The 144179-nt window shown below is 42.5% G+C and overlaps 3 protein-coding genes across 6 annotated transcripts in view; 2 read left to right on the top strand and 1 right to left on the bottom strand.

The window, feature by feature from the left end:
* Positions 1–14451: 14451 nt before the first annotated feature.
* Positions 14452–34540, bottom strand: fkrp (fukutin related protein). Its single transcript, XM_048522635.2, has 2 exons — positions 34491–34540; positions 14452–20654 (listed from the first exon to the last, which is right to left on the bottom strand). Exon 2 carries the CDS (start codon positions 20490–20492, stop codon positions 18987–18989), a length of 1506 nt encoding a protein of 501 aa, XP_048378592.1. The 5' UTR covers positions 20493–20654; positions 34491–34540; the 3' UTR covers positions 14452–18986.
* Positions 34012–87227, top strand: LOC125447855 (striatin-3-like). 3 transcript variants are annotated; one of them, XM_048522632.2, is made up of 18 exons: positions 34012–34305; positions 42934–43037; positions 51604–51677; positions 56780–56861; positions 59189–59368; positions 61759–61918; positions 62933–63074; positions 63658–63765; positions 67649–67770; positions 72102–72277; positions 73152–73199; positions 73573–73694; positions 74270–74437; positions 75152–75292; positions 76399–76497; positions 77753–77839; positions 78431–78637; positions 80528–87227. In XM_048522632.2, the coding sequence occupies exons 1-17, from the start codon at positions 34093–34095 to the stop codon at positions 78598–78600; spliced, it is 2196 nt and encodes a 731-aa protein (XP_048378589.1). In that variant the 5' UTR covers positions 34012–34092; the 3' UTR covers positions 78601–78637; positions 80528–87227. The 3 variants fall into 3 exon arrangements, with proteins under 3 accessions (XP_048378589.1, XP_048378590.1, XP_048378591.1); XM_048522633.2 differs by having other exon boundaries at positions 63658–63762; XM_048522634.2 differs by lacking the exon at positions 63658–63765.
* Positions 87228–128024: 40797 nt separating this feature from the next.
* The window catches only part of prkd2 (protein kinase D2), a 168851-nt gene continuing 152696 nt past the window's right edge, over positions 128025–144179 (top strand). For both annotated transcript variants that reach the window (XM_048522410.2, XM_048522411.2), the window contains exon 1: positions 128025–128517. In XM_048522410.2, the coding sequence (XP_048378367.1) occupies positions 128314–128517 (204 nt within the window). In that variant the 5' untranslated portion in view covers positions 128025–128313. The remainder of the gene's footprint in view (positions 128518–144179) is intronic.

The raw sequence follows: 144179 nt of genomic DNA on the forward strand, positions 1-144179 counted from the left end.
CCAGTGTGTCTTTTTGGTGTCAGCCTTCTCTGTGTGAATCCAAGATATAATGGGAGCTGGGATTCTTATCACCCCTGAGCTCGAGAACATCGGACCAAATGGACCAAAGGTTTTGGATTGGGCCCAATAATGACATTCGGCACACTTTCGTGTTTTGTGCTTTCTTAAAAATGTAATTGTGTTTCCTTCTCCTTGCACATTTTGTAGATTTTAAACTTCCATTTTGTAGTCGCAATGCTCCCTTGTGTCAGTGCTATCAAATTGGGTGATGTTTTAGGAAAGCACATTGTGTGTCTCTCTGTTTTGTGGATAGTTCAATTCTGTTGTGTTGTGTGTGTGCGCATGTGTGCGCGTGTCTGTGACTTTTCAATGTTACCAAAATTGTACAAAGCCATGTATAATTAGGGAGCTGTTTCTGCCTCCACATCCTGCCTCCCATTGCACAAATACAAGTGTGAACAAGAGGCCAGGGTAGGGTTGAGGACGAGCTTCAAGTTTGTTTGGGCCCTGAGGTCATTTCATCAAAAAAAAACATTGACAATAAAATCATCTCCACGAGTCAAATTAAATGGAAAAGTACTGTTGTGTTTTTTTAAAAGAAAGGATGGAATAACACTGAAAACGGACTAGACTGGAGTTAATCCAATTACGATTCAAAATAGAAGCTGGCTTTTACATATGTGTTCTAAATTACAGCAGCTTGGCGTACAAGTCATCAGTTTTTTTGATGGAGAGTGATGCTAGTGGTTATGTCGCTGGACTAGTACTCCGCAGGCTCAGGCGAACAATCTGTGGCCTGGGTTCAAATCCCACATGTGTCTGAAACTCAGTTGGATAAAGGAGGGGCTGGGGGACAGACCAGTCACAGGGTCATACTGCCAGGTGTGTTCAAGACATCAATACAGATCTTTCATTGGATGCTTGAAATGGAAACTTCTTTGAGATCTTCAGCAGGAACTGCCGGAATAGCTGCCAACAATAAAAGGGACTTCTGGTGCTGGACTTTGAAAGGTGGGTGCTATTTTGTGTTCCTCGCTTGTTGGATTGTAGCTCCATGTTGGGGTGAGGAAGAACATTCGGCCTGTCCTTTCCTATCCCTTTCCCGTCTTGTGTGAAATTGCAGTGGGGACTCGCATTCCCATCTTTCAATTCCCCCCTTTTGAATATTTCTCTCTCGTGTACCAAAGGAATAGGCGTGGGATCCAGGAATTGGTATCTTTGCTGTAGTTATCAGTAACTAGGCCTGCCTGCACTTGTGTAACAGAGGGGTTTACTGACTGCCCCTGCTGCTCTAGTCCTTATCATCATCTTGTTTCATGATGCTTGAACCTTCTGGCTTTTTGTTATGTCCACCTCAATAATGACTATCGATAATAGTCGTTGGCATGTCTGCCATTGTTGCAGCCTCCTGAATGTCTTGAAAGACAAAAGACTTTCTGCCTGAAGACTGAGAGGGCAATACTCCTGGCCTTGGAGAAGGGGGTAGGACATCCCTGCCATTAGACACTTACAGGGGTGGCATTGCCTGGAGGATTGTCTTGTTGAGCATCTCACCCTTTATATCGCCAAGCTGGTCCTTTTCTGCCACCAGCCTCTTCCCCATATCCACCAACCGCGCCAATCCCGCTCAGTCCTGGGACAACCCGCCTTTGTCATGTTTAATCCTGCCAGCACCATGTTTACAATGTCTGGGAAGGAATGTGGCACGGAAGGGATCTGCTAACTACATGTATAGAATGGCGTGTGGAGGGTTGTCTCCAAATTGTCTTATTTCTTAGAACAAGAAGGTGGCCCAGAGTCTAAATAGCTTGTGATTTATTGTAAGCAATCAATACAAAATATTTTTTAATGAGTTGCTTATAGAGTTATATAGTATGGAAACAGACCCTTCGGTCCAACTCTCTGTGCAGACTAGGTATCCTACATAAATCTAGTCCCGTTTGCCAGCATTTGGCCCATATCCCTCTAAACCCTCCCTATCCATGTACCCATCCAGATGCCTTTTAAATGTTGTAACTGTACCAGCCCCCACCACTTCCTCTGGCAGCTCATTCCATACACGCACCACCTCTGCGTGAAAAAGTTGCCCACTGTCAACTTAAACCTATACCATCTACTTTTGGACTCCCCCACCCTGGGGAAAAGACCTTGGCTATCTCTCCTATCCATGCCCCTCATGATTTTATAAACCTCTATAAGGTCACCCCTCAGCCTCCAAGACTCCAGGGAAAATAGCTCCAGCCTATTCAGTTTCTCCGTGCAGCTCAAATCCTCCAACCCTGGCAACATCCCGGTAAATCTTTTCTGCACCCTTTCTAGTTTCACAACATCCTTCCTATAGCAGGGAGACCAGAAGAACGTACAGTATTCCAGCAGTGGCCGAGCCGATGTTCCGTACAGCTGCAACATGACCCTCCCAACTGTTGTTTGTTTTTGAACATCATCTAGAAGGACAAGGGCAGCAGATACATGGGAACAGTACCCCCGAAAGTTCCCTTCCAAGCCCCTCACCGCCCTGACTTCGCCGTTTGTTCATTGTCACTGAGTCAAAATCCTGGAACTCCCGCCCTAACAGCACTATCACTGTCTGCGGACCGCAACAGTTCAAGTAGGCAGCGCAGCAGCACCTTCCCATTGGCCAACTAGAGATGGGCAATAAATGCTGGCCTAGCCAGCAATGCCCACATCCTGTGTGTGAATAAAGATCATTCACAAACCTTGGAGTTTCTCTGGCCCTTTCTGTTCCTTGCTTTGTAAATACAAGTTGTTCTCATGTGAATCCGTTCTGAAAACCCCCTCTGCTGGTTGTCAGCTGCAACTTCATTTTGATAGCCAATTCGAAGCAAAGACTTGCATTTATATATCGCCTTTCACTTAATTGTATTCCAAAGCGTTTCACATCCAACGAGAGGCTTCCAAAGTGTAATCATTGGCTACCATGTTTCTGGCATTATAACAATGTGTCCATTATTACAGTGACCATTTTTATTTTGGTTCATGGGATGTATCATTGGCCAGGCTAGCATTTCTTGCCCTAATGGCCCAGAGGAAAGCTGAGAGTTAATCACATTGCTGTGGGACTGGAATCATGTGTCGGCCGGACCAGGTAAGGATGGCAAGTTTCCCTCCCTAAAGCACGTTAGTGAACCAGATGGGTTTTTAGCGATAATTGACAGTGGTCACCACTATAGCTCAAACCTTTGAGTATAGAAGTTGGGACATCGTGTTGAGGTTTTACAGGACATTGGTGAGGCCTCTTCTGGAGCACTGTGTGCAGTTCTGGTCTCCCTGTTATAGGAAGGATATTATGAAGCTGGAGAAGGTTCAGAAAAGACTTACCAGGACGTTGCTGGGAATGGAGGGTTTGAGTTATAGGAGAGGTTGGATAGGCTGGGACTTTCTTTTTCCCTGGAGCGTAGGAGGTTGAAGTGTGACTTTATAGAGGATTATAAAATCATCAGAGGCATGGATAAGATGAAAGGCAGGTGTCTTTTCGTTAGAGTGTGGGGAGTTCACGACTAGGGGACATATTTTTAAGGTGGGAGGAGGGCAACCTTTTTCATACAGTGTGGTTTTTGTGTGAAATGAACTTCCGGAGGGAGGGATGGATAAGTACATGAATAAGACCTCTGAGTGCTCCAACAGTTTCCTCCAACAGACCAAAGATGAGCAGGTTAGGTGGATTGGCCGTGAGAAATTACCCCATTGTGCTCAGGGATGTGTAGATTAGATGGGTTATGCAGGATGGGTCTGGGTGGGATGCTCTGACAATCAGTATGGACTTATTGGGCCGAAGGGCCTGTTTCCACACTGTAGGGATTCTACGATCTATGAAATACTTGGAGAGATATGAGCCAAGCACAGGCAGGTGGGACTAGTTTGGTCGGGGAATTATAGGCAGCATGGACTGGTTGAACCAAAGGGTCTGTTTCCATTCTATATGACCAGATTCCAACTGAATTCAAATTTTCAACCATCTTCCACAACGGGATTTGATCTCTTGTTCCACAGGTGGTTAGCCTGGGGTTCTGGATTAATAGCCCAGTGACATTACCACTATTCTGCCGACTCAATATTTCTTATGGGATAATATCAGTTAGCAAACTGGCATATGGTCTTTGAAAGCTTGGGACAGGATCAGCTATGTTTACCCGACAAATCATATGGGACCTTGTTCCATGCTTCATCTGAAAAGCAGCACCACTGGCTGTGCAGTACCTCCTCAGTACTGCACTGAGAGTACTAGGCTGTGTTAGATGCTCAAGCATCCTGAGTAGGGTATCTGGTCCACATGGATGGGTTGGACCGAAGATTCTGTTTCTGTCCTATACATTTCTAAGGCTCTAACTTGAACCTCCCAACCTTCTCACTCAGTTGACTGACACAAAGATAGAGTTGCATTTTTATAGCACTTTTCAGAACCTTACGAACCTCACTTCACAAGCAATGATGTGCTTTTCAAACTGTTATCATATAGGAATATATGAAGAAAAATATGGTTTCACTCTATCCCCTCCATTGAATTTTTCCCCTGAAGAAGGCAAGAGCCAAGATGCCAGAGCAGCTAATTCAACTTGTGCCCTCCTCCAGAGGGGAAATCATAGGATTTCTACAGTATAGGATCAGGCCATTTGGCCCATCAAGCCCATACTGACCCTCTGAACAGCATCCCACCCAGACCCACCTCCATACCCTATCCCTGTAATGCTGCATTTACCGATGGCTAATCCACCTTAACCTGCACATCTTTGGAATGTGAGAGGGAACTAGAGCACCCGGAGGAAACCCACGCAGACACGGAAGAATGTGCAAACTCCACATTCAGTCATCCAAGGCTGGAAACAAAGCTGGGTCCCTGGCGCTGTGAGGCACCGGTCCTCACCACTAATTCACCATGCTGCCCTTAGAAATGGCTTTTCTAAGCAAGGAGATGTGAAGCCGCATTTGCTCCCAAACTTTGCAATTTTGAAAACTTGGGGATTTTGAGACAAAATGTATTAGCAGGTGGGAATTTGGCTAACGATGGGTATGAAATCTACTTTAAAAATACTTGCATTTGTGGGCTGCACAGATCAATGATACATCTCATACAAAGTATACAATGATTGGAACTGACTGTATAGTTCTTTAACAGAGTTAGCACAGGGAAAGAGGGGCTGAATGGCTCTTTGATGTAACCTCTGTGTTTCTCTCAATTCACTCCTGACAGCCACAGCTGACCCTGAAATAGGCCAAGTATTAAACTCCCTAATGAAATGTATTCATAATTTTAATGCTTATATGAGTTCAGTTTGTTAGTCTTCCAATCATTCCTGTTTGTTGAACAGCAGCCAACTGTTAAGAGGGTGGATTGGATCAAAACAAAACAGGTCCCTGCATGAACCGCAACAGCAAATGTTTTCATCCAAAGGCCCACTTCTGGCCAGTCCATGATGAGTTTTTCAGAACACATTTCGCAATGTGTTTCTCTCGGTCTCTCAAGCGTTGTAAAACCTTCCCTCCATACCAGGCAACATCCTTGTAAATCTCCTCTGCACCCTTTCCAAAGCTTTCACAGCCTTCTTATAATGTGGTGACCAAAACTGTACGCAATACTCCAAGTGTGGCCGCACCAGAGTTTTGTACAGCTTCACCATAACCTCTTGGTTCCGGAACTCAATCCCTCTATTAATAAAAGCTAAAACACTGTATGCCTTCTAAACAGCCCTGTCAACCTGGGTGGCAACTTTCAAGGATCTGTGTACATGGACACCGAGCTCTCTCTGCTCATCTACACTACCAAGAATCTTACCATTAGCCCTGTACTTTGCCTTCCGGTTACTCCTACCAAAGTGCATCACCTCACACTTGTCTGCATTAAACTCCATTTGCCACCTCTCAGCCCAGCTCTGCAGCTTATCTATGTCTCTCTGCAACCTGCAGCATCCTTCGTCACTATCCACAACTCCACCGAACTTAGTGTCGTCTGCAAATTTACTAACCCATCCTTCTACGCCCTCATCCAGGTCATTTATAAAAATGACAAACAGCAGTGGACCCAACACCGACCCTTGCGGTACACCACTAGTAACTGGTCTCCCGGATGAACATTTCCCATCAACTACCACCCTCTGTCTTCTTTCAGCAAGCCAATTTCCCATCCAAACTGCTTTATCTCCCACAATTCCATTCCTCCACATTTTGTACAATAGCCTATTGTGGGGAAACTTATCGAACGCTTTGCTGAAATCCATATACACCACATCAACCGGTTTACTCTCATCTACCTGTTTGGTCACCTTCTCAAAGAACTCAATAAGGTTTGTGAGGCACGACCTTCCCTTCACAAAACCGTGCTGACTATCCCTAATCAATTTATTCTTTTTTAGATGATTATAAATCCTATCCCTTATAACCTTTTCCAACACTTTTACCAACAACTGAGGTAAGGCTCACTGGTCTATAATTACCAGGGTTGTCTCTACTCCCCTTCTTGAACAGGGGAACCACATTTGTTATCCTCCAGTCATCTGGCACTATTCCTGTAGACAATGACGAGTTAAAGATCAATGTCAAAGGCTCGGCAATCTCCTCCCTGGCTTCCCAGAGGATCCGAGGATAAATCCCATCCGGCCCAGGGGACTTATCTACCTTCACCCTCTGAAGGATTTCTAATACCTCTTCCTTGTGAACCTCAATCCCACCTAGTCTAGTAGACTGTATCTCAGTATTCTCAACAACATTGTCATTTTCTGGAGTGAATACTGTTGAAAAATATTCATTTAGCACTTCCCCTATCTCCTCTGACTCCACACACAACTTACCACTACTATTCTTGATTGGGCCTAATCTTACTTTCGTCATTCTTTTATTCCTTAAATACCTATAGAAAGCCTTAGGGTTTACCCTGATCCTATCTGCCAACAACTTCTCATGTCTCCTCCTGGCTCTTCTGAGCTCTCTCTTTAGGTCTTTCCTGGCTACCTCGTAGCCCTCAAGTGCCCTAACTGAGCCTTCACATCTCATCCTAACATAAGCCTTCTTTTTCCTCTTGAACAGAAATTTCACCTCCTTCGTAAACCACAGCTCCCGCACGCTACAGCTTCCTCCCTGCCTGACAGGTACATAATTATCTAGGACACACAGGAGCTTTTCCTTGAATAAGCTCCACATTTCTAATGTGCCCATCCCCTGCAGATTCCTTCCCCATCCTATGCTCCCTAAATCTTGCCTAATCTCATCGTAATTGTCTTTCCCCCAGCTATAACTCTTGCCCAGTGGTATACACCTATCCCTTTCCATCACTAAAGTAAACATAACAGAATTGTGATCGCTATCACCAAAGTACTCACCTATTTCCAAATCTAACACCTGGCCAGGCTCATTACCCAGTACCAAATCTAATGTGGCTTCGCCCCTTGTTGGCCTATCTACAGACTGTGTCAGGAAGCCCTCCTGCACACACTGGACAAAAACTGACCCATCTGTAATACTCGAACTATAGTGTTCCCAGTCAATATTTGGAAAGTTGGAGTCCCCCATGACAACCCCTGTCTCTCTCACTCCTATCGAGAATCATCTTTGCTATCCTTTCCTCTACATCTCTGGAACTATTCGGAGGCCTATAGAAAACTCCCAACAGGGTGACCTCTCCTTTCCTGTTTCTAACCTCAGCCCATACTACCTCAGTTGATGAGTCCCCAAACATCCTTTCTGCAACTGTAATACTGTCCTTGACCAACAATGCCACACCTCCCCCACCTTTTACCATCTTCTCTGTTCTTACTGAAACATCTAAATCCCGGAACCTGCAACAACCATTCCTGTCCCTGCTCTATCCATGTCTCCGAAATGGCCACAACTTCGAAGTCCCAGGTACCAACCCATGCTGCAAGTTCACCCACCTTATTCCGGATGCTCCTGGCATTGAAGTAGACACACTTCAATCCAACTTCTTGCTTGCCGGTGCCATCTTGCTTCCCTGAAACTTTATTTCGGACATGTGTAAGATGACCTTATACTTAAGTGGCCTTTCTTCAGATGATGAGCTGTCTGTGCTAGGGGAAGGGGCTTCACGGCCGTGCCCAATTTCGATCCCTCCAAGTGCCTGACTATCACATGCTTTCAGGTTTTAGGTACCCTAACTCCTCTCCATAATTACCAGCCCATTCAAAATGCTGCACTGGCTTGGAATAGTTAACTCAGAAAAGTTAAAGAGATTGAACCATGGACTGAGTTACTTTGATACAACTCAGCTCTGTTCCAGTGTAATTACTAACTGACCCATAAGAGACACTTGGCCACTTTTAAATTAATAACTCCCACCAATGATTTCTAATTTGTCTCCAGGTTCACGCCCCCATCCTCCTTCAGATTTTAAAGGCATGAAAGGGTATAGGGAGAAATTGGGAATCTGATGTAAGGATCCGATTGAATGGCAGAACAGGGTTGAAAGGCCAAATCAAGTGGGGAAACAGGCCATTTGGTCCACTGTGCCCTCAACGATCCTTCAAAGGGCATCTGACCCAGACCCACACCTCTAACCTATCCCTGAAATCCTGCATTTCCCATAGCTAATCCACCTAACCTGCACATCCCTGGGAACAATGGGCAATTCAGCATGGCTAATCCACCCTAACCTGCACATTTTTGGACTACAGAAGGAAACTGCAGCAACCAGAGGAAACCCACGCAGAAACAGGGAAAATGCACAAAATCCAGACAGACAGTCACCTGAGGATGTGATCAGTCCTGGGTCCCTGGTGCTGTGAGGCAGCAGTGCTAACTAATGAGTCACTAGGCAATTGGTCTCCTCCTTCTACTCGTTTCTATATCTCCTCTTGCGTTTGCTGTTTGCAAGTTTGTCAGGACAGCTTGTTTCATTTGGTTTTCAAACACATAAAGTAATTGCCAAGACTAGTGTGGTGTCTCAGGGTTCTGTGACCTCAGCTATTTATTTTATTGATGTTAATGGAGAATCAGAAAGCAACATATGATGGCACAAAGCTAGGTGGGACGGTAAACTGGGGAAGGAGACAAAGAGGCTGCCAATTGATTTAGTGAGTGAAGAATATGATGGCTGAGGGTTGTGTAAAGTGGGGAAGTGTGACACTTTCATTAGAACATAAGAAATAAGAGCAGGAATAGGTTATTCGGCCCTTCGAGCCCATTCAATAAGATCATGGCTGATCTTTTCGTGGACTCAGATCCACTTACCCGTGTTCTCAGGGTATCCCTTAATTCCTTTATTGTTCAAAAATATATATACCTTAGCTTTAAGAACGTTTACTGAACCAGTGTCAATTCCATCACTGGACAAGGAATTCCATAGATTAACATACCTCTGGGTGAAGAAGTTTCTTCTCTATTCAGTCCTAAATCTGCTCCCTCTAATCTTGAGGCTATGCCCTCTTGTCCTAGCTTCACCTGCCAGTAGGAGCATCCTCTCTACTTCAATCTTATTTATTCCCTTCATAATTTTATATGTTTCTATAAAATCCCCCCTCAATCTTCTGAATTCCAACGTATATAATCCCAATCTGTTCAGTCTCTCCTCATAAGCCAACCCCCTCAACTCCGGAATCAACCTAGTGAACCTGCTCTGCACCCCGTCCAGTGCCAGTACATCCTGCCTCAAGTAAGGAGGTCAAAACTGCACACAATACTCCAGGTGTGGCCTCACCAGCACCTTGTACAGCTGTAACATAACCTCTCTGCTTTTAAACTCAATCCCTTTAGCAATCCTTTTCATTGTAAGAGTGGGAAAGCAGATCATTTCTGAAAGACGTCAAATTTCTAAAGGTTGATCTTCAGAGAGATTTGAGTGAGCATGTCAAGAAATGCAAGAAGTCAGCAGGCAATTAGGAAGATAATTGGCATGTTGACCTTTATTGCTGGGGGAATGAAGTGCAGGATCAAAGAAATCTTGCTACAGTTGTACAGAGCTTTGGTGAGACTACACAGGACAGCATGTGCAGCTGCAGTCTACATATTTTAAAGAACAATGTACTTGGATTGGAGAAAATACAGCAAAGGTTGGCTGGATCATTCCTTGGAATGGGAGAAGGGGGGCAATCGCGTTGCTCAACGATGAGGGGCAGAGCAGATTGAGCCACTTTCCACTGGGATTTAGAAGAACAAGATCAATCTATTTGAAGCATACACGATTCTGAAGGGGCTCAGTAGGACTGGAGCTGAGAGACTGTGCCTGCTGGTCAAGGCAGCTAGAATACAGGGACAGAATCTCAGGATAAGAAGCCTGTTATCTAGTACAAAGATGAGACTTTACTTCACCCAAAGCATTGTAAACCTTTAGAATTCTTCACTGCAGACAATTGGTGGATATTGCATCTTTGAATACATTTAAGGCTGGGATGGATAGACTTCAATCTTTTGGAGAAAATTGAACGATATGGAGTGCAGGCAGGTAGTGGAATTGAAGCTTGAGATTAACCACAATCGGATTGAATGGTAGAGCAGATTGGAGAAGCCATTTTGTCTACTCCTGTTTCTATTTCTTGTAAATTTAGTAAACTGTATCCTTGGCAAACGTGGTTGGCAGAGAAATCCACAGGCGTTTGTAGATGAAGGAAGGTACATGGTGAAACTGAAATGTTGCAACTTGTAAAACTAATGACAGTTTATGACTGACTCCCAGGAGACCCCTCACTCACCAAGAAATGTTTCACTGTCTGAAAATGTGTGGTGGAACAGAATGTGTGCCAACACTGGAATGGATGGGGAAAGGAAGAGTGCCTAGAAGCCTCAATTGTAAGTACATATACAGAATGCAGAATCCCTACAGATTGGAAAAGAGGCCATTCAGCCCAAGTCTGCACCAATCCTCTGAAGAGCAGCCTGCCCACCCAATGCCTGTAACTCTGCATTTACCTATGGACAACCCACCTAGCCTGCTTATCCCTGGGCATGATGAGCAATTTATTATGGCCAATGCACCTAACCTGTACCTTGAAACGAAACCGGAACACCCAGCGAAAACCCACATAGGCTCAGGGAGAATGTGGAAACTCCACACAGATGGTCACCCAAGGCTGGAATCAAACCTGGGTCTCTGGCACTGCGAGGCAACAGTATTAACCACTGTGCTGCCATTAGCAACTGTAGGTAAGTTTATACAAAAAAAAATCAGATTTACAGAAGAACTATCTTGTGAGCATTGCACATGGAGAAAAACAAGACCAAATGCAGATTTAAGGTGAGCTCCTTGGGGGAATGGTGTTGATGGTGCAGTGAGAGTTAGAGTTGGTCAAGGATGCTCAGAAGTAAATTCAGAGCTCATTTTAAAGTCATATCTTCTATCCTTATCCATAAAATCCTACTCTAAGTTCCAATATCTACTCTTGGAATCCAAACTACTTGTGGAACTTTTGTTTGATTGTAACTTCAGCTTCCCTTCAGGCATGGCACCTCTGTTGGCAGGAGAATGTAATTACAGACAAACACAAGATCAGAATAAAACATTTCCTCAATGCACATTTATGTGGAAGGGGGAACATAATTGACACAGCAAATTCAAGCAAATATATTTTAGTATAGCATAGAGTTTACTTAAAGCTTCAGAATATGTAGTGCTTTCACAACTACTGAATTTCTGGATTTTGAATTGCAATGTGAATGTGAAATATCTTTCTGTTTTGAATATGTTCATTGTGAGCTGAGTAGACTGAATGCTGGCCTGTTTGTCCTTTTGCTTTGTTGAATTTCTGCCATGAGACAATGTAATGTTAAACAAATTTTAACTCTGTGAAGCTAAATGCTCATGCACCATTTGTAAAAAATTAATAAAAACTGGAGTTCATAGAGCATAGTTTGTCAAGTATGTGTGAGTATTATTTGTCAAGAACATTCCTTTGTTGTAGTTCACTGGCTAGCACTCTTGCCACTGAATCAGGAGATTTGGGTTCAAGGACCAGTCCAGACCTTCGAGCACATGATCCAGGCTGGTATGGGGGGACTGCTGCACTGCCAGAAGTGCTGCCTCATAAAGGACACAATGAACGTACGTCCCAGAAGGTGGCAGAAGATTCCATGGCACCATTTTCTTTTTTTCATTAATTCAGTAGGGTGCGTGTGTGTTACTGACTGGGCCAACGTTTATTACTCATTCCTGGTTGCCTTTGGAAAGGTGGTGGTGAGCTCTCTTCTTGTCTCAGTTCTGTCCAGTTAGTGTAAGTACACCCACAGTGCTGTTCGAGAGGGGTTTCCAGAATTTTGACCAAGCAACACTAAAGTAACTGCAATATAGCTACAAGTCAGGAAGGCGAGTGTCTTAAAGGAGAACTTGCAAGTGCTGGTATTCCCATGCGTGCTCTTGTTCCTCTAGGTGATAGTCAGGAGGTTGGAAGGCCTATCAATGGAGCTAGGTGAGTTTTCAGAGTGCATTGTGCACACGGTGCTGGCACTGTGTTTGGTGGAGTGTGCGAATGTCAAGAAAGAATTTTGAACAGGACCAGGATATCGACCTGGTCAATATTATCCCAAAGCCAACAACTTTAAAGGTGAGCTGTTTGATTTATCTTGCACACTTACTTTGAACAAAATGACTGCTGTGATTTCTGGGACCAGTTGCTATATTTCAAAAAGCTTCATTGGCTGAAAAACACTTTGGGACATCCCAGAAGCCATAAAAAGCTCTATGTAAAAACGTTCTTTCAATGTCATTTGTATCTCAATGATTTTTCTCACCCATCAATTTTATTGCATTCCCCACAAAAAACAATTGCCCTTCTTCATTTGATGGCAATTACTAGGGTCTGCTCTTGTAGGTACTTTGATCAAGAGGGGTCAGTTTATATATATCACCACGATGTTTCACTAAACCCCATCCTGTTTGTTGTTTATTTCATTCTTTCATATCACCCAGTTGACCATCCTGGAGAAGGTGTGGTCTTCTCGAACTACTCTGATGCATCTGGTGTGGGTCCTGCCACAATACCATTAGCAGGGATCTCCAGGCTATTGCAGCAGCAAAAGATTAGTGATATAATTTCAAAAGGATGGTATTTTACTTCTAAGGAAATCTGGAGATGACAATAGATAAAACATAAAACAGTACAGTACAGCACAGGCCCTTCAGCCCAGGATATTGTGGCAACCTATTACCCTACTAAGATCAAACTACCCTGCAGAGCCTACATTTTACTATTCTCCATGTACCTATCCAAGGGTCGCATAAAATTTTCTCAAGTATCTGACTCCACTACCACTGCCGGCAGCGCATTCCATATGCTCACCACTGTCTGACATCTCCCCATACCTTCCTCCAATCACCTTAAAATTATGCCCCCTTGTAATAGTCATTTCCGCCCTGGGAAAAAGTCTCTGACTATCCATTCTATCTATGCCTCTCATCATCTTGTACACCTCTATCAAGTCACCTCTCATCCTTCTTTGTTCCAATGTAAAAAGTCCTAGCTCCCTCAACGTTTTGTCATAAGAGACTGCCCTCCAGTCCACGCAGCATCTGGTAAACCTCCCTTGCACCCTCATAAAGCTTCCACATCTTCCTATAACGAGATAACTAGAGCCGAACACAATGCTCCCATTCAGAGATAGTAAACTATTTGATCCATGATTAAAATGTAATGTGTTATCTAATCCTTATCATTCACAAGGTCAAACATGACAATGGTTTACTGGCATTAACCATGGTTAAATTATAGCTTGCCATTCATAACTTTTTTATGTAGTGCATAATTAAATCAACTTCACCTTAATTCCAATTATATTATAGTTCTTGGTGATAACATAGGTGGAAGCTGCTCTATTCAATTTATAGATTAACTATGATGCTGCAATAGCTATTACCTTCTGTCCGTGTGGAATCTCCCTGTCAACCTTTGTATAGGCTCCACAATGCTTGTCTGTCAAATACTTCCATGATCTCATTGTGGCCTGACCATGAGATCTTTTCTGCTTGGGTGTCCCTTGACTCCTTTGAGCTTTTGTTGTTCACCTTGCTATCACAATATCATCTTTCATCACCATTCCTTCCCCATCACATTAAACTCCTCCCTGACTCCCCTGCCAAAACTAATGCACCTTGAAAAAAACTTTTCCCCTTGGCAAGGTGGCTCTGTGGTCAGCCCTGCTGCCTCACAGCACCAGGGATCTGGGTTCAATTCCACCCTTGTGTGGAGTTTGCACCTTCTCACTGTGTCAGTGTGCATTTCCTCTGCGTGTTCTGGTTTCCTCTCATAGTCCAAAGATGTGCAGGTTAGGGTGGATTGGTCATGCTAAGTTACCCATAGTGTCCAGGGATGCATGGCTAGGTTGATTAGCCATGCAAAATACTGGGGTGGGAGTTTGATCTTGATGGGATGCTCTTCAGACGGTTGGTGTGCACTTGATGGGTTGAGTGGCCTGCTTCTACACTGTAGGGATTCTATGAGAAAACCAATTCATCTGTAGAGATACCAACCCCATTCAATATAATTAGCAACAAGATTGGGCTCGTTTCACCACTTGCCGTGAGGCCTATTTAATATCAAAAACCATAAACCCCATCATTCTCCTACTCCTGTTTGTAGATGTACCAAAACACACACCACTCAAAATCACTGACAACATTAATGTCTAGAAATGTGGCCTTTTCCCCAGTAACGCAAACACTCCTTTTGCAAATTTTACACAGAACTGTCAAATTTGCATCAGAATACAGGTCATTCCTGTGTACTCTATTAACGGTACACACTCTCAGTCCCGTGCTGGCAGCCTCAGCTTGGATTACATGTTCAGGCCTCTGGAGATTAATTGGAGCTGATTACAATTTGCCTTGTTACAGAGAAATAAGCTTGCAGGTTGGTGAGTCTCCAGTAAATAGTTAAGATTTTTTGTTCTTAATATTATAAAATTGGTGGTAAGATTTTATGAATATAAAACTCAACATAAACAAGTGAATAGTATGATTACAACGATTAAAATTCATTCATGATTACTGCATTGATGATATTTTGAGACTCTGAGTCCAATCTTTGATCAGCTGATGCGATCATTAGTTAGCTTCAAATCCTCTGTATTTGACAGGCAAAAGTCAATAGGATTTCCACGTCTCCCGAGCATGCTCCTTGTTGGAAAAACTGTGCGTGTTAGTGAGTAAAGACACAATTGGACTATCAATGCCCTGCACAAACAAAAAGCTTTCTGATGCTGTGTGACCTGCTGAGTTTTTCCAGCAATTTCCGATGCTCACCAACTACAACAATAACTGTACTTTAAGAGTACTTTATTAGTTGTAAAGCACCTTGACATCATGAAAGGCATTATATAAATACAAAGCCTGGATTAGGTGGTGATAGGGCCCATGGCTAAAGACTGGAATGAATGAAGGGGGAAGGTTGTGGTGTGTGAGAGAGAGAGACACACACACAGAGAAGCCAATTATGTGGTTGTAATAATGTAATGTTGTTTTTCTCCTGGCAAGAGCAGAGTGTTAACATTTACTACTGGAACATTGAGGGGAAATGGTTGAGATTGTCTTAATTCTTGGACTGTGAGTATGGGCCAGTTACAGTAAGAGACCACAGCTGTGGGCAATGGGAGACAGCTGATAAACAAGAAGGAGTTTGCCAAGAAACTTTGCAGCCTGGATCAGAACAAAAGGGGCAAAATTACTGCGAGCCATTTAGTTGTTTGTAATTTGTCTCGGTTAGAACAGTTCACAGTTATACCCATGCCATTAGACGTCTAGTATGTGCTGCTGTCTCGGCAAGAATTTGACTGTAGCTCATGGTTTGCCAGAGAAAGCAACTCAATTGCATGGTGCTGGGTGGAAGGCCTGAGTTCTGGTTCCAGTTAATAGATCACAGCCAGGGTTCATTAGGATGGGGTGCTTGAATTCAGTATTTTGGTAAAGGGAATTTTGAAAATAAAAACTCACCTATGATTCCTATTTCTGAACTTTGATGTCGAGCTCCAACAAAGAAAAACTTGAACTTGCATAACGCCTTTCACAAATTCAAGACACTCCAAAGTACTTCACAGCAATTGAAGTATTTGGAAGTATTGTCACAGTTGTTTTTTTTTAATTCATCCACAGGGTGAGGGCATTGCTGGCTAGGTCAGCATTTATTGCCCATCTCTCATGGCCCAGCGAGCAGTTATGAATCCAACACACTGCTGTGGATCTGGAGTCACATGTAGACCAAACCAGGTAAGGATGGCTGTTTCCTTCCCTAAAGGATATTAATGTACCAGATGGCTTTTTCCAGCAATTGACAATGGATTCATAGTCATCATTAGACTCTTAATTCCAGATGTTTATTGAATTCAAAATTCCACCATCTGCTGTGGCAGGATTTGAATGCAGCTCACCAGGACACTACATGGGTCTCTGGATTAACAGTCCAGTGATAATGCCATTAGGCCATCACCTCCCCTGAATTGTAATTTAGAAAACACTGCAGCCCATTTGAGCACAGTAAGCTTCCACAAATATCAATGAGATAATAACCAGATCATCTGCCAGACATAAGCCAGAATTCTTCAAGAAATTTCCTTCATAGAAATTCAGAGCAAGAGTAGGCCATTGGCTCTTCGAGCTGGCTCTGACAGTCAACAGAATCATGGTTGATCTTCCAATTTCAACACCATTTCCTGCTTTCTCCCCATACCCTTGATGCCTTTTGATATCTAAAAATGTGCCAATCTCTTTCTTGAATATAGTCAGTGACCCAGCCACCACAGCCTTCTGTGGTAATGAATTCTACTGGTTGACCATCCTCTGAAGAGATATTTCCTCATCTCAGTCCTGAATGTCCAACCCTAAATCCTCAGACTGTGACACCTGGTTCGAGACTCTCCAACCAGGGGAAGCATCCTCCCTCTATTTAGGCTGTCTATCCCTGTAAGAATTTTATATATTTCAATAAGATCCTCTCTCATCCATCTCCATGTTCCATCCGACTATCAGCCGAGTGAACCTTCGCTACACTCCCTCTATTGGCAAATATATCCTCTGTCAGGTAGGGTGCCCAGATGTAATCTCACCAAGACCCTGGTTAACTGTGATAAGACAGTCCCTGCTTCTGAACTCAAATCCTCTTGTGGTGAAGGCCAATATACCATTTGCCATCCTACTTGCTTGCTGCAACTGCCTGTGTATTTTCACCAGTGATCAAGGATGCCCAGATCCCTTTGTGCATCAACATCCCAATACATCACAATTTGGGTAACCTTTAAGTTTTTCACACTAAGTGTATCACTTCACATTTATCTACATTATGCTGCATCTGCTATGTATTTGCCCAACTTTGTTGAGATCATCCTGAAGCTCTTTGCATTCTCCTCACAATCTTGTCTAGTTTTCAGTTATCAGCAAATTTGCAACAATTGCATCCACTTCATTTACATATATCTTGAAGAGCTGGGGTCCAAGTACAGACACCTGCGCTACATCACCAGACACTGCATGACATTCAGAAAAATACCCATTTGTTCCCAATCTCTGTCTCCAGTCTGTCATTCAGTTCTCAGTCCACGCTACCATATAACCCCAATGCCGTGCTGCTTTACATTTGCTCACTACTCTCTTAAGTGGGACCTTATCAAAAGCATTCTTAAAATCCAAACACACCACATCCACCTGTTCTCCCTCATCTCTTCTACTAGTTGCATCCTCAAAAAGAACTCCAGCAGATTAGTTAGGCATGATTTCCCTTTCATAAACCCATGCTGATTTTGTCTAATCCCATTAATGCTTTCCAAGTGTTCTGTTATCATGTCTTTTATACCAAACTCTAGCATTTACCCAGAACTGATGTTAGGCTAATTGGTCTATAATTGCTTTTCTTCCCTCTTCCTCCTTGCTTTAAGAATAGCAGGGTTACATTTGCAACACCTCAATCCGTATGAACTGTTCCAGACTCTATAAAAATTTAGAAAATGATGATCAATCCATCCAATATTTCCAGGGTCACTTTCTTTATTCTATGGGATGCAGGTTATCAGGTTCTGGGAATTTTATTCTAAACTATGTTTAGGGGATGTGGACTTAGCTGGTTAGTCCAGCATTTATTGTCCATTATAATCATCCTGAAGACAGTTACAAGTCAACCACATTGCTGTGGGTCTGGAATCACATGTAGGCCAGACCAGGTAAGGAGGCAGATTTCCATCCTTGAACGACAAGTGAAGCAGATGAATTCTTACAATAGTACATAGAACATTACAGCACAGTACAGGCCCTTCGGCGCTCGATGTTGTGCCGACCTGTCATACTGATCTGAAGCCCATCTAACCTACACTATTCCATGTACGTCCAAATGCTTGTCCGATGATGACTTAAATGTACCTAAAGTTGGTGAATCTACTAACATAGATGTCAACTTAGTTATATTTTTTAACTCCAGGTTGGTATTGAATTCAAATTTTTACACAGTGGGTGGTTCGCATGTGGAATGAACTTCCAGCGCAAGTGGTGGATGTGGGTTCAACATTTAAAAGACATTTGGATGAATACATGAATAGGAAAGATTTGGAGAGATGTGGGGCAGGAACAGGCAGTTGGGACTAGTTTAGTTTGGGATTATGTCTGGCATGGACTGGTTGGGCCGAAGAGTCGGTTTCCATGCTGTATGCCTCTAAGATTCTTTGGTGTAACTCTGGGGCTAGGAGGCCTCATGTTTAATCTGTCTGTGCTCAGCTGGGCTTGGATTTGGGATAAGATTATCCAGGTTTTCAGCTGCTGCAGCGATTCAGCACCATCTGTTAGAAAGGACATGAGTGTGAATATCACAGAAAAAAAGCCTCCCACCTTCCACGGCTTTACTCACAATCACTGTCTGAGTCCCCAGATTGAACAGGGCCAGATAATGCTACCATAATTCATGGAACTATCTCCAGGAAGATGCAGTGCCTTCAGAACAGAAAATGTGGAGGAAGAAACAAATGTTGAACAATAAATATCTGGGAAATCATATCTCAAAAGATTCTAAAATCAGAAGATGCTCAAGTAACTGTCCTGGTTGTTAAATTATTATCCTCTGTATTTAGTCCCTCTTCTCCAACATTTTCTTGGCAGGGTTTGGATACTCAGGATTTTCAATGACCCCCTCTCCAAACTTCAATTCCAGGAAGCGCCTGTGATTGTTGGGTACAAGAGCAGTTATTCCAGCAAACTGCATGGGGACCAGTGGTTTCAGGAAGTGCTCAGGGAACTCCACATCCTGTTTGTGGTCCATCCACGTGTTTTTGGTCATGATTCCTTCTCTGGCATAGAAAGGCCACAAGTCAACATGCAAGTGGTTGCTTTCGCTGTACTGCACACGGTAGAAGTCACCTTCCACTGCCTTTTCCCACACGTAGCCGTTCTCATCAACCACTGAGCCAGAGTCCAGGCTCCTTAGAAATTCGCAATTTTCAACATCATCCAGGTAAATCCCAAGGTCCACGTCATAATCCCATGGAATGATATCCTGGTGACGGACTGCTCCCAGAAGAGTTCCGCCCTCCAGCCAGTAGCGGACACCTGAGGACTCCAAGATGTTTATGACATACTTGGTGGTCTCGCGCAAGGCTTTGAGGCAGCAAGGTGGAGTCCACCTGTTCTCATACAGGTACTCAGGCGTGTCATCATGCACTGTCCTGAAACAGCGAGGGGTGTCTTTGTTGCAGCCGTACCACTGCTCCTTTCCATTGGGCTGCACCACATGCTTCACGCCAAAGTCTTTGAAGAGTTGGGACAGCCTTGCCTTTGTATTGATGTCTGCTTTCCAACGGTTATGGGCAGACATGAACAAAGAGCGGTGGTATGATGAGAACAACACATTCTCTGTCATCTTCACCTTCCAGCCACGCAATGAAGATTGAACAAAGAGAGATGTCATGAGCGGTCTTACCATGGGCTGAGAGAAGTTGAACAAGTCCTCAGTTCGAAGAAGAACCACAGCATCTCCGTCAATGGCATCGCAAACCTGAGCAGGAGAAAGCTGATAGACGGCGGTCCATTCTTTAAGACTAACACGCAAGTTTAGACAGTGGAATGTTTCCCCATTCTGAACTGGAGCTGCCACCATCTGAACCTTTCCTTTGTTGGCCTCGAACTCCTGAAGAAGATGGTCAAGCTGTTGGGTTGAGTCTAACTGCACCCCATCAGGCACCAGAAGGGTGTATTCAGTGTTGATGTAGAACTCGGGCCTAGTGACATAGAACGGCTGATCTGGAGATGCCTTCAATACCACTACCTGTATGTTCTGCTTATCGGGCAGGTCTAGAGGTGGGTACGGTAGTTTGTCAGCAACCACTACAATGGGCTGGTCTGGCTTTTGCTTCAGGAAAGACTGTACTACACCTACCACCCAATTCTCAAAGTCTTCAAACTCTCGTATAAGTACAGTGATCCCAGTGACTCTTGAAACTGCTAGTTTACTGGAGGCAGCCTTCCCTGGGGCTTTGTGTTTCAGCATTTGCTGCTGAGTTCTGGAGACATAGTAAAGAATGACTAGATTAATCATTATTGCCCCAGTCAGCAGCATCTGGCAAAAACTAACCCGCATTGTGCTTTAAATAATTCAGTAGTGTTGATAATTAATTTGTTCACATTGCAGCTTTTCTTGAATGATCTCTCACTGCCTTAAAACAGCAAAAATGAACAATCACATAAGATCCTGATTCTTAGGCAACTAAGATTTGAAATTAAATCACAGTCTTCTTTGGATCTAAAAACAAAAGAAAGAAATATTATTGAAGGCAGAGAGAAAAGTACTCATTAATTGATGATCACCCACAGAATGGAATCTCCCCAGTCTGGTATTGCTGATGGTATAGGTCAGTGAATACTTTAGATGTGTTGAATATTAACAAAAATTAAGAAGTAAGAACTGGGGTAAATCTTCTCGAATCTTCCATCATTCAACAGGATCATGACTGAATAAGACAGTATGCATTCAATTAAAATATCCCAAGCATTTGACATGAGGCTCATAAACAAAGTCTGATATGGAGATACATTAGGAAATATTAAAGCAAATGACCACAAGTTTAGTCAAAAGCTAGTGGATGGAGGATCCTACAGGACGAAGGGAAGTAGACAGGCAGATAAGTTTCTGAGCTTATGGCCCAGCCAGCTGAATGCATCATCACCAAATGCTGGTTCTTAAGTCCAGGGATCCTCAAGGGTCCAATATAAGAGAAGCCCAGATATCTCGTAGGGTTGCAGATTTGAGGAGATTCCAGAAGGGCAAAACCACAGAGGAGCTTGAAAACAAAAATGATCATTTTAAAATGAAGCTTTTCTTAACCAGAAGGTGAGTAAATGATGAGTGAATGTGACTTGCTTTGATTAGGACATTTCAAAGGAAATGAAGAAGTAGGGAGGATTCACTAAAACAACACAAGGTACTAGCCAGACCACACTGGAATACTGAACAGTTCTGAACCCCTTATCTAAGGAAAGATATACTGGCATTGGAGATAGTCCAGGGAAGGTTCACGAGTCTGATACCAGGTATGGAGGGATAGGTTGATTAGGGGAGGGACAGGTTGATTAGGTTGGGGCTGTACTCACTGGAAAATGAGAGGCCACATGATTGCAACTTAGGAGATTTTTGGAGTTTAGATGGGATTAATCGATAACAGTCAGTGTGGTTTTGTTAAGGGGAGGTCATGTCTGGTCAGCTTGTAAAGTCATAGAGCCATACAGCATGGAAACAGACCCTCTGGTCCAACTCCTCCATGCCAACCAGGTAATCTAAACTGAACTGGATCCATTTGCCAGCATTTGGCCCATTTCTGCCTAAACCTTTTCCATTCATGTACCTGTCCAAATGTTGTAACTGTACCAGCCTCCACCACTTCCTCTGGCAGCTCATTCCATACATACACCATCCTCTGTGTGAAAAAAGTTGCCCCTCAGATCTCTTTTAAATCTTTCTCCTCTCACGCTAAACCTATGGCCTCTAAAGTCAGTCACAGAGTCATAAAACATGGAAACAGTCCGTGCCGAACAAACATCCCAATCTGAACAAGTCCCATTTGCCAGCATTTGGCCCATTTCCGTCTAAACCCTTCCTATTCACATACCCATCCAAATACCTTTTAAATGTTGTTATTGTATCATCCTCCACCATTTCCGCTGGTGGATCATTCCATACACCCACCATCCTCTGTGTGTAAAAGTCATCCATCAGTCCTTTTTAAATCTTGCCCCTCTCAACTTAGAACTTATGTCTTCTAGATTTGGAATCCCCCATCCTAGGAAAAAGACCTTGGCTATTCACCCTACCCTCATACATATTTTATATTATATATTTTAATAAATCTCTACAGCCTCTGATGCTCCAGGGGTAAAATGCACAAGCGTCTTTAGCCTCTCCCTGTTACTCAAACCCTCCACTCCCAGCAAATCCTTGTAAATCTTTTTTGCACCCTCTCAAGTTTAAAAACTTGCTTCTTAGAGAATTGTACACAGTATTCTTCTTGCAAATATTCCATGTTTTGGCCTCAGCTGCTTTTTGTGGCAGAAAATTCCACAGGCTCGCCACTCTCCAGGTGAAAAAATATCTCAGTCCTAACTGATTCAATTCCATATCTTTAGGCTGTGACCCCAGTACTGGACTCGCCAATCATCAGTAACATCATTGCTGTATTTAGTCAGTCTAATCCTAATAGAATTTTATACATTTCTATAAGATTCAACCTCCCTCCCAATCTTCTAAACTTCAATGGAATATAGCTGTAACTGATCCATTCTCTCTTCATACATCGGTTCTACTATCCAAAGAATCAGTCTGATAAAACTTTGTTGCACTCCCTCTATAGTCAGATCATCCTTCCTTCAATAAGGATGCAAATACTCCAGGTGAGGTCTCACCAAGGCCCTGCACAATTGCAGCCTTGCTCCTGTAGTCAAATCCTCTCACTATGAAGAAGACCATCCTACCATTTGCTTTCCGCACCACATGCTACACCTGCATGCATACTTACTTTCAGCAAGCGCTGTTCAAGGATAGCCAGGTCTCACTGCACCTCCCACTTCCCAATCCGTTGGGAATTAAGATAATAATCTGCCTTCCTGTTTCTGCTACCAAAGTAGATTACCTCACAACATGTTAAAAGACATGGTACAATAAATGTTTAGTTTTCCCTACTTGGAGTATGCAAACAATCCTGATTAATCATCCTATTGGTCCTGAAAACAGGAACTCTTAAACTACTCACGAGTCACTTCTTGAGAACTAGTTCTTAAAGTGTTACATTGCATCTTACATCAACTTAGACTCGGAATCCTAATGATCAATGTTTTGCTTTTATCATTGAACATCTGAAATCTCAGGCAAATTGACTGGACAGCCTATGGTCTCTGTGTCTATAGTTTAGATCCCCTTATCTGAGATATACTGGCATTGCAGACAGCCTGGAGAAGTTTCACTAGATTGATTCCAAATTTAGAAGGAATTTCTTACAAGATGAGGTACAGTAGGTCGGGCTTGTACTCATTGAAATTTAGAAGGTGGACAGAAGACCTCATACAATATTCACAGGGGGCTTGACAGGAAGCTGTGGCTCTAGTCTTGGACTCGCCTACCCTTAGAAAAAGATCTTGGCTATTCATGATTTTACGAACTTCTAAAAAAGTCAGCCTCCAACGCTCCAGGGAAGAGGTCCCAGCCTAAGAGACAGAAAGGACTTGCAGATGCTGGAAGCTACAGTCAAGGCTTTTCCAGCTCCATATTTTTTGACTCGAGATCCCAGCCTATCCAGCCTCTCCTCAACTCAAATCCTCCAGTCCCAGCAATGTCCTTGTAATTTTTTCTGTATCCTTTCCAGTTTAACAACACCTTTCCCACAGTAGGGGAAGCAGAACTGTTAGCAATATTCCAAATGTGGCGTCACCAATGTCTTGTACAGCTACAATATGATGCCCCAACTCCAAGACTCAATGCTCTGGCCAATGAAGACAAAGGTGCCAAATTCCTTCTTCACCACCCTGTCTACCTACATTGCAACTTTCAAAAAACAATGAACCTGCACCCCACAGTCCATTCATTCAACAACATTCCCTAGGGCTCTCCCATTAACTATGTAAGTCCTGCCCTGGTTTGCCTTACTAAAGTGCAACACCTCATATTTATGTAAATAAAACTCCACCTGCCATTTCTTGGCCCATTGGCCTATCTTATCAAGATATCTTTGAATTGTTAGACAACCTGCTTCACAGTCTACAATGTCACCAATTTTGGTGTCACCTGCAAACTTACTAACCATACGTCCTACATTCTCAACTAAATTGTTGATATAAATGACAAACAATAGACTCAGAATCGATCCTTCGGGCAACACTGCTGGTCACAGACCTCCAGTCCAAATAACAACCTTCCATCACCACCTTCTACCATCAAGCCAATTTTGTATCCAATTGGCTACCTGCTCCTGGATCCCATGTGATCTTACATTGCAAGCCAGTCTACCAAGTGGGGCCTTGTCCAAGGCTTTGCTAAAGTCCTTGCAAATGCTCTGTCTTCATATATCTTCTCAGTAACCTCTTCAAAATATTGAATCAAATTTGTGAGGAACGGTTGCTATTTTTCCTAATCAATCCTTGTTTTTCCAAATGCATGTAAATGCTATTTCTCAAAGACCCTCCAACAACTTAACCACCACTGACATCAGGCTCACCACGCCACAGTTCCCCAGCTTTTCCTTGCAGCCTTCCTTAAACAATGGCAGAACATTAGCCACCTTCTAGTCTTTCGGCACCTCAACCATGGCTGTCAATGATACAAATATCTTTGCAAGGGGACACAATCTCTTCTCCAGCTTCCCATAATATTTTAGGATACACCTGATCAGGTCACAGGGATTTATCTACCTTTATACGTTTTAAGACCTCAAGTAATTCCTTTTCTGTAATGTGGGCCCTTTTCAAGGCATTACTATTCGTTTCTCCAATTTCTCTTGCTTCCATGTCATTCTCAACAGTAAATACTGAGGCAAAATATTCATTTAGTATCCTACTCATTTCCTATGGTTCCACATACAGACAGCCTCACTGATCCATAAGGGGCCCTATTTTCTCCCCAGTTATTATTTTGCGCTTAGTGTACTTAAAGAATCTCTCAGGAATTTCCTTAATCTTATTTGCCAAAGCCACCTCATGTTCCCTTTTGCCCTCCTGATTTCACTTTTCAGTGTTTTCCTACTCCCCATATACTTTTCCAAGGTTTCACTTGATCCTAACTGTCTATCCCTGTCATATGCCTCCTTTTTCTTCACCAAAGCATCAGTATCTCTAGTCATCTGGTGACCCCTCCACCTACCAGCCCTGCCCTTTAAACTAACAGGAACATACTGTTGTTGTACTCTCATCTCATTTTTGAAAGCCTCCCACTTGCCAGACATGCCTTTATCTGCAAACAGCTCCCCAAATCAACTTTTGAAAGTTTCTATTACCATCAGAATTGGCCTTAGTCCAATTTAGAACTTTAACTTTCAGATTAGACCTATCCTTTTCCATAACTTTTCTAAAATTAATACAGTCATGATCGCTGGTCCCAAAGTGCTCCCCCACTAACACCTCAGTAAATTGCCCTGCTTTGTTTCGCAAGAGAAGGTTGAGTTTTGCTTCTTCTCTGGTAGGTACATCCACCGACTAAATAAGAAAATTTTCTTGAACACACTTAACAAATCCCTCCAATCCAAGCCCTTTACGCTATGGTAGTCCCAGTCTATGTTTGGAAAGTTAAAAATCTCCAACCATTACAATCCTATTATTCCTACAGATATCTGAGATCTCCCTTGATATTTGCTCCTCAATTTCCTGCTGAGTATTGGGGTGGGGGTGGGGGGGGCAGGGGACTATAGAATAAGCCATCAAGGTGATCATCCCCTTCCTATTTCTCAGTTCCACCAATATAACTTCATAGATTAATCCCTCCAGGTTATTCTCTCTCGTCCACCCATAATGTTATTCCTAATTAATAGGTGATCAAGTGTGTGGATGATGGCAATGATTTGATCTTGTCCACTTGGACTTCAGCAAGGATTTTGATCAGGTCTCACATGGAAGACTGATAGTGAAGGTAAGACCCATGAGATTTAAGGAACTTTGGCTAATTGGATCCAGAATTGGCTGAGTGACAGGAAACAGGAAGTGACATCGAGGGGTGATTTTGTAACTCTGTCCAGTGGGTTCCACATGGATCAGTGTTGATATCCTTGCTGTTCTGGTATATGTAAACTATTTAGACCTGAATGTTGGAGGGTTGATCAGTAAGTTCACAGATGATACGAAAATTGGCAGGGTGATAAGTAATGAGAAAGAGATCATGGAAGGATAGAGATTATCTCTATTGGGCTGATCAATGGCAAATGGAATTAAATCCAAAAATGTGTGAGGTGATGCATTTGGGCAGGACAAACAAGGCGAGGGGATACATGATAAACAGTAGGTCACTGTAAAGCACCGAGGATAGGAGAGACGTGGGCATGCATGTCTACCAGTCCCTTAAAGTAGCAGGACAGGTGGATAAATTGGATAAGCAGGCATGTGGCATACTTGGTATTTTTTCATTAGCTCAGACATAGCTTTTAAGAGCAGTGAGAATACACTGGAACAGTATAAGATGTTGAAGCTGCAGCTACAGTATTATGGGCAGTTCTGGAATCCAAGTTATAAGAGAGATGTGATTGCACTGGAAAGGATGCAGAGGAATTTTATCAGGTGGTTGCCTGGGCTAGAGAGTTTTTGTTATGAGGACAGGTTGGATAGATTGGAATTGTTTTCCTTGTAATGGGAAAGATTGAAGGGATCATGATTGCAATGTATAAAATAGAATGGCATAGAAAGGTAGACAGGAAGGAACTTCTTCCCTTGAAACACAGATCAATGACCTGCAGACAGATTTAGAGGGGATGCAAGGAAAATATTTTTCACCCAGAGAGAGATAGAGATCTGGAACTCACTGCCTGTACAGGTGGCAGAGGCAGAAACCCTCATAAAACCACAGAAAGCTGCAACAGAAAGGGATTTGGGGGTACTTGTGCATGAAATACAAAAAGCTAACATACAGCAACAGCAGATAATGAGGAAGACTAATGGAATGTTGGCCACTATTTCAAGGGAGTTGGAGTATTACAAGGTGCAGGTGATGCCACATCTGTAGTACTGTGAGCAGTTTTAGTCCCATTACTTAAGGAAAGATATAATTTCACTGGAGGCAGTTTCGAGAGGGTTCACGAGGATGATCCCCAGTATGGAGGGATTGTCTCATGTAGGTTGAACAAGTTGGGACTCCACTCACTGCAATTCATTAGAATTAGTGGTGATCCCATTGAAACATATAGGATTCTTAAGGCGCTTAACAGGGTAAATGATGAGAGATGTTACCCCCTATGGGGGAGTTAAAGGGTTACAGAGCATAGTCTCGGAAAAAGGCAAATAAAATAAGACCGAGATGAGGAGAAATTTCTTCTCTCAGACGGCTGATAGTCTTTGCCACATAGAACTACTGGGACAGAGTCCTTGTGCATATTTAGCTGTTGAGGTAGATGTTTTCATCAGTAGGGGAATCAAGGATTACAGGGAAAGGGCAGGTAATTGGATGTGAGGAATGTTAAAATGCAAGAGCAGGCTCTATGACACTTCTCTCACATTACAACATGTCTGTAACAGCAGCAAATTTTCAAACTTCTGCTTATTTTCAAAAATGAGGAACACACACAAATGCTTATTTATATTTCAGCAACTGATCAATTGAGTTGTGCTTGGAAATAGTGAGTGAGAAAACAGGTTGGCAGAACCCACAATGTGGGAGAACATGAGTTCACCTCAGCACATATGGGGAATGGTCAAGCCCCCGACACTTCCTAGCTCCATGTGGAACAGCAATACTTGCCCTGAAGGTCTCATTGCAGAAGTAAAAGATATCCATTCAACTGTAACCCAGCTTTCAGCATCTTCACAGCTGAAACCAAAAACAGTGAATTTCATACCGTCAGCTGAGCCTGGGTAGTCAGCCTTCTTCTCATGACTATGGGCTCCACAAGATGTGAAGGTGCAATACATCTACTGACCCCTCCCTTTGTTCCTGGCATTTTGACAAGCTTGAATGGGGCAGCTGCAGGATCCTGCCTCAATCAACCAGGGAGAGACCTCAACCCAGATTTTTAATCACAGAGGGAATCAAGGGTTGTAGGGATAAGGTAGGAAAGTGGAGTTGAGGATTATCAGATCAGCCATGATCTTGTTGAATGGTGGAGTAGATTTGCAGGGCCAAATGGCAAGCTTAGGTTCTTGAATCTTATGATCTTACTACTAAGCAACAAAACACTTCAACGTCAGCCAAAGCACCCTCTCCCCAAAAAAAGTGAGAATTGATACACTTAGGGCAACTTATAGTCCCTGGAAATTGTACTAAATATTACTCCAAAATGTTACTATTGTCTGGTCTTGCTCCACTGTGACAGGGTTAACACTATTGCATCTAAGTCAAGGAATTTGGAGTCATCTACGAAGAAAGTACTAAATTTACAATTCCAATTTAACTTGTACTTTACCTTAATTTGCACTTCTACTTAAATTTGTGGTCAAAGGGGTCAGTACTAAAGATAACACATTTCTAATTTAAATAATACATTGTTTTCAATTGTAAGCTGCTAAAGAATAGATAGAGTTCACGCCAGCATATTCTCTTGTACACTTGCTCCTCATTGGCAGGAGCTGTGTCTGCAGGTGCAAGTTGAAGTGTTCCATGCAGGAGCAAAGTTGCCCACTTTTCAGTGATGATCCTGTGCCTCCATGAATTGCAGATTTATCCTCCAGACACTGTTGCAAACACAGACTGGAGAGAAAACATTACAGTATTTTAAATTTTTCTTTGAACACCCCTGTTCATTAGTTATAGAGTATCAGAAATGGAAGAAAACTATCTGACTCTCAAGGATGGTACCATAGATTAGTGGAGCAGATCAAAGCCTGAGTATTGATGGAAAAATCCAAGACCAGGGGTCATTAATACAATATAGTTTCTAATAAATAAGGAGAAATTTCTTCACGCAAAGGAAGGGTTGTGGCAAATAACTTAGATGCTTTCAATATGTAATTAGATGAGCACATTTGAACTCTTTGGCCAATTGAAAAGCCAAAAGACTCTGCTTATTTAATTGGATGATTTCTGACTACAGAGAATATACAATACAGAAACAGGCCATTTGGCCCAACTGGATGTTTATATTCCAAGTAAATGCCTTCCATTTCATCAACCCCATCTCAGCCCTTCAACGTATCTATCAGCTTCTTTTCTCTCACGTGCACATTTAATTACGTTGTGAAAGCATCTAAGTCATTTGTCACAACCATTCCATGATATTGGGTTCCATTAAAACCTTCCTTTTGCCTGAAGAAATTTTTCCTTTTACTTACCCATTAGATGCTTTCACTATGTAGTTAGACGTGTACATGAGAGAAGGGAAAGCTAAAAGATATGTTGAAAGGCTGGGATGAGGTAGACGGAATGGAGGACACTTGCTTGGAATCTAAACGCCCAGTTGGGCCAAATGGCCTGTTTGTGTTCTATATACTCTGTAGTCAGGAATCATCCAATTAAGTAATGCAGTCTTTTGGCTTCCCAACTGGCCATGGGTGGACAGGGTGCCACAAGGATGAATACCCTTTTGTGTCAAATCTTTCTATCACTGTCAGATACCCAATGGCAGGAACACATGGTTGTATTCATGGACACTCGCTCCTTTGAGATCTCCAGAAATACATTCAACTAGAGCTGACGTATGTATTCAAGGTCATTTCATAATCTTAGATGTACCTTTATTGATCTACATAATTGGTTTTTCTTCACAGTGATTTCCTCATCTTGGCTGTGCTTTTATGATGGGCAGGCGCTCCACAAAAAGAAACAGTTGGACTTAACCTGCTGATGGCCATATTCATTCTCAATCTAACATGTTACACAATATAAGAATGAGCTTTTCACATGCCCACATTTCAATGGCTTGTGGATTGGGACTTTTATTTTGCATCAACCAGTTACAAAATTGTTCACTTTTACTACTAATTAAAATTCTGGTTCAGTGGGGAGCACTCTTGCTTCTAAGTCAAAACGTTTTGAGTTCAAGTCCCACACCAGATGCCTGATGTAGTCTAGACCGATACTCCCAATGTACTCTTGAGAGAGGGCTGCAAAGTTGGAGCTTTTGTATGATTTTAATGCAAGAGCTTGGCACTGGTTGACAAAGAGTAAGGGAGTACTCTGCTGTCTCAAGCAATATTCACAAGGGAATGGTAGCATAGTAGTTATGTTACTTACTGGATTATTAACTATGGGGCCAGGACTAATTACTACAGTGATGGACTAAGATGGTGACCTTCTTGAAATATGTAACTTGATAGGTTGAATGCTGGGAGGATGTTCCCAGTTTGGGAGAAATCAGAACCAGGGAATGTAGTTTGACAGAAAGAGAACTTCCTTTTAAGACAAAGGCTGAGGTGAAATATTTTTCGCTCAGACTGTTATTAGTTTGCAGAATTCTCTGCCCCAGAAAGCAAGGGAGGCTATGTCTTTGAATTCATTCAAGGCAGAGTTAGATAGATGTTTGATAGACAAGGCGTCACACAAATGTAAGTCAGCTGCCTTCTGATTTCACAAGCACACTACTAAATTGTATTCAAAAAGGAAGTTCATGACCTTTTCAAGGGCAATGAGGGACAGGCAACAAATGCTGGCATTGGTAACAATGCCATCACATAACTGATTAAAAAATGGTTGGGATAATCCAAGATTCATGATATTGTAAACATCAATGAAATCAACATCTTCTGTTTTCTTACATTTTTACTGAATAATGAGTTGGAGAAAAGCATTATTGCTATCTTGATTGATTTTTCTGATCGGTTTAAGCTGAAATATTAAATATGTATGGTGATGATACACTGGTAAAGCAGTTTTGTTAACACCAAAGCAGGGCGGGCTTGCATTATTAAGGTAATCTTCAGTAAACTGCCATCAATATGTTAAAGATAATAAAGTGTGAAGCTGGATGAACACAGCAGGCCAAGCAGCATCTCAGGAGCACAAAAGCTGACATTTCAGGCCTAGACCCATCATATGATAAACATAACTTTTGGGACACTTATGGTTGGTTGTGGGCAATAGAGTGTTACACAAGATGGGCAACTCTTCTGGGATGTATTTCTGGAGGTTTAGTCATGTGACACGTGATTGCATGGTGCCTGATCACATGATGTGTGCTAACAGGTTGTAAATGCTAGTGTATTTATTTCATACATATCAGGTCTCTTGTAGTTTACTAATGCTGCTGCTGATCCTCTGCTGACAGCCAGAAGGCTTTTTCTATGTGAACAGAAAAAAGTGCAAAGCTCTACCTTTCTCAAAGGGCTGCTCACAGCAATGCGAGGAAACTAACTTCCAATTCTGTGTGATTCCCAGACAATTGGAAAGATTTGGCTCATTTTGGCAGAGATTGATATCAGTACCCTGGACACAGTGAAGAAATGATGATTCTACAAAAGAAATTATACAATGCCTTTCACAATGTCAGCATATCCCAAAACTCTTTACAGCACTATTGTAATGTGAGAAAGGCAGCAGTCATTTCATGCAAAGCAAGCTCCCACAACCAGCATATATGATAATAACCAGCTGATCTGTTTCAGTGATGATGCTAGAGGGATAGGTATTGGTTGGGATACCAGAGATTGCTCCCTTGCTTGTTGTCAAAATTGGGGCAGCTTTTCCATCCACCTGAGAGGGCAGATGTGACCTCATTTTGAAATTCAATAATGCAGCACTTCATTAGAAATAGCAGCCTAGATCTGTGTCAGCCGTGAGTCAGTTAGTAACACGCTTACCTCTTGAGTCACAAGGTTCCACTCCAGGATTTAAGAATAGAAATCAAGATTGACACTCCAATACCATATGAAAGCATTCTGTCAGAGGTGTTATGTTTCAGATGAGATGTTAAACCAATGCACTATCTGGCCACTTAGATGTATGTACAAGATCTCATGCCATTATTTCAATGAAGGGCAGAGGTGTTTTCCTTTGGTTTCCTGGCTAATATTTAGCCAATCAACATCACAAAAAAAAACAATGTGTGGTCATTACTCTCATGCCCAGATTTTCCAGACTAAATAATTTCAGTGCATTTGAGGAAAAAAAACAATGAAATACTGCCAGGTTTACTGTTTCAGCCTTCCACTTCAAACAACTCAAAGGCAAAGGAAGAATATCATGACTCTTATTGTGGCTGACCACCACAAACAGCCAATGCCAAAATACTCTGGCATCACTCTTGACTGTGCCTTGATTAACTGATAACATCTCAAAAACTCTGCAAAACAAAACCACGAAAGAACTGTGGATGCTGGAAATCAGAAACAAAACCAGAAATTGCTGGAAAATCTCGGCAGGTCTGGCAGCATCTGTGGGAAAAAAAATCAGTCTTAACATTTTGGGTCTGAAGTCTGAATTTCTGAAGAAGGGTCTCTGGACCCGAAATGTTAACTCTGATTTCTCTCCACAGATGCTGCCAGACCTGCTGAGATTTTCCAGTAATTTCTGTTTTTGTTTCCAAAACTCTGGAACCTAGGTCGAGACAAGATTGAATCTCTTAAGGAAACTGGTAGGTACCACCTGACGTAACAGAGCCAACACACTATGCACTGCTTTACTTGCCCTGATCTATCCAAAGCAGACTGCTGCTGCTCAACAGTGGCTGCACAAACACCTCCAGAACGTCTAGGACAGTGGGTCCACTATTGTTTTGAGTGACTGAATTCCTATGCTGATGCATATTGAACCCACTGATGTCCATAAGGAAATGTCATCCTTAAAGAATAGCATTGATTGACAGCAGTCAAAACTCACATGACACAAGGCCTTAGGGGAAAAAAGCTGCATAATCCACTTCATCCCATCTGGTTCATTAATGTTCTTTAGGAAGGTAAGTGTCATTGTATCTGGTCTGGTCAACACGTGCCTCCAGACCCACAGCACATGGTTGACTCTTAACCACCCTCTAGGCAATTAGGGATGGGCAATAAATGCTGGTCTAGCCAGCAATGCTCTCATCCCATGAATGAATAAAATAAATCCTCTAATTACCATAAGATACTCCACACCCTAATAATTGGCAACAGCCCCATTCTTGACAGTGTTGTTTGCAAACATACAGAATATAACCTGTTGTCTGACCCAAGCAATGAAGTCCCAGATTTCAACTTTCCACTGAAAATCTTGAGAAATTTTAAGTGCCTGAGGACAAGCCCTGAAAGCCATGGAGCCATTTGCTCCAAAAGTGGAGCATAAGGAACAACTCAAATTTGGGGCACTGACCCAAAACGTTAACTCTGTTTTTTCCTTCACAGATGATACCATACCTGTTAAGCCTTTCCAGCGGCTTTGTTTTTTTCCCTAATTCTTGGCATCCGCAGTTCTTTCAGTTTTTAACTTAAATTCAAACAGTGGCTATTCGAGTCAAACCATCAACTAATTACTATGGGATAAATTCCTGGAGGCAACACAACTGTACACACTGCACCAGCTCTAGTCATTAAATGGGTTGTTATGTTCAATATTGAGCTATCAATGCATCCTCAGCATTATTAATTTTAAAAATCACATTGATGTTTGCTTTGCTGAGTACAAATCAGCTGCTGCATTTTCTATACTGCAGCAATGACTGACCTCAAAACTGTCCTACAGTGATTTGAGATATCTGGTAGGTGTGAAAAGCGTTATATAAATGCAAGTCAAGTCTTTCTTTCTCTACACAAGTTCCCAAACAGACCTCCAGCCCACGCACCTTCTGAGTCAGAATGCTACGTACTGAGCCACAGCTGACACTTGCAGCTTTTTTCTTAAAAATAGAAAGTAGTTAACTAACAGGGCGATTATAGCATCTTGTGCCTCTACAGATGGTGCCCTGTGCTTCCCTCAGACAGACACACACCCAGATCCTTTCTTCTCAATGAATGACTCTTGACTGGAGAGTAGGATGTTGTGGTGAGCATTATTTGGCAGGAAGTCAGCCCGCCTCCGTGGCTAGGGCGCATGCGCCACCCGTTCAGGCCGACGGAGAGCTCACTATCTGGCAGGGAGACAAGGACGAGGCGGCCAAGAGATGGAAGGGCAGCCAGCCGCCATGGCTTCGGCGCTCGGCGGCGCGGGCTGTCCGAGCCCGGCGACTCCGCCGACCCTGGAGAAAATCACCTTGGAAAACTCCCCGGAGCCGGACTCCTACACGGTACCGGGGATTTTACACTTCATCCAGCACGAGTGGTCACGGTTTGAGATGGAAAAGGCGCGATGGGAAGCGGAAAAAGCCGAACTGCAAGTAAGTGAAGCTGTCGGGGAAGGTAGCGGGGGGGGGATGTCGGTTGGGAAAAAAAGCGAAATTTCGAATTCCGTTTTCCTAGTTCCAGCTGGTTCTTTACAGTGAAGGCGGCCGATATCTGAGGAAACACGAGTGCGCAAAAGTGCTTCGTGAGAGAAAAATAGGCTTTTCTTTTAAAAAATTACCTTCTATTGTTGCGGAGAGTCGGTGGTGCGCCGCCATCTTGGATTTAAAGATGGCGGGTTGTGGTTATGTCATGAACAGAAAAAAATCCTACACTCAAATGCAATTACTAACACTTTTTAAATAATCATTTGCAATGTGAACCATTCTTACATCGTACCTGCATCAAGACAGACATTGTTTTAAACGTTTGATAGTCAAAGATAATGTATCTGGCTGTTTGGATTTTGCTGTCCAAATGTCAAAGATTCCTCTTACAAATGCTTTCTCCCAAGGATTTGTCTGTCTTTCGTCCTGTTCAACAGGACGTTCAATGATTTAAGACTTGTTAAGCGCAGTGCTTGTTTTGTCACTCCTCGTAGATGTCAGGTTTGCCTTGGAATCAGCAAACTGGATAATTTGAGTTGTAATGTTTTTATGAGGACTTGGTTTTTGCATTGATCTGTATAAGTTGGAGCACTGCCAGAATCCCTGAAACTAAAATTCAGTAAACTCACTCAGTGGGAAAGGTAGATCAAATTCCAATGCTTTCATTGCACGAAACAAAGGAAATTGATTTTTTTAAGAACAGCTGACTTTGCATTTTGTATTTCTAAATTATTTCAGCTTCAAACTAATTTAATTTTTTATTGTTTCTCCAAGGGTAATGCACCTTATCTGTCACCTGGTTTGAGAACAGTAGTGTGGTCTTTAATGTGCAAATAAAAGGTTAGACCAGAATGTGACCAAATGTAAGATCAGTGTTTGTATGAGTTCAGTTATCTTTTTTTAAATGGATTTCTTTCACAAATCTGACTTTGTATACGTACTTAATGTTTTCCTTTGTCTGCTCCCTGCTGCATTATAACTGTTGAAATATGATCTGCGGTCTGTCTGTAATCATTCTCTACTCTCCACCGTGATGACTGTTCATATAAACCCAGAGCCATTTCTAAACTAGGGCACAGAATCCTAAATTTGGAGCAATGAATCACAATTTTTTTTTAATGTTTAGACTTAGCTTAGTTATAAATCAAATTTATACAGAATGGTAGGAATTTATTTTAGATCAGTTCAATTAATAACTTAAAGAATGTTTATGACGCTATTGAATGGAAGTTAATTAGGGTCAGTGTGGAAAAATTAGCTGACCTGATGCAACAATATGTGTGTGAGTGCGTTTCTCCTGAAAGGCAAGCATTATAAAGGTTTTACTTATTAAATGGCCATGAGTGTTTACTTCAGAAATAAGAACTGATTAGGCTTTTGGATTATTGTTTTTTTTTTGCAAAATATTGGAGTAGAAAAGAGGGAATGATAGATTTGACAGTATGACTCTGATCTTTATCCATGTTTCTATGTAACTATTGAGCTGAAAGCATATGGTATTGTGGCAGAATAGCTTTTTTATGATTCTTTTCCCTCTTTGATTTCCCCTCATCCCTTTTCATATTAAGGTCTTCAATATGCTGCATGTGAAGATCGTTATATATGGTTGTCCAGACTCTCCAACCAACTTAAAATAAAGATCCAAGCTCTCTTGAGAGAAGATCAGTGGGAAAAGAAGCCTGTTTTCTAAACCCCTAAGCACAGGAGTATTTCCCTGATGTGTTTGTTTTTATTGTTAGCACAATGACATGGTTCAAGAGCTGCATTTATTGCCAATGCCTAGTTTCCTTCATGATCGTTCCTGAATTGTAGGACTCGTGCAGTAAATGTGTTCTTGCAACACATTTTTTGTACTTCACTTTCTGTACTTCAACCCCGTGATAATGCAGGATTGATTATTATTGGTATGTAATGATATTTTATCTATCAGCCATCCTTGTCCTTGTAAGTGTTGGAAATTCCCGGTGATGATGAGGTGCTAATCAAATAAGTACTCTGTCCTCTACAAAAGAGAATTCCTTAGGATTGAAAATCCTGTAAGAGGGAAAATTTCTCCTCATCTCTGTCTTAATTAGGAGACCCCCCCCTCCCCCCAATTCTTAAACTGTCTAAGCTTCCTTCTAAGCTTTCCGAGAAGGGAATTGTCCTTTCAGCGTCCATTCTGTCAAGTCCCCTCAGGATGTTGTACTTTTTAATGAGATCTTCGTTCGCTGTTCTAAGCTCCAGTGGATACAGGCCGAACCTTTCCTTATAATATAACACCCTGTTCTCCTGAGATAACAAGGTGTAGGGCTGGATGAACATAGCAGGCCGAGCAGCATCAGAGGAGCTAGAAAGCTGACATTTCGTGTCTGGATCCTTCAGAAATGAGGGTCCAGACTCGAAACGTCAGCTTTCCTGCTGTTCTGATGCTGCTTGGCCTGCTGTGTTCATCCAGCTCTACACCTTGTTATCTCAGATTGTCCAGCATCGGCAGTTCCTACTAATCCTGTTCTCGTAAATTAGTTGAGTAAACCTTTTCTGAACAGCCTCTAATGCCTTTCTTAAAGGCATTAAAACTGTGTCGCACTCTGATGTGATCTTACCAAAGCGCTGTGCAACTGTAGCAAAATGTCCCACTTTTATAATCCATTACCTTTATGATAAACAACAATGCCCCATTTACCTTTCCAGTCAGCTACTGTGCCTGCATGCTGATATTGTGATTCATGTGCCAGCACACCCAAATCCCTCTGTACCTCTGAATTCTGTAATCTTTCTCAATTTTAAATAATTGCAGCCTGTTTCTTCTTCCTGCAATTTGTCAAAAATATTCGGCCTCTCTGCTGCTGAAATAGCTACTTATTTCTGTGGCTGGTTTAATTACTTATCACTGGTGGCTCTCCCAATATCTATATGAGAGGGCCTGGTGACAGTAATGCCTTTGATATTTGAGTAATATACTACATCACTTCATTAATGTAAAGACAGGTAGAAAAACCACAAATTTGACTCTAAAGAGAGCTTATTGTGGTAGTTTGAGTATTTGACACCTTGGCTTCCATTTATGAGCTCAGCAATTCAGATTCTGGGGTTGTGAATCTGAAGCCATGAGCTTATCACAGTTTCTCTGTGGCCGTTAACTTGGACACTGATCAGGGATCTTCTCATTTATGTAGCTTATTTAAATGCTGTGGCAGCCAACGGAATCATCCATGCAGCTTTAGGTTATTGTTTCTTTTAATATTGAATCTGTCAACGGAGCAACAGTTTCTTTCATTACAACTGTGCTGTCAGATGAGAATGGCAAGGTAGCCTTTGCCTCTTCTCTGTTAAAGCCATTGGTGTCTAACAAAGCACAAGTATGGTTTGAATCTGGCCACGTAATAGTCAATGTGGTTCAACGTTAAGTAGAGTGGAGATGAGGAATATAGGCTCAAAATGGCCTCTACAGGTGCCTAGTCTTTGCAAGCAGGTAGACGATAACTGACTCAAGACAGGAGAAAGCTACTAAAGACACATCTTCCTTTATCAAATGTGCCCCTCAGTCTCATGAAGTTAATTAAATTGCGGATCATCAGCTGATTCATGGAGTTAATAAAATGAGTAATCAAAGATTTAAATTTTAGTTAATTATGCCCTTGGTAAAACCAAGTAGTAAACAGGCTGCAAACTCAGTGAGACAGAGAAATGCGATCTAAGTAGTGAACTTTCTGTTGTGGAGAGTTTTTAATTGACTTATATAGAATACTTAATTTCTGCTTGCTGAAAAAGATGGGTGAGTTGCCTTAGTATTCAGGCACGCACATCAGAAAGCTGTCAGGTTCAGGCCTTGGCTTGCACAGTTGGCTGATCTTGGCCAGTGGAACTGCGATTAGATTTAGTTTTTAGGTCGCAGGAGAATGTTGTTGAGATTTCCTGTTCCTGATTACTATTCCATTTCCTCCTAGTACTTGTCTGAGTATGACTAGTGAAGCATGTTTTGGCACAAATATAGACCACCTCATCTTTGCATACCTTGTCAGCATCTTGTCTAGGCTTGTACATGAAGAATGGTAGATGTGTGATGAGGCCTTCTTTAAAACAGAGCGAAAGATTGATGGGAAAGATAGAACAGGCGAATCAAATGGGTATTGTGATGTATACATATATTACATGAGTTTGCCATTTTACCTTGTGGCTGAATGCTTGATGAAATGTAATCCATACACTAAGTCTGTTTTTCTTTCCCAATCTTCCCAGTGTGATCCTTACCTTTCACCTAAAGGGGTCCCTCTAGCATCAGTGGATTTAAAGGTACCATCAGCTTGCACTGTCTTGCCCAAGTAGCTATTACCCATGAGGAATATGGGCCCAGTCTTGTCTGTGGCTTAAAATGTACATTTTCCACTAGAAGGCAATGGATATGAATTAGCAAAGGAATCTCTTGATCTCTTCACCTTCCTAATGCCTGCTGAAAGTACAGCTTGTTGGAGCATATGGCTGACTCAGTCTCGTTACTGATCAGATCAGTGGCCATTGGCTTATCCAGTCACAGAAATAAGAACAATGTGCCTGCATACAGTGGTTGAGCAAAACCAACTCTGCAATCAAGTAGTCATCGAAAAGCAGAATGCTGCTGATAGTGGGGATTGGGAATGAAAATAGAAAGTTCTGGAGGAACTCAGCAGGTCTGGTAGCAGCTGTTAAACATGAACATTTCAAGTGCAATATGTCACTTCCTTGGAACTGACAAGTGAGCTGGAAAAGCGATAGCTTTTTGTACTGTAATGAAAGATAAAGAAGGGCAGGTGAAGAGAAGGGAAAGAAAAATCAATATTAGAGGGTGGAGGATATTGAAGGTGACAGGTATCAAAACAAAATGATTGTAGAGAAACAGAATATGTTGAGAATAGCAGTTAATTACAGAATATATATTAGCTTTGCTGAAAGCAAATACAGAAAAAACCAGACAGTTGGTGAGGGGTTCACGATGGAAGTCAATGTTCGTGGTCTGAATGTGTACAGTATGCTGTAAAGTGCCCAAAAGTATTTCCTCATTTGTTGTCTTTCTTCATTGCTCACCAAAGTACTTGTGTGAGGTGTAAACGACTGATTAGAATAAGTGTTCCCCAGTTCAGTAAGGAAGTCTCAAAACAATTGTCTGCTGTAAATGCCTGCTTCGCTGCTTAACACAATCTGATCTTCATGATCAGCGGCATCTGGTGGAAATACTGAACATTTGTGTACTTCTGATTTTGAAATTATAGAATATTGCTGAGGAAACTATATTCTTGCAAATGCATAACTACTTGTTATTGACTTTTAAAATGACTTTTTATGCACAAGTTTTATTCTAGTCAAATTCAGGGCTACTTATAACAGGTAAAAAGCACTAGAAAACTTCTTGGTAACCCTCTAACTGCTTATTGAGGTCTTCGTTGCTAGAAAAGAGAGCAGTTTGAAAAGCGTTTCCAACACTAACCACCTTATGTCCTGGTTCATATTGTCACAAGAGGATACTTTGTACTGTGGACCAATGTTTACCGGGAACTGGTTTAAAACTCCTTTACAGTGAACTTAAACAGCTGCTTCATCCCATCAATCTGCCATGGGGTCTAAAGGGCAAAATCCAGCATCTGATGCATCGAAGCATTCCTGTCAAAATAAAAATATCATTTAAATTTTTACATTGGAATTTGCATTTCATTTATACAATTGTCAGATTTCTCACCTGAAGCCAAATACCACAAAATGATTTACAAAGGAGGCAAGGTGGGAAGGAGAAGGAAAGAAATAAAATTAGAGTAGGAAATAGGGGGTAAGTGACCTGGTGGGAGGAGAAGGATGTGTGGAGGTTTTTGAGTGCAGCTGAGGAGACAGCTCGGCTGACGGAGTTGCCCAAAACAGGAAGAAGTACCTTACAGCTGATGCTAGTGCTGGAGTGAAGGCAGATAATTTATCCAAGCAGCTACCCAAGGAAGATAGTTTTCTTCTTTTGAAAAGAACATCAGTTTGTATATATTCTCCCCGCACCACCCTCCCAATCTTCAAACCTCCTTGTTCCTTGGCTGGAGGAGCAGCCGTGTAAGGCTTTTGGCAATATTAAGCTGTCTGTATATAAAGCTTGAGCTGCATCACATGAAATAATATCCATTTGAAATTAACAGCTTTGCTGGTTATTTATACATTTGACTCCCACAGTTTGTAATTGTTCTTGTTCAAAGGTCTGGGTTAGTTTGAGCTAATGGTTCCAGACATTGTGGATTATAGCCAAGTATAATGAATGCCAGTGGTCAGTTTTGCAAATCAGAAGGGCCCTGGCATATGCTAGAGTCTTACACCTTTTACATGACAGATGGTTGTCAATAGCGCTATTGTATTACAGCTACAATTTGTGGTGAGGGTACTATTTTGTCTGTGTGCTTCTTTTATGCCAGCAATGTGCCAAGGCAAAAGTAGGTTTAAAAAAAAATTTTAAAGAAGCTTTCCTATTGGCTAACTTGATATGGGCAACATGCGAATAAGCCAGATAAGTCTGAGTGTTCAAACACATTGTAAGGCTTTAATTGACTTCAGTCTTGGTGTTGTGGAAAATCAAATTGCCTATGCCATAAACTGTTAAAAGAAGTAAAGAATTTGTATTTTTATGTAACATCTCTCACAACATCAGGACACCGTAGAGCACATCAGACAATGAATTGCAACTAATTCGTACACTATGGTACTTGGATCTTTGACATAGTTGTAAAGGCTGTATTTTACTCTGACCAGACCCCTGTTCTCTCAGTTCTCATTGCGGGATTGCAAGGATGTCTCCAGCCTTGAAATGTTGTCAGTTGGAAAATGTTTGGAAAACCATGTCATAGGATCTTTCATGGTGGCCACCTGGAATGCTGGCCTAAAATGTATTCTTCCATCTTTATATTGGGCCTGGAACATTTGTGGGTGAGAGTGCAACCATTGAAGAAAAGCCTGGGTTCTCACATTTTAAAAAAAAAGGTACCAAAGTGCTAGAAACCTGCCAATTTATTAAAACATGTTCTTGAAAGAGTTAATAGGAACTGCAGATGCTGGACAATCCGAGATAACAAGGTGTGGAGCTGGATGAACGCAGCAGGCCGAGCAAGAAAGCTGAAACGTCAGCTTCTGATGCTGCTTGGCCTGCTGTGTTCATCCAGCTCCACACCTTGCTTTCTTGAAAGAGTTCATGGTTTGAGCCAAGGAGAGGGAAAGTTAGTGGGGGGAAGAATAAAATGACCAAACTGAACAATAGTTAGGGTTTGTAGAAAGTAACTGATAGATATCTCGCCAATCAAATGGCGTCATTTTCACAAACCCCATGGTATTTTAAATATGTAAAGAGTATATGTTATTTGATTTATTTTTAACCATTGTCTCACCCTGTTATCTCTGATTTGTTTAATATGTTGATAATGCATTTTAGGAAGAATTAATCTTGAGCCAATATGCCTTAATACTGTCTAAACCTACCCTCTGCAATACTCTAGCACTTTACTATTGTTATTAAACTGAAAATGCCTCTTCTGTGTAGCAGCCACATTCAGGAGGACAAGATTTTTGCAGTTAATTATATTGTTGGTACTTGTCACACGTTCAAGTGGAAATAATTTTGCATGTCCATCATTGGCATTTCACTTAAATTCTAATGACAGCTTTGGAAATTGATCTGTTGCTAGTCTGAGGAGCGGTCAGTGACTGACAGGAGGAGCTGCTCAAGCTTTTTATCCGAGCGTTTAAATAACAAGAAGCATCCATTAATAGAAATGCCAGTAATTTAAACTGCAGTAAAATGTGACATCATTAAAGAAAATTCTGGTATGCATGAAGGGATAATGCACCCTTTTAAAAATTGCTTTTAAATTACTGCTGGATTGTTATGTAACTATAATTTTAAACAATTCTGTTGATATTTGACTCTCATTATGTAGTTATTTTTGTATCTGGCTGTTGTTAAACCCTTACTTAAGTACCTAAATGTATTATCTGTATAGTAATGAGAGTGTGCTACATGTTTGATGATCTATTCTTCAGGTGAGCTGCTGAACCTGCCTTCTTTGGTGATAATTCAAATATAAAAGAACCGAGGACATTCTTCCAATGCCTGTTCAATGTCTTGTCAGACATGCCACTAAAGAGTACATATGATTGAATTGTTAATCTTCTAGCTGTTTGTGATAAGAAACGAATGAAGCATTAGTGCCATATTTACCAAATAGCTACAAAAAAATCTTAATCTGAAACAACTTGGATTGCGAATTGCTCTGATGTATTAAGATTTTTTAAACATAACATTTACATAAACATCCTGCAAAAACCTCATCCTCTGGTTGTGAGAATCCTGCTTTTTGCATTGCAGGAAACATTTCCTGGCACTACAGCAAGGACATTATTTGAGGATTGTGATCCTTGGTGCCAGAACTTTCCCAGTTGCCAGAAGAGCCTAGCACTACTGCTTCCTGAATTAAGGCATTGGGAAGAACCTCTCTGCTATTTTTCAAAGCATTGCAATATGTCTACCTGCTTCACAACAAAAGTTAATTGCAGCACTATCTCCCACAATTTTACTGATTTGAAATCTGCATTTATATTTTAAAGGCACGTGTAGCCTTTTTACAAGGAGAGAGGAAAGGCCAGGAGAATCTTAAGAAGGACCTGGTCCGGAGAATTAAGATGCTGGAATATGCTTTAAAGCAGGAAAGGTAAGCTTTGTAAACTGAAGTATGGATCATCCATGAATAGGAACTCCAGAACAGCACGAGTAGGCCGTTCAGTCCCCTGATCCTGCTCAGCTATTCTTGTTCACACCAGTCATTGAGCCACCAGTAATAGAAATAGTAGGGCTGCACTTTTGGGATGGTCTACACCTCATAATTTCTGGGGCTCTTGTGAACTGTATAATGTGGGAAGTAAAGAGAGTTTTTAACAAATTAGTGGTGGACAGTTATAGAGCGTATCAAGTATTTGAGAAAAGTTGAAAGAGGGAATTAGTAATATAGGAATTGTTTATCAGAGAATGACAGGACGGTACAGGGAGAAAAATATCCTAGTAGTACAACAGCAGTCAAGACTTGGTGTTCCAAAGGTGACAAAAAAACTAAAAGCTAACAATTTAAGCAAATTCATAGCACAAATTGAAGTAAGCACATTCTAACAACTGTTAAGGAAACATGGCTTCAGCATGTCCAGAATTGGGCCTGGTATCTGAGGAGTGTGTGACATTCAAGAAAAATAGAAAGCTAGGTAAGGGTGGAGTGTGACAATGGTTCAGGAGATCAGAACGTAGAATCAGTTTGATTTGAGGTGAGGAATAGTAGGGGAAATAAGTCGTGAGTTGGATTGGTCTACAAGCCCATTAACAGTGACCGTGTTGTGGAACAACGTGCAAAAAGAAATATTGAATGATTGTGATCCAGGGGTGACAATGATCATAGGTAACTTTGATTTACATAAAAACTGGAAAAATCAGATCAATAGTACCCTGAATGAGGAATTCATAGGATGGTTCTGAGAGTTTAAAGCAGTACGTGTGAAAACAATCAGAGAGCAGGTTTATGTTCAACTTGATATTGTATAATGTGACTGGATTAGTGATCTGGAGTAAAGTCACCCCAAGGTAGCGGAATCCAAGACATGATAGAAATTCATATTCAGTTTGAAAGGGAGATGACTAGGTCTAAGACTAGTATTTTAAGCCTAAATAAGAGCAACTATCGGGGCATGAAAGCTGATCTAGCTGAAATTAACTGGCATCCTTGGCTAGCAGATAGACTAATAGAGGCATGGTGGCAGCCATTTAAGAGGATACTTCAGAATAAGTACATTCCTATTATGAAGAAGTTCATCTAAAGAAGGAAATACCACGTGGTTAACTAAAGAATTTGGAAAAGTGTCAGACGTACAATCTTGTCAGATGATCAGTCAGAAAATGAAGAATGGTTGAGAATGACTAAAAGATTAATCTGGAGGAAGAAATTACATTGAGGGGAAGCTAACTGGGTATGTAAAAACTCCAGATAGCAAAAGTTTCTACATGCTTCTAAAAGGGAAAGAGGAATAATTGTGTGCTGATTCATAGAGGTTGAGAATAGGGAGTTAATAGAATGATAAGAAACTTGCAGATGAAGTGAACAAATGTTTTCTTTCTGTATTCGTGGTAAAGAATTTTAAAATTCCTTAATAGCTGTATCAATCACAAGGTGGAAGGGAGAGACCAACTTAGCAAAACTAGAATCACAAGACAAGTCGTTCTTACCAAACTGATGGGCTAACAAGTCATGGGATTCAGATTGACATCATTCTCAGGTGTAAAGAGGTTGCTCGTGAACTGGTAGGTGGGTTGGTGTTAATTTTCCAGAATTCTTTACGTTCAGGAAATGTTTTTTGGATTAGAATGTAACAATTAAAATGTCCCTATTCAAGAAAGGATGGAGGCAAGAAACTAGTAAACCAGTTAACTTGACATCTGCGGTGGGAGAGGTGTTTGAATTAACCATTAAAGAGATTGCAGCTACGCACGTAGAAAAACTGAATGTAATTGGGAAGAGTCAAAATGGTTTTATCAAAGGATAATCATATTTAACCATTTTATTAGAGTTCTTTGAAGGAGAATCACAGATTAAATGGAGTGTTTAGACATAATGTACTTGGAGTTCCAGAAAGTGTGGAATGAGGTGCTACAGCTCAGCACCACAGACACTGGTTCAATTCCGGTCTTGGGTGACTATGTGGAGTTTGCATGTCTGCATAGGTTTCCACTGGGTGTTCTGGTTTCCTCCCACAGTCCCAAGATGTGCAGGTTAGGTGGATTGGCTGTGCTAAATTGCCCCATTGAGTCCAGGGATGCAGGCTACGTAGACTAGTCATGGTAAATGTGAAGTTATGGGGCTAGAGTGGGACAGTGGGTCTGGGTGGGATGCTCTTTGGAGGGTTGGTGCAGTCTGGGGACCAGTTGGTCTCTTTCTGCACTGTAGTCATTCTACGATCAAGGGAAGTTGCTGAAAGTAATAAAAATTGTGGTGTAGGGGTGGTATCATATTAGTATGGGTAGAAGGTTGGCTGGCAGAAATGCATCTTTGTTTGCTCAGTAGGATCTGACAAGTAGGGTCCTGCAGTTGGGGTTTTCAACTTTGTAAATGTTTACATCAATAACTTAGATGAGGAGAGAGTGGTCCACTTTGGCAGGGTATTACTTAAATGGAGAAAAACTGCAAAATTCTGAGGTGCAAAGGGATTCAAGTGTTCTGAAAAATGAATCATAGCAAGTCAGTATGCAAGTACGGCAGGTAATCAAGAGCATGCATGTTTGCGATCCTTTAACACTAAAGTAAGTATTTCATGTGGTAAAACCGGGTATCCATGAGACTGCTTGTATCTTAAGTATGATATGCAGCTTTGGGCTCCTTTTATTTCAGGAAAATTTCGATGCATTGAAGGCAGTTCAGAAGAGATTTGCTAGGTAGCTGCCTTGAATGAGCAGGTTGTCTTATGAGGATTGTTTGGACAGGCTGGGCTTGATTTCACTGGTATTTAGAAGAGTGAGGGGTGACTTGATTGAAACTTGGTTAATAAGATCCTGAATGGTTTTGACAAGATGGATGTGGACAGGATGTTTCCTCTTGTTGATCACTCCAGAACTAGAATTAATACTATTTTAAAATTAGGGGCCGGGTTCACCCTTTCATGGGACACTGCTGAGGAGATTTCTTTTTATCACGCTGAGGATAGTGCGACTTTTGAACACTCTGCCTCAGGAAGAAATAGAGGTGAGGTCACTGAATAATTTTGAAATAGAGGTGTATAGATTCTTGTTACGCAGGGGAATCAAGGGTTATTAGAGGTAATTGGGAATGTGGAATTTGAAAGGGTTGTTGTGGGTGACTTCAACTTTCCCAGTATAGATTGGAACCTCCTTAGTGCAGATGGTTTGGATGGAGCCGTTTTTGTCAGGTGTGTTCAGGGGGGTTTCCTTACTCAGTATGTGGACAGGCCGACGAGGGGGGAGGCCACTTTGGATTTGGTGCTCGGCAATGAGCCAGGACAGGTGTCAGATCTCGTGGTGGGAGAACACTTTGGCGACAGTGACCACAACAGCCTCACATTTACCATAGCCATGGAAAGGGAAAGGAGCAATTACCAGGAGAAGATATTTAACTGGGGTAAAGGAAACTGTGACGCTATCAGACAGGAGTTGGGAAGTACAGATTGGGAGCAATTGTTCCACAGAAAGGACACAGCAGACATGTGGAGGCTGTTTAAGGAGCAGTTGTTGCGAGTGATGTATAAATTTGTTCCTCTGAGACAGATAAGAAGGGGTAAGATTAAGGAGCTTTGGATGACGGGTACAGAGGTGCTTCTTGTCAAAAAGAAAAAGGCAGCGTACGTAAGGTGGAGGAAGCAAGGGTCTAGCACAGCTTTAGAGGATTACAGGCTTGCTCGGAAGGAGCTCAAAAGTGGACTGAGGAGGGCCAGGAGGGGACACGATAAAGGCTTGGCAGGAAGGATTAGGGAGAACCCGAAGGCATTTTACTCATACGTGAGGAATAAGAGAATGATCAGGGAGAAGGTAGGGCCGATCAGGGATAGCGGAGGGAACTTGTGCACGGAGTCTGAGCAGACAGGGGAAGCCCTAAATGAGTTTTTTGCTTTGGTTTTCATTAAGGAAAGGGACCTTGTTGTGAATGAGAACTTTGAGGAGCAGGAAAACAGGCTTGAACAGATCAAGAGTGAGGAAGTTGATGTGCTAGAAATTTTGGCAGACATTAAGATTGACAAGTCCCCAGGGCCAGACCAGATTTTTCCTAGGTTGCTCCTGGAAGCGAGAAAGGAGGTTGCTAAGCCGCTGGCGAAGATCTTTGCCTCCTCACTCTCCACGGGAGTCGTACTGGAAGATTGGAGGGAGGCAAATGTTGTTCCTCTTTTCAAGAAAGGGAATAGGGAAATCCCTGGAAATTGCAGACCAGTCAGTCTTACGTCTGTGGTCAGCAGGGTTTTGGAAAGAATTCTGAAGGATAGGATTTATGACTATTATTTGGAAAAGCATAGCGTGATTAAAGGGAGTCAGCATGGCTTTGTGAGGGGCAGGTCATGCCTTACAAATCTTATTGAGTTCTTTGAGGAAGTCATGAGACAGTTTGACGAGGGTCGAGCAGTGGATGTGGTGTACATGGATTTCAGCAAGGCATTTGATAAGGTTCCCCGTGGCAGGCTCATTCATAAAGTCAGGAGGTATGGGATACAGGGTGATTTGGCTGTCTGGATTCAGAATTGGTTGGCTGACAGGAGGCAGAGAGTGGTTGTAGATGGTAAGTATTCTGCCTGGAGGTCAGTGCTGAGTGGTGTCCCACAGTGCTCTGTTCTTGGGCCTCTGCTCTTTGTAGTTTTTATAAATGACTTGGATGAGGAGGTTAAGGGGTGGGTTAGTATGTTTGCTGATGACACAAAGGTTGGAGGTGCCATTGATAGTATCGAGGGCTATTGCAGGCTTCAGCGAGACATTGACAGTATGCAGAGCTGGGCTGAGAAATGGCAGATGGAGTTCAACCTGGATAAATGCAAAGTGATGCATTTTGGAAGGTCGAACTTAAATGCTGAATATAGGATTAAAGGCAGTATTCTCGGCAGTGTGGAGGAACAGCGGGATCTTGGTGTTCAAGTGCATAGCTCCCTCAAAGTTGCCACCCGGGTGGATAAGCTTGTTAAGAAAGCATATGGTGTTTTGGCTTTCATTAACAGGGGGATCAAGTTTAAGAGCCGCGAGGTTATGCTGCAGCTCTACAAAACCCTGGTGAGACCACATTTGCAATATTGTGTCCAGTTCTGGTCACCCTATTATAGGAAAGATGTGGAGGCTTTGGAGAGGGCGCAAAGGAGGTTTACCAGGATGCTGCCTGGACTGGAGGGCTTTTCTTACGAGGAGAGGTTGACTGAGCTCGGATTTTTCTCTCTGGAGAGAAGGAGGAAGAGAGGTGACCTGATCGAGGTGTACAAGGTAATGAGAGGCATGGATAGAGTCAATAGCCAGAGACTTTTCCCCAGGGCAGGATTGACTGCCACAAGCGGTCATAGTTTTAAGGTGTTTGGGAGAAGGTAGAGAGGAGACGTCAGAGGGAAGTTCTTCACCCAGAGAGTTGTGAGCGCATGGAATAGTTTACCAGTGGTAGTCGTGGAAGCGGAGTCATTAGTGACATTTAAGCGACTGCTGGACATGCACATGGACAGCAGTGAATTGAGGGGAATGTAGGTTAGGTATTTTACTTTTGGATTAGGATTATTTGGCACAAGATCGTGGGCCGAAGGGCCTGTACTGTGCTGTACTTTTCTATGTTCTAGAAATATAGACAAGTCAGCCGTGATCTATTTGATTGCTGGAGCAGGCTCCAGAGGCTGAAATGGCCTACATTTGCTTCTGTTTTGTTTTGTATGTTTGTATTCTAGATCACTCTTGATCATCTAGCTCAGTGCCATACATCTGTGCTGACTCCATAATCCCTTGATGTCAGCAGTAGCTAGAAATTTATCGATCTCTCTTGAATATACCTAATGACTTGAGTTTTCAGAACCCTCTGAGGTAGACGGTTCCTAAAATTCATCACCATTTGAGTGAAGAATTTCCCCCTCATCTTGGCTGGAATGGCTTACCTATCGTTCTGAGACTGTGTACTCTGGTTCTAGACCCTGCAGACCGGGAAATGTCCTTTCCGCATGTCTAACATTTTGAGAATTTTAAAGTTTGTATGAGATCACTGCTCATTCTACTAATTTTCACAGAAGGCAGGCTGATCTCTTCAATCTCTCCCCACCATCCCAGGAATTGCTGAATTGAACTTCCACTGCTGTCCATCTATGGTGAATATTTCCTTCCTTGGGCGAGGGCACCAAGACAGCGCACAGTGGTCCAGGTGCAGTCTCACCAATGTTGTATAGAATTGAAACAAGACTTCTTTGCCACTGTACTGAAATCCTCTTGCAGCAAAGGCTAGCCTTCAAAGTTTCTTGCTACACTTACATGCCATCTTTCAATGATGAATGAGTGATACCTGGCTTTCTTTGATTATCACTGCTTCCAATCTGACACTATTGAAGAAATATTCCACATCTTCATTCCTTCTAACCTAAAATTTATTCACATTGTATTACAGAAGTTGTGCTCTTACCTACTCACGCAGCCTGTCAAAATCTCCTTGAAGCTACTTTATGACCCGTCTCAGTTTTTATTCCCATCAACTTTGCATTAGTAATCTCTGCAAACTTGGCTCTGGTACAAGTGACCCCTACATGTAAATCATTGATATGGATTCCAAACAGTTGGGGCTTAAGCACAGATCCTTGTGATACCCACTAGTCTGTGCCAATCCACATGAGAATGAGCCAGTTATTCCTATTCTTTGCAAACTGCCTATTAATGAATATTTAATCCATGCTATCACTTCCAGTATTATATACTTTAATTTTTGACTCTCAAACCTTTCATCATATTTTTCCAATCCATCATAGCCGATATCGTCCTCGTGCTTCAAAGTTGCTCTTTGTTATCATTCCAGCTGCCGTTACTACTGGGCAAGTCACATCCCAGAACAAAACTTAGTTTGTTAGGTAATTTTCCTATTCTTTAATATGGCGATCATTCACTGAAACATAAACACACAAGTCAGTGGGTTTTCTTTTAACAACAAGCCAGAAGTATATTACACAAAAGGAAAAACAATAACTTAAAACAAAGCTATCTCAATACTGAACACCATTCGAAAGATCTTAGGACGCATAGCAAGGTTTTCATCAGTTCCCCAACTCTATCATTTCAAATGTCAAATGCAGAGACATTACCCCTCTATCTCAAATCTTTTAAGTTTGGCTCAACTTTCTTTTTCCAGTTCTTTCCTGTGAACTGTGAAACTGCCTTATGCATACTGTCAGAACTGAAAGCTCGTACTAGTTGGGTCTTTTAATAATAGGCAGGTTTCTAACCAATCCTGGTCTGGAAGTTACTCAAAACTACTGAACTCCTCTGAACTACTGAAAAACTTCCAGCCTCTGCTCTTCCTAAGTCAAAATTGATCTTGATTATTCTAAACCAGAAACAAGGTAGTAGCCCTCAATGTTTACACTCTCAATTATAAATATAGCATAATATTAACAATCTTCCATTCACACGCTAAGGGTTCCCCGTTATCTGACACTGGATTAGGTCACAGTTCCAGAAAAACCGACTGACCTAACTTACAATAAAAGTGAACAACCCGCATGTGCCATGTGTTTGAAATCCAAACTATATACAGACAATACTACTTTTTTAGGTTTAAGACCCTACTTTTAGATTGAATTACATCTTTTTCAAACATAATGGAAAATTCTGTCATATTGTGATCATTATACCTGAAGATTATTTTACAACAAGTTTATTAATTACCCTTTGAACTACCTCAGTTGAGAAATCATATTTTTTTGTTGCATTCAAACTTGAAACAAAAGCTAACTTAGCTAATTTTAGATTAGATTACCTACGGTGTGGAAACAGGCCCTTTTGGCGCAACAAGTCCACACTGCCCCTTGAAGCATCCCACCCAGACCCATCCCCCTATAACCCACACACACACCCCTGAACACTATGGGCAATTTAGCATGGCCAATCCACCTAATGGTTCATTACAAAATATAAGCTCAGTTCTGCTCAGTAAGATAGGATGTTCACATGCTTGTGCAAAATTGAGGGAAGTGGAGAAGAAAGAAACTTGCTTTGAATAAATGTAGGAAAACTTCACATGAATAGTGGTCTGTTGATGTTTCAACCATGTCACAGTGTATTTTTTAAATGTCAACCAGAGTTCCTGCTTCTGACCAATTGGATGTTGCTTTACTTTGGGAAAGTATGCAACGGTATTGACTGGCCATGATGTTGGCCTCTGTTGTGCTGCTACACATTGTAATAAGTCTGCCACCATTCGTGGAAAGAATGAGAGAGGTACTTGGAGGCAGCTGAAAATCACACTTTATCCCAATAAAGCCAGCTTGCTCAAGATGTGTTGAAAACAACTTACTCAAATAAGAAAGGAAGTTTTTATTAAAAATGCCATTTAAAATTTAGCGCGGCCTTAATTGTTGGGGAGCATTGAGAATCAGAGAAGTAAATCCCCAGGTTATGTCCAAATTCATGTCCAAAATTCAATTATCCTTTTTTGAATTTCCTTTTTCCCAAGTCGGGTGCTTTACTCATGTAACTATCATGTCTTAATATTACATTAGAACGTCTTCATTTTGCTTCTTTTCTAGGACAAAATATCACAAGCTGAAGTATGGAACGGAACCAGTTCAAGGTGACTCAAAGACAGATACAGCTGATTCTGGTACATTTGAGAAATTATGCACATTTTTGCATGAAAGTGTTTTGTACCTTCAGTTAAAAACACATTTTTGGAGGTGTACAGTGTTGATGATAGGTTAAGCTACCTGCAGTTTTGATCGCTGTCTTTGTCATGTCGGCAGTTTCTCTTTAAGTGCTGCTACTCTGATTGCACCAATCTATCCCACTAGAATTTCCTGCATAACTCAATCCCAACAATGACCATTTATATAGCACTCTAATATGTGGTATTGTCATTGTTACTTGGCCTCCTCTAAGATGTGTGCATCTACTGACCATTTTAAAATCCACTATGTTCAGTTAGAGTTCAGGATGGCTTCTCAAGTGAATAGGGACCATTTTACGGAAACCAACTGCTTTTCTTCATTTAAGACATTTTCTATAAAATTGGACTAACAGTGATAAACGTGGAAATTTGTGGGATTACAAACTACTGAAATTAAAGAAGATCATTTGCTCAAATTAGTTTCACCGTTCCGAAAAACCCTTTTTATTATTTCATGGGATGTGGCTGTTGTTGACAGGTCCAGCACATGCTGCCCATCAGTAATTGCCCTTGAATTCGGTGGCATGTAAGGCCATTTCAGAAGGCAGTTAAGAATCCAAGTTGCTATGGGTTGGGAGTCATATGTAGGCCAGACCAGGTAAAGATAGCAGACTTGCCTCCCTAAAAGGCATTGCTGAATTTTTTTTAAACAATTAATGATAACTTTATGGTCATCATTACTGAGATTAGCTTTATATAGTCCAGACTTGTTGACTGAATTCAGTTTCTGTCAGCTGCCATGGTGTTATTTGAATCAATGTCCCCAGTGTTATCCTGGACCACTGGGTTACTAGCCCAGTAATAGAGTTGACGATCTTTCTATTTCAGTATCCAATTATTTCTTAAATGATCCTAATTCCACCACTTTATCAAGGACTATTCCATATGTTGATTATGTGTTGTGAATAGTCACCTCATGACAAATCATTTGTCCAAATTATAAATACATTTATACAGTGCTCTTATTTAATGTTGTGTTACTCATATATCAAAAGAAGACAACCATACGTAAATCAATATGATTTATAATGCTTTAATTCTTTACTTCACATAGCTCCCATGATCACCAACAAAAGACATGTAACTGATGTTGCTTCATTGTCGTATTATGCAGCTTTAAATGCCCTCTTCAGGCGTGGTCCAAGTCTAGAATGAATTCTGTCATTCATTGGTGATCTGGATGGATAAAAACATTGTATTGGGATTTCATGTCCTTGCTTTTAGGTCCTTGGCATTTCAAAATTTCATACAACCTGCAATTATTCAGATTTCAGAATTAGGGAAGGAACAGATATTAAGTCTGAATTTGTATCACTAATGTTTAACTACAGCATGTCACTACTTGTTTCCACGTTGTCATCAGAAATTGTAGTGATTGTTTCCACTTGTTGATATGTCTCCAAATCTGTGTGCCCTGTCTAGAAATTGATTGTTACATTTTGTGCACATGCATCACTTTGCAGTCGGGCTCATGTATGTTTTTTTTAATCGTCTCATTCGTAATCTCAGGATTGAATGCCAGTTGTAGCAACCCCATTTACCTCATCGGATGGAGATCAGTTAATCCCAATCAGACTCAAAATTGAATGCGAAATCTCCTGCACTGTGTAACAGATAGAAGCAGAAATCTCGCCCTATATTTAAGAAAGAACTGAAAGCGTAGCGATAAGTCTGGGCCTGTATACATTAAATTTTCTTGTGAGCACAATTGATGTGAAATTCAAACATAATTTTGTGTGAGGTAGAGTTAGGTGGAGTAACTACTTGGGTTTCCAGAGCATGGCGTAAACACATTGGAATTTGAAATTGTTCATTGCACAGTTCCAGAAATGCTGAAGATAAAGCCCAATAACAGTATTGTATCCTTGTCATTAATAACATGGTTAACTTAAAATGACACTACAAAGTTGCCACCCAGGTTGATAGTGCTGTTAAGAAGGCATACGGTGTGTTAGGTTTTATTGGTAGAGGGATTGAGTTCTGGAGCCGTGATGTCATGCTGCAACTTTACAAAACGCTAGTGCGGCCTCACTTGGAATATTGCGTACAGTTCTGGTCACCCCATTACAGGAAGGATGTGGAAGCATTAGAAAAGGTGCAGAGGAGATTTACCAGGATGTTGCCTGGTCTGGAGCGAAGGTCTTATGAGGAAAGGCTGAGGGACTTGAGTATGTTCTCATTGGAGAGAAGAAGGCTAAGAGGGGATTTAATAGAGACATACAAGATGATCAGAGGATTAGATAGCGTGGACAGTGAGAGTCTTTTTCCGAGGATGATGATGTCGGCTTGTACGAGGGGGCATAGCTGCAAATTGAGGGGTGATAGATTTAAGACAGATGCCAGATGCCAATTTCTTTACTCGGAGAGTGGTAAGGGCACGGAATGCCCTGCCTGCCAATGTAGCGAACTCAGCCACATTAGGGGCATTTAAACAGTCCTTGGATAAGCAAATGGATGATGTTGGGATAGTGTAGGGGGATGGGCTGAGATTAGTTCACAGGTCGGCACAACATCGAGGGCCGAAGGGCCTGTTCTGCGCTGTATTATTCTATATTCTATGTACTCGCCAACAACGTGATCATTTGGATTTTGGATTTACCAGAGTCACTCTGTTCAAGAACGTAGACCTTGATTCAGACTTGGATGAAAGATTCAAATGTCAGAGCAAATGCATGCAACATCAAGGCAGCATTTTATGAAGTGTGGTACATAAGAGCCTGAAGAAAACTGGGCTTATTGGGTGATGGGAACAATTTAAAGTGGCTTGAGTATTATCTGGCATAAGATCATGGTTGTGAGCCAATAAAGTCCCAGGACATCATTGCAGAGGTTCCTTGGAGAAGCATCCTCTGTCAGTGACCTTCATGTACCTTATCCCAATGTTGTGGTCATCAGTGTTCAGATCCATTCGCAGCCCCTCTAAAAAGAAAACTGTGATGCTATCCCACAGCATGGCCTGCTCTAGTGGCAGGAAATGATCATAAAAGAAAACCCAGTCATCATTTCTTTAACATTTTAAACAGCAGCACCACTGAAGAGTGTTCCATTGTCATTATCTTGAAAGGCAGGAGGCTCACCATTGACCAGATTCTCAATTGGAATTGTTGTTCCACCAATTACTGTTTGTCAGGTACCCACCTCTTGATGCCTCAAGGCCTCACCACCATTTCCAAGATAAAAATGATGGAACATTTATCATCTACCTGTAATTGCAACAACATCTGAGAAGCTTGTTCATTATGGCAGAGCAGTTCATGTGATTAATGCATTCTCAACCACTAATGCACCATGGCTACAGTATATACACCAAGATTACTGACCAAGGTTATTTCACCTTGATATCTTTCACTGAGGAAGGACGAGAGTAATGGTGTTGTGAGATTGCCATCATCTCTCAAGTTCCCAAACATCTTGTCTTGAAACTAGTTTGATGTTGCAATGTATTTGCTGCGCCAGTATCCTGGAAATCCCAACTTAACATGTTGGAGCATGTTGTTGCAGTGGTTTACAAAGAGATCCTCTCCTAAGAGAACTAAGAGTGAACCATAAATGACTGGTTTTACCTACAACTCAGAAACAAATATACAAAACATTGGCAGTTGTCACAAAATAAGTATCACTTTTAAATTATTTTGGTAAAGCCTTTAAAATGTGTACTAATGAAGAACCTTGGCCAGCTGCATTATAGTGCAATAATTGCATCTTAGTCCAGTGGAGTAACACAATATTTTATTCCCATTGTGTATCATAGGCTTATGTTGTTATACTACTAATTCCTTTATAAGATTAATCTCCCAGCTCTTGAAACCATAATTATTGAACAAGTACCTGGGTTCCTCCCGAGTTGCCTCCATTGCCATTAGTCTCTTGCTTTCAGATACTCACAATTTTTATTTTATTAATTTTTATTAAGCCTTCAGTTCCTATTATAGCCTCTTTCTCTGTTTCTCCATGCACAATAGGCAATCTGCAACATTTTCTTGAATAATGACTGTGTTCATGGAGGTTTCTGTTTTTCTCTTCAAATTATTTCATTCTTTTTTTCCTTTAACCTCCTTCCCCAAGCCACAGACTGACTCATGCTGGGCTATGTTTCTATAAATCCATGGTGCGTTCAAATCTCCATTCTTGAATTGGTTGGGTGGCTATTTCACTGCGTGAATAAAATCGATCTTGCCTTCAGCCAGTGCCCATACCGTTTGTATCTTTCCAGGTAGATACATTAGGTGGGAAAATGTTTCCTCCTGCTCCCTACCACACAGTTTTTATTGTAGCAGGCTTATAGTCACTGTGTCTGAGACACAACCAACTCAGCACAAACCAACCTGTCCTGGTTTGAATGCTCAATTCCGCACAGGACACGTCCGTTCCTAAAATGCCATCTTGGTGCACGGTCTTGTACTGAGGTACTGTAGAACTCGAAACAGAAAAATATGCAGGTCTTCTCTATTTTAACGTATCCATTCTTTTGCAGAGCTCCTGTGCATTCACTTGGCATTAGAATAAAAGTTGAATACAACAAAGAAATGGCAATTGGATTAAAATAACTCTCCCTGTGCTTTCCCTCTCACAACAAAAATAAACAAAATTAAAATAATTTTCAGTGTAATTTTGGGCTACGATTAGATTAGATTCCCTACAGTGTGGAAACAGGCCCTTCAGCCCAACAAGTCCACATCGCTCCTTGAAGCATCCCACCCAGATCCATCCCCCTATAACCCACACACTCCTGAACACTACAGGCAATTTAGCATGGCCAATCCACCTAGCCTGCACATCTTGAACTGTGGGAGGAAACCCACGCAGACACCGGGAGAATGTGCAAACTCCGCACAGACAGTCGCCCGCGCTGGAATCGAACCCGGGTCCCTGGTGCTGAGGCTGCAGTGCTAACCACTGAGCCACTGTGCCACCCAAGAATGTATTTAACCAAGTTAAACAAGCGTTTAATGTGGCATGTTCTTCTTTGTAATTTAAAGTCATTTTGGAATGTTCAATGTTCTGCAGCCATAAATCAACTTTGTACTTTATCTTTTCAGTTATAAATAATGGCCCTGACACGTCAACGTTTGAACAGAATAGCCCATTATCTTGGAAAGAAGGGCGGCAGCTGCTGAGGCAGTAAGTATACATCCCTGTTACCTGCAGTTTCTGATATATAGAGATACAAAATCCTATGACAGAAAATGTGATACTGCACAAATGTAGCCAGCTAAAACCGTTGGGCCAAGAGTGGTTAGTCAGTCTGTCAAACCAGCCTACGAAATTGAGGCAACTCTATTCTCTTAGCACTTATTGGTGCGTTAATTTCAAATGAATTCTGTGGCCTAAGGGTTTGGAACAGGCTGTTCTCAGAGGTATTTCCTCAATTATGGATAAATCCTAAACGGGAAGATCATGTTCCAGATCAACTGTATATTTGGCCTGCAAGTCTCCATGCTAAATTACCCAGAAAGACAAAAAAGGCTTGCAAGCTACTGGCATTGAATATTTTACTACAGATCATCTCTGTTACTACCACCTCCTACGTGATTGTTGGTATTTTCCATTAAACTACAATCTATTTGCATTGTAACACATCACACAATCTAAAGTGACTATGTGTCTCCAAATCTTGGACAAATACACTTTTAAATTACAGTGCATTGTTGGCAATTCGCCACATAAACTAGATCCATAATGGTGACCATTTTGTGCTTCAGATGTCACTGTTGTCTACCAAGTCCTTGATATTCCTAGAAAAGTTTCAACTGGAAACATTTGCTCCACTATGCAAGCAGCTGGAAAGCAGGCTTGGTGATGCCCTTAATATTGTCTCGGAATGCTTTGAAGTGTACTCCCTTTGTCAAACCCGCTTACTACCTTTACTTCTGATTAATATTATTGTTTAACTATGACCATGGTGGAATTCCAGGGTTTTAGTCAATGGAGTAGTGGTAATTAAAAGCTTGTTACCTGGTTTATCAAAGTATTAAGGTTGCAAGCAGTAAAATACGGCAAGACACAGTGCCAAGAAAAAGGAATTGATGTCTGGGAAATAGAATCTAGGTCACGGATTGAAGTCACCAGTTTTCCCACAGTTTTTCTGTTGGAATATCTGGTTATCCACATGAACAGCCTGACAAATCATACAGTGAGAGGGAAGGCCGAGGGAGGTGGTGCCAAGGTAGAGCTGGATGTTATCAGGTGTGACCTGATGTTGCGTTGTCAGATGATGTTGCTGAAAGATAGCACATGGGTGAGAAAGAGGAAGCTAAGCGTAGATTCACCGGGGATTCCAGAAGTGATGGTGCAGAAGCAGAAAGTGAAATGATTGTAGATCATTCACTTGTAGCTAAAGAATAGATAAAGGTGGACCCAGACATGGACAGTCCCACCCAACAATGAAGGAGAAATCTTATAGGATGATGTTATGTGTAGCCAGGTAAATCAAACAGGATGAGGAGGGATAGCTAACCACAGCCAAGCAAAATGCCATTTATGACTCAATATGGCCATTTCTATGCTGAGTGCTCAGTAAATCTTATTTGGAGGGGTTCAAACATAAACATTTGGAAACAAAGGCTCTGTTTACAATGAGTAATGAAGAGCAAAAGAAGGTTAAAGGTGGGCAGTAGTTTACCAGAACAAGGAGATGAGGTACATCACATCAAACCCAGAAGTGTCATAGAAGTATTAACTGGAATGAATGATAACTACAAAAATAAATTTGTCTGGTAAATGTGCATATTCTATTCTATAATTTCATTGCCAACATTACATTCATACGAGAATTGAGCTGATTTCTGTTGAAATTTGTATAGTTTATTATGTTCCACCGAGTGAAGCTTTTTGAATGACTTAATGTGATTTTTACCCAATTTGCCTTTTTTATTACATTTTGACAGTTCTGAGAAAGCATTATATTAATGGCTTCAAAAAATCGAACCTATTCCATTTGGTCTGGTTCTGGCCTCCTAAAAATAGTTATATTGATCTTCCTCTGGAACATCCTTAGCTAAATGCCTTTTCCTTCCTGCATTCCTTTTCAAACATCCATAAAAACCTTCCTAAATCTTTTTCTTTTGGTGTTGCCATCAGAACTCTCATAATTTGGTGTTTTGCTTTATTCACTTTGCTGCTCCTGGATATTCTAATGCTTGATAGTTTCCATTTCTTATGCATGAAACAGCCTTTTAAATTAATAAATTAAATTAAATTAATTTTTCTGAAGAAGGGTCTAGACCCAAAACGTTAGCTTTCCTGCTTCTCTGATTCTGCTCGGCCTGATGTGTTCATCTATATCTACACCCTGTTATCTCTTTTTACATTAATGATTCTACTTGCAGGAAAGAATCCTATAATTCTACCGAAAAGGTGGATTGAAATTTTCGAAACCTTTCATAAAGATGTTGTACTGTTGCTTGTAAATTTTATGCATCTAATTCAACTGTGTGCTGTGCTTTCAGATATTTGCAAGAAGTGGGTTATACAGACACTATCTTGGATGTGCGGACAAAAAGGGTTCGATCCATGTTGGGCCATTCCAGCCCAGAGCACAATGGAGCAGTGGAGTCCAACAGTTTGGGACAGATCCTAAATGGAGGAGATTCACCCTTAGTTAAGCAAATAGAGGAACAGATCAAGAGGTGAATACTTAATTCAGAACTTATTTTCTGGTACATACTGTGATTTTTAGTTACCTGAGCTGTGAACATCTGTGGGATTCATCTATTGCAGACAAAACTCACGGAGACATGGCAAAACAATAGCTTGTTAGTGCAATTTTTATTCTTGATTGTGATCAAGACTGAAGCTGCATCGAGCAGATAGCAAACTGTTTGGCAATGACCTCAGGTTTCTTTAGGCGTCTCCTCACAAATGGATATTGTCAGGAACCTGAGAGCAAACTACCTTTTGGAATGTAGAAGGAGGACAGGTAGGAGTAGGAAAGAGAAAATTGGATTAAATGTGGGGATAAACGTTTTGAATTCACTTGGAGGAACACAAATCATTGGGCCTTGATCCTTTTCAGATTCGTGGCTCTTCATCTGTTAACTTTTGGCACTGCTTTCCCATTAGTTGATTAGCCCTCTCATTTTAATGTTATGATTAATCACTGAGCTCCAACAATCATTTCACAATCACTTTTTTTGGGAAGGTTCAATGTGATATGCTTTACCAGAAGCCATGTTGAAAGTCACATAAGGGTTTCCTGTGATTTCAGTTGCGGGGGGTGGTGGTTAAAATGCAGTACATAAGGAAGGATTCTTGTGGTTTGAAACAGACGGCTAATATGTCTGCTCTGCGAGGAGGTGGTTATGGTGCCAAGAGCTATTGTTTCATTTTCAATAGCCCTTGTTATTTTTAACAGACTGTCTGCGAATATATCAAGGCATTACTGCTCGGCTGTATTGTGGAAAAGTGATAGTGTACCTCCCTTTGGACCGCAAGGTTGGATTCAAGACCCCACCTACCCAGGGTTATGTCATTGAATGTCTAAACAGATTGATTAAAAAGAACTACAAAGGAAGCACAAGAGTAAGCTACTCGGCCCTTCAAGTGTGCCCCACCATTCAGTAAGGTCGTGGCTGATCTGATATTAACCTCAATTCCTACCTCTTCCCCCGTAACCTTTCATTTCCTCCTTTATCAGAACTGTTAATTCTTCCTTTGGCAGAGTTAGCCAGGGTGTACTACGTGATTCAGTTTGATGTGCTGACAGTCAGCCATGCAAAAAAAGGAGATAGTTGATTTCAAGTGCTTGGGTGGAAGAAAACCAGTGATGACTCTTGCCCCTAATTGTTATAGGTGTTCTCTAATGAAAGCATGTGCACAGACAGACAGTCAGGTTAAGATCAAACCATTTGGTAATTTAGATATTTTCATACATATGGGGGCTGAAAATTGGAAAAGTTAAAAAGAAGCCCCTGGAGCTACTTGTGTTAGTGTTTTTCAATTAGGTGGCAATGTGAGCTTCGGAGACTGGCAACTAGAGTGATGCCCTACATTAAACTTGCCTGTCAATTTGCTTTTGTACTAACTTCTTATTTTAAGCTTGGGGATGTCATGTATGGTTAATTCATTTTTGAAATAATGAAGAGACGAAGAAGGAGCAAAACAACATGAAGTGCTATAGGTTTGCTTCACATTCGGCCTGCCTCCTTTGTCTTGCTAGCACATGATCCCAGACGTCTGCAGACAAAATAGAATGTTGACTACACTCTGATACCCCAGAGATGCCTTCAGCAGGCCAAGGAATTCCATTTCTATCTGGGCTATTTGCAGAGAGGGAATACAGACCGGAGAGTAAAGGCCATTAAACACATCCTTTAGCATACCATGTTTGTGTGTTTGATACAGCTACATTAAAGGAGTTATTGTTTAGTCGCTAAAATTGTAGTCCACTGTGTCTGCCAGATTCCTTTCTAAGTCTCAGGTTTGTTCCCAGGAGCAGTATACTTGCAATTGAAGCCGTTCAGAGAAAATTGATTTGGCTGATTCCTGGGGGGGAAAGGTTGAGCAGTTTGGGCCTATACTAATTATAAATGAGTGGTGATCTTTTTGAAGCATAATACTTTGAGGGGGCTTGACATGCTACGTACTGAATGGATATTTCCTGTTGTGGGGAAATCTGGAACTATGGGATAAAGTTTTGTAGTGAAGAGGAGTCCCATTTAAGATAGAGAGGAGGAGGCATTTCTTTTTCTCAAAGTAATTAATCTTTGGATCTCTCCAAACAGTAAAGGCTGGGTTATTTGAATACATTAAAGTCTGATTTGGACCAAGGAGACATTGCTAATGGTGTGGGGGATATGGGGGAAGGCAGGGAAATGAAGTAAACATTGATTTCATTTCGACCATGATCTTTTGAATGGCGGAGCAGGTTCAAGAATAGCCGACTCCTTGTATTTCTTTGTTTTCATCCAACAATTAGCCTTGAATTTGGGACTAGACAATGAAAAATAAGTTGTGATTTGTTCTCCAAAATTACTGTTTTTTTTATGTTGACTCTGGTGTGTTCTGTTTCATTTTTCAGAAATGCAGGCAGTGAATCTCGAGATGGCCTACGAAAATCAGTATTGGAGAAGATGCCTTTCCTCCAGAATGTGGATGACGATAGTGATGAGGATGATGATGAATTAGATAGCGTTCATTCTGAACTCTCAGTCACCCAGAGACTAAGCAAGAAACAAAGGGTAGCTATTGTCGGATTTGTTTTCAAACTGTTAAGATTACCTGTTTTTAGAAAAGTTCCATGTATAGCTTGATTCTTGAATTGCAATCTTAAATAGGATTCTGTGAGCGTCCTCAGGGCCAAGAGAAAACACTCTGGATGGTATTTATTAATGCTGCATAAATCTCAAAAATTGTATTTTTAGAGGATTTTTGCCTAATTGACCACATAACTGGTGACTACTGCAGGTTGTTTGGGTAATTGTGAGAAATATGTAAGCCGAACTATATATTGTAAATTTAAAGTGAAATGTGTAAAAACTGTTACCATGCCATTTGCGTTTGCAGACTAAATGATTAATTTGAGTAAGTCGTCCTGATGGGCACCTGTGTTTGGTTGCATGCATCCCTTCAAGCTGCAAACTGGTTTTAAAGTGGTGACACCTATTTTTTTTAATAAAAAGCTGACAGGTTTTTATTGAACTTCATTCTGCTGAGTTCTAGTTTACCTAGACTGAGGACTGTTCACTGGCTTCCAAATGCTGACCATGTATGTTATGAGTTGAGAACTCAATAGAGCAGAGGTTGAGAGTGATCCTCTTCATCTCTGGAAAAGGAAGATTAGAAGCCAAGGCATATTCTTGACTATAAAATATTCTGTGATGCCTCATGAAAAAGTTCAAAGAAGAATTGAGAAAATATTAAGGTATGAGCTAAGCTGCAAGACAAGATCCTGCCGGCAGGTAGTAATAAATAAAGTTAATGGTGAATTAAACGGATAGAATTGTGAGAATGAAGATACATTAGTTTTTGGAACCAGTTGATTGGACTGTGCAGTATCTGCTGTGCTCTTGCCTCAGTGGCAACCTCCCACACGGTCAACATCACAGGCAACAGTCCATTTGAAAATCTCTCTGGTGAGCTGAGCAAAGCAATCATTTTAGCAATTAGTCGGTGGCCCCTCAGATCAATGCATTTGCTTGATTTCCAAAAAAAATTACAAACTTACCTTATTTGTGATATGTGTACTGCTACAGATAGGCACCGAGATGACAGCTGCTGATCCTGCCATGGACTGCGAAACAGTGGATGCTTTGAGTGAATTTCACTTCCTAGAGACTGGAGAGGAAGAGGAAAGGGGTGAAGATTCCAGAAGTTTGAGGGACGACAAAGAGCTTGGTAAAAATAAGGCCAAATCTGGCACTGTCTATGAAACAAAAGCAAAATAGTGTGGGTGCTGCAAATCTAAAATAAAAATAGAAAATGCTGGAAATATTTGTGGTCAGACCATCTGTGGAGAGAGTATTAGATTTCAGATCCAGGACCTTTCTTCAGAACTGAATCAATACAGAAATGCAATAGATTTTAAGCAAGTTTAAAAGCAGGGGAAGGAAGAATGAAATCAGAAGTCTGTGATAGAATAGCGGGGAGAAGACAGGGAAGTGGAAAGCAACAATGTTGAACAAGGTTGAAAAAATAACTTGAGATTTCTGTTTGTTTGTCTCAGAATGATTTAAAGCAAAGACATTCCACCTGTAGCTCAGTCAGTAAATTCACTCAGATGTGGGACTAGACCATTACAGACTAGAAAGTCTCAGGTTCAGACCCACCGTTTGTGCTGCATTAGTTGATGTCGCCGACCGTAGCCAGAAGGGCTGGGTTTGTCTTTCTGTAAGCGTTGAGATTGTGCAGCCATCTAAAATAATGCATAAAACCCTTTCCTCTGATTTATACATTGCTTTATCCATGATTGCATTCACAGGAAATCACCGCTCTAAGCTTCAAGATGTACTGACTAATTTTACAGACATTGACGGTTTGCCTTCCATTCCAGCTGGGATGATTGGTCAACCTAAGGCAAGCGAAGGTAGCAGTATTTCTTTGCAAAAAAAAATTGAATTACTGAATCTCCAAAAGTAACTGAAGGGTATGAGATGATGGCCCATCAGTTCATAAGTATTAGCTAGTTCCTGAAATGAAATTCTTATAATTTGCTACAATGTTCACGGAATGGTTACAGCACTAAAGGAGGCCATTCATCATGTCTGTCAGCTTTTTGCAAAAGCAATTGGACTGGTTCTACTCCCTTTACCCTTTACCCGTAACCCTGCAAATTTCTTTTCTCTTTATAGAATGAGGGGGAGTGCAGATGGAGTCTGGATGGGATGCTCTTTGGAGGGCTGGTGTGTACTCAATAGGCTGAATGGCCTGCTTCTTCACTGTAGGGATTCTCTGTTCAAATAATGATCGAATTCCCTTTTGGAATTCATGATTGAATCTCCTTCCGTTACGCCCTTAAACTGAGCTATCCAGACCTTAACAACGTACGGGAAGAAAATGTTTTTCCTCTTGCTACTGTTGCTTCCTTAAATTGGTACTTTCTCTCTCCTCTTTAGTCACCAGGAACATTTTTCTCCCTGTGTATTTTAACCAGGATCGTTGCGATTTTGAACAGTTCTGTCAAAATTCCCAACCAACCTATTCCTCTCAGGGCAACAACCTCAGCTTCTGAAACCTGTCCATGTAATTAAAATTCCTCACCTCTGGAACAATTCTTGTGGATCATGTCTGCACAAACAATATTTCTTGTGAAGTATTTTTAAATGTTTTTCTTTGAGGTTTAAGATATTTTGGTAGTCATAAGATCCTTCCTATTTTTCCCAGCATCTGAGCTGGCATTCCTATGCAGTTGAGAAAGAATCTGACATTGTTGCATAATCAGTTTGTGTGTAAAGCGTGGTAAATACCTGTACAGCCTTTGATTGTGAACCATCCAGGCTGTGAATTTCTAATTCATTATACATCTTGCACATATTTAGCAGATTTCAACTGGATTGTTAATTCTGAAAACATGACAGCATGCAACTGATTATTGAGAAAAGAATGGCCCGTGAAGGTTTGTTTGTACATAGCCCACAGCAAATTTAAGGCAATGCCAGTGAGGATAGGAGCAACTGAATTACCCCACTTGTGGAACAGAAGCTGAATTTGCATGTTTGGTAAAGTGACTTCAGAGGCAGTAAAAACCGGAAGAACTGGGTGCTGTAAATGAGGAACACCAACAGAAGTTGCTGGAAAAGCTCAGCAAGTCTGGCAGCAACTGTGAAGAAAAATCAGTTAATATTTTGGGTCTGGTACCTCAGAACTGATGGTAGCTAGGAAAATGTTGGTTTATATGAGGAAGGTAGGGTGGTGGGGCCAGGGGTAAGGAGTAAATGATACGTGGGGATAGAGCCCAAAGAGAGACAGCAGTTGGAAAGACAAAGGAGTTGATAACGATCTGGCTAGGAGAGTGATTACCTGTTAATGGAGACTGTGAGTGGCTGACAACAGAGGGTGTGTAATGGCAGGCTATGTGGTAACAAGGCCTGGCGTATGGGGTAGGGGGCTGGGATATCGGAGAGCTCAGACCGTAAAATTTATTGAACTCGATATTGAGTCTGGAGGGCTGCAGGGTGCCCAAGCGGAAAATGAGGAGCTGTGCTAAGCTTTGCTGGAACACTGCAGCAAGCTTGGTACAGAGATGTTGGCCAAGTAACAGGGTTAAAATGGCTGGCACCTGGAAGGTCAAGGTCTTTTTTTTGCGGGCAGAATATAAATGTTCTGTGAAGTGGTTACCTTGTTTATGCTTCAGTTCACCAACGTCAAGGAGACCACATTGTGAGCAGCAAAGGCAGAGTGTGGGAGGTGCTGCTTCACCTGGAAGATATGTTTGAGCCCTTGGATACTGAGGAGGGAGGAGGTACATGGGCAGGTGTTACACCTTCAGCAGTTGCAGGGGAAGGTGCTGTTGGGATTTGTTGGGGGTGAAGGAAGAGTGGACCAGGGTGTCCTGGAGGGAATGGTGCCTGGAGAAGGCGAACAAGTGAGGGGAGGCGATTATGTATCTGGAGGTGGCAGAAATGGTGGCTGATGATCTTCTGGATGTGAATGCTAGTGGGATGGTAGGTCAGGAGAAGGGGAATGCTTTAACTGTTGCGGGAGAACAAAGAAAATTACAGCACAGGAACAGGCCCTTCGGCCCACCATGCCTGTGCCGATCCAGATCCTCTATCTAAACCTGTCACCTATTTTCCAAGGATCTGTATCCCTCTGCCCCCTGCCCGTTCGTGTATCTGTTTAGATGCATTTTAAATGAAGCTATTGTGCCTGCCTCTACCACCTCCACTGGCAACGCGTTCCAGGCTACCACCACCCTGTGTGTAAAGAACTTTCCACACATATCTCCCTTAAACTTTTCCCCTCACACCTTGAAATCATGACCCCTCGTAATTCCACTGTGGGGGGAAAGAGTTCTTGCTCTCCACCCTGTCTATACCTCTCATGATTTTGTAGACCTCAATCAGGCCCATCCTCAACCTCCATCTTTCTAATGTAAATAATCCTAATCTACTCAACCCCTCTTTGTAGCGAGCGCCCTATCAGGCAACATCCTGGTGAGACTCCTCTGCACCCTCTCAAAAGCATCCACATCTTTTTGGTAATGTGGTGACCAGAACTGTACGCAGTATTCCAAATGTGGTCGAACCAAAGCCCTATACAACTGTAACATGACCTTCCAACTCTTATATTCGATACCCCATCCGATGAATGAAAGCATGCCGTATGCCTTCTTGACCACTCTATAGGTCTGCGTTGCCACCTTCAGGGTACCATGGACCTGAACACCCAGATCTCTCTGTGCATCAGTTTTCCCCAGGGCTTTTCCATTTACTATATAGTTCGCTCTTGAATTGGATCTTCCAAAATGCATTTGCCTGGATTGAACTCCATTTGCCGTTTCTCCACCCAATTCTCCAATCTATCTATATTCTGCTGCATTTTCCGACAGTCCCCTTCACTGTCTGATACTTCACCAATCTTAGTGTCATCTGCAAACTTGCGAATCAGACCATCTATACCTTCCTCCAGATCGTTCATGTATATCACAAACAACAGTGGTCCCAACACAGATCCCTGTGGAACACCACTGGTCCCTTCCACTAAAACTGTCTGTCCGTCCCTTGTTGCCCAGCCAATTCTCTATCCATCTAGCTTGTACATCCTGGACCCCATGCGACTTCACTTTCCCCATCAGCCTACCATGGGGAACAATGTCAAAATGCCTTACTGAAGTGAGGGCAAAGAGAAAGTGAGGGCAGAAATGCAGCAGATGGGTCGGACCCAGTTGGCAGTCCTGTTGACAATGGTGCTGGGGAATCCTCGGTTGAGGAAGAAGGTAGACACTTCATAGGCTCCCTTGTTGAAGTTGGCCTCATTAGAACAATTGCGATGGAGGTGGAGGAACTGAGAGAATGGAATGGAGTCTTTCCAGGAAGCAGCGTGCAAGGATGTATAGTCCAGGTAGCCGTGGGCGTTGGTGAGTTTATCTTTCTCTTTGGGATCTAACCCCACCTGCCGTTTGCTCCTTACCCCCTCTCCAGACCCTGTCTCCCACATATAAACTGACATTTTCCTAGCTGCTATCAGTTCTGAGGAAGGGTTATTGGACCCGAAATGTTAACTTTAGAAGTGGCGGCTGTCTCCAGTAATGCAGTTTCAAACTACTTAAGTCAGTCAAACTCAGTTACTTGTGCTGTTGGGATTGAAGTAGATATTGCCAGGAATGGAGGGTTTGAATTATAATTCCTCATTGAAAGGAATTATGTGGGATTGTATAATAGCAACAACAGCATGTCCTAGATACCCGCTTTGTGGAGGACTGATGACCGAACTCTTTCTAATATTCTGATCCTGTCTTGTTTCCAATGCAGGTGTTCCTCTTGCATTTCCTGCACATGCTAACAAACCATTTATACTGGGGACAGATAATCCTGGAGATGGCGATATGAGCCTTGGTGAGCTGGCAGACCTGACTGTCACTAATGACAATGATGTAAGTACTTTTCAAAAACTGAAGTTCTTAACCAAATTTGGCATGAAATGTTGTGACTGAATTTCCAGTTTGTAAAGAAGACATTCAGTCTTATACAATCATACAGCATGGAAACAGGCCCTTAAAACCAACTAGCCCACGCTGACCATTTTTGAAACTAAACTAGTCCCGCTTGCCTGTGTTTGGCCCACACCCATCTAATACTTTCCTATTCATATACTTGTCCAAATGTCTTTTTAAACATTGTAACTGTATCAGAATCTACCACTTTTGATGGCAGTTCATTTCACACATGTACCACTCTCTGTGTAACCAAAAATAACTTGCCCCTCATGCCCTTTAAAACTTTCTCCTCTTACCTTTAAAATATGCCCCCCCAGTTATGAACTCCTCCACCCAAGGGAAAAAAATCCCTGCTATTCACCCTGTTCATAGCCCTCATAATTTTATAAACGTCTATAAGATCACCTCTCAATCTCCTATCCTCCAGAAAAAAAACCTTACCCTATTTTTATAATTCAAACCCTCCATTCCTGGCAATATCCTGATAAATCTTTTCTCAACTCGCATCAGTTTAATAATATCCTTCCTGTAGCAGGGCAACCAGAACTGCAAACAGTACTCCAAAAGAAGCCTCACTAATGTCCTGTACAACCTCAACATGATGTCCCAACTCCATAACTCATTGGTGTGAGCAGTGAAGGCAATTGTGCTAAATGCCTTCCCAACCTCCTGTCTACCTGTCATGCAAATTTCAGGGAATTATGACCTGAACCCTGAGATCTCTCTATTCTACCATTAACTGTAAAAGTCCTGCCCTTGCATTTTGATAAAACAAATTAAACTCCATCTGCCACTCCTCAGCGCATTAACCCAATCAATCAAGATGCCTTGGTAACCACCTTCGGTATCTACAGCAGTAGATAAGTTAACAAACTTATTAACCACGCCTCCCATATTCTTATCCAAATCATTTATATAAATTACAAACAAAAGTGAACCCAATACCAATCCCTGTGGAACATCACTGGTCACAGGCCTCCATTCCGAAAAACAGCCCTCCACCACCCCTGTCTCGTACCTTCGAGCCAATTTTGATTCCAATTGGCTAGCTCACCCTGAATCCTATTGGATCTAATTTTACTAATTAGTTTACCACGTGGAACCTTGTCAAAGATTTTACTGAAGTCCATGTAAACAACATCTGCTGTTGTGCTCTCATTATAACTTGCTCAAAAAACTCAATCAAGTTTGAGAGACACTATTTCCTATGAACAAAACCATGCTGACCATCCCTATGCCTCTTCAATACATGTAAATCTTACCTCCCAGAATCACCACCAACAATTTACCCACCATTGATGTTAGGCTCACAGGTCTACAGATCCTGGGCTTCTCTGTACAGCCTTTCTTAAGTAAATGCACAACATTAGCCACTTTCCACTTCCCTGGTACGTCATCTGTGGTTTTAGAATGTACAAATGTTTCTGCTGGGACTCCCGCAATTTCTTTGCTTTCTTCGCTAACTTCCCCATAACATTGTGGAATAAGCTTGATCAGGATAAATCTGGAGATTTATCCAGCCGTTTTCTAAGACCTCCAGAACTACTACTTCTGTAATGTGAACTGTTTTCAGGACATCAATGTTTATTTCCGTGTGCTCAATCGCCTTCGTTTCTTCCTCCACAGTAAAAATTAACATGAAATATTAATTTAGTATCTCCCTCTTCACCTGAGGTTGAACACATAGACAAAGTTGTTGATCTTTAAGTAGCCCTATTCTCTTTGTAGTTGCTATTTCTCTTAATGTACTTGTAGAATCTCTTTGCCTTGGCAGATAAAGTTAAGGATAATCCAATCTCAAATCCAAATCCCCCCTTCACCCTTCTGATTTCCCCCTAATGAATGCCCCTACACTCATTATACTCTTCAAGAGATTCATTTGATCCCAGTTGTCTATATCTAATATGATTTAGTGTTTATTCTTACCTAGAACCTCAGTACCTTTATTCAATTGTTGTTCTGTCCTCTTACCAGCCTTACTTTCACTTTAACAGGAACATACTTGCTCTGAACTTGCATTATCACACTTTTGAAAGCCTCTTTCTTGTCAGTTCTTCCTTTTACCCACTGTCTACTTCAATCAACTTCTGAAAAGTCTCATCCCATACCACTAAAATTTGCCTTACTCCTATTAAGAACTTTAACTTTGAAAGGCTGATTCTTTTTCCATAACTGTTCAGTCAGTTGTCCTGTCTGATTTCCCAAGAGAAGGTCAAGTTTTGCTCCTTCTCTAGTAGGGTACATTGCATATTGATAAAGAAAATTTTCTTCAGCACATTTAACAAATTCCTCACCATCCAAGCCTCTAACACTGTGGTATTCCCAGTCAAGCCTTTGGAAAATTAAAATCCCCTACTATTATAATCCTGCTGTTCTTAGATATATCTGAGATCTCTATACATATTTGTTCCTCAGTTTCCTCTGACTATTGGCAAGGGCAACTCCTCAGAAATATCCTCTCTGTAATTAATGTTTTAATAATGTTTTCCTTAATCAAAAACACCACTCCCCCTCCTTTCTTGTCTCCCTTTCTATCCTACCTATCACATTGAAAACCCAGAGCATTGAGCTGCTAGGCCTGTCCTTCTCCCAGTAAAGTTTCTGTAATAGCTATGATGTCCCAGTCCCGTGTTCCCATACATGCCCTGAGTTCATCAGCCTTAGCTGTAAGACTCATCAAATTGAAATAAATGCAGTTTAATTCTTCAGAGTTATCCTGGTCTCTGACTTGTTGTCGTCTGTCTTTTCTAACTAACTTGCTCTTTCTGATTCAGATCCATCCTCATCTGTTTTTCTGTTTTTACTGCTATTTCCTCTACTAGTTTAAAGTCTCCCAAAATAGAACGAGCAATTCTCCCCGCCAAGATATTGGTCCCTTCCCAGTGCAGGTGAAACTCATCCCTTTTGAACAGGTCTTTTCTACCCTAGAAGTGATCCTAATGATCCAAAAATCTGAATTCTCGCACGTTGCACCATTTCTTCAGCCATTGGTTTATTTGCCCGATCTTTTTATTCCCACTCTCATGAAAATGTAATACCAGGAGTAAACCAGAGATTATTTTCTTTGACGTTGTGCTTTTTAACCTTCCACTTAATCCTTTCTGTTCACTTAGCAAAGCGTTAACCCTTTCCCTAACTGTCGTTCCTTCCAATGTGTACAACAGCTTCCAGTCTCTCACTCTCCCCTTTGACAATATGCTTCAACCATTTCGAGACATCCTCAACCCTGGCACCAGGAAGGCAATGTGCTAATCTAGGTTCATGCTCATAGCTGCAGAATCTCCTGTCTGTCACTCCATGACAGGAGAGCCCTCTATAACAATTATTCTTTCCTATCTTGACAAACCTAGCTTACTGGAAGATTAATTTCTCATACCCAAGATCTGACTGCCATTTCTATTTTCCTCTGAGAAACTATACCCTTCAAAAGTACCCAAAAAGGAGTCTATGTTTGAGAGAGGAATAACCACAGAAGACTTGATCAACCTGCTTACCTTTCCTGACAGTCATCCATTTGTCTTAATAATCCTGCTGTGTAACTACCTTTCTAAATCCACTAACCATCACACTGTGTTTCTTGAATGCCTTCAGTGACATTAACCCTAAAAAAAAGCAGCTCTTAAAAGCTCTTTCCTTTTAAAAAAACCCTTCTTTACGCACAGATTAAGATTTAAGCTTAAATTTGCATCATTAGGACTCATGAATTTTGAAACATTAACTACATTAAACTAGAAGAAAAACCCTTTGTGAACCATTTTAAAAATATTATTTTTATTCCCTCGTTGGCTTTTGCTGGTGTTCAGTTCCAGCCCTCAACCATGCGGCCTTTCTGCATGGATGAGCAAGTCCATACAGAGACTACAAAACTACAGGGACATCTCACCTGAAATATGATCTGATTCCACATATTTTAGCTCTGTTAATGAGCAGTTTTTGAAAGTGTGAACCAGCTCAATTACAATGCCCCCAATGCAACCTTAGAATGTAGCTAATACTTTCCTAAAAAAGTTGAAACTTAAAAATCTAATGCTGCCTTGTAATGGAAGCAAAATGTTACTTATTTCACAAGGCTCCTCCTTGCCCAATTGTGTGTGTTGGCTATCAGTCAGAAATGCTGTCAACTCTTTGGGAGTGGGAACTTTGCAAAATATAGCTAGGAATGTGTCTGAGATCAAAACAGAAAATGCTGGAATACATCTAAAGGGAGGGAAAAGAGTTAAAGTTTCATGTCGATGACCCTTCATCAGACTTTAATTTCCTTGTTGCAGATTTCTGATTGCAAGGATACCTTCCGGAAAACCTGGAATCCGAAGTATACGTTGCGGAGTCATTTTGATGGGATCCGTGCATTGGTGTTTCACCCAGTGGAGCCTGTGCTCATTACTGCTTCAGAGGATCGTACTCTGAAGCTATGGAACCTACAGAAAACAGTTCCTGCCAAAAAGTAATTTTCTTCTGTGTTGTGAGATGTGTTTCTTTCTGATTAGGACAGAGCAAAGTACGTTGAAGCTCGTAAACTAACTATTTCTTCACTTTACTGAACCGTACACAATTCTTTGGGGTTGGCGTTTTTGAAGGACTAAGAATTGTGGTGAATTAGACCATGAACTTGCAGCTTTAGCCACTCAGAGAGGGCAAAAGTCTTGGTCTCTGCACTGCTCCCCTTTGCTCCCCTGTGGGGCCACATCACAAAATTTATCCCTAACTTATATGAAGGGGGCAAGCTCATTCAGAGAAGGTACCTCACGTGGAAAAGAAAATAATTTGTACTGTTGCAGTTGAGGTGCTTTTCTCAGTTTGATGGCAATGTTTGTTGTTGAAACAATGCCTCTGGATCTAATTACCGCACAACACTGGTGCTAGGTAGACTACATAGAAGATTCTCCTCGCTATTTGAAATTCCTAAGTTGTTCATGGAGCAATTAATTACTGATTGGAAGCCATGTGTTTCTATATGGGTAGGTCAAGAGTTACTACTTCTTTTTCTTGTTCATCTCTTACTAACCCTTTTGAAGCAACTGTTATACTATCTGTGGCACATTGCTGATATCACAAGTTACTGACTCATAAATCTAAAGCAACTCCTTGAAACTGTTGAGTGTAACTGTTCGGATTCAAATGGAAAATGACTCTACCTTGCTGACTGTTTTGTCGAAACCTGGTTTATTTTCGTTTTCAGTAGGCTGTTGGATAACAGCATAAAAAGTAGCTAGAAATTTTTACATAAGCAAAAAACTTAGCTTTTAGAAAAAGCTTGGGAGGATGTTATTGGAAGAGAAGAATGTCCACTTTAGGTGTTTAATTTTAATTTGTTCTAGGAGTACTGCGTTGGATGTGGAACCAATCTATACATTCAGGGGGCACATGTGAGTATATAATTATCAGTTACCCCGTCTTGCTTGCATTCATTCAAATTAAATAATTCAGCATTTTTATTGGAAACTAACAAATTTAATTCATCAAACACTGAGTTTAGTTATCCATGGGGTTACTCGATCTGTAGACTAGGTTCTAGATTTGATCCAGAGTCTATGCTTTGTGGATCTTACCAAGACAGCTGAAGTGATGTAAAAGTAAGCCACTGTGCTCCTAGATGTTGAAACTCCAGGGAGTCGTTCTCTTTACGACTGTGGGAAATCATTGAACTACACTGCGTTGGTAGTGCTTTGGAAACACTTAATTGTCTCGTCATTTTTATTGTATTTAGCTTTTTTTAAAGTCCCTGTCTTGCTGTTACAGAGACCCAGTTTTATCATTGGCAGTTAGTTCTAAAGGGGACCAATGCTTCAGTGGAGGACTTGATGGCACAATTTGCTGCTGGAATATTCCAAGCTTGAATACTGATCCATATGACACTTATGGTATGTGCTAAGTAGTATTTAACAAAATAGCACACTGATGGGCCTGCATATGACCAGAGCTCAAGATTATGTATAGTCACGAATGGCTGGTAACAATTGATTTTAATTGTGCTGGTCATTAGAGTGATGTTCAAATTATTTATGAATGTCCATTGTACTAAGGCTTTTATCTACTTATTTAGTTATTTCCTTTCTGACTCTTTACCCTTTTCTCTCCTGAATGTGCTGACATTTATTCTCCAATCTAAGCTCAGTGCTTCTGTATATTTAATCTGAATAATGTTTTTTTTTCATTTTTTATGATGGCTAAATCTGCATTTGTTGGGTTGACCAAACTAGGTCATGAGAGGTCAACTATTTATTGATTTCTCCTCCTGATATTTACTGGTAACAATTTTTTTTTGGAAGATCAAAATGTAGAGAAGCAGAATGTGGTTATCCCAAAGAAATGAGACATTATAAGGGTCAGACTTGATATGTGGTGTAACTATGTTTACAGGCTGATCCTGTTAAGACACTGCATTTTCTGTCATAGAATTTATCATTCAGTGGTAAGAATATGCTTCTTTTCACAGATGAGAGTATTCTGTCCAGAACACTAAATGGTCACACAGATACAGTTTGGGGACTTGCATTTAGTATCCCAAAGAACCGCCTCATTTCTTGTTCAGCAGATGGAACTGTTAGGTTGTGGGATGCAACTGCGAATCCAGCGTGTGTGAGTACATACAACAGAGATAAGGGTGAGTAAAAGCTTGGGAGTCAAACATGTGGTGCCTGTGGGATGATTGGAAAAAGGGATACAAGAGTAAGGCTACATTTTTGGGGTGCGTATGTCGAAGTAGGGAGCTGCCTTCTTCTGGAAGGGGAGACATGGACCATCTAGTGGAATGGAAGAGATTCAGGGTTACTGCCCTCCAAACAGGGGTGCGCCATCTGCTAAAGGCTGATAGCCCTTCCCCTCATTAAATCTGGAGCTGTTATACCTGAGCCAGATCAAGATGGATTGTAGAATAAGATCTAATGCAAACAAGGAAGAATTAAGAGATGGCAACAACTGCAGATACTGGAGTCAGAGACAACACAGTGTGGAGCTGGAGGAACACAGCAGGTCAGGCAGTATCAGAGGAGCAGGAAGGTTTTGGGTTGGGACCCTTCATCAGAAAAGGGGTTTCTGAAAAAGACAGCCAGTCTTTTTTTGAACCTTGCGCCAGATGAAAGCATCCTAAGTTACGTGGGCCCAAGGTGATTTGTACAGCTCAGCTACAGACTACATTAGCCATTGAACTGGCAGGGGACTTCAATTTAGATGATATTAAATACTACCATTTATCAAATGTCTGCAGTTGATGTTAGTAATACAACTACAATGCCCTGAAGTCTGCAAGATGAACATATAGTAACATACTTTTTGTGGTGAATTTGAATCTAGTTATAGATTGTTTTATGCTCTCCAGAAAATGGGATTCCTACCTCTGTTGCCTTTGTGAGTGATCCTGATCATGCTGTAGCTTCCTTCACGAATGGTGATGTGATCATATATGACCTGCAGGCATTACAACCAGTAATGACCCTGGATTCTAAAACATCTGACACTGGTAAGCTGACAGACAGGGGCTAGTAAGGAGGAGCTGCAAACCTGCAAGTGAGTCCTGTCTTGCTCATAGAGTTCCTAATCTTAACCTTCAATTATTTGCTCCTTCTACATGGAGTTATTTTTCTTGCATTTTTCTGGGATGTTTGTGAAACGTGTATTCGGATTGCGTCAGCTAGGCAGTAAGGCTATATATGGTCTCCTTTTAACTTCTGTCTCTGACAAAAGCATGCATAAGTTATGTAAATTTACCATCTACTAAAAACTTTCCAGAAATTGCATCCTTTTGAGCCATAACATTGCTGCAATTTCATCACAGATATTAACAATGTTTTTGAAGTAATTGGAGGAAACCAAATTGAGGCTTTGGAGGAGGAAAAAATAGATTTATGAGAATACTAACAGAGCTGGAAAGTTATAGTGGTTCAGAAATATTAAACAGGCTTATTCCTGTAGGAAAGAGAAGGCTGAGGTGCATCCAAATAGGCTTTCAGGATTATGAGAGGGCTTGATAAGCTAGACGCAGAAGATGTTTACCATTTCTTGTGGAACACTAATAAATCATAGGAAATTTAAGCAAATTTCTCCTGTGAATACTTATAACATGGATCTTGCCACCATTGGGAGTGGTTGCGCTAAATAGAAGTATTTAATAGGAAGGGAAACAAACAACTGAGGGAGAAAGAAATAGAAAGACACATTGATAGGGTTAGACAGAAAACAAAATGAGGACCATAAAGACTGGCAGGGATCAGTCAGACTGAATGGCCTGTTTTGATATACATGGAATGAAAGAAATTGGTTTCTCCCAGCCTTGAGAATTATGGATGCGGATGATCACCATACTGCACACTAAAGCAAGATGAAAGTACTATTGTAAATCCCTACACCCTCTTAATGTACGAGATGTAGATATGCATGGAGAGAAAGCAGGAGCAGGATACTGAGTTGGATGATCAGCCATGATCATATTGAATGATGGAGCAAGCTCAAAGTGCCAAATGGTCTCCTACTCCTATTTTCTGTTTCTATGAATTCCAAAATAATATTAGACTTTGAATTACAAAATCTGGTTGAATTAACTGCATTTTTCTTTCTCTCTCTCTGCAGCTGCTAATCAAATTAACCGTGTTGTCAGCCACCCCAAGTTACCAATCACTATTACTGCACATGACGACAGATGTATTCGGTTCTTTGATAACAAGACAGGTAAATCAGCAAATTTATCTAATTGTTTATTTGGAGGATATAGATGTGTAGAAGAAGTTTACTGAATTGTTCTGGACAGTGCAATTTGTAGCCTGTACACAGATAAAGACAAGAGGCTAGAAATTCTTATCAAGTAACTTGCTTTCTAACGCTCTAAAGCCAGACCACAATCTACAAAGCAAACGTCAGGAGTGTGATTGAAACACCTTGCTTGCCTGGATGAATGTAGCTCTAACAACACTCAAGAAATTTGACACTATCCAGAACAAAGTCTGCTTGATTGGAACCATGTCAACAAACATTCACTTCCAACACAACATTCTCAGTTGCAGCAGTATGTACCAACTGCAAGACGCGTTGCGGAAATTCACCAAGGCTTCTGAGACAGCACTTTTCTAACACATGTCCATGACCATGACCATCTAGAAGGACAAGGGCAGCAGATACATGGGAACACCACCCCCTGTAGGTTCCTGTCCAAGCCACTCACCATCCTGACATGGAACCATATCACCTTTCTTCACTGTCACTGGGTCAAAATCCTGGAATTCCCTTCCCAAAAGTGCTGTGGGTAGACTGCAGCGGTTCAAGAAGACAGCTTATCATCATCTTGAGGGTACCTAGAGATTAGCAATGCCCAGATCCTGTGAATGCATTGAGATGGGAAGGATTTAGAAGTGGAGTGAGTTGGCAAAATCTGGCTGCTGAAAATGACATAATGAACAGTGCTTTTCACATACTTGAAGCGTGGGCTTTGATATTTCTTTATAATGTGAATGACCCAGTAAAGGGCCAAACTTAATAGGTTAGGTAGAGAAATATCCACCTTTAACATACCAAGGAAAACAATTGGGCGTAGCTTTAAAGTCCTTTGACAATCAAAATTTACAAATCCGTTTCCTGCTTAGTATCAAACTTTGTTGAATGGCTTGAGAGTTTGAATATCTGAAATGAAACATCTGCTTTCCTTGTGGGTGTTCACCCTAATCTGATTTTGGTGGAAATTGTTTTAATTGCATTCTTCCAGGATTGCTTCCTGAGTTTTAAGTGTACTTTGGCCCAGTTTTTAAACATTAGGTGGGAGTATCAGGCAGCAGCTCTGAATCAGACGACCGTTCAGACTTGGGGAAGGAAGAGGGAAAAAGAAATCTGATAAACCAAATGGATGGGGACAGTAGAGGGCAGAGATTGAAAAATATGAAGAGCTGGATAGACTAATATTTTTCTGTGATGTTCTTTAATTCACCTGCGATAGGAAAAATGATCCATTCGATGGTTGCCCACTTGGATGCAGTTACCTCTCTTGCTGTTGATCCTAATGGAATTTTCCTGATGTCAGGGAGTAAGTATCACTCAACTACCTTTGCATAGCGATTGTTTGTTGTGTTGTATTCTGCAGTCTGTCAAAGACGAGGGAAAAAGCCCTGACTGGAGTATTGCTGATTTTTAAGAAAAGGGCATTTTTTGCAAAGCTTTTTACATTGCACTCATCAAGATGATTCTGCTTGACGCCAAATTATTATTCTCCATTTGTACAGTATAAATGTTATTTTCCTTCTACACTGTTATTTCTTATAAATTGTCCTGATGTGTGCAAAGTGAAAGGCCTCAAGGAAGTGTCTCTTTCTTTCAGCAAGAGTGGTAAAGTAAAAACAGACTCAACACTTCAATCAGCTATGACCTTACTGAATGGATTACAGCTGTCATTTCATATACCAACATCTACACCACCAGAAACCAGATTAAATAGTCATTTATCTCATTACTGTTTGAAAATTGACTCCTGTGCTTGCCTGTCTGATAGTGGTGATCATGCCTCTTTGGCTGTAAAGCAATTTGGAAGTGTGATTTTGAAAAAAAGAAATGCTTTTTCCTTTTAGTTTCCATGGAAATATGCAGTGTTCAAATTCTTGAGTGTGCCCAATTTAAACAGGTCATGACTGTTCAATACGGCTCTGGAACCTGGACAACAAGACCTGCGTTCAGGAGATTACAGCGCACCGGAAGAAATATGATGAGGCAATCCATGATGTCACCTTTCACCCGAGCAAAGCCTATATTGCCAGTGCAGGAGCAGACGCCCTCGCCAAAGTATTTGTATGACACAATATCACCTCTTGGCTCTCATTCCTGTGAGCAGGTGAGCTTCAGCACTGCAAAACTTTTTTTTTACTCTTCTATTTACAATGATGGGATATAGAGTTTGGGGCAGTGAGTGTGCTAAGCTGCACACTTGCTTGGGAGCACAATGGTCGAGGTACAGTACAACAAAGGTCAAGGCTGCTGACAAGTTATCTGTCAAAGTACCGCACAAAAATGTTAAACATATCCCAAGTTGAGCTAAGCTATGTATGCAGCAATAAATTTTGACGGGATTATTGGTTGGACCCAGTGACCTTGGTCAGACTGTACAGTTTGTTGCTAAACAATTCCTCAGAAGAGTCACTGGATCCAAGATGTTGACTCTGATTTCTCTCCCCAGGTGCTGCCAGATCTGCTGAGCTTTACCAGCAATTTCTATCTTTGTATAGTATGTTGTTTCTACTAGGTGGTTTCTAAATTATCTACTAAACTATAAAGGCAATTGAGGGCCTGCAGTTTGCTAGACGCTAAGAGTCCAGATTTTAAATAACGTTCCCACTCTTCAGGATTAATACATATGTCCGATTGATGAAGGCCCAAATAGAGTTGACTGCAGTGCTGTTCAGTCAAGTAGCCCACCAATCCTGTCTGAACTCACTCATGAGGCTTTAAGTAAGTTGATGGAAGGATAGCAGTGGCCTTAACATCTTTTACTTAGGAAAATCAAGCAATTTGTGGGGAAGGCCTGTAGCTATATACTGAATCACAAAATTATGCTAACTTTGTGGTTGGCACACTTCATTATTCAGCTCCTGTCATGAATAGGAGGCAGGTTTTAATTCTTGTCTGCCCACACTAGCTCTAGTTATGTGCCTCAGGGCAAGGATCTCTACAAGTCCCAGCCAGCAAACACTCAAAACCCAGATTTCCTGGCCTTGATTGCCCTTATATTTCTTATCCATTGGTTTTCCCACTTTTGAACTTGTGCGACTGGAGGTTTGGGCAATGTGATTTTACCTCGGCTGTGTGCGTAAGTTTTAAAAAAAAGTAAGAAATGTGGGAGGGGGTATGCCAAAGGATCTTTACACCTGCTCCTCCCTTAAGGTTGAGCATCTACCTCAACTCTAATTTTTCCCCCTGCACCATGTTTTAATGGTCGGAAAATCCTATTTCAAACACGATCCATTGTTAATGGCAGCTTCAAGTATGTGGGGATTAATGGATTTAAACTATAAGTCTTCATAATGTTCACCTATAGACTCAATGATTAAATTTGATAATTGCATTTATTAATCTCAACACTTTAAAATCCTGATTGAGAAATAAAGTCATTTCTATTTATGTGTACTCTCCCTTTTCAGTGTCCTGAATAATTGAAGTAAAAGGAATCACCTTTTTTCTCATTTGAGAAATAGAACAGCAACTTGCATCACATTATTGGAACGAGAAAATTGGCATAGTATGCACATCATACTTAATTAGCAGTGCATCAGGAATGTCCCAGAGATAATGCCTGAACTGCATTTTGTCTCGGTGTAGGAACTGGGCTGGGTATGCTGAATACAGGAGGAGCTGAGAGAACTAAATTCGAAGTTCCTCCTCCAATTTCTGTTCAGTTGCTTTTATCTCACCATGCCCATTTGTAGTTACTGGAGGGAGGATAAGTTTAGGATTGTCTATAATCATCAGCCTTTTGATACTTCCCCTCCAGATTGATATGTGTAAGATAGTCATTTGGACAAGTTAATGGAGAATTACAAAACCATAGGGGCCACATGCATGTGCAAACCCTGCTGCAAGAAACAGGGAACTTCTTATTGGAAGATCAAGTTTTTAAAAAAATTTTCTAAGAAAGATTTCGAAAAGCTCACATCTGCCTCCTGGTGGCTGAATGCAAAAGCACCTGTTCTTATGTTTTATGTTTCATTCCTTGTTCTCTTCCTTTCAGACTGGTATCTGCTCTTCTGTAAGGGTTGATCCCACATTACTCCCAGAACGGTTGCCTTTGAATCAGTGAATGAAGATAACTTACCCTCCAGCCATGAAGTTCAGGACCCTGGGTTTGCCGTCCTGGGTTGTTCTCCCTCCACGTCTTTCGTAGCAAAGCTCTATCAGGGACTTGACTTCATGGAACTCGACACAATATGTATATGTTTTAAACTTAAAAGAAAATGGATTTGGTAAATTTTGTATGAGTACCTGATCATGGGCTGTGTGGAACAAGTAAAAGAAGTCGCAGAGTGTAGGTCAGACTGTATAAAGGTGCGACAGCAATTTTTGTGCTGGCATAAGTTATTTTTTAATGTTGGACTACTTTTTTAATGCAGCCTGTCACCGGTGTGATTAGTTTTCTTTCCCTGGTCATCTTGTACCAATTTAACATTGACTTGGTGGAATATAGCAGCAGGCACATGTCACGGGGATACAGGTTCATCACTCTTTTTGTCCTATCCTTTCCCCACTAATAAGCACTGGGGGGTATTATGAGGAGACGTACACAAAGGTAGACCAAGGATCCCCAACTTGGGCTCAAAAGAATACGAATGTAATAACACATAATTAGGGGTGGCTTGTAAGTTGCCTCCCATATTTCATAATCTGAGGATCACATAGCCTGACGGTGTTGAATGTACTCTATATACAAAGGGTAGCTTTTTTAAACAAATGCACCCATTTGTCATCCTCTGGGCAATTTGGTTTAAAGCAATTTTCAGATAACCATTTTCCATGGCCTTCACCAGTTCTAAAAGGTCATTTTCTCGAGTGCTTCCTTTTGCGGCTGGAAAACCCAAGCTTTTCCAATGTTTCTTCATTATTGTGACTTTTGATAGGCGGGGACAGCCTGATTGCCCCTTTCCAATCATTCCTTGGATCTGATGAGCACTCAACAATACAGTTTAACTGTGACTTTTAAACTTTTCACACTTTCATTGACTACTGATTTGCAGTGATTGGACATGCTGAGATCAGATAACTGAGCACAGGCAGGGAATTGAACCTGGGATCTTCCTGTCTTACATGCCCAGGTGGAATGTTTTATGGCATCATGGTAAACACTGTTGTGAACTGGGTAGGGAGTGTCACAAAAATGCCTTTAGTGAAATTGCGCTGGTACAGTTTGGGAGTTTTTGTTTAGTTTAAAAGAAAGGGTGATCAGGGCATACTGCACAAATTCTACCTTTTTAGTGTTTTTCATTCTGTGGGAAAAGAATTGCTAGAACTAAAATAGTTAATGAAGGGAATGGTTTTTGGAGAGATCGGCAGTTGCAGATCTTTTGCCTCTCCTTGAGAACTCAGCATATTATACTATTGTTCCCATCCTGTTATTAAGTAATACATAGTGAGGACTGCTGCAGTGACTTCGAGAGTATTAAGATGGAAGTAATGCAAAACACTGGGCCTTCTCCCAAAATGCTGATGCAATGCATTGGGTAATTATCTCTGTCAAAATATATTTGTTCTCTCCTTGGGTTTGAGTTTGCCACTTTTGCTAAATATGATGTTTTAAAACAAGGTATTTCTAATCATAACAATGACATATGCCCTTCTGGTTAAGTTGGTTGGCAAATTCAATGCATGAAATCATGCTGGGCCACTCTCAAGAATTTGAAAACCAAAAGGAAAAAAAAATTGGGCTCTCCATCATGCTGTATCCAGGACTCATACACAATTCTTTCATCATGGGAATCATTGACCCACAGAGACACCACTCTCCAAATCCCATCCATCAACTGCAGATACCATAGTGAAGGAAGAAATGAAGCAGTGTGCTAATATTTCTAAGATAACAAGGTGTAGAGGTGTGGATGAATACAGCAGGCCAAGCAGCATCAGAGGAGCAGGAAGGCTGACGTTTCAGGCCTAGACCCTACTTCAGAAAATCATATTTCTATATTGCTCACCTATCCCTGCCTAACAGAATCACATCTGCTCCTTTGGAATGTATTAGTTGACTGCAGATAGACTAGCTTTTCTGGAAATCTGTTTCCTGAGGCCAGAGAATCCCAGAGTTAGGCTCTGTTTTGTGCGAAGTGGGTGCTCTCAGATGAGGCAACACAATTAGACCCCAACCCTCTCCCCCGAGCTATGGAAGGGAACACTAGTATCATATGCTGTCCTGATCACTCTAACTTGGTCTTGAGACTGCTTGAGTGAGTTCAGGATTGGTATTAATTCATTAATTGGTATTAAATGCTGTTCCATATTGAAATAACCTGTTAACACTCACTATCCAGACTTACCCTTGGGGGAAGTGCTGGTCAGCTGCTAGTGAAATTCATACCTCAATGTGCGAGTATCGCCTTCAGCAGAGGAGGAAAAAGGGAAGTTTTTTTTCTTTGAACTGCACTGGGTATGGTAATGACCCATCTTAGGAATCAGGTGTCAGTTATTTACCAGAAGACCCAGGATATAGTAAACTTATAATTCTGCAACATACTTTCAAATTGCAGAATGGTAATCCATTTAATCAGTCAGTACAAAGTTGTTTTTTTCTAAATGAAACTATAGCTATAATGTTTCAAAGTGAATACAATATTACATGTAAATACACGGAGGCCAGTAGCACTAAGAGGCATCCTGTTATAGCTATTTTAAATGTTGCTTGCTTTCTACAACATTACTGATAATTTTTTTGGCATCTGGCAGCGATCATTACTATTTAAAACAGAATTTTTTTTTGGAGTCTCTCAATATCTCAGTGAGTCACAATGCCATACAGTTTAGGCATGCCCTCGGTTCCATCCCAGTAAGTAGAGAGTTGGTTGGTTCTCGGCTGGGACAGGAATTGGCATGCTGTACATGAGCTAGGCAGTAGACACATTAAAAGCTGTCAGACAAAATTCCTGCTACTTATTGCTATCTAGTTGAGGAGGGTTGGAGTCATTGGAAAGCTATGACATTGGATGGATGTAGATGAGACGGGAATGTGGTGCCTACCATGTTTGATCAGCACGCCAGTTCTTACTCTTCATTTGTTAAGTTGGTAACCAAGAAGATATCTTCAAGATATCTTCTCTGTGAGCTTAGCAATGGCTTTTAAAATGGAAGGGCCTTCACTCCCTCCTGTGGTTCAAGTGGTGAAGTGCAGTTGTGTGGTTTGGTGAACCATATAGATCAGAAATGACTTGAGTTTGGTAAATTTAAGGTTTCTACAAATGAGAGATGGGGAAATTCAGACAACTTTGCTGTTTGCAAACGTACTGGAAAGAACACTTCTAGTCTTCAGGTGAAGATACTGTCTGTAATGTGCATCTGTCCCTTTGCATACACACCGCAATCAAATAGCCTGTCTACACTTTGTCAGAAAAACAGAATGGTTTTCTATAATCACGTGATAATGTCTTTCAAGACAACAGAGGATAGTGAGTACTGGCAAGCTGTGAAGAATTAGACTAGTTTTATTCAATTGCAAACTAAGCCTAATATCTAAGTTATTTTGTAAATGTGAACAAAATGCCTCAAGGTGATATTGACCTTTGTTTATTTCAGAACTAACGTTTTCTTCATGTGGCATTTAACAAATATAACCAAGCAAACGTAGCAATCTAGGAAGCGAAAATCAACATAACAAATACAATTCAAATGAAGACTTTGACATTGATTTTATATATAATATATATATATATTTTCGGTTCATTTATATTGTAAGTGGTATAAAAACTGTTCTTTGGCATTCAGAATGACATTCTATTCAGTGGGACTTGTCCAAGGCTTTTGTGTTCATGAGCCATAGAGGTGTGGCTCGTGGAATCATAGAGCCATTTGGAAAGTTTAAACTCCTTTTCCCACCTTTCTGAAGCTGTTGAAGTTGGCAGCCTAATGTTCTGATTTCGGTTTCATCCCTCAGTGAAGGAAGAGCTCCATGAATGGACTTCCTCCAATTCTGTGGACTCAAACCTATGAATACGGCAAATGTGAAATGTGGGTACAAATAAGGTTGGATTGTCTGGTCTCATGGATTGTGCTTTGGACATCCCTGCTGTATAGGATGCACTTCCCAGTCAGAGACCTTCTGACTTAAGCCCCTTTGCTCTTCGAATTGTTACACCTGTTATTAAACTCCTGTCGACAAGATTCCTGAATGTACACTCCCTGGCAGTTTTCACAAATGTTTAATAGCAGGCAAGCAGGCTGGCTCAGTCTGTGCACTGGGAGCAAAATGTTACTTGGAGCAATCTCGAGAGCAGGGTCTTTATACAGGACTGTATTTGTAAGGATCAACTGCAGGGGGTTACTTTGAATTTTGAGAAGAAAGATCATTTGGACATTTGGCACTTTCGGTTGGGTCTTGCAGAATTTGGTTAACATTGTAAGCAGCCAGGATCATTTGACACCAGAATCTTTGGTGACAGGAATTTAGTGCTTGTAAACAGGAAATTAAAGATGGCATTGGGATTTTGTCAAGGGAATGAAACATTGATCACTTAAATCCAGTTTAAGTGGATTTCAGTTTATATGTTTTAATTCTGAATGTTTAGGTTTACTTCTTTGAGACCTTGTCATCAGCTTCCTTCTTGATGTTATGTTAGATAGGCCCCAGTGTGATAATGAAACAGAGCACAGTCAAAGAAAAGTACAAACAATTATTCAAAGATGGAACAAAGAGATTTGATTGGTAACTATCTTGAAGACTTTTTCAGAATTTGTTGTTGCCCCTATTTTATAAGAAAGCAGAAACCATTAACATTCTTCAAAATGTACCTGATAGGAGATGTGTTCTCAAAGTTCGGGCTAGTCATTTTATTTTCTGTCTTGGGTGAGGGAAAAGAGGCATGCTAGCATTTTGGAATCTAAATGTTCTAAATTCTTGTTTTTGAAAGATCTTTTTGATCTCACAGCAACACCCCAAAAGATGTATGTGCAATTTCTCAAAACTCACCTCTTGATAATTTTTTGAGAAGTTCTCTCTTTAAAGTCATTATCAGTGTTGTACTTGGTTCTTTGGTGGCTTTTTTTGCCAAGCTTCAAGGCAGAAATCTTCAGGACTGGCCCTACTATTCTCCCCTCTCTGAATTTCTCTTTTTGTAAAGTACACAGCCTCCACCAAACTGAGCAATTAGCCAAATTTTGAGAATCAGCCTTGTGTTCAGTTTACTACGTTCATAATGTTCTAACGTACTGTCAACAATGTCTGCAGTTAGCTATTTGGAGTCATTGAGGCATACAGCACAGATAAAGGCCCTTCGTGTCTGTGCTGTTTAGAAACAAACACCTAACTGTTCTAACCCCATTTTCCAGCACTTGGCCCATAGCCTTGTATGTCTTCACATTGCAAGTGCACATCTAAATACTACTAAAATGTTCCGAGGGTTTCTGCCTCTACCAGCTTTAGAGTTGGTGAGTTCCAGATTCCCACCACCCTCTGGGTGAAAAAAAATCCCTCACAATGTCTCTAAACCTCCTGTCTCTTACCTTAAATCTGTGCCCCCAGTCATTGATCCTTCCACATCCATCCTAACTATGCCCGTAATGGTTGTATACATCTCAATCATGTCCCCTCTCCACCTCCAGTTTACAGCATAAAGAAACTGTAAAGCTGCCTTTGTTTTTAAGAAAGTTCATGTTGCTGTCCTGAACATCTAATTAAAAACTAATTAATCTGTATTACCTTGCATTTGTGTTTTTTTTAAGTAAATGGTTGGCAACCTGAACGTGGTGCAAAAGAGTTTGTCCACGGATTGTTATCGTTGTTAGCTGTCCATTATGCTGCTGTCAAAAACTTGCTGATGCACATAACTTCAAGAAGAAGTCCTTTTTTTGTACAGACCCCCACATATTAGACCTGGTTAAAAATGGCTAGTGGGAGCCCAGTCGAATTCTTTTCCAGTGTTTAACTGTCAAATATGAAATCCTGAAAAATGATAGTTATTACATAATTCCACTTATTGTTATTTTCCACCTGCTATTTCTTTTCTAAGTTGGGAGGTGTTTGGTTCTTAAGACAATTACTTGCTTTGACCAAGGTAAGGCTTTTTTAGTTAGTTGGAGCAATTAAACCCTTTTTCACTCAAAAAAAAGTCTGAAATTTCCCAGCACCATTAAACTTGGGAAGAAAGTTTACTGCTTAGAGAATCCTTTGCTGTAATGCCTACAACTTGGTTATATATATTGTTCGCATGAATTGTTATCTCCTAGGTCTCAATTTGGTAGCTGGCTGGCTTTTTAACAATTTCTCGCCAAATGATTCTGCCCCTTTCCACTAGTCCCCGTAAAACTCAATATTACTAGAGCCCTACATCACTGCCAACAATAGCAAACTAATTCTGAAAAATTCTGGTTTGAAACAATGTTGTGTGCAATTTTAAAAACAAAAAACACAAATCAATACAGGACTTTGGAAAATGAGAGACTGGGGTCTTGTTTGCAGGTGCTGAGTGTGTGACAGGGTTAAACTCAATTGCTTTTTATTAAAGAAAAGTACTTTTTCCTTCCTCTACAAATATATTGCAAAGGAACTGTATATTGTGTAAAATTTTAAGTGATATTTTGTACATCTCACTATCTCAAATAGTTGTGTATTTATCAAAAGACTACTGTAACTCTTTTTTATGGCACTTGTTTTTCATGTCTATTTATTTTACTTTTGTCTTAATTAATCAGTGATGTTCTGTATGTGAAAGGTCTGAAAATAAAGTGTTTGTTTTCTACATATTCTGTCATACTTGAGCAACTGCATTCAAAGTATCCTTGGCGTAACCTTCCAGTAGTTGTTGATTAGAATGTTTGATATTTTTCCTTTATAAACACGATTCTATATTAGTTGGACTCTGCAATTACACAGTTACAGGTAACTGTTTACATATAAGCTTTTTTTCATTCTAAATGTTTATATGGGTTCATTGGCCCACGTTCCTGTAGAAGTATAAGCAAAAACCATAACAGGAAAGTATGTATATACAACCTTATAAAAATGTATGGATGTGTCTGTATTTACAATAATGAGTGATTAGAGGATCACTGAGGCAGAATACCTTTTAACAGTGGTTAAACTGCAACAGTGCTGTTTAAAATTTTCCAGTCTTGGCATCTCTTGCATTTAACTGTGTAAAATTCTTGTTTTTTTTTGTGCGCTTGTGCAAAATGAGAACTTGTAACTGAGTGCTTAGTCAGATTCACGCTTGAGTGCAATACTGAGGGAGGGCTGTTTTGTCATCCTGCTGGTGAGTTGAGAAATAGACACTCATGTACCTGATACACTTGTTCTGATGGTTGTAAAAATGCCATGAAACTATTTGCAGAAAAGCAGAATGTGCCCTATCACCCTAGCCGACATTACTCTCTCAGACACCATGAAAACAAAGAGTGATTGATTCTCCATCCTATTGCTATTTCAAGCATTACTACCATATTTGCCGACATTCTAACGGTGGCTGGACTTCAAAGAAATTCAATGTGTCCCGCTCACCCAGCTCTTGTTCTCACTGATGTACATTGGCCCTGATCTGGCAATGTCTCAGTTTTAAAATTTTCTTCCTTGCTGTCAAGATCCCCCATGATATCACCCTGCCCTACCTCTTGCCTCCTCCAACTGTACAATTTTTCTTGAACACACTTTTTTGTCATTTCTGACCTGTTGTAATTCCCCATTTCCATTACTCCATTGTTCACGGCTGTGATTTCAGCCATTTAGGCCTCAATCTCTGGAATTTCTCTCTCAACCTTCCTGCCTCTCCTCCTTTTAAGTTGGTCAGCAGTTCTAGTATGTACTTTGTCACATTTTGTTTGATGACCCTCCTGCAAGTGCTTCAGGATATTTTACTACATTAAAGGTGCTACATAAATGCAAGATAAGTTATATATTTATGCAGTGCCTTTTGAGTTTCTTCTGTGATGGGTGTAAGTCTTCAAGGCATGCAACTATTTAGTAGTGAGACAAATTGTCATGTTTCAGTGGCTGAAAGCTGCCATGAGCAACTGAACAAGCTCTGCTGCTATAAATGACCTGAGCACTGTTTCCTGTGTATATGTTCATAGTGACACGCCAGATAAAACCATGAACGAAATAAGACATTTTCTTTTCCCTTTCCCTTCAGATGTGTGCAGTTATAGAATATTGAGCCAAATAGAGAATTCGAGACAGTGTACAATTTTTCTGTTTGTTGAATTAATAGACCTGGGCCTCAGCAGCGGTTGTAAGATGTTTTATCGACAAGGAGGTCCTGCTTCTGATTACCACCTCAAATACGCCTGGATCTCTGATGAAGAATATCTGAGCTTCGTGTGGGAAATGATTACCTAAGTGGGGATGACTAGGACTAGGACGAGGAGATGTCCCTGCTCATGATCAGTGCTGAGTGAATGATGCTGAAAGTTGAGAGATGTATTAATACATCAGATGAGGGAGGACCTGCATGATTTAATTGCTTGAAGCTACATTCACAAATGGTAGTATCAAGATACCTCCTGTAGACTTCGGAGGGTTTTTCGCACGACATATACAAATTTGTTTTGAATCTGCTGACAAAATTGTACCCCACTGTTTCTCTTGGCAGCCCATACTATATGTTCACCTATCTTCTGCCCAATTTATTCATTTTCTCAACGTCTGCCTTCCAAATCCCTGTACCTTTTTAAGTTAAAGCTACTATCAGCAACTTGAGATTGCACATTTTTATTTTTGCCAGTTGCAGTGTAGATGAGACTAACAAGGGTGTATTATTGCCCATTCCTCGTGAGCTAACTGCATGCCTTTTTTAGTAAGAACATTAGAAATTGGAGCAGGAACAGATCATCCAGCACTTGGAACCTGCTCTGACATTCAGTAATGCCATGGCTAATCTATCTCAACTTTAATTTCTTCTAATTTTCTTGACAGCCTCAAATCTTATTGGTCTCTGTCTTAAATAGACTCGGCAGAGTCAACAGCTGTTTATGTGGCAAATTCTAAACATCCATAATTTTTAAAAGAAATTACTAAATACAAAATGCAGTTTACAATGGAGCCAACTTGGTAGTCCGAAATTGGAGTCACGTTATTCTGACCACAGTTAAGAGTCAAGTTTCATGCCCTCGACGACAGCAGTAAATGTTAGGATTTTCCAACGCGAATTTGATTCTGGTGTCAACCCACAAATAGCCAGTTTTAAATTTGATCACACAACTCGCCACAGTAGGATTTGAGATTGTGTTATTCACTGGCAGCCAATGCATTATTGCGCATTTTTATATATGTGCGGCAAGAGACTACTTAGTAATTCTAGGCAATCACAAATACAAAAGAACCTTAAATCACAAAGCCCCTGTTGTGCACTGAAATGTAGAGCGTTTTTGTTCTCTGCAATATTACAGGTGCCAGTTGGTATTTACATTTTGTGGTTATAACTTCATGTACAACACACTTGCTGCTTGGTCAATCATTTGTGAAGCAGTGTAGAAAAAAATAGATTTACTTTTGTTTATTACTGTTTGCTAGGTCATGCAGAACCAGCTGCTTAGCCAGACTAGAAGTAGGGGACATAGCCTCAAACCTAGAGCCGGGTCTTTCAGGAGTGAAATTAGGAAGCATTTTGTGTTAGAAGTTTGGAATGCTGTTCCACAAATAGCAGTTGATGTTAAACAAAATGTTAGATCTAAAATCTGAGATTAGTTAGATTTTTGTTAACCAAAGATGTTTAAATATTTGGAGCAAAGGAAGATATGTGAAGTTAGGTGGAATATCAGTCATTATCTCATTAAATGGCAGTGTTAACTTAGAGATGAATGATCTCTTGTTCCTCTGATCCTAGCATAGGTCTGTGTTAAAGGGCTGTGAACTGAGCTCACAAAGTAAATGTGTGTGGGTCCCTTCAAGCCACAAAGTGATCTAGTATAGATACTGTATACTAGAGTATCTGCCTTTCTGGTATAGTTGCACGAATCTTGCTGAGCAACCCATCTGAGGTTTATTACATTACTGCAACTATAACAGGCCATGTGATCATGGTTTCTAACAATCTCTATAGTACGCCAGCCCTAGGGCTGTCTCATACAAGTCCTTTCGTTACTCTCCAGAGGAGAGATTGAGCAGTTAAGGCCTGTACTCACTAGAGTTTAGAGGAATGAGAGGAGGTTTAATTGAGGTACATAATATGCTAAAGGGGTCTAACAAAGTAGACACAGATATTTCTCTTATGGAAACATCCAGAACAAGGGGTCAATTTCAGGCTAAGGAATGACAGATTTCAGAATACTTGAGGAAGAATTACTTCTCAAATAGTCATGAATCTATGGGATTCACTACCTCAGACTGGTGGATACTGAATTTACTGAAGACTCCATTCTCCCAGTTCCTCCATTCCCATCATGTATTTTCTGAAGAGGCCAACTTTGACAAGGGAGCCTCCAAAATGCCCACCTTCTTCAACTGAGGATTCCCCAGCACCGTTGACAATGCTTCTCAAACGGGCGTGACCCATCTCCTGCACTTCTGCCCTCACTTCCCTCCCGCAACAGCGACAGGTTTCCCTTTGTCCTTACCTACCATTCCACCAGCATCCACATCCAGAAGATCAGCTGCCATTTCTGCCACCTCTAGAGAGATGTTACCACCCGATACATGCCCTCCGCTAATGAAATGTGAGGCTAGGTAAACACAGCAGGCCCAGCAGCATCTCAGGAGCACAAAAGCCGACGTTTCGGGCCTAGACCCTTCATCATAGACTCCTGAGATGCTGCTGGGCTTGCTGTGTTCATCCAGCCTCACATTTCATTATCTTGGATTCTCCAGCATCTGCAGTTCCCATTATCACATCCCCTCCGCTCCCTTGTTTGCCTTCCACAGGGACCGTTCTTTCCTAGACACCCTGGTCCACTCTTCCTTCACTCCTGACACCCTCCCATGGCCCTAAGGTACCTTCCCTGCAACTGCCAAAGATGTAACACCTGCCCATTTACCTCCTCCCTCCTCAGTATCCAAGTGCCCAAATGTACCTTCCAGGAGAAACAGCACTTCCCACAATGTGGTCTCCTCTACTTTGGGGAAATGAAGTGTAGACTGGATGACTGCTTCACAGTACAGCTACACTCTGCTTGCAAAAAAGGAAGCAGAGCTTCCAGCACACCATTATGTTCCCTCACCAACATTTCTGTCCCAGGCTTGCTGTAGTATTCCAGTGAAGCTCAGCACAAGCTGGAAGAACAAAATCTCATTTTCTGCTGGGAGTCCCTGCAGCCCTCTAGACTTGATATTGAGTTCAATAATTTTAGGGCCTGAACTCTCCCATGTCCTCGGCCCCACCCCACCCACCAGGAACAAAAACAAAGTTGCTGGAAAAGCTTAGCAGGTCTGACAGCATCTGTGAAGAACAAAACACGTTAATGTTTCAGGTCCGGTGACCATTCCTCAGAACACCAGAGCTTGTTATCACAAAGCCTGCCATTACCCGTTACGTATTGTTAGCCACTAACAGTCTCAATTGACAGTTGTTCACTCTCCTTGCCAGATTGTTATCCACTCCTTTGTCAATCCAACTGTTCTTCTGTCCCTCTCTGGCTCTCTCTACCTATCGTTTACTCCTTCCATACTTCGCCGCCGCGCCCCCCCCCCCCCCCCCCTCCACCCACCCACACTATTTTCTGCATATAAACTGACACGTTCTTAACTACCATCAGTTGAGAAAGGATCACTGGACCCAAAACATCAACTCTGATTTCTCTTCGCCAATGCTGCCAACAGACCTGCTAAGCTTTTTCCAGCAATTTCTGTTATTATATCACTGTAGATGGTGCTTATTGCATTCAATTAAATATTAATCATTTCAGACCCATATACTACAAATGTAAAGTTTAGTTGCATGTTTCCATTGACTTACATGTTCCTTCGGCTGCAAAAAAAACAGATGCCCCACATGTTAGAGATAACGGGAACTGCAGACGCTGGAGAATCCAAGATAATGAAATGTGAGGCTGGATGAACACAGCAGGCCCAGCAGCATCTCAGGAGCACAAAAGCTGACATTTCGGGCCTAGACCCTCCATCAGAGAGGGGGATGGGGAGAGGGTTCTGGAATAAATAGGGAGAGAGGGGGAGGCGGACCGAAGATGGAGAGAAAAGAAGATAGGTGGAGAGGAGAGTATAGGTGGGGAGGTAGGGAGGGGATAGGTCAGTCCAGGGAAGATGGACAGGTCAAGGAGGTGGGATGAGGTTAGTAGGTTGCAGGAACGGCAACTCATATTCCGCTTGGGAACCCTGCAGCCCAATGGAATCAATGTGGACTTCACCAGCTTCAAAATCTCCCCTTCCCCCACCGCATCCCAAAACCAGCCCAGTTCGTCCCCTCCCCCCACTGCATCACACAACCAGCCCACCTCATCCCTTCCCCCCACTGCATCCCAAAACCAGCCTGTCTCTGCCTCCCTAACCTGTTCTTCCTCTCACCCATCCCTTCCTCCCACCTCAAGCCGCACCTCCATCTCCTACCTACTAACCTCATCCCGCCTCCTTGATCTGTCCGTCTTCCCTGGACTGACCTATCCCCTCCCTACCTCCCCACCTATACTCTCCACCTATCTTCTTTTCTCTCCATCTTCGGTCCGCCTCCCCCTCTCTCCCTATTTATTCCAGAACCCTCACCCCATCCCCCTCTCTGATGAAGGGTCTAGGCCCGAAACGTCAGCTTTTGTGCTCCTGAGATGCTGCTTGGCCTGCTGTGTTCATCCAGCTCCACACTTTGTTATCTGCCCCACATGTTACTTAAATTTTGCATCACATGTAATTAGTAGCACAGAAGGTGTGTATTTAACCCAACTATAAATGTTAGATATCAAATTACATATTTGCACCTCTTTCCAGGAAAATAATCTTTTAATTCCTTGTTAGATTCACTAGTAACACATATTTATAGCCTTTAATTTTGGACTTAAGATGTGTGGAACATGAAGAATCAATGTGCTAAGAATCATACTTTTCATATCCACAAGCTAGTTAAATTCAAACAAGCCAAGCTCAGTGAGTAAGATTGCAGAAGGGGCAGCAGACAGATGAGAACACCACCTGCAAGTTCCCCTCAACTGCACACATCCTGACTTGGAGATACATTAGTCATTCCTTCACTGCTGATGCAGTTGAAATCTTGGCACTGCTTCTCAGCAGCGCTGTGGTTCTACCTACACTACAGGAGACTGCAGCAGCTTAAGAAAGTTGCTCACCACCAGCTTCTGAAGGGCAGTTTAGGACGTGTAATAAATTCTGGCCTAGCTGCTCAAAAAAAAAATGCATCAGCACATCTGGTGACATTTGTATCTTATGATCATTCATGTGCAGTTTCTGTTTTGTAAACTTTACGGCGAAGCTCACATTCTCTGACCAGAAGAGGGTGCTATTGTCTGATAGAAAAACTCTCTCATAATAAAAAAACCTTTTTATTATTCAATGTTCTCCATTCTGAAAGTAAAGGTTCATTGGCATGCAGTTTTATAATACTTAAGCTGTAGTTGGAACCATTTGTGGTGATCAGCCAAAAGCAATTCCAATGCTTTCCTGGACAGTGTCCTTAATCTTGAGCTTCTCCAAAACTTGCAGGAAGTTCCATTTGCCACTGATGCCTTGTTCTTGTTGATCTGAAGAGCGTCCTGGTGTAGCAACGTTACAATTTTTTTTTAATGATCACTCAAGATCAGTGGAAGAATTTTGTTGCCTCAGAAGAACTCCTGACATCAGGATAGGGTGTGGGTGGATATGTGACAGTGATGAAAGGGAAAAACTTAATAGAAAAATTTCATCTCCACACCTTAATTTTCCTGACTTCTGTAGTTCTGCTGCAGTTGAGGAATTGGCTGCTTGAGGGCTCAATATAGATTACTCCTCCAAATCCTATAGTGCCATCCTTCAATGCAACCTTTTCACAACTGTTATGTCCTCCTGGCTGCCTCAAGAAGGGTCTAGGCCTGAAACATCGGCCTTCCCGCTCCTGCTGCTTGGCCTGCTGCATTCATCCAGCTCTACACCTTGTTGTCTCAGATTATCCAGCATCTGCAGTTCCTACTATCTCTCTCAAGATACCACCATGTAGTTTAAATGCTCACCTGCTGAGTTTCCTGTAAGAGAGATAATAGGAACTGCAGATGCTGGAGAATTCCAAGATAATAAAATGTGAGGCTGGATGAACACAGCAGGCTCTCTGATGAAGGGTCTAGGCCCGAAACGTCAGCTTTTGTACTCCTGAGATGCTGCTTGGCCTGCTGTGTTCATCCAGCCTCACATTTTATTATCTTGGAGTTTCCTGTAAGTGTTGGCAAACATCAGAGAGGTGGAGATAAGATTCCCCTCCTACACAGTAGCAATCAGGACAGTTTTAGATGAGCTGTCTATGTACACCTCTTATTGCTTTAATTTTCAGCTTTCAACCTATAAAATTGGATTTGCATTTATATTTTCATCGTGTCTGGAAATTTTAAATATTTTGCATCAGTGACCATACTTCAAAAGCAACACAGGAAACACAATTGCAAATTTGTGTGCAGCAATAGAGCACAAGCAGAAATCTAAAAAATGACCAGATAATCTGTTGGCTGAAAGTTGAGTACTGATTACGATAATGGGAATTGTTCTCCAGCTCTTTGAATTTTTATTTTTTTTCTGACTACCTGAAGTGGCATACTTTAACATACTTTGGCATCTTATCTAAAAGCCATCTCCAACAGTGCAGCACTTCCTTGGCACCAGACTTGGAGTGTCAGCATAGATTTTGTGGTCTATTCTGTGGACTGGTACTTGAACCCACAATCTTTTGACTCGGAGGTAAATACCTCCGAGTCAAAAGATTGTGGGTTCAAGTACCACTCCTAGGTGATCCTAGGTGAATTTCTTAGAGTGATAATGTGTCCACAGCTCCTAGAAACCAAATTTAACTTTATGCATGAAGTAACTGGGCTATTGTACGCCAGGCTGAAGCCTTATTAATTAAGATATGCACTAGAAATATTACAGGATAAAGCTGTCTCCATGAATGCTGCCAGACCTGCTGAGTCTCATCAGCATTATCTGGGTGTGTGAAGGGTATAGATATGTGCTGTGAATCTTTTGAACCAGGGGAACATTCTGTGATGGTTAGTAGACTGTAATCCAAGTTAAAGTACTGAACAATTTTATTATCAGTAATTAAATTTGCAAAAGCAAAACAATTCAACATTTTCAATTTCAAAAGCATTTAACTCTATGCTTTAAAATTTGACACCGTGGCACAAAATATTAGGGTGACTGACTAAACATTTTCATTGAAAAGTAGAGTTTTAAATAATTACAGATGCTGCAACAAGTAGGATAAAAAATCCCAACAGTGCGGATAGAGCCCATTCAGCCCCCCAAGTGTGCACTGACCCTCCGAAGAGCATCCCACCCTCTTCCAATTGTTAATCCATCTAGCGTGAACACTACAGGGTAATTTAGCCCAGCACATCTTTGGATTGTGGGTGGAAACCAGAACACACCCATCCAGAGAGAATGTGCAAACACAACACAGACAGTCACCTGAGGGCAGAATCAAACCCAGATCCCTGGCACTGTGAGGCAACAGTGCTAACCACCATGCTTACCCTTTGATATATTTGTCATTATCAAACAATCTTTTTGTCAGAGCATCTGAATCCAAAGTGCCTGTGGAGAATCTACAGTCTAATGGTCATGGGGGTCTCCTAATTAGATGACCTGTATTCATACCTCGAGCTTCAGAAACAATATTTTTCCATGGAGAGTTGCAGCTTGCTATCAAGACACAGGTCAGGCAAACTCAACACAAAAAGGAGCGAGCGTGGGCCTTTTGGCCCTTTGAATCTGCTCCACCATTCTACATCATGGCCGAAATCTTGAAAGACAGAATTTCTTACGGAGTGATAATGTGTCCACAGATCATCGCTTACCTGAAACTGACAAACTGGCCTAACTGAGAATGGGGACTGACAAAGCTGCAGTGCATTTTTCTCATCCTGGTTTTAGTAGGAGTGTTATGATGGGAGCTGGTGTTTAAAAGTGACCTTACTGGTCTTTCAGGAACAGCAGCTGCATCTTTGGAACTTACTCAGCCCGGCACTGCAGAACAACTTAGCTATTGACTGAATAATCTAATGTAGGTTATTGTTTTGGGGGTTTTGATTACAACTCAGTTTGAGGAACTGGGCAGTGTCTCATTGTTAGCAATGATGGCCAGTCATTCTTGGGAGCTGGTTCCTTGCCAGATGGGATTGGAAATCATTTGTCTCCAGTGGAGGAGGAGTTCGCACTTGTATGGGAAAGCATTATCCTTAATACAACCTCGGGAGAGCTCATTCAATGTTATTGTTTTGGGGAAAAAACACTATTATTACTCTGTGGAACAATGCATCAGAATTGCATGATTTTTTTTCTCTAGACTGGATTTGCTCCAGTGCTTTCTTAATCTTTCTCTTTATCTCCAAGTATCACTTCATCTGAAATTCTACCACCCATCCCTCATCCCGGACTATCCTTCATCTGAAATTCTACCACCCATCCCTCATCCTGGACTATCCTTGTTAAATTAGATTTTGCTTCATCCTACAGTCCCTGAAGTTTTAAACTCAGCTTTGTGTTTAAGGCATTAAATGGCCATTTCAACCCTCATCTAACCTGATTTGTCATTCAGTTAATGTCTGTTCTGTGCCTCAAATCCATTCATCCACTTTTTGATCCTTAATGCACTGACCTAATTTTTCCCCATTTCGGACATTAAAAATTACTGTTTAAAAACATTTAAAGTGTGTCCCACATGACACCATGTGGACCTGTTTCCTGTAGCTGTTCCAAACTTCTCAGAATGCAGGGAAAGAAACTGTTGACGGCATTGAGTAGAGTCACTAGTCATAAGATCATACAGTGGCTCAGTTGTTTGCACTGTAGCCTCACAGCACCAGGGACCCAGGTTCAATTCCACCCTCAGGTAACTGTCTGTGTCGGGTTTGCACATTCTCCCTGTGTCTGCGTGGGTTTCCTCCGGGTGCTCCGGTTTCCTCACACAGTCCAAAGATGTACAGGTTAGGGTGGATTGGCCATGCTAAATTACCAACAGTGTCCAGAGATGCACAGGCTAGCTGGGTTAGCAAAGGAAAAAGCAAGGTTAGAGGGTTTGGGCAGAGGTGTAGATCTTGGTGGCATGCTCTTTGGAGAGTCAGTGCGGACTTAAGGGGCAGAATGGCCAGTTTCCACACTGTAGGCATTCTATGAGAAGTAGGAACAGAACTAGGTTTTTGACCCGTGACTCCATTCCACCATTTAATGAGATCTTGGCTGATCTTAATTTTCAAATCTATTTTCCTGCCTTTGCCCCATAGTCCTTTATTTCCTTACTGATTAAAAAGACTGTCTATCTCAGCCTTGAATATACTTAATGACACAGCCCCTATGGTCTTCAGTGGGAATGAATTCTGTGCCCGCTGTCAAGCCCTGAAGAGTCTTGTTTATTTCAATAATGTCACCTCTCATGCCCCAATGAATATGAGCCCAGCCTACCCAACTTTCCTCACAAGAAACTCCCTCTATGCCTGGGATCAACCCAGCAAACCTTCCCTGACTAACTCTAATGCTAGTTTATTATTTAAATTGAGAAAAGCTGCAACACAAAAGACTTCAGGCTACTTGTTCACAAAACATAGAAAGCCAATACACAGGCGCAGTGAGTAATCAGGAGGATTAATGGAATGTTGGCTCTTATTTCATGGGGGTGGAGTATAAGGGTAGGGAAGTCTTACTGTAGTTATACAAGGTGCTGGTGAGACCACATCTGGAGTACTGTGAGATGGATGGATTTTGGTCTCCTTATTTAAGGAAGAATATTGTTTCATTGGAGACAGCTCAGAGAAGGTTCACGAGGACGATCAATGGTATGGATGGATTGTCTTGCGGGGAAAGCGAGGGAGGGAAAATTGACTAACTAGAGGATGATTAGCCCAACATCAATTATTGAAAAAAATATTGGAATCCATTATTAAGAAAGTCATCACAGAAGATTTAGAAAATCATAATCTAATCCAGCAGAGCCAGAATGGCTTCATGAAAGGAAAATCATGTTGGACTCATTTTTAAAGGAAGTCTCAATCAGTTTGGATAGAGGGGAGCCAGCAGATGTATTGTATTTGGACTTTTGAAAGGCATTTGACAAGATATCTCACAAAAGATTAAGTCAAGATAAGAGTCCATGGTTTTGGAGGTACTATATTGGCATGGATAGAGAGTTGCCTCATGGCAGGTAACAGTGAATGGGGATTAGGGGTTCTTTTTCAGGTTGGTAACCTGTGAGCAGTGGGGTACCACAGGGATCAGTGCTGGGACTGCACTGTTTGCAGTATATATTAATGACTTGAAGAAGGAAGGAAGGAATTGAATGACTGTAGCCATATTTGTGGATGACACAAAAATAGGCGGAGAGGCAAGTTGCACGAGGGATATGAGCAGTTTACAGTGAATTATTGATAGGCTGTGTAAGTTAAGCAACATGTCGGTACACAAAGTATAATGTGGGAAAATGTGAAGTTCACTTTGGAAGAGCCAGCAAATGCATAGATTATTTAGTTGAAGAACTAAAATGTTGCAAAACAAAGTGACTTGGGGATAGCTGTGCATGAAACAATAAAGCTAGCACACAGGGACAGCAGGTAATCAGGAAGGCTAATAGAATGTTAACCCTTATTTCAAGGGGGTTGGAGTATAAGAGTAGGGAAGTTTTACTGCAACTGTTCAAGGTGCTGGTGAGACCACATCTGGGCCACTGAGCAATTCTGGTCTCCTTATTTAAAGAAAGACCTCATTTCATTGGCAGTAGATCAGAGAAGGTTCACTAGAATGGTCCCTGGTATGGAGATTGGGACTCTACTCATTGGAGTTTAGAAGAATTGAGCGGTGATCTCATTGACCCTTGCAGCATTCTTGACAGAGTAAATGCTGAGATGATGTTTCCCCTGATGGGATCAGAAGGCATTGTTTCAGAATAAAAGGGGACCAGTTTAAGACTGAGAAAGGAGGAAGTTATCCTAGGAGGAGTGTGTGACTCTGGAACTCCTTGCCAAAAAGGGCTGTGAGGGAAAGGTCCTTGTCTATATGTAAGGCTAATCAGTCGGGGAATCGACAGTGACAGAAAAAGGTGGGGAAAGTGAACGCAAGGTATGTCAGAAACAAACACAGAAGTTTCTGGAAAAGCTCTGGCAGCATCTGTGAAGACACTGGATTCTGAGGATGGATGCAAATTTAACTTTGATTTTTCTTCTGCCAGACCTGCTGAATTTTTCCAGCAACTTCTGTATTTGTTCAGCAGTTTCTTTCGGTTTTAATGTTGTGTGGAATGTCACCTCAGCCATCATCCTATTTGAATGGTACTACTCCTGCCTCTATTCCTTATTGCCTTACCTTTCCTTCAATAAGGAGCACTTGGCTAAATCTGTTTTGCATTTTCAAATGGACCAACAAATCCACCTTCATGGTGAACCCTTAAACTCCAAACATTACAGAAAGATGTCCAAATGCTTCTAACCCATTAATGCTGTCCACTCTTAAATAATCACCCTGAGCCCATGAAGACCTGATTTTTTTTAACCCTGGGCATGAATTGCTTAGGAGGGAGCTCGCTGAGAATATCCAGTGGCACTTTTCACACGAGAACGACACCATCAGATGAACAAACAGCAGTGGTCCATTCAGCCCCTTCATCTTTTTCCAACTTTAGCTTAAATCACAGCTCTTTATAGTTCAACTCCCTTTGTTCCCAAAATAAAATATTTCGGATGCTGGCTATCTGAAGATAAGAAATGCTGGAGATATTTGACAGGGCAGACAGGATTTGCGGACTCAGCAAATTAACCAGTCGCAGCTTTTGGCTAGGAGGTGATGTATCCACATCGGATATAACAAGTCACAACTCCCAGAACTGCTTTATTTATTTATTCGCCTCTCCCGGTGTGTTTTTTTCTATCATTCTGCCTTCCCTCTCCACTCTTTAAACACATGTTTCGGAAGGATAATTGATCAGCTTGCTGGCCACTTCCACTTATAGAAGTTGACACTGAATAAATCGCAACCTATGCGTTAGCACAGCAAGATAGGAACTGGCTAATATTCATTCACACATATGCCTGAAACTTGCTTTCAGGAGCAGGGTTCTCCCTCTACCGTGATCTGTGGGTTCGATCCTCATCCAACGTTGGAACCTAACTGTTGCCACCAGCTGTGATCCGCCAACTCCGCATGTCTACCCAGGGTCGAACCTGAAACATGCGCCACCTCATTTTGAATAAACTGGGGGAGGACTAAAGCTTAAGTTGCGTTTCCTGCCTCGCCTACAGCTCTCCTCCACCTCGTAAATTAAGTGAGCTTTCATCTCACCCGTCTCTAAGCAAGAGATAGCTCTGTACTGAACTGTACTGTTTCAGTTGCATAGGAAGACGTGCCATTTCGGTCTTCAGTGAAATTGTGGGCGATGAATTATGAAACAAATGTGTACAAATTACCCCAGTGAGCAGGTGTGAAACAGCCAGTACCAGCGGGAGAAAATTGTAAGCCTGTATAGAGGCTGAAACGGGACGTGAACGTTTAACAACATCGCAATCATTTCCAGTTCATTGGAAGCCCCTGTTGGCCTGCCATTATTATGGTCGTAATCCGATCCACCACTACGCTGTGTAAAAACGCGTTCCAATTAAGCATGAATAAAGACAGAAGAAACCCAACATCTGCAGAGAGAGAGAGAGAAAAGAACTGAAGGGGGTGGGAAGGTGTTGATACAAAGGGAGAGGAGGAGAAATTAGAGCAGATGGTGAGAGTTCCCAGAGCGTAAGACATAAGGGAGTGTTCATGGAAGTAGAGGGGGGCTGGTGATTGAGGAGTGGGTATCCAACAGTTCAGCTCTGCTGACAGCAAGCCTATGCAAATAAGACAAGTGGGGATGAAGGGGTTGTAATTAAAATGGAGGGTGGAGTTCATGGTCCGAATTTGTTGAACTCAGTGTTGAGTCCTGAAGAAGGTAAAGTGCCTCAGCAGGAAATGAGTTGCTGTTCCTCCAGCTTGCAATGGGCTTCGCTGGATCTCGGTGGCAGGCCAGCATCTGAATGGGCTGAAATGTCACCACAGGAACAAAACTGTGGATTGAAAGGGAAAGCTAATGTCAGATTGTGCTCATTCTTCTGGACAGAGCACTCTGGAATTCCACAATTTCTGTGCTACCCACTGGATACGAATAATTTGTCGGAAGTCAAACCAGGATTCATAACAGGCAATGTTTCCCCACTCACTGGGACTATGCCAAGGAGGGCTTAAGTCTAGGAATTTGTTTTCTACAGATAAAAGGGGGCAGCACAGTGCCTCAGGGGTTAGCACTGCAGCCTCACAGCGCCAGGGACCCGGGTTCAATCCCACCCTCAGGCAACTGTCTGTGTGGAGTTTGCACATTCTCCCTGTGTCTGCGTGGGGTTCCTCCGGGTGCTCTGGTTTCCTCCCACAGTCCAAAGGTGTGCAGGTTAGGGTGGATTGGCCAGGGCATATTGCCCATAGTTTCCAGGGATGTGTAGATTAGATGGGTCATAGGAGGATGGGTCTTGGTGAGATGCTCTGAGGGTCATTGTGGACTCGTTGGGCCAAAGGGCCTGTTTCCACACTGTAGGGTTTCCAAGATGAGTTGGACCAAAGGGTCTGTTTCTCAGCTGTGTGGCTCCATGACTGGGCGAGGAAAGCCACAACTGGATGAAATGCTCACTCTGTTCCATATAAGTGTCTACCTTGGAGTAATACAATCAAATTTCAAGCATCTGATGGCTAGTTTGTGAAGGAGGAGAGCAGAAGTTAATTTTGGCTCACTTTTAGATTTACTCACAAAGTGAGATGTTTCGAGTGTACAGCTCCTAATTCTTCAATTCAAACACACAGGTCAATAGGTGACCCTTAGTACACTTTTCAGCTAACAAAAAAACAATTAAACAAATTAACTAAGGGGTACTATTGCAAAACTAAAATAAAAACAGAAACTTACTAAATTAAAATGTTTTAGAGGTTGTCGATGTACATCAATGAATAGCTAAAAGGGCATGTTTGGACATGCCAGTCTGTCAGATGTACATACACACACTTGGCCTCACACCAGCACACTCCACATTACTGTCCACGTTACTGAGCTGTATGATTGGCAGATTGTCTTTCTGGCTTGACAGGAGCATCCTGTTAGTGGCAAACGCCACTCATATTACTACTGCATAGTAGCAAGCTGAAACAGCTAGTTTCACTCATTGCTCCATCTTGCAAGATACTTAACTTTTCCAGTATCACTGTGATACAATGCTGCAGTGCAAATGACCTTAGTTTCCTTCAGTGGCTAGGAGTGTCAAAATTAACACAGGGGCACTGCGTTGCTATTGATATGCAAGTCCCGTGTGGTCTTCACAAACTGAAAGCATTGTGTATGTGGGAAACAGGCTCAAAACAGGTTGTAGCAATTTACCCAAGTATTCAGCAGTTCACTTTATGCAGGAGTTGTTTTAGGCCGATTAAATAGGATGAAAGCTGTTTTGAGCACGTTTTGCACAACACTTGCTCTAAAATCTTGAATGCTCGAAGAATTAAAATTACTCCCAGTCATTTTCCACAATCAGCCCGCTATATTGCAAGGTAAAGCACGCTGAAACCTGTTTTCCTGGTTACAAACACCTCATTTTTCAGATGTAGGAGGAGGACGTTCAATCTCACACCATGTGTTGTTCTCTGATTTCACAAATCAACACTGTCCCTTTGTATCTCTTAACTGGTTAGGTCTGTCCTGTTTATTGGAAGATACAGAAAACCTATGTCAACGTGGCAGTGTTACTGAGTCAGAAAGGGTGCGTACGGTCTGAAACATAGTATGGGGTTGGGGATGCATTTCTTACACATTTTAAACACTATGGGTTAGAGTAGAGGTGCCACAAGGCAGTGTGTGAGAGAATGAAGGGTCAATTACAATTGTTTCACAGATGGCCAAGATAGGAGAACGAGTGCCAAGTCATGGTGGTAACAGGGGTGATAAAAACGATCTAATAGAAAATTTGGGTTTCTGGGAACAGTTTTAAGAAGAACAGGGAAATGGGAAGGCACAGGGGCTTGAGGAGGGAGTTCGAGAGTGGCTGATACCTCAGTGGCTAATAAAGGGTTAAGGGAGAGGATGCACATTCCACCAGAAATTGAGGAATGGATGGTAGTTTGAGAACGTGTGGGCCATGAGTCTGGAAGAGGTTGCAAATACAGAGTGGGCAAGTCTGAAGGAATGCAGTCTTAGACTCTCTAAGGTTCTAGAGTAGATTTGTAGCTCAGGTTGTGGATGTTGTAATTGGTTGGCTCTCTGAGCTGTTTCATTGTTTTCCTCCAGACATTTCATTACCCTGCTGGGTAACATCATCAGTGAGGCCTCCGATGAAGCGCTGTCGTGTTTTCTCGCCTGGTATTTAAACTCTGCAGTCCGTTGAGCTGGATTACCTCACTTCCGGTTTTCCTTCTCTGCAGAGTGTATGTGTGGGGTCGAGTTCTATGTGTTTGTTGATGGCTTTCTTCGTGGAGAACCAGGCTTCTAGAAATTCCCTTGCTTGACTCGGCCCAATACTTACTCCTCTCTATCCATATGGATAAGGAGAACCACCAATTCGACTGGGACAACACCAAGATCCTGGGACAAGCAAAGCAGAGAAAGCACGGGAATTCCTAGAAGCCTGGTACTCCACGAAGAAAGCCAACAACAAACACATAGAACTAGGCCCCATATACACTCCACTGCGAAGGAAAATCTAAAGTTAGGTAATGCAGCTCAACGGACTCCAGTGTTTAAATACCAGGTGGGAAAACAGAACAGCGGTTCATCAGAAGCTGCACTGATGATGTTACCCCCTTGGGGGAAAACAATGAGCCAACTCAGTAAGTCAACCAACCTCAACAGTCTTAGACTCTCTCATCTCTGAAAGTTTGGACTCCTTTCTGTGTTACAGGAGTCCTGCACACAGTCAGTTTTTGGCCTCTTACCCAATCAAGGTTAGTATCCCAATTCACGCGTAAGTGACAGGTTCATGCTTCACATATAAAGTCTACCCAATGAATCTTGGCCTGCACCAGCCTCCTGGAAGGGTATCTTTGCCTCCATTCAATTTCATTGCATCCATTTCCCAGTATGGGCGGATGCATATGATCTGGGCATCAATCCCCTTGCCTTCCTTACTACCTGCAACTCACTGTACTTTTGCTGCATGTGTAATCCTGCCATTATTGGGAGAAGCTGCTGTTGTGTTGGGCGTGAATTCTTTTCATCGTGTCTCAAAGAGTATGTCTGTTGACAGAGTGCATGGACGATGTTTGCTGTGAATCCTCTTGTAAATCATGCCTCATATTCAAATGTGAAATGGAGCCAGCTTTTCGTGAGATTGGCATAGTAAGAGTAGCAGCCCTGTGATGCTTTAGAACACATTCTTGACTGCATGTTCCACTCTATGGATATGGGACTGGTCAAAGCCTTACGGCACAATAATTCCCCCCACAACCCCCACCTCCATCTCCTTTCCAGTGGCTGGTTTCACTAACATAACTGCTGCTGAGCTTTTACAAATTGTTTTACAAGTTGTTTGCCAAGTGTTCTCTCAACTGTCCAATACTATCATCTTGAGATGTGGAGCTGCAATATTTCACCTCTTACATTGGTTTTGTCAGCTGTAGCACTGTAACACAGTGCACTTGCCTTTGGATTTAACAAGTCTCACTCCAGGACTTGAATACACAAAGCTAGGCTGATGTTCTGTTGGGAATGGTGGTGAGGGAGTGCTGTATTGTTGGCGGCTTCATCTTTTGAAGCAGATGTTAACTTCAGGCCCTGATCTGCCCATTCAAGTCAATGTTAAAAGATCCCAGGGTTCTATGTCAAAGAATGTAGACAGACTAGTTAAAAAGGCATTTAGCACGCCTGCCTTCATTGCTCAGTCCTTCGAGTACAAGCGTTGGGAAGTCAGCTTGAGGTTGTATGGAACATTGATGAGGCGTCTTCTGGAGCACTGTGTCCACTTCTGGTCGCCCTGTCTTAGAAAGGATATTATTAAGCTAAAGGGGGTTCAGAAGGGATTTACCAGGATGTAGCTGGTTTGAATTATAAAGAAAGGCTGGATTGACGGGGACTTCCTTCATTGAGGCATAGAAGTTTGAGAGGTGACCTTATAGAGATTTATAAAATCACGAGGGGTATGGACAGGGTTAGCGCTAGGCGTCTTTTCCCCAGCATTAGGGGTTTCAAGACTATGACGGATTTTTTAAAGGTGAGAGTAGAGAGATTTAAAAAAGCCATGAGGAGCAAAGTTTTTACACAGAGAGTGGTTTGCATGTGGAATGAACTTTGTGAGGAAGTGATAGATGTGGGCACAGTTACATTTAAAAGATACTTAGATCAGCACATGAATAGGAAAGGTTTGGAGGGATATGAGCCAGGAGCAGGCAAGTGGGACTAGTTTAGACTGGGGCTATGTTCAGCATGCTCTGGCTGGACTGAAGGGTCTGTTTCTGTGCTGAACGACTGTATGACTCTATAAGAGCTGGAAGCTTTCTGCAGGTGTGGCCAATATTTACTCTTGGATTAGCTTTGTTAAAAAACTTATCTGATCATTATCGCATTGCTGTTTGCTGTGTAAAAATTGGCTCACCTGCTTCCTATGGTGACTACACTTTAAGAAATTATCTTAATTATCTGTATAACACTGAAGTGTCTGGTAGATGTGAAAAGTGCTCCAAAAATGCAAGTCTTTTCATTAAACAATGTTCTTGCTGTTTTTGCTACCTCCAAATTAGGTGCTGTGTTTCCAACACTACACTGTGCATTTTGTTTGAAAAAAATACATAAGTGAGCGTAAGGCACTTGGCGACATATAGCCATCTTGGACTCTTTACAAACGCACGTCTTTCTAAAGCACCTTGAAATACCTGAGACTTTGAAGGATTCCGTATAAGTGCAGCCCTTGCTTGTTGCAATGTCAGAAAATATTCTCGCATGAGCTCTCAGTAAGGAAGTCTACCTGCCTGCAAATCATGCCTAGTTGACGTTTACCTGGAATGTGACTTAACCAGTTTGAAAGTGTGAGAAACAGGAACTAGTTTGAGATATGAAAGGATTGAAGATGTATTTGCACCCAGAAGTTGTTTCTTGTGTGACATTCCAAGGAGACATTGTTACTGCATGTTTCTGAAGTGAGGGGCTGTGCAAGGAAATGCATGTGAAAATCAAAACTTGTTACTCCACTTTTGCTAGTATTTCAGAATGGTAAGTGATTTTTCACCTCAATCCATCCCACTGGCTCATCCCCCTTGCTGAGTATAGTACCACAACAGATATCTCACCACTATCACCACAAGGGCAGTTAGGGCATGGCAATAAAACACATCCTATAGCCAGTAATGTCCATATCTCTTGAACTATTAAAGAATTAAAAACAAAACACAAAGGGCCGTGCTCTGTATATGAGCTGACATGTTGAGAATTCATAATGTTTGGCATCATGCTTATTCCTGCTCATATTCTATATGTATACCTACCCACACTTTTAATAAGTGTCACTGGTCAAGACTGACAGGTGGGCATTCTTGCTGAAGTTCCCTTGCCAAAGCCAGAGAGATTAAGTTGAGTTCTGCTGTTCTAACTCACCTGCTGAGCTAAGATAGCTTTCTGTAGGATGGGTAATATAGCCCAGCAACTTCTTATTCTACGTCATAGCTGGGGCTATTTTCCCTGGAGGCTGAGGGTTGACCTTATATAACTTTGCAAAATCATGAGGGGCATTGATAGGGTGAATAGTCAATGTCTTTGCCCCAGGGTGGGGGAGTCCAAAACTAGAGGGGCCTAGGTTTAAGGTGAGAGGGGAAAGATTTAAAAGGGACCTGAGGGGCAACTTTTTCATGCAGGGAATGAAGCATGTATAGAACGAGCTGCCAGAGGAAGTGGTGGAGGCTGGTACAATTACAACATTTTAAAGGCTTCTGGATATGAATAGGAAGGGTTTGGAGGGATATAGGCCAAATGCTGGCAAATGGGACTGGATTAATTTAGGATATGTGGTCAGCATGAATGAATTGGACTGAAGGGTTTCTGTGCTGTATATCTCGATGACTCCAAGAGGGATTAGTGGTATTATTGCCAGACTATTAATTCAGAGACCCATTAAATATTCTAAGGACCTTGGTTCCAATCCCAATGCAGCAGAATGTTTGATTTGATTTATTACTGTCATGTGGACCGAGGTACAGCGAAAAGTGTTGTCTTCGGTGCTTTACAAGCAGATTGTACAATATAAAGTGCAATTTGGATTTTGAATTAAATAAAAATCTGAGATAAAGAGCCTAATAATGACCATGAACCCATTGTCAACTGTCAGGAAGAGCCCATCTGAAGGAAAATGCCATCCTTACCTGGTTTGGCCTCCATGTGACTCCAGGCCCAAAGCGATGGGATTGACTCTTAAACTGCCTTCTGGGTAATTGGATCGGCAATAAATGCTGGCCTGGCCAGAGACACCTATGTCCCATGAATGAATAAAAGAAATCAATATGTCTCCAAGCCTACTCTGTCAGACACAGGTACTTTACATGGGGATTATACACCAGCGTATGTTTGGAACCTTGGCCAATAAGACCACCCAATCCCCATCAGCTCCCCAATCCAGGGACTTTAGCAAATAGCCTAGAAGACATTTTACTGCAGTCCTGAGAGAATGCTGCTTGGCCTGAGATGCCACCGTTCTAATGTGTTGTTAGACTACATGAGCTATATGCACAGGGAAAGGCAATGCCCTAATACTATTATCACTGGACTGTTAATCTAGAGACCCAGATAATGTTCTGGGGACCTGCATTTGAATCCCAGCACAGCAGATGGTGGATAAGAAAGTGTGGGGCTGGATGAACACAGCAGGCCAAGCAGCATCTTAGGAGCACAAAAGCTGATGTTTCGGGCCTCGACCCCAAGGGTCTAGGCCCAAAATGTCAGCTTTTGTGTTCCTGAGATGCTGCTTGACCTGCTGTGTTCATCCAGCCCCACACTTTGTTATCTTGGATTCTCCAGCACCTGCAGTTCCCATTATCTCTGACAGCAGATGGTGGAGTTTCAATTCAATAAATATCTGGAATTAAGAATCGAACAATGACTGTGAATCCAATACCGATTGTTGGAAAAACCCATCTGATTCATGAAATGTCCTTTAGGGAAGGAAATAGCCATCCTTACCTGGTCTGGCCTACATGCAACTCCAGAGCCACAGCGATGTGGTTGACTCTTAACTGCCCTCAGGGCAATTAGGGACGGGTAATAAATGCTGCCCTGGCCAACGAGGTCCCTTATTCTGTGAATGAATAAAGGAAACAAAAGTCCAAATTGCCTTGTTGAGGTGGATGGTAAAGATCTTACAGTACTATTCAATAAAGCGTCTTCCTCAGACATAACACCCTTCGCAAACACTGGGTTCAAAGAAGTGTCATTCTATTAATTTTCAATGTGTGTATCTTGTCCTCCTGGATGGCCGACATAATACAATGTAAATCTGGTAAACATTCTTTCAGTAGGCTTTTGAGGCAGAGAGTTAACAGCAGCAATGAATCGCCTACGCAGTCTCTTATCTGACCACTGTCAAGCAAGCCCAAACCTCAAGAGAAAGTGCCACTTTCCTACCAATTTTTGTGCTAAATCATTCTTTGTTAAATGTCACTACCTTTGTTAAAGAAAGACTTTGCATTTGTACAGTGTCCTATTGGCTCGCAACCAATAGGATTGACCTTATTGTTGATGATTCAGCTGCAGTTTAGTTGGTTAGCGCTTTCGCCTCTGAGTCAGATGTTGTGGGTTCATGGTGTCACTGCATACATTTGCAGCACAGAGGCTGACACACCCTGGGGGAAACCACACTATCGGACGCGCTGCCTAAATCAACGAGAAATTAAGAATAGACTTCATCCTGGGTGGGTGTAGAAGATTCCTTGGCAATAGGAGTCACAGAGTTGTACAGTGCAGAAACAGACCCTTCGGCCCAGCCAGACCATGCTGACCGTGTTCCCAGACTAAACTAGCCCCATCTCCCTGTATTTGTCCAGTATCCCCTTCCTATCCCTGTGCCTGTCCAACTGAATTTTAAATGCTGTAACTGTACCAGCCCCCACCACTTCCTCTGGCACCTCGTTCCATACACGCACCACCCTCTGTGTGAAAAAGTTGCTCCTCAGGTCTCTTTTAAATCTTACCCCCTCTCACCTTAAACCTATGCCCCTCTAGCTTTGGACTCCCCTACCCTGGGGAAAAGACCCTGGGTATTCACCTAATGTATACCCTGAAGATTTTATAAACCTCATTAAGATAACCTCCCATGGGGGAGAAAAGGTCCCAACCCATCCAGCCTCTCCTTATAACTCAAACCCTCTAGTCTTACAACCCATAAGCAGACGTTTAGCACCTTATGTCAACACTGACTCTTCAAAAGAGACTCTCACATCCTGCCTTTCTCCCTCTCAACCAACAATTAGTTATTTTCAGGTAATGACGACCTGCCTTGTTGAAAGCTTGTACAGAATGTAATTCCATTCAGGTAGTGTGTTTTTGATTGTAACAACCATTTATGTGAAACAGATGCTCCTCAATTCCCTCCCATCCTTTTACAAGGAGGGGGTCTGGTTCGGTCAGTTGGCCAGACAGCTGATTCACAAAGCAAAGTGACACTAAGGGTCTAGGCCCGAAACGTCAGCTTTTGTGCTCCTAAGATGCTGCTTGGCCTGCTGTGTTCATCCAGCCCCACACTTTGTTATCTTGGATTCTCCAGCATCTGCAGTTCCCATTATCACTGATGGCACAGCTTCAGCATCAGCTGAGGTTACAATGAAGGACTCTGCCTCTCAGCCTCTCCACTTGCCCTGAGGTGTGGTGACCCTCGGGTTAAACTACCAGCCGTCATCTCTCTCTCCTCTCTCTTTCTCTCTCTCGCTCGTGAGAGAGCAGCCCTGTGGCCCAGTTGGGTTATGGTGACTACTTCACAAACAAGGTTGCCAACAGTGATTAAATTAATTCCTAGAGGAATGTAATCACATGACCTGCCATGAAAGAGTAGTGGCATTAACAAGGTGTTTAACAATGAGCTCAATTAATATCTTGCCACACCTGCTTGTGTAAAGCATGAAAGACGGAGTGAGACATTCTCAACATCGATTTGGGCCTATTTTTTATACATTCACAGGATGAGGACTTTGCTGGCCGGGCCAACATTTATTCCCCATTCTTAATTGCCCAGAGGGCAGTTAAGAGTCGACCCCATTGCTGTGGTTCTAGAATCATATGTAGGCCAGACCAGGTAAGGACGGCACTTTCCTTCCCTGAGAATCATGGAATCCCTACAGTGTGGAAGCAGGCTATTTGGCCCATCGAGTCCGCACTGACCCTCTGAAGAGCATCCTTCCCAAACCTAGCCCGTCCCTGTAATCCTGCATTTCCCATGGCTAACCCACCTGACCCGCGCATCTTTGGACTGCGGGAGGAAACCTACACAGATATCGGGACAATGTGCAAACTGCACACAGTCGCCCAATGGTGGAATCAAACCCAGGCCTCTGTCGCTGTGCCACCCCAACGGGCATTAGTGAACCAGTTAGGTTTTTCCAACTATCGACAATGGTTTCATAGGCATCATTAGACTCTTACTTTCATATTTTTATTGAATTCACATTCCACCATTTGCCACAGCAGGATTTGAACCCAGGATCCCCACATTAATGTGGTCTCTGAATTAACAATCCAGTGACAATATCCCTAGACCATTACCTCCCGAACTGAAGTGGGGCTTTCAAACTGAATGGCAATTATAGGGTTAAAATGTTCCTCAATGCCAAGCTGACAAAGTGAAAAGGCAACAAAGCAACTTTATTGTGGATGTGGGAGCCACACAATTTATTCGAGTAAACAGTAACACAAAGGTATCTCCTGAGAAACATCATGTTGGGTGACTGGTGCTTAGTAACAGCATTGATCCTGAAAGTCGATTCTGGACAGATACCCATTGCTGATGTTATTTCCACAACTGAAAACAATACATTCCATCCAGGCAAGGTATCCTTGGCTCCTGAGCTGATACTTATGGAAAAGATTTCTCTCCTCCTGTGACAGGAATGAATGGACACTGTCTGGGGCCGTTTGGTTGCAAAAATGGCCTCCTCCATTCCTTATGGTAGGTGGATTTGCTGTGCCGTCTTTGTGATGTCTGAAATTCCAGAGCTTCTTAATAGTAACAGTCCTGTTATAAGCAGCACTGTTATTGAAATGCAAATGAGAATAGAATATAAACTGCTTGAACTCTGTATTGTAGAAGAGATTTCCTGGTTTCGCAGTAGAGATAGTCTTTCCACCAGTGTAATGTAAGGATTGCTTGACTGGAAGACCTCGGCTTGATTCAATTAAAGGAGTTAGGAAGAAATTCAGCCTTGCCTTCGTTGCTTGCACCATTGAGTTTGGGAGTTGGGATGTCATGGTGAGTTTGCACAGGATGTTGGTGAAGCCACTTTTGGAGTACTGTGGATATCATTAAATTGGAAAGTGTTCAGAAAAGATTTACAAGGATGTTGCCGGGACTGGGGCATTATACGCTGGATAGATGAGGGCTTTTTTTCACTGGAGCAGAGAAGGTTGAAGGGTGACCTTTTTGAGGTTTACTAAATCATGAGGAGCATGCATAATGTGAATTACAGAGGTTTAAAAGACATTTGGACAGGTACATGAATAGGAAAGGTTTGGAGAGATATGGGCCTAACGCTGGGACTAGTTTAGTTTGGGAAATGTGGTCGACATGGACAAGTTGGACTGAAGAGTCTGTTTCCCATGACACTTTGAATCACTTGTTATCCAATTTTGCCATGATACACCATGGTACTAAGAACCTGCCATTCCAAAATTATTCATTGATTTTAAATTCCACTAGCAGCTGTGGTGGGGTTTGAAGGCATGCACCCAGAACATTAGCTTGCTTAAGATTTTTTTAAAAAGGATTAGGGGTCTAATAACATTACCACGATGACACTGCTTCCCTAAGGCCAGTTACAAGTAACTAAAAAAATGAATGGTCTAATACAAACCCTTGGAGGAATGCACTGGATATTTTTCACCAGCCAATAAAGACATCCACAATAAAACCTCCCCAAGGCACTTGTGGGAGTGTATTAAGACAGCAGGAGTGTCTTAAAGAGAGAACAAAAACAGAAATTGCTGGAAAAGCTCAGCATCTATGGAGAGAAAGCAGAGTTAACATTTTAGGGCAAAGTGGCCCTTCCTGAGAACTTATAGAAGTTCATAGAATCCCTACAGTGTGGAAACAGGCCCTTCAGCCCAACAAGTCCACACTGACCCTCAGAGTATCCCACCCAGACCCATCCCCCTCATCTACACATCCCTGTACACTATGGGCAATATGCCCTGGCCAATCCCACCCTAACCTGCACATCTTTGGACAGTGGGAGGAAACCGGAGCACCCGGAGGAAACCCACGCAGACACAGGGAGAATGTGCAAACTCCACACAGACAGTCGCCTGAGGGTGGGATCGAACCTGGGTCCCTGGTGCTGTGAGGGTGCAGTGCTAGCCACTGAGACACCGTGTTACCCCGTTTGGAGTTTTTCCAGCAATTTCTGTTTTTGTTTCTGATTTACGGTACTTTTTTTTGGTTTTTGTCTTAAAGAGAGGAGAGGTTCAGAGATTGGGACCCAGGTAGATGAAGATACATCTACCAATGATGAAGTGAACTAAAATTTGGGATACACATTTGGGGTGGCATGGTGGCTCAGTGGTTCGCACTGCTGCCTCACAGCACGAGGGACCCGGGTTCGATCCCAGCCTCAGGTGACTGTGTGGAGTTTGCACATTCTCCCTGTGTCTGTGTGGGTATCCTTGGGGTGCTCCAGTTTCCTCCCACGGTCCAAAGATACACAGGTTAGGGTGGATTGACTGTGTTAAATTGTCCCATAGTGTTCAGGGATGTGTAGCTTAGGTGGGTGAGAGGGGGATGGGTCTCTCTGGGATGCTCCAAATGTCAGTGTGGGCTTGTTGGGCTGAAGGGCCTGTTTCCACACTGTAGAGATTCAATGATGACAAGAGGCCAAAATTTGATGAGCGCAGAAAGGTTGCGAGGAAAGGATACAGAGAGGGGTGAGGCTATAAAAGGATTTGAAAACAAGTCTAAGCAGTTTAAAGTTGGAATGCTGCTTAACTGGGAGACAATGTCTTATTACTACCAGACCTTCTCCCATTGCAACACATTCCAGTTGATCTACTTCATTTTGCTGAACTAGATCCAGCACTGCCTTCCTACTTTTTGTAGTCTATATTAGGCTAAACAAAATCTCCTCCAATTACTGCTGCGTTATTTTAACATTCCTCTGAAATTTTCTGATAGATTGGCTCTGTTATCTCTTTCTCATTATATGGTACTCTGGTGATTTCACTGTTACTTAGCTATAACTAGATGAAATCAGTATTTGCACTGTCCAGGATATCATTGCATGCAACTGTGGTATTATCCTTGACTAATAATTCTATCCCACTTCCTACTAGCTTCCTTCCCTGTTCCTCCTGAGCGCTTTGTCAGCAGGAATGATGAGATGAAAGATTCCCAAAGATAGGGTCAGGACCTGGAATCTTGGGGTTGTGATCTCGAAAACTGCAATGGTGGCTGTGAACAAAGGTCTCTGCACTTGCAATTCTTGCTAAACTGTGGCGACAATTTTAAGCCTCCAAAATGGATAAAAGCTTGGGAAGCCCTGGAGATTAGATCCCATTCCTGCTGACATTTAAGCCAGGTCTCCACTACAATCAATATGTTGTAGTTACACTTGTAACTCATCAGCGTTATTCGAAACCTCCTCGCATTAACAGACGTGCTTACCAGCACTGTCAGTGCGCTTTGCCTATTTCCACCAGCTAATTTCTACACAATTCTTTGTTGCGTCGCTGGTTGTCCAACATAGTTTACTGGTGGGTCCTCACCAACTGATTTGTTATGCACAGTTTTGAAGAACAGCACAAGATTTCTCTGAAATATCTTTTGCTCCTCCCATTTTCCTTAGATCAGACAGTCCTAGTTGATCACCCCTCTCCATCTCCCGCTATTGATCATCCATTCCCATTCCTCTCCCACTACAGTTATATTTCTTGCCAGTACATCATTCCAACTGGTCTTAGACCTCCCTCTTCTCCCCTTCATCCTATGCCTTTTCTCACTCCCACAGATGACCATACCATCTCAATCTCTTCTCAGCTACTTATTTTGATGCTTCCAAAATCCCTTCGATAAGCGCATGATGTATGATGGTTCAGTGGTTAGCTGCCTCACAGCACCAGGGACCTGAGTCAATCCCACCCTCCGGCGACTGTCTGGGTGGGGTTTGCACATTCTCCCCATGTCTGCCTGTGGTTTCCTCCTGCAGTCCAAAGATGAGCAGGTTAGGTGGGTTGGCCATGTAAAACTGCCCATAATGTTGAGGGATGTGTAACTTAGTTGGATTAGCCATGGGAATTGCGGGCTAACAGGGATAGGGTAGGGGGATGAGCCTAGGTAGGATGTTTTTTGGAGAATTGGTGTGGACTTGTTGGACCGAATGGCCTGTTTCCACACTGTAGGGATTTTATGATTCTATGTACTGGATCCTACTGGAGTCACAGCATGGAAACAGTTCCTTCATCCCAACCAATCCATGCCAACCATAATCCCAAACTAAACTAGCCCCACCTGCCTGCACCTGGTCCATATCCCTCCAAACCTTTCCTATTCATGTACTTCTCCAAACGTCTTTTAAACATTGTAACTGTACCCACATCCACCATTTCCTCTCCACACAGGAACCACTCTCTGTCAAAAAAAAGCCCCTCATGTCATTTTTAAATCTTTCTCCTCTCATCTTAAAAATATGCCCCTAGGCTTGAAATTCGTGTCCCCCCGCCACCCCAGGAAAAAACACCTGATACTCACCTTATCTATGCCTTTTATGGTTTTATAAACATTTATAAAGTCACCCCTTAACCCGCTGTAACTCAAACCTTCCATTCCCAGCAACATCTTGGTAAATCTTTTCTGAACCCTCTCCAGCTTCATAACATCCTTCCTGAAACAGGGCGACCTTCTAGACATTTTTAATTGATCTGTTCAGGTATATCTGAACCATGTGGGACTTGAACCCAGGCCTGTCTAGGCTCAGAGGTAGCGGGCACTATAAAGGTGCCACAAGAACCCTTGCTCTTGTTCTGTGTATCCTGGACAATCTTATTCGTCAATCCACATTACTGAAATAAAACCCAGATCGTCAGGTCAATATCACTTGCTGTGCACAGATTATTGTCCTCTTTTCTGTATTGGAACAGTGACTGTCCTGGAGTAGCTAGAAACATAGAATCCAAACTGTGCGGAAAGAGGCCATTTGGTTGACACTGACACTCTGAAGAGACACAGGGAGGACACACAAACTCCCAGAGAGTCGCCTGAGGCTGTAATTATACCCAGGCCCCTAGTGCTGTGGGGCAGCAGTGCCAACCGCTGTGAGCGTCTGTGCTGGCCCATACCTTAATTGACTGTGAAGCAGATGGAAGACCTCAGAGGTTCAAATAGACGTTCTATAAGTTTGTCTCTTTTTACTGCTGGCACCTGCCAAGAACTGAATACACATACACACCTAAATGTGAAGTTCAGGAGGATTTCTCCAAACCCCACATTTAACAAAAATTTTCAGTCGTTTTGTTGGAGTTTGGAGAAATTCTCCTGAATTTCACATTTAGGTGTGTATGTGTATTCAGTCCTCGGCAGGTGCAAGCAGTGAAAAAAAGACAAATTGAGAGAACATTGACCCAGTTTTCTCCCAACCCATGACCCTTGCCCCCTAGCATTTTGACCATTCCAATGTTAGCGCTGCTTCTATCAGGAGCACTCTTACTCTGAGTCAGAAAGTTAGAGCCTCAAGACTGAATCCTTAGATTTGAATACAAGCAGCAAGGCTGACACTCCCATGGGAGCACATACGCCAAATTTCAGTTCAGTTGTTAAACTGTTTGCCTTCTCAAGTGGCACTGTTATTTGAAGAAGGGCAGAGGGGTCAGCTGTGGTGTCCTGGCTAGCACACAAAGATCAACATCACAAGAGCACTGGGGAAGGAGATGGCCCCGTGGTATAATTATTGGGCTGTTCACCCAGATAATGTTCTGGGGAACATTACCATCCGACCCCACAACCCAAGACATTTTTCCATCCCCACCCTTGTCTGCTTTCCGGAGAGACCACTCTCTCCACGACTCCCTTGTTCGCTCCACACTGCCCTCCAACCCCACCACACCCGGCACCTTCTCCTGCAACCGCAGGAAATGCTACACTTGTCCCCACACCTCCTCCCTCACCCCTATCCCAGGACCCAAGATTACTTTCCATATTAAGCAGAGGTTCACCTGCACATCTGCCAATGTGGTATACTGCATCCACTGTACCTGGTGTGGCTTCCTCTACATTGGGGAAATCAAGCGGAGGCTTGGGGACCGCTTTGCAGAACACCTCCGCTCGGTTCGCAATAAACAACTGCACCTCCCAGTCGCAAACCATTTCCACTCCCCCTCCCAAACTTTAGATGACATGTCCATCATGGGCCTTCTGCAGTGCCACAAGGATGCCACCCAAAGGTTGCAAGAACAGCAACTCATATTCCGCTTGGGAACCCTGCAGCCTAATGGCATCAATGTGGACTTCACCAGCTTCAAAATCTCCCCTTCCCCCACCGCATCCCAAAACCAGCCCAGTTCATCCCCTCCCCCCACTGCACCACACAACCAGCCCAGCTCTTCCCCTCCACCCACTGCATCCCAAAACCAGCCCAACCTGTCTCTGCCTCCCTAACCTGTTCTTCCTCTCACCCATCCCTTCCTCCCACCCCAAGCCGCACCTCCATCTCCTACCTACTAACCTCATCCCACCTCCTTGACCTGTCCATCTTCCCTGGTCTGACCTATCCCTCCCTACCTCCCCACCTATACTCTCCTCTCCACCTATCTTCTTTTCTCTCCATCTTCGGTCCGCCTCCCCCTCTCTCCCTATTTATTCCAGAACCCTCACCCCCTCCCCCTCTCTGATGAAGGGTCTAGGCCCGAAACGTCAGCTTTTGTGCTCCTGAGATGCTGCTGGGCCTGCTGTGTTCATCCAGCCTCACATTTTATTATCTTGGATTCTCCAGCATCTGCAATTCCCATTATCACTAATGTTCTGGGGACCTGGGTTCGAATCCCACCACGGCAGATGGTGGCATTTGAGTTCAATAAAATATCTGGAATTAAGAGTCTAATGATGACTATGAATCTGTTGTCAATTGTCAGGAAAAACCCATCTGGGTCACGAATGTCCTCTAGGGAAAGAAATTGCCATCCTTACCTGGTCTGACCTACATGTGACTCCAGACCCACAGCAATGTGGTTGACTCTTAACTGCCCTCTGGGCAATTAGGGATGGGTAATAAATGCTGCCCTAGCCAGCGATGCCCTCATCCCATGAATAAAGGAAAAAATACAATATTTAGCTGTTACCTCTTTGTGGGAGCTTGCTGTGCACAATTAGCTGCTGCATTATTACACTTCAAAAGTGTTTTCATTGGTTCTAAAGCACTTTGGAGTGAGCTGAGCTTGTAAAAGATGCAACTTATGAGATTGAAACTCAGAGACGAGAATGGTCTATCCCTAAGCCGCAGCTAACACATATCAACTGCTGATGCGTTCAGATAGCAGCTGAGAAAGGGACTTGTTGTTGGGTCTACTTGAGACCAGCATTATCAAAAACAGTTTGCCAAAAAAAAAACTTGATGCACAGAGATTGCTTGAGGACATTGGACAATGCTGCCAATACTAATAATATAAGTTCAGCCAGTCAACCGTTTGTTTTATCAGTTTAAACAAAATTATCTAACTGAGTGGGATCACTGAAGTGTGTTTGTGAAGACTTCTCTCAGCACCCACCCAAAAAGGAAGTTGTACAACTTCATTTTTAACTTGAATGCATCTCTGTTCCTGTGTCTGTCCAAGTGTCATTTGCATGATTGTTGCAACATTAATGCTACTGGGACTCCACCAACAGTTTCACCTTTCCTTTCACGGCTTAGGAAGTCACATCATTCTTTTGGGACTGTCTTGTTGTGAAAACACCTTTCACAGTTTGTTAGGCTGATCAGGAAAGAGAAACCCTTCCCAGACAGGAAAATCAAGTCACCTCTTTTAAATATAAAGTCTGCTTAACACGTATTCTCGTCAAACCTAACTCTACTTGTGTCTGCTAATGGTGACTGGTTAGCTTGGTTGACTGGAGAGCTGGTTTGTAATGCCAAGTGATGCCAACTGTGCATGTGAAATTCCACAAGGAACTCTCCTTCCTGAGTTCAGCTCTTGCTTGTGGGTAACACTCGGGCTAAACCGCTACCAGTTGACTCTCTCCAGTAACAGAGCAAACTGACATTTTGAGTCGAGATGACTCTTCATCAGAGTTCTGATAAAGAGTCATCTAGACGCAAAACATTACCTTGCTCTCTCGCCTTGGATGTCTGACCCACTGTGATTTCCAGCATTTGTTGTTTTCAGTACAGATTCCAGCATCTGCAGTAATTTGCTCCAATATAGAGATCTTTATCTTCACAGGGTTGGACTGGAACTTCCTGTAATTGAAGTTTAATTTCCAGTACAGTGCTATGTGCAGAGTCTAGATTATTTCACAAAAACAAAGAGCTTTCTTTGAAATCTATTGTTTATTCATCATAAAAATGTTGAGTAAAGGGATAAAGGCTGTTTCACAGACACTAGATACATTTATTTATTTATATTTGCCTTTGTTTCATTTTGATGACATCAATGCACTTCTGGTGTCCTCTACAAATTCCAGGTCATTCTCACTTCTGTCGCCTGTGTATAAACTTGCATCAAGTTCTGTTCACACGTTACCCAAGTGCTCACGAGAACTGATTGTAATGTAACATACACAGCAGCCAATTCCAACACAGTAAGCTCCAATAAATAGTTTTGTAATAATGACTAGATTTTTATTGGACTGATTATGGTTTTGAAGTAAACATTGGTCAGGACAGTGGGGAGATTTCCTCAGTTTTATTCAATCCACAGACAGTGCAGACAGGGTCTGAGTTTGATGTCTTGTTTATGAAACATGTGTGACTGGACTGACCATAAAAGTACATGCCTAGAAGAGTAGGTCAGAGCCTGGGAATTCTGTGGCGAGTAACTTATTTGCTCACTCCCCAAAGCCTGTCCGCCATCAACAAGACACAAACCAGGAGTGTGAGGGAATACCCCCCACTTGCCCCTGGATGGGGGAAGCCCCCACAACACTCAAGAAGCTCAACACCATCCAGGACAAAGCAGCCGCTTGATTGGCACCGCATCCACAAACATCCCACTCCCTCCACCACCGACGCTCAGTCGCAGCAGTGTGTACCATCCACAAGATGCCCTGCAGAAATTCACCAAAGATCCTCAGGCAGCACCTTCCAAACCCACGACCACTTCCATCTAGAAGGACAAGGTAGTAGATACATGGGATCAATACCCACTGCAAGTTCTTCTCCAAACCACTCACTATCCTGAACTGGAATTTTGCTTTTATTCATTCATGGAGCATGGGTGTCGCTGGCTGGGCCAGTATTTATTACCCATCTTTCATTGTCCTTGAGATATTGGTGGTGAGGTGCTTTCTTGAACCGCTGCACTCTGTGATGAGGGTTGACCTTAGGGAGGCAGCTCCAGGGTTTTGATCCAGTGACAGTGAAGGAACGGCGATATATTTCCAAATCAGGATGGTGAGTGGCTTGGAGAGGAATTTGCAGGAGGGTGGTGTTCCCATGTATCTGCTGCCCTTGTCCTTCGAGGTGGAAGTGGTTGTGGCTTTAGAGGGTGCTGCCTGAGGATCTTTGGTGAATTTCTGAAGCGCATCTGTAGATAATGCTGTTGGAGCTGCATCTTCCAGGCAAGTGGGGAGAATTCCATCACACTCTTGATGTGTGCCTCGTGTGGACAGGGTTTGGGGAGTCGGGGTGAGTTACTTGCTGCAGGATTCTTCTTGACCCTGCAGTTATAGCTACCATATTTATATGTTGAGTCCGGTTGAATTTTTGATCAATGATAACCTCTAGGATGTTGGTAGTGAGGGATTCAGCAATGATAACACTGTTGAATGTCAAGGGGCATAGTTAGATTGTTTTTCTGTTGGAGATGGTCATTGCTTGGCATTTTTGTGACGTGAATGTTACTTGCCACTTGTCAGCCCGAGCCTGGATATTGTCCAGATCTTGTTGCGTGCGAACATGGGCTGCTTGCGTATACTGCTGTTCCTTCATTGTCACTGAGTCAAAATCCTGAAACTCCCTCTCTAACACTTTGCGGATCTACCTACACCTCACACACTGCGGTGGTGCAAGGAGGCAGTGTAACACCACCTTCGACAGGGGAAATGGGGAATGGGCAACAGAACCAGTGATGCCCATAACACTTGAATGAATTAAAACGAAAAGATGATCACCAACAATCACAAGTTGACACGACGGCCAAGAAAGCACAGCAAAACCTCTACTTCCGCAAGGGGCTAAGGGAATTCAGTGTGTTCACAAAGATGCTTACATACTTTTATAGATGCACCATGGAAAACATCCTGTCCAGATGCATCACTGTGTGGTTTGGCAGCTACTCTTCCCAAGACCGAAAGAAATTACAGAGAGTTGTAACACAGCCCAGTCCATCACACAAATGAGCCGTCCATCCATTGACTCCATCGATACTTCCCACTGCCTTCGGAAAGCAACCAACATCATCAAAGATTCTTCCTGCCCCAGTTATACTCTCTTCCACCCTCTTCTTTTGGGCAGAAGATATAAAAGTTTATATGTACGCTTCAAGAACAGCTTCTTCCCAGCTGTTATCAGACTTTTGAATGGACCTCTCTAATGTTAATGTGATATCTCTCTCTGCACCTTCTCAGCAGCTGTAACACTACATCCTGCACTCTGTTCTGTTATCCTGATGCATTTGTATGCTATGATCTTTACTTCAGTACACATGACAATAATGAATCAAATCAAAATGATGGCACTTTGAATTGGTGTTGGTAATTAGTGGCACTTTTGTTCGAGTCAGAAGATTGTGGTTTCAAATTTGACGGTCCCTCTAATTTTCTTTCTACGTCTGCGGTCTGTATGGATTACCAGCTTCAGAAGCGGGAGCCAAAACATTGGCACACCATTCACAAAATTTCCCAGCAGCCTCATGGCCGCACAGCTAAGTGAGAACATTGCTCAAGTGCCATTCCAAAGACTTCAACATAAAGTCAGGGAGCGCATCTTGTGCCCCAGGGGGTACACCTTACCTCTTGGCTAGAAGCTCTGGCCATTATTTGGCCAACCAGGTTGATGATCAATCCTTAAATCTTTCCAATACACATACCGCAGAATCCCCACAGTGCAGAAAGAGGCCATTCAGTCCATCAGCTCAGCACTGAAACTCCGAAGAGTGTCCCACCCAGACCCAGACCCTTCCTCTGTCACCATAAACCCATATTTACCACGACTAACCCACCTAGTTTTCACATTCCTGGACACTGTGAGGAATTTAGCATGGCCAATCTTTAACCCACACGTCTTTGGGCTTATGGCAGGAGGTAGGATTGGGAGAGGTTCCTGGTCAGCCAACATTGTGGAAGACAACAGCCTTCCTGTGATAAAGGAGTCCACGTGCAGGTACTTGCTGTGAGCAACCATTACTCTCTCTGTACGGGGATCAGCATTCATGGCTGAGGCAGGACTGCATTATCAGAGTTGCTGTCTTTTCAGACAAAGTATGGACCGTTACAAGATGGGGGTCAGTTTAATGACTCCTTTGGCTTTTTCTTACTCTTTGTTATTTAGAGTAGTAATGCAGAGAAGGAGATTAGTTTGACTTGTTCTAACTTCATTCATTCTATTAAATGCAGATTGTGTTGCCATGGAATGTATCACATTTGGAGAGCTGCAGAGATCTTGCTTTATAAATGTTTGTTTAGTTTCACAAAAAAGGTATCTGAAACTTAGAGATCTATAATCCCTTGGGCACTGGGGGATAAACTAAAGATTGAACATTGAAAGGCGTAGCAGTGTGAACCAACACATGCATAGTTCCTGTTGATGAGTAAACACCTGACCTCCAAGTTTTCTGGCAATTTGCCCAGACTAAGCCCCTGGCAAGAATGTTTGCTAGTCCCATCTCACCTGCCTGTCAGCAGTACTCTTGTGGTTCATTTCTTAACAACCCCGAGTCTCATTTTTTGACAAGACCCCCATTTGGTTCCTTCTGAACATATTTCCTGCTCCGCAACCGGTACTGCACTGTTCTTTTAATGGAAAACAGAAGCTTCTCCAGTATTTCTTAGCTCATTAGCATGGTACAACACAGAGCGAGGCTAATAGGCTCATCATGCCACACCAGCAATTTTTTTATTCATTCACAGGATGAGGATGTCAGTGGCCAGCCCTGCCCTAACGGCCCAGAGGGCAGTTAAAAGTCAATCACATTGCTGTGGCACTGGTGGAGGCCAGACCAGGTAAGGATGGCAGATTTCTTCCCTAAAGGTGTCACAGTGGCTCAGTGATTAGCACTGCTGCCTCACGGTGCCAGGGATCCAGGTTTGATACCACCCTTGGGCAACTGTCTCTGTGGAGTTTGCACATTCTCCCTGTGTCTGCGTGGGTTTCCTCCGGGTGCTCCAGTTTCCTCCCACAGTCCAAAGATGTACAGGCTAGGTGGATTGGCCATGCTAAATTGCCCATAGTGCCCAGGGATGTGCAGGTTAGGGTGGATTGGCCGTGCTAAATTACCCATAGTGCCCAGGGATGTGCAGGTTAGGGTGGATTGGCCGTGCTAAATTACCCATAGTGCCCAGGGATGCGTAGATTAGGTGGGTAACGGGGCATGGGTCTGGGTGGGATGCTCTAAAGGTAGGTATGGATGTATTGGGCTGAAGGGCTTGTTTCCACATTGTAGGGATTCTCTGATACTTGGCATTAGTGAATCAGATGGAGTTTTTGTGATATTTGATTTGTAGCTCTTTAATTACATTTTTTTTATTGAATTCAAATTCCACGGACAGGATTTTAACCTAGGCCCCTGGAATGTTGCCTGGGTCTCTGGACTAACAGTCCAGCTATAATACCACTAGTCTAGTGCCTCATCACGTTTCGAGAGGGATGACCAATTAACCCTTAGTTCTTTCCCTGTAGTTGCTGCATTATTTCCTTACAATTATTGGGTTGGTTAGCTCAGTTGGCTGAATGGCTGGTTTGTGATGCAGAGTGACTTTTTCAATTGCAAAAATATACTTTATTCATAGAAGGAAATCGTTACGTACATACACAGTTAATGAAACCATTCAGATCTATAGTCTCTTACAAAGAATAAAATAAACATTGGTGTTCACCTTTCTCTATATTTACAGCTAACTTCCTGGCATTTAGCCGAAGTATCAGCAAGATCCAGTTACTGAATGGACTTCCCTGTTGTGCTTTGACAGCAGAAGCTTACACAGTGGCCTATCCCTGCTGTGCCTTGGTGGCAGCTGCCCCACGCTTTAGTCCACCCCACAGCACATAATCCCGTGCCAGCCTGCAACAGTCATTAGGGGTCAACTCTTTTGTGATGCAGACTGATGCCAATAGGGTGGGTTCAATTCTGAAGTTAATCTCCTTCTTAACCATGGCCCTCAGATTAAACTACCCCCAGTTTTCTCTCTGTGTCTCTCTCTCTGTGTCTAGTTGGGCTATGGTGACTTCACTTTCTTTTTGCTATTGAATTTGCATACTTTTTCTTCATCCTTGATTTGCCAATGCTCCCTGTTATGCTCAAGTTCTGTGCACCACTGTACATTTTAAGGTGGATTCAATTTGTCCAAACATTTAATGATTTTTATGTCTCTATCTTCATTTAGTCTATCCTCATTTGTCAGATATTCACACTCTAAAACCACGCCTGTCGCTGTAGGTGTATCTCCTCCAATAAATCAAATTCCTTCTTGAAATCAGCAATTAAAACCATGTGCAGTGCTCCCAAAGTGGTTTCAAACCTGGCTTGGACCTTTGGGTCAGAAGATTGTATGTTCAATTCTCACTCCAGGAAGTAGGGAACAGAAACTAAGCTGTAATTCCAAAGTGAGGTGTCCAGGGAGTCACGTCCTGTATTAAGCCAGACATAACTGCAGATGCTGGAGAATCCGAGATAACAAATTGTGCAGCTTCATCAGAAAAGAATGAGGCCTGAAACATCAGCTTTTGTGCTCCTAAGATGCTGCTTGGCCTGCTGTGTGCATCCAGCTCCACACTTTGTTGTCGCTGTATTAAGCCAGAACTCCTTTGCCTTCTTTGAAGATTCTAAAGCTCCCATGGCATTATGTAGACAGAATAGAGGGGAGTTTTGCCCAGTAACCTGGTCGATTCTATATCCCTCAACAAGCTCTGAAACAACTGATCTGTTCATGATATATTGCTGCTTGTGGGATTGTACCCTGAGCAAACTGCCTAAATTGTTTACTACGTTAAGGCTGTAACCACAGTTTGAAAGTATTATTGGTTATGAAGCACTTTAGGATGCCCTGAGGTCATGAAAGGTACTACATAGTACTTTTTTTAATACTTTACTTCTTTGTCTTTTTCAGCAGGCAGTCAGAATTGATGCTGACTTGATTCAATTGGCTCTGAGACAGCGAATAATGTCATTGTGTGACTGGCAGATTCTACCTCATATGGGGCAGGCAGCATTGGAAGACTCAAGTCAATGGTTACTTGGGAAGTTTGCGTGTTCCCTCCAGCACTTTGACTTCACCCCTTATGTGTCCCTGACATGGTCGGTGCCCTCCCAAAAAGGGCACAGAATCCCTACAGTGCAGAAGAGGCCGTTCAGTCCATCAAGTCTGCACTGACCCTCCGAAGAGCATCCAGCCCAGACCCACACAACCCCCACTCTAAACCTGTAACCCCACATTCACCATGTCTAAACCACTCAGCCTGCACGTCCCTGGACACTACGGGGCAATTTAGCACGGCCAATCCACCCCTAACCTGCGCATCTTTGGACTGTGGGAGGAAATCCACATAGGCATGGGAAGAATGTGCAAATTCCACACAGACAGTCACAAGAGGGTGGGATTGAACCTGGGTGCTTGGTGCTGTGAGGCTGCAGCCCTGCCCTGTCCATTTCAGTCAGTCAGAAGCCAGGATCTCCCACCAGGAGATGGGAAATGTCTGTGCTTTTCGGGAAGCTTATGAGGAGATGCTGCTGACCTCCTGTGAGTCTCCAGGAATCTGTTTTCAGGTTGATGGGTGACACATCCCACCCAGTAGAGACTGGTTCTGGGTAGTTAATGCCTCAACTCTGAGCCAGTGAGTTTTAAACAGACTTAATGGTCATTCAAATGCATCGTCACACTCAATGCACATGACTTGCTTTTATTTATGAATGAAAAGTACAATTAGTCACATCCAAGTTTCCCAAATGGTTTCAAGTGGCTCTTACTTTCACATAAGCTGACCTACAATGAGGGCCCAGGGTCAGTCCAAACTGATGATGAAAACTGTTCAGTTCATTTGAGGAGAGCTGGTAATATTTTGGTTTGATTTATTATTGTCACATGTACTTAAGTACAGTGAAAAGTTCTGTTTTGCCTGCAGTACAGGTAGATCATGCCATACACAGTGCATTAGGGTAATAGAACAGAGCAAGGAATGCAACGTTACAGGCTGCAGAGAAGGTGCACAAAGAGCAAGATCAACACTAAATGTAAAATTTGAGAGGACCTTTCAGAAAGTCTGATAACAGCAGGAAAAAGAAACCAAACCTGTTGGTGCGCGTGTTTGAGCTTTTGCATCTTTTCCCCGATGGAAGAGATTACAATGGAGTTGGAAGGGGGTCTTTGTTGATGTTGGCTACCATTTAGAGGCAGCAGGAGGTGTAGATGGAGCCAGTGGATGGGCAGTTGGTTTGTGTGATGGACTGGGTTATGTTCACAACTCTCTGGCATTTCCTATGGTCCTGTGCAGGGCAGTTGCCTTGCCAAGCCATGATGCACCTGGATAGGTTGCTTTCTATGGCGCATCTGTACAAATTGGTCGGAGTCTTAACGGACATGCTGAATTTCCTTAGCTTTCTGAGAATATCGAGGCATTATTGTGCTCTCTTGGCCATAGCATCAACACAGATAGACTATGACCGATTGTCAAGTTCCTAGGAGAGATGATGACCAACACTGTCGACCATCTCCACCTCAGCACCATTTATGGATATAGGGGCATGCCCTCCACCTTGGTTCCTGAAGTCAATGTTATTGCTGGTGGACTAGTCAGTGGTGATGTTGAGACTTCAGTGCCAAGGCCATGAGTTTAAATCCCACCACTACAGCTAGTGGAACTTAAAATGAATAAATCTGAAGATTAAAAGCTGGAGTTAGTAATGGTCACTGTGGCAATTATTCTTGTTAAAAATAATCCCTCAAATGTGAGGAAATTACGACAGGTGCTGTGGAAACTCTGCAGGTCTGGCAGCATCTGCAGAGCGAGGGAAACACCGTTAACGTTTCGAGTCCGTTGTGAAAAGTCAGATGCTGCCAGACCTGCTGAGTTTCTCCAGTATTCGGAGTTTGTTGTTTGAAACCCAGCTGGCTCAATAACGCCCCAAAGAGAAGGAAATCCTTACCCGGTCTGGCCTACATGCGACTCCAGACCCAAAACAACATGGTTGACTCTTAACCACCCTCTGAAGTGGCCCTAATAAGTCACTCAGTTCAAGGGGCAATTAGGGATGGGTGTCAAATACTGTCCCCCACCCACACCCCCATGGCAGAACAAGATAAAACCAAAAGACCTGCAGATGCAGCAAATCAGAAACAAAAATATTGCTGGAAAAGCTCAGCAGGTCTGGCAGCCTCTGTGGAGAGAAATCAGAGTTAAACGTTTCAGGTCCAGTGACCCTTTCTCAGAAAGAAAAACACAAGAACTAGTGATAATGGGAACTGCAGATGCTGGAGAATCCAAGGTAATAAAATGTGAGGCTGGATGAACACAGCAGGACAAGCAGCATCTCAGGAGCACAAAAGTTTTTGCGCTCCTGGAGATGCCGCTGGGCCTGCTGTGTTCATCCAGCCTCACATTTTATTACCTTACACGAGAACTAGTCACTGGATTCTGAAAGGAGGGGGGGGGGCGCTTTGGCAGGAAAAGAAAAAAGTGCAATAATATCAGGTTGAAGAAAGCAGCCTAATGCCTTTCCCCAGATTAAAAAGAACGTTATTTTCAGAACTGGTGAGGAAAAAGACACGATCCCAGCGTCTCCGAGCTGACTTTCCACCCTCCAGCCCTTATTTGCTGGCGCAGACTGTGGACCCTCCTCTTTCTGAGCGATAACAAAGTTTGTTATTAGTTGTAACCCTGTCTGTCAAACTCTGAGTCCCCTCCTTCTCCCTCTCCCTGCACAACAGACTAATAAGTTATTGAAGGAGGTAGTGAGGGTAGGGTGTTTCCTGTTTTTTTTGTATTTGACGCCATTTTGTGGGTTTAAACTATCAAAACAGAGTGAGTTCACTCATTGTTAGCAAAGAAAGAAGTTTTGCTTGGAGCCTGCTGCTTGAGTTTCCTTTATTTCGAAGCAGTCTTGCTGCCCCTCCCCTCCGTCAACCTCTGTAGCCCCACCACTCCTCCTTCCCTCCTGTCTGCCTTTGAATTGCCTTGCACTGGAGGGGCAGGTGATGAGTTCTGCGTCTGCTGCCTGCCCCACGAGCCCTGCTCCTTGCCTGGGACAGGGGACCGCCAGCTCTTGTCCGTCCGGCTGCCTGGGCACCTCGTTCATCATCCAGATAGGGCTGACCAGGGAATCCGTCCTGCTCCCGACCAGTGACGACAACACTTTAGCAAGAGTGAAGGAACTCGCTTGTTCCATCGTAGATCAGAAGGTAAGAATCTAACTCGCAATTTGCAGACACACGATTGGCTTGGGAACTACACAGTGCACGATTTTATCTAGTGCAACTTTGTGGATGTGTCAGTTTCACGTGGAAACTTACAAGAGAATTATTTGTTTAAAATCTTGTGCGTGTAACTGATAACTTGGGTTTGATTGTGGTTGTGGGATCTTGCTGTGCCTCTCTACAGCGTGGTGCGGCTGGAAGCTGTCAGCCCCCTCCTATTGTTTAGAAGTGCCTTATCTGGCGGTTTGCAATCATTTGCTGTCATTGCGAGAGGTTCTAGGAGCTTAACAGTGTCACGGTAAATGCTTGTATCTCACACTCTCAACAGTTCCAAATATATTTTAAAGCAGTATTTCTCTCCCCCCACCCCCCCCCCCCATATTGCGGATGTGTTTAATCATGTTTCTGTAACCCTTTGAGCATGACACGGGGTTTGAGATGGGGGGAGCGAATAAGTTTGTTCCAGCTGTTTTGGGGTTGTGTCTCTCTGTCAGAAACATCTGTCCTTTAGAAACCTGATAGTCTTGTTGCCACTGTTTCACTCTCGACCAGCCTCTAGTATTTTCAGAGTGGCTTTTTGGTTAGCAGTGGCAGCTTTCTCTCTCATTCTTGCACGTTGTTAGTGACGAGGTTAATTCTCTGCCGCAGAAAGCGGTTGAGGCCAAAATATTGAATATTTTTAAGGAGTTCGATATAGTTCGAAGCGCTAAAGGGAAGAGTTGGATGATCATTTTGAATGGGGGTTGGGGGTGGTGGGTACAGATGGGTTTTGATGGATCCCGACCAGTTGAAGTGTTGAAATGCGCGTTCCGTAAATGAAATTGATCAGTAGTCGATCACGCCCAGTTTGTGGAAACGCCAGGACACAGCCATGCTCCTGATACAGAAACTGTACTGGCTATGCACTGAAACCCTTCTCAGAAAACTTCTCTCCCTTTTTTTTGGTTTAAAAAAGCAAGTCAAGCAGAAAAGAGTCTTTCTGCGCTGCTATTGATTACCTTCTGCCCGGATAGTTTTGGGAGAAGCAGGAGTAGGCCATTCGGCCCCTCAAGCCTGCTTTCCCCCATTCAAAATGATCATCCAACTCTTCCCTTTAGCCCTTCAAACTATATCGAACTCCATATTGAAAACACTCAATGTTTTGGCCTTCAACCACTTTCTGCAGCAGAGAATTCCTCAGGCCCCCCCACTCTCTGGGGGGAAAGACACTTGTTCTTCTCCCAGCCCCAATGACAGCTGGAAGACAGATGGCCAGCTCATGTGATTTTTGGTGCAGTCGATTTGATGGAAGTTGAGTTTTATCAGGCTGGAGAGTTGTTCTCTGGAATAAGAGAGGCAGCTGATGGTGGTTTAACCTGAGGGTCACCAGGCCTCTAGTGAGGGGAGAATTTGGAAGGAGGGTCCTTCATGGTGACTACCAACTGATGTGGGAATTGAACCCATGCTATTTGCATCACTTTACTGTAAGAGTTAGCCACTTGAACCAACCAACTCCCAGACTGTGTCAAAACTTTGGGGGTGTGAGGTGAGTTCTTGGCCTGTTCAGTTCTACTGCACCAGAAAGATCCTGATGTTTAATGGCTCACCTTAAAGTTGATGTCGTTAACCAAAACAACAACCACGTTTGCATAGCACCTTTCATAGCCCACTGCCCTTATGACTAAACAAATACTTTTGAAGGACGGATCAACTGCTCTGCTGGAATAATTCTCATCAGTTTGGGAAGAGTCACGTGGGAGAGCAGGGGCAGTCTCCGAAAAGCATCTCATCTGAAAGATGGTAATTGTTTTCAATGATTGGCAGAAAAGAGACACTAATTTTAATATTCCCCATACCCAAAAGTGTACTTTGTAAAAGAAGAGTTCCTGTGCATTACAGACCCACAGAGACAAGGCACTGTGCAAATACTTCGGGGCGGGGGGGGTCAAAAAAACCCAGCGAAGCACGCTTCTGGCACCATTCTGGATTACAGGAGACAATGACAATATTTTTCTTCAGTTCCCTTCAGGCTGTTGCTTTCGACAGTTTGTTCGAGTACGTGAAGTTGTGTCAGCACCAATTCTCGATTGATTATTCAGAGTTGAGGATTTATGCTTTCGGTGTCTCTGAAGACTTTTGTTTCATGCCCCTTTCTCCTTTTTTCCTTTTCAAGAAGGGAATTTGAAAAGATCGTGTGTAGTTGATTGCTGGGTGAGGGTTGGTTTCCAGACTCAGAGTGTTGGATGTTCTTGCTGTATTATTCGAAATCCCTTTCTGCTTCAGATTCCCAAGCCTTTTCCCCATTTTCGGAACTAATATACTCTACTTCCCACTAAGGTGCATGCGCATAACCTCACACTTCCCCACATTGTATTCTATTTACTATTTCTTTGCCCAGTTTGGCTAAGTCCTTGTGCAACCTTCCCACTTCCTCAGCACTACCTGTCCCTCCATGTGTCTTTTTGTCATCTCCAAACTTAGCAACAGTGCCCTCAGTTCCTTCATCTACAACGTTAATGTGTAACGTGAATAATCGTGGTCCCACCATTGTCTGTGAAACTCTTTAGTCACAGGCTGCCATGCTGACAGAAACCCCTTTATCCCTACTGTCTGCCTTCTGCCCACCCTCAGGCCATGCCAGTGCCTTGCCCTAACAACGTAGGCTCTTCTTATTTTTAGCAGCTCCCTATGCATCACCTTGTTGAAGGCCTTCCGAAAATCCAAATAGATCATGTCCACTGGCTCTCCCTTGTCTGAATTATTCATTACTGCCTCAAAGAATTCCAACAGATTTGTCCAACATGGCTCTTCCCTATTTTGCCATGCACTTCCAAGTACTCTGCAAACTCATCCTTACTAATGGGCTCTAAAATCTTACAATGACCGAGGTCAGGCTAACCAACTTATAGTTCCCTGTTTTTTGCCTCCTTCCCTTCTTAAACAGGCGTGTTACATTAGTCATTTCCAGTTCCCTGGGACTCTCCCTGACTCGTGATTCCTGGAAAATCACCACAAATGCCTCTACAATCTCTGCAGTGATCTCCATCAGAGCTCTGGGGTGTAGACCATCTGGTTGGGGTAATTTATCCACCTTCAGACCTCTTCCCAGCTCCTTCTCCTTCTGTTGTGAAAACTGTTGCAAAGTACCTATTCAGTTCCTCTGCCATCTGTTTGTTTTCCATTATGACTTCTCCAACCTCATTTTCTAATGGTCCCAATGTCCATTCCTGTTCCTCCTCTTCCCATTTTAGGTTTTTATTTTCCTTTATTCATTCATGGGATGAGGGCATCGCTGATCAGGCAGCATTTATTGCCCATCCCTAATTGCCCAGAGGGCAATTCAGAGTCAACCCCCCGTTGCTGTGGGTCTGGAGTCACATGAAGGCCAGATCAGGTAAGGGTGGCAGTTTCCTTCCCTAAAGGACATTAGTGAACCAGGTGGGGTTTTCCAACAATCCACAATGGATTCATGATCATTAGATGATTAATTCCAGATATTTTGCTGAATTCAAATTCCACCATCTGCCGTGGCAGGATTTGAACCCAAGTCCCCAGAGCATTATCTGGGTCTCTGGATTAACAGTCCAGCAACAATACCACTAGGCCACTGCTCCCTCCTAGTTTTCTCATTTTTAAGCCCGTAATACAAAACTGGTCTTTCGAAAACACTCTCAAGTATTCGGAAATACTGTCAACTTTTTGCAAAACTTTCTCAACGTGTGAAATTCAAACTGAGATACTCCCTGATCGCAGCTGTGGCTTGGTTAGTAGCACTCCTGCCTCTGGGTTAAAGTTTCATCCAAAGACTTGAGCTCATAACCTAGGCCAAAGCTTTAAGGACAGAGGATGTGCTGGACTGTCGACAGTGCCAACATTCAGATGAGATGTTGTCAGGTCTTTATCAGAAATACCGAAGAACTGTGGATGCTGGAAATCAGAAACCAAATCAGAAATTGCTTGGAAAAGCTCAGTGTGCATGGCGGTATCTGTGGAAAGAGAACAGAGTTAATGTTTCGGGACCAGTGACCCTGCTTCAGAGTGGTCTTGCCATTCCCTTTGGATCCATACAAACAATCCCAGATGTTTCTCCCGAATTCCCCTGTTTGGATTTTGAGCGACTGTTTTCCAATGAAGCCACCCCCACCATTCCCCACCCACCCGACCCCCCCAAAAAAAAGATAAACATGGAAACATCTCCTGCACACTGGTTTGTTGAAAGCCCCTTCAGCAAAACCAACCCTCAGCTGTTCAGGAGGAAATATTAGTCAGAGGGCAGGACTCTGGGATACTTGTGCATTTTGTTTTAATACAGGCACCCTTCCACCAATGAAAAATATTATGACTATATTAGAAACAAAATCTACAGCTCTTTTCATAGAATCAGAAGGTCCCTACAGTTTGGAAGTAGACCATTCGGCCCATCAAGTCCACACCAACCCTCTGAAGAGAATCCCACCCAAACCAACCGTTTCCCGCGCGCCCCTCACCCTATCCCTGTCACCCTGCATATCCCTGGGCACTATGGGTAACTTAACACGGCCAATCCACCCTAACCTGCACATCCCTGGGCACTATGGGTAAATTAGCACGGTCAGTCCACCCTAACCAGCACATCCCTGGGCACTATGGGTAATTTAGCATGGCCAATCCACCCTAACCTGCACATCCCTGGGCACTATGGGTAATTTAGCACGGTCAGTCCACCCTAACCTGCACATCTTTGGACTGTGGGAGGAAACTGGAGCAAACCCACACAGACACGGGGAGAATGTGCAGACTCCACATAGACAGTCACCCGAGGCTGGGATTGAACCCACATCCTGGTGTGAGGCAGCAGTGCTAACCTAACCACTGAGCCACCTGACTGCCCCTTTCGGTGCTGCTGGGTGTGATCTAGCACTCCTCATTTTCAGTCTGGCATCCTCCCCTCCCACTGCTGCCAGTCTTTACAGACATTTATCTCTCAACCAGGATCATGGTGCTTATTGAATTCTTTTAACCCTGGGCAGAAAGGAAACTTGCTCATTAGGAGCCCATTGGATGCAAGATACTGATTGTATGACTGAACCTAACTGGATTCTAGATCCGTCTTAATATCTTACCTACGTGAAAGGTCAGTATTGGATCTGTTGGTTCACAATTGGATCCTTTTCCCGTTTCCTAACTTGACATTGAATGCAAACAGGAAGAAAAAGCCCTGTTCTATCTGTTACTGTAGGTGAATAATATTTAGACTCGATCAATGACATCCAGACTCTGTCTGAGACATTGTTCGGTGTTGGCAGTAGCTGAGTGGGTAGCACAGTTGCCTCTGAGTCAGAAAGGTAGTGAGTTCCAGTCTCACTCCAGACAATCTTGTCTTGAGGTTGCTGAGGGCACGTTGTGCTGTCAGATGTTAAACTGCTAAAGCAGGAGTTTTTTCTTTTTTATTAAAACTTGCACAGCACTATATTTGTAGAGTGTTAGGGAAGATTCCAGTGGTTTGTCATCTCTCGGCTTTATCATGAGACTAATTCCCTGCAACACTTAATGGAGCTCCAAGGTGTCAGAGCCTGTGATTTTACTGGTGGTAACTTTCCAGGCAATTACTTGCATTAAACATAGAAACTAAGAGCAGAAGGAGGCCATTCAGCCCTTCAAGCCTGCTCCCCCATTCTATGTGATCATGGTTGTTCATCCAAGTCAGTCCCCTGTTCTGATTTTCTCCCATGCCCTGTCATCCCTTCTAACCCTGCATCTAACTCTTTCTTAAAAACCATTCAATGTTTTAAACAAAAGCAGAAAAAAACCCAGCTGTCCTGACCCTTTGTTTTCTTTTTGAAGTGGGTTAGCTGTTGCAGTTTGGGGAAATGTAACAGCTGGTTTGTTCTCAGCCAGAACCCACAAACAGCAACATGATCGTGAATATTTCTGTTTTCTTGTGAATTTTGACTGAGGAACGAATGTTGGCCAGGATTCCAGGGAGAAGCAATCCACACGCAGAGAGTCCGAGAGATGTACAGAACGGAAACAGACTCTTCGGTCCAACTCATCCATGCCAACCAAATATTCTAGATTAATTCCAGATTAATCTAGTCCTATCTGGCCTGCATCTCTTTAAATGTGTCCTATTCATGTACCCATCCCGATGCCTTTTAAATGTTGTAACTGTACCAGCCTCCTCCACTTCCTCTGGCAGCTCGTTCCATACACATATCATGCCCTGCTTGCAAAAGTTGTCCCTTCTAAATCTTTCCCCTCCCACCTTAAACCTATGCCACTCTAGTTTTTGACTCCCCTACTCTGGGGGGGGAAGAAGTCCTCGGCTGTTCACCCTATCCGTGCCCCTCGTGATTTTTGTAAACCTCTATAAGCTCACCCTTCAGCCTCCGACTCTCCAGGGAGAATAGCCCTAGATGATTCAGCATCTCCTTGCAGCTGAAACACTCCAACGCTTTCCGGTTTCGCCGCATCTTTCCGACAGCAGGTGAGCGCAGAATTGAATGCAGTATTCCAGAAGGTTAGGTCCCGTGGCAATATGTGAGTCCAACTCAACGTACAGCTGAGGCCTTTGTGCCCGAGTACTGAAAGTAAAACATTCCCTCAAGAATGGACTGGAGCGTTAGCCTCTTTTTTTTTATTGGTCACATCCCTAAGTGAAACTTGAGCCTTAGGGGTGAAGGTTTTACTGCAGCTAAAGGCAGTCTGTAAATGCATGTCTTTGTTCTAATTTATGGTTTTGTTCGGTGATGACATGTTGACTTAAGGCTAGGGTTTTGATGCTTTTCTCTCGCTCTTGTCAGTTTTGCAGCAAAATGAAGAGCACCATGCAGAAGTAGTCACACCGTTCTGTAATCCACTCAGTGCAGAGATCACACTCTCCTCTGAGGCAGAACTCTGCAGGTTCAAGTCTTGAGTTCCTAATGTTGGATGGTGTTGGGGTCCTGGGTGTTAGACCACTATTGGTTTCAGTGCCGCTCGAAGATTATGACAGCTCAAAATGTTACCGGTGTCGCCTCACTGCTGGCACTCAAAACCGACCGATTTGTTTGAAGTCTTCATACAGCAAGATCCCAAACAGTTGTGGCTGCGATTGATAAGTCATTCTGGGCTGAGAGTCAAGAACGAAGGGAGGTGTTGTCCATCTAGAAGTATCATAGAGGCGGCACTGTGGCTCAGTGGTTCGCACTGTAACCTCACAGCGCCAGGGACCCGGGTTCGATTCCAGCCTCGGGTAACTGTCTGTGTGGAGTTTACACATTCTCCCCGTGTCGGTGTGGGTTTCCGCCGGGTGCTCTGGTTTCCCCCCACAGTCCAAAGGTGTGCAGGCTAGGTGGATTGTCCATGCTAAATTGCCCATAGTTGCCCATAATTGTCCAGGTTATAGGGGGATGGGTCTGGGTGGGATGCTCCAAGAAGCGGTGTGGACTTGTTGGGCAGAAGGGCCTGTTTCCACACTGTAGGGAATCTAATCTAGACATGAGAAACTTCTCTCCTCAAAATGTAGACATTTGGTCGTTGTGTGTAATGGAGACTGAGCTGGCTAGTGTTTTGAGCAATAAGGGAATGAAAGTGACGCTGGGAAAGCGGAGTTAAGACTTGTAGCGATGCCTGGCTACAGGAAAGGGGTTCTGTTTGAAGTGTTCGAACTGAAGCTGTTCATGCTGTTGTGCTACAGTGTGTAGCTTCCTCTGAGTTAGGTGCTCATGGTTCAAATTCCACTCGGGGACTGGATGGTTAACAGAAGGTGAGCTGATTGTGCAGCCAATCCTGGGACATCCAACAGTATTGAATCTTGCCAGCACACGCCAATGGCGGGTGGTAACAGTGGGAAAGAGTCCTGTTTGACCAAGTGATGGAGATAGTAGCTCTAGACTGCAAAATGGTGTAAAATGCACACTGTCAAAGCCACCTGGACTTCCTGATTAAGCTGTAATGCACCACAATTGCTTCCGGTAACCCCAGATATAGAATCAGGGCAGAAAAGGGGCTGTTCAGCTTCTTGAGTCTGCACCGACCCTCTGAAGAGCATCCCACCGCATCGTCTAACCCTGCATGGGGTTTTGAACCATGGCTAATCCACCTAACCTGCACATCTCTGGACACTAAGTGGGGCAGTTTTTAAGCATAAGCTGCACATCTTTGGATTGTGGGAGGAAACCAGAACGCCACGCAGACACAGGGAGAATGTGCAAACTCCACGCAGACAGTTGCCCGAGGGTGGAATCGAACCCGGGTCCCCTGGCGCTGTGAGGCTGCAGTGCTAACCGCTGAGCTGCCAAAAGTGCAGTTGATGAAGGCAGTGTGACTGACTGGGGAAACCAGATGCAGAAAACTCCATTCCTGGTTAGCAGATAAAAGAATGCGTAATAAACACAGTCTGTGACCTCTGAAGAGTCTCAATATTAATTACTGTGAGTTGACAGAGATATGAAGGATTTAATAACCTCCTGTGAGATTCTGTGGTTCTTGGTTGCACAGTGTGTGTGCAAGTGACCTTTAACCTATCGGACGTTTGTTAGTAAGTGATAAAACAAAGCCGAGTGATTGACTGATCATTGAGTGTTTTTTTGTCTTGATTAATGACTGGAGGTAGATGTTTGCAGGGTTAAACATATACACAAAAATATTTCTCCCTGGATTGTGAGAGCGTACGTAAGGTGTTCTGGATTTTTAAAAAATCGACATGTGCCTAAAATAGTGTGATCTGCAGCAGGTCATTGCATTCTGTAGCACAGCACTGCCCTAATGTTGTAGAAACTTATTAAGCACCATCCTGTTCGGTGATGTGGCAACACACCTTTGGAGCAGATAGGGCTTAGAATCGTAGTCATAGGGTCAGACAGCACAGAAATAGACCCTTCAGTTCAACCAGTCCCTGCGGACCATAATCCAAAATTAAACTAGTCCCACATGCCTGTGCCTGACCCATATCGCTCCAAATATTTCTTAATTTCTTAATCTATCCAAATGTCTTTTAAACATTGTAACTGTACCTGCATCCAACACTTCCTCTGGAAGTTGATTCCACACACGAACCACTCTGTTTCTAAAAAAAAAGTTACCCCTCATGTCTTTTCTAAATCTTTTGCCCCACACCTTAAAAATGTGCCGCCAGCCTCGAAACCCCCCACCCTAGGGGAAAGATACTAGCCATTCACCGTATCTATACCCCTCAAGATTTTATAAACCTCTATATGGTCATCCCTCTGCCTCCTGTGCTCCAGTGAAAAAAGGTCCCAGCCTCTCCTTTTTCACTCTTAAACCTTCCATTCCTGGCAACATCCGGGTAAATCTCTTCTGAACCCTTGCCAGCTTAATAATATCGTTCTAATAACAGGGTGACCGGAACTGGACGCAATATTCCAGAAGAGGCCTCACCAGTGTCCTGTACAATTTCGACGTGGTGTTCCAAATCCTACCCTCAAGGGTCTGTGCAATGAAGGCAAGCATGGTAAATGCCTTCTTAACCAACCTATCTATGGTGACGCAAACTTATGTGTCTGAACTTGAGCCCAGACCTCCTGGTCCAAAGGTAGGCACACTACAATTAGACCACAAGAGCCCCTTGACCTAGTGTTATAACCTGGACCATTTGATTTACAGACTAGTCGACAAAGGAATGATTTGAGTCTGAGAGTGTAACCTTTCTGGGTTATTGTGCTATCCAAATGTTGAGCTACATTTTTGAAGTGTAGTGCTCACTATACAACATAGAAGTTGGGTAGCCAGCTGTAGCAAATATTATCTGGTCATCATGCTGTCACGTTAGGGCTTAAGATAACAAGGTGTGGAGCTGGATGAGGCCGAGCAGGAAAGCTGACGTTTCGGGCCTCGACCCTGCTTCAGAAAAGGGTCTAACATTGGTTGAGATATAAATATTGGCCCAAAATTCAGGTGATAACATTGGAATCGTGGCAATCTGTGTAATCCACAGGCGCAAGTTAATGCTTTGCGAACATGGTTTCAATTAAATCAATAACATCTGAAATTTAAAAAAACTAGTTTCAGTAATGAGCAACTATGAAACTATACTCAAATAGTCGTAAAATGCTGCTGGAGATTTGCAACAAGAATGCTGGAGGAACTCCGATCTGGCAGCATCTGTGGAGAGAGATAGGAAGAGAAACAGTCGAATTGTTATTAACTGGCATTTAGGGAGGGAAATCTTACCTAGTCCTGCCTATCTGTGATTCTTAACTGGCCCTCTGAAGTTCCTTCGTAAGCCACTCAATTTAAGGGCAAAGGGGGGATGGGTGACAAATGCCCATGATGCCCACCTCACATGAAGGAATAAACAAAAAAAACTCCACTGCCCTTCTCCAAGATCAAGAGATTGCATTTTGGTAAAACAAACAGGGCAGGACTTTTATACAGTTCAAAGCAGGGCCTTGGGTCGTGTCGTAGAACAGAGAGACCTAGGGTTTCGGGCATATATTTGTTTGAAATTTGCGTCACATGTAGACAAGGTGTTTAAGAAAACATTTAGCACGCTTGCCTTCATTGCTCCGTCCTCTGAGTGTAGGAGTTGGGAAGTCCTGTTAAGGTTGTACAGGACACTGGTGAGGCCTCTTCTGGAATAGTGTGTCCAGCTCTTGTCCCCAGTAATTGGAAGGATATTGTCAAGCTGGAGAGGATTCGGGAGAGATTTACCAGGATGTTGCAGGGTAAGGAAGGTTTGGGTTGTAAGGAAAGTTTTTTTTCCTCTGGAGCGTAGGAGGTCGAGAGGTGACCTTAGAGAGGTTTATAAAGTAATGAGAGGTATAGATAGAGTTAATGGTAATTGTCGTTTCCGTAAGATGGGGAATTTCAAGTGTAGGTGGCACATTTTTAAGGGGTGTACTGTGCCCAGTCCTGGTTGCCCTGTTATAGGAAGGGCATTATTAAGCACGAGAGGGCTCAGAAAAGATTTGCCAGGAATGGAGGGTTTGAGTTATAAGAAGAAGCTGGGTAGACTGGGGCACTTTTCATTGGACTGTAGGAGGTTGAAGAATGACCTTTAATAAAGGTTTATAAACTTGGAGGGGTATAGATAATGTGAATGGCAGGTAGATTTTCCCGAGGGTGGGGGATTTCAAGGCAAGGAATCATATTTTTCAGGTGAGAGGAGAGAGACTTAAAAATGACATGGGGGCAATTTTTTGTTTTAAACAGAGTGTTTCATGTGAGGAATGTACTTCGAGAGAAATTGGTGGATGCAAGTACAGTTACCATGTTTGAAAGGCATTTAGATAAGTAAACGAACAAGAAATGTATAAAGAGATGTGTGACTAGTTGAGGTGAGGATTATGTTCGGTATGGATTGAGTGAAGTGAAGGGTTTGATTCTGTGACACTCTAACTGGGTTCTTTCCAAATTATTTGAAGTGGGCAGATGAGACTCTGCTTAATGTCTTATCAAAAGCACAGTACTTCTGACTGCTCATCATCCTCATCATCACTGACAGTCCCTTGCAGATGAGGATGACTCTCTTTCACTCTCAGGGTGAGTCTGTAGGTGGCTGTACAGACCAATGGAGTTACCGCAGGCTGTGTTACACTTGGGCATAAAATGATCGTGGGATGGTGTAGGTGGGGTGTTGGTGAGGCAGCTCACTCCTTTTTTGCTGGCTTCCGCTTTTTCCTGACAGGAAGTCTCGAGATATTTGACGCCTCCCCGGATGCTCCACCACTTTGGACGGTCTCAGAGCCAGTGATTTCCAGGTGTCTGTGGGAATGTCGCACTTCCCCAGTGAGGCCTTGAGGGGGATCACTGAAACGCTTTCTCTGCCCCCTCTGGGGCTGGCCTGCTGTTTCAGAGCCGGGGTGGGGCAGCTGCCCAGGGAGTCTCGTGTCAGTCTTGCAGATTTCTGACTAATGCAGCGTTCCCTCAGTACTGCACAGCAGATTTTTGTCTGGGACTTGTGTGTGTTTTCATCCTTGGAGTGGGATTTGAACCTACGACCATCTGATACCAGAGACAACGAGAATTGCAGATGCTGGAGAATCCAAGATAACAAACTGTGGAGCTGGATGAACACAGCAGGCCAAGCAGCATCTCAGGAGCACAAAAGCTGACGTTTCGGGCCTACACCCTTCATCAGAGGTCTGCCTCTGATGAAGGGTGTAGGCCCGAAACGTCAGCTTTTGTGCTCCTGAGATGCTGCTTGGCCTGCTGTGTTCATCCAGCTCCACACTTTGTTACCCTGTGCTACCAACTGGGAGACAGTTATGACGACGGGGTATTTAAATTGTAATTTTGCACAAGATACCAAAGCTCTCCTTTGACTTTTTTTTTGTGTTTTCAATTTGAATCCACAGTTCTGTTCACTTTGGTGCAAACTGAACTTCGTTTAAACACAAATACTCAAAAAAAAACCTCACCAGGTTCTAGCCAGATTGCATGTACAAGCAATAATTGCATTGTTGATGAAAGTGGGGATCGAAGTGAATATTGTTTTGAAAAGCTCAAAGCCGCTGCTGTATTTGAATGATGTTGCGTAAACAGCACGCAAGGTTTCCGTCGGGAAATTTATCTCCCATTATTGGGAGACATTTATTAACTGGATAGAGGCTTGTGTTTGGGTGAAGACGTTTAGACGTCATTTTCTGCCCAAATAACGAGGCTAAATGTTTACCTCAGTTGAACGATTTGTCTCCTGTATGTTTTTTTCCCCAACAGATCAGACCCCCTCAATATATGTTAAGCCTAGACTTTTTCTTAGTTTAAAGGTAAATGCCAGGTGTTCCAGATGCAATTAAATTGGTCAAACTACTCGACATTAAGGGAAACATAATTTATTCAAACACTACAGATAAAATACAACAAAAGAAAGAGGAACTTGGTATAGCTTAACTCTGTTGGAAAACTTAATGGAACAATGGATTATTTTGCGACTAAATAGTAACTGTTCTAACACTGCAACATTTCCCTTAAACACAGCTGTAGCAAAAAGGCAAACGCAGAAAACAGATTCTCCTGAGATGCTGCTGGGCCTGCTGTGTTCATCCAGCCTCACGTTTTATTATCTTGGATTCTCCAGCATCTGCAGTTCCCATTATCTCTAACGCAGAAAACAGATTGTCTCAACGTTGCAGTTCTCCAAGCAGGAAGAAAGACCATCAAAAATAATCTGGAGAGAGAGGGTGTAGCAATTGGTAGAGATTCACTGCCTTCCAAACCTCCCGAGATCCCATCAACAATGGCTGAATGCTAAACCCAAAATCGTTGGTTCTGAGGGAGCTTAGCCATTTGATTGTTCTGGCTTTAAAATGAAACACCAAAGGCTTCTTGAGTTGTTGATCTTCTCAAAGACTGCTCAGCACCTGTCCCCTAATCTCACTTTAAAAGAAATCAGGACACACCTCTTCTAACCACAGCATCATCACGCAATTAATTGTTTCATCTTGGCTCCATCCCTGTATGCTGCTGAGTAAGCCAATTCCAAAACCTCTTGATGCTTGGCAGCAGGAAGAAACTTTCAATCTGCCCTAAAAATTGCAATAAGTTCCCTAACCACTTTTTGGGATAAATATTGATCAGGACATAGTGGATAGAGCAGAGATAGGCTTCATAGGGGAGGCGATGGCCTAGTGATATTATCGCTGGACTGTTAATCCAGAGACCCAGATAATGCTCTGGGGACTTGGGTTCAAATCCTGCCACGGCAGATGGTGGAATTTGAATTCAGCAAAATATCTGGAATTAATCATCTAATGATCATGAATCCACTGTGGATTGTTGGAAAACCCCATCTGGTTCACTAATGTCCTTTAGGGAAGGAAGCTGCCATCCATACCTGGTCTGGCCTACAAGTGACTCCAGACCCTACTCTTCAGTGTTTTGCTTGACAGTCTTGGGTAGTACCGAGGGAGTACTACTTTGTCAGGAGTACTGGCTCCCAGATGAGATATTGAACCAAGACACAGTTGGATCCTCTGTGGATGTACAAGATCTCATGCAATAGGAAAAGTAGGAATGATCTTCCCATTATATTGCCACCAGCAGCACTTGTTAAAATTGTTAAGACTCTCTGTTTAAGCTTGCTGTGTATACCTGTCTGCTGTGTATACCTGTCTGGCTGTGTATACCTGTCTGGCTGTGTATACCTGTCTGGCTGTGTATACCTGTCTGGCTGTGTATACCTGTCTGGCTGTGTATACCTGGCTTGCTGTGTATACCTGGCTTGCTGTGTATACCTGTCTGCTTTACAGCCACTACAAATTCAAAAGTGCTCTGGAACATTAGTGGTGCTATATAAATTAAATATTCACTCACGCAGGCAGACATGAAGAAGATTGGTGTTAGTTGGGAGGTTAGTTTTCTGTGGGAGAGATAATGGGAACTGCAGATCCTGGAGAATCCGAGATGACAAAGTGTGGGCCTGGATGAACACAGCAGGCCCAGCAGCATCTTAAGATTGTCCAGCTCCACACTTCATTATCCAGTTTTCTGGGTGATTTGGTTTTCAAGTCTCTTTTTTTTGGTGTGTTTGTGATTTCTGCAATGATCAAATTGTCTTCACTTTGAAAAAGTGAGCTCCACCAGAAGGAATACTGTTTGTGGAAATAGTCTACTTTTAACACAGCAATACAGTTAACAGAGCTTAAGGGTGGCACGTCGTTACTGAGACACTGTGTGGTCATCCTAGCTGTGGAGAGTTTAGAGTCCAGTCTATCCCATTCACCTATAGTTGCTACCTCTCGCTACATGCATTCCTGTAGGGCTGACTCCATGACCCTCCAACTCCATCCACCTTGCCCTTATCCTCCTATTGGTCCCGAACTTGTTCATGGTCACCCAGCGTCTCGGTGCCTGACCAATCAGGCCCTTTTTGCCCCATTGATCAATTCATGATTTGTCAGATTAACTGCCTCTTCTCTCATGGGCCCCAATGCTTTTACAAACTGATTTGTTTCAAGAAAATTTCATAGAATCCCTACAGGCCACTCGGCCCATCGGGTCCGCACTGCCCCTTTGAAGAGCATCCAACACAGACCCCCCTACCCTATCCCTGTAACCCCTGCACTTCCAATAGCTAATTCACCTAACCTGTACATTCCTGGATGCTGTATGGGGGCAATTTTTAACACTGCCAATCCGCCCTAACCTGCACATCTTTGGACTGTGGGAGGAAACCGGAGCACCCAGAGGAAACCCACGCAGACACGGGGAGAATGTGCTAACTCCACACAGACAGTCACCCAAGGGTGGGATCGAACCCGGGTGCCTGGAGCTGTGAGGCAGCAGTGCTAAGCACTGAGCCACCTAAGCTTTAGGATTTGTTAGTTTTTTTAAAAATTCCTGGAAATCACACTCGGCAGCGACCTCGAGATTTTAACTTGAATTTGTACAGAACAGAGGAGGTCCCACAACCCATAAAGCCTGCACCCACAAATTCTTGGAGACTCCCAGCCAGCCCTGTGGGGTGCTGGTCACAAATATAATTGAGAGATTGGTGATAGTTGCACAAATACAGGCAGTTGCCACAGTCAGGCTGAGTTGCTGCCTGGCCCGCTGTGTTCATCCAGCCTCACACCGTGTTATCTCAGATTCTCCAGCATCGGCAGTTCCTACCGTCTCAGTTGCAACAGTCACTTTATTTTTTTGCATGTTTGCTTCTGGTGCTTAACTTTTTTCACTTTGCCCTTTGGTGTTTTTAATCGTGGAAACACATGACCCAGAACTTGCCCTGGTGTTCATTTCAGAGT

The sequence above is a fragment of the Stegostoma tigrinum genome, chromosome 39 (genome assembly GCF_030684315.1).
Source record: "Stegostoma tigrinum isolate sSteTig4 chromosome 39, sSteTig4.hap1, whole genome shotgun sequence".
In the NCBI taxonomy this organism is placed as follows: Eukaryota; Metazoa; Chordata; class Chondrichthyes; order Orectolobiformes; family Stegostomatidae; genus Stegostoma; species Stegostoma tigrinum.

What these genes read in the sequence shown, in the direction of transcription:
- fkrp (XM_048522635.2), bottom strand. Translation starts at nt 20,492, where the DNA reads ATGCGGGTTAGTTTTTGCCAGATGCTGCTGACTGGGGCAATAATGATT.
- LOC125447855 (XM_048522632.2), top strand. Translation starts at nt 34,093, where the DNA reads ATGGAAGGGCAGCCAGCCGCCATGGCTTCGGCGCTCGGCGGCGCGGGC. An exon ending in GACTAAGCAAGAAACAAAGG is followed by an intron (nt 61,919 to 62,932) that starts GTAGCTATTGTC and finishes GTACTGCTACAG; the next exon opens with ATAGGCACCGAGATGACAGC. An exon ending in GTTCTTTGATAACAAGACAG is followed by an intron (nt 76,498 to 77,752) that starts GTAAATCAGCAA and finishes CACCTGCGATAG; the next exon opens with GAAAAATGATCCATTCGATG.